The sequence below is a fragment of the Lathamus discolor genome, chromosome 4 (genome assembly GCF_037157495.1).
Source record: "Lathamus discolor isolate bLatDis1 chromosome 4, bLatDis1.hap1, whole genome shotgun sequence".
Taxonomy (NCBI): domain Eukaryota; kingdom Metazoa; phylum Chordata; class Aves; order Psittaciformes; family Psittacidae; genus Lathamus; species Lathamus discolor.
In genome coordinates, this window is record NC_088887.1 from 126,985,708 (window position 1) to 127,117,642 (window position 131,935).

General features: G+C 50.9%; 2 protein-coding genes and 1 long non-coding RNA gene across 5 annotated transcripts; 2 read left to right on the top strand and 1 right to left on the bottom strand.

Annotated features, from left to right (window-relative positions):
* The first annotated feature begins 6,992 nt into the window (after positions 1 to 6,992).
* Positions 6,993 to 51,217, top strand: PGM2L1 (phosphoglucomutase 2 like 1). 3 transcript variants are annotated; one of them, XM_065678958.1, is made up of 15 exons: positions 6,993 to 7,081; positions 7,160 to 7,386; positions 22,220 to 22,387; positions 28,976 to 29,082; positions 31,176 to 31,260; positions 32,672 to 32,755; positions 34,454 to 34,647; positions 35,945 to 36,134; positions 36,353 to 36,450; positions 37,487 to 37,667; positions 39,501 to 39,594; positions 41,124 to 41,253; positions 42,463 to 42,652; positions 43,583 to 43,716; positions 46,879 to 51,217. In XM_065678958.1, exons 2-15 carry the CDS (start codon positions 7,276 to 7,278, stop codon positions 46,979 to 46,981), a joined length of 1,869 nt encoding a protein of 622 aa, XP_065535030.1. In that variant the 5' UTR covers positions 6,993 to 7,081; positions 7,160 to 7,275; the 3' UTR covers positions 46,982 to 51,217. The 3 variants fall into 3 exon arrangements, with proteins under 3 accessions (XP_065535030.1, XP_065535031.1, XP_065535029.1); XM_065678959.1 differs by adding an exon at positions 45,135 to 45,223 and having other exon boundaries at positions 6,993 to 7,386; positions 46,879 to 46,961; XM_065678957.1 differs by having other exon boundaries at positions 6,993 to 7,386.
* A 40-nt stretch (positions 51,218 to 51,257) lies between these two features.
* On the top strand, positions 51,258 to 57,432 carry LOC136014140 (uncharacterized). Its single transcript, XR_010612516.1, has 3 exons — positions 51,258 to 51,624; positions 53,934 to 55,058; positions 55,170 to 57,432. It is a non-coding gene; the product is annotated as an uncharacterized LOC136014140 (long non-coding RNA).
* On the bottom strand, positions 57,077 to 59,385 carry TPBGL (trophoblast glycoprotein like). Its single transcript, XM_065678960.1, has 2 exons — positions 57,576 to 59,385; positions 57,077 to 57,406 (listed from the first exon to the last, which is right to left on the bottom strand). The coding sequence occupies exon 1, from the start codon at positions 59,273 to 59,275 to the stop codon at positions 58,199 to 58,201; it is 1,077 nt and encodes a 358-aa protein (XP_065535032.1). The 5' UTR covers positions 59,276 to 59,385; the 3' UTR covers positions 57,077 to 57,406; positions 57,576 to 58,198.
* Between the last annotated feature and the right edge of the window lie 72,550 nt (positions 59,386 to 131,935).

The window sequence follows — 131,935 nt, forward strand, 5'->3', positions numbered from 1 at the left end:
GTGGGGCAGCGTTTGCGTGCTGCTGGCCCAGCGGGATGCATCCCTGCGGCAGCAGAGGGAGCACTGGTCCCTCCCGGCTCTTCTCCGGGGGGTGCTCCCACAAAACCTGCCTTTGCCATCTCCCTCTTCCCTGAAGCTGCTCTCATAACTGCTGCTGCACGTTTTGCACTCACCGAGCGGCTCTGGGCACAGCTCCTGCTCCTGCCTAACCCACAGAAGGCATTTTGCAAGCTTGGTTTTAAGCACACCATGGAAATGCAGTGTTCAGGAGACTTTGGCTTTCAAAGCCCTTCTTCAAAGCATCATTTCCCTTCCCTGGTGTCTGCTGCTCCCAAATGGGCCCTGAAAGCTGCCAAATTATTAGCTGAGGAGCCCTGAGCAGGAAGAGTCTGGATTCGGGGTTACACTGGACCCTTTTTGCATCACATTTTACACTCACGAGTAAGCATGGCCCAGGCCTCCTTTGCACTGCAGTTTTCATCAGTACATGTCTGTGTCTTCCCTTTTCCTGCTCTTTTTTGCCCTCTTCTTCCCCTATTCTCATCCAGGTGAGCAGAAAAGACACCTGGAGTCAGTCCAGCTGAAGGATGAGACACACAGGCTGCAGCTGGATGCAACTAGTGTACAAGTGCTCAGCACACACATAAGCTATTAATACCTAGAGGGGAGGGTTAAAAATAACCAGCTCTGTGTTTGGTTTCTGGTCTGTAAAGGACAAGCATTGATATACGAGGAGGCTGCTGACTGAAGTCAGATTCCCCAAGGTGCTGAGGCCAAGAGTGAGCAGGAGGCACTGAAACTTCCCTGGTGAAGGAACAGCTCTGGATGGAACCTGTGCCCTGAGAGAAGAGAGGACCCGGAGAGCTGGATCAAGGCTTACTCCAGAGGGAGAATGTGGAGAGATGGATCAATGCCTGCTCCAGAGAGGGAATATGGAGAGTTGGATCAGTGTTTACTCCAGAGGGAGAATGTGGAGAGATGGATCAATGCCTACTCCAGAGAGAGAACATGGAGAGCTGGATTGGTGTTTACTCCAGAGGGAGAATGCAGAGAGATGGATCAATGCCTACTCCAGAGAGGGAACATGGAGAGCTGGATCAGTGCCTACTCCAGAGTGAGAATGTGGAGAGCTGGACCAATGCCTGCTCTCTGGAAACGTGCTGGGGATTGGGATGCTCACCACAGCTTCCCTGCACCTGCACACCACACGCTGCGCTACTCAGCCCCTATAAGCAGTAGTTGATTAAGCCCTAGATTAAATCACTGGAACCTATAATATGGCTTTTACCAGCTAGGACAAAAGATGAGGGTGGGAAGAGGTGATAAGCCCCAGTTCCTCTCTGCTTCCTGGCTCTGAGCTGCTGCCTCAGGCAGGTGCCTGTGACAGAATTGGACTCCTCGTGTGGGTTTGGCTCCAAGGCGGGTGTTGGGGAAGATCTCACCATCTGTGTTTGCTGTGGTGGGGTCGGGGAACCAGAGAGCTGAGACTGTGAATGGGGAGGAGAGCTGCTCCCTGCCCAACCTTTGGGCTGAGGGAGGAGAGTTTCCAGTGTCTCTGAGCTGTGTGGCTATTCAAAGTCATAGAATCCCAGAGTGGTTTGGGTTGGAAGGGAGCTAAAGCTCCTCCAGCTCCAGCCCCTGCCACGGGCAGGGACCCCTTCCACTGGAGCAGCTTGCTCCAAGCCCCTGTGTCCAACCTGGCCTTGAGCACTGCCAGGGATGGGGCAGCCACAGCTTCTCTGGGCACCCTGTGCCAGCGCCTCAGCACCCTCACAGGGAAGAGCTTCTGCCTTATCTCCAACCTGAACTTCCCGTTTCAGTTTGAACCCATCACCCCTTGTCCTGTCACTGCAGTCCCTGATGAAGAGCCCCTCTCCAGCATCCTTGTAGCCCCCTTCAGACACTGGAAGCTGCTCTGAGGTCTCCACGCAGCTTCTCTGCTCCAGGCTCAACAGCCCCAGTGTTCTCAGCCTGACTCCATAGAGGAGCTGCTCCAGCCCTGGAGCATCCCTGTGGCCTCCTCTGGACTTGCTCCAACAGCTCCATGTCCTTACCTTGGGGACACCAGCACTGCACACAGTGCTGCAAGTGGGGTCTCACCAGAGCAGAGTGGCAGAGTGTGGGTTTTTAGGGTGTTACGCTCTAGAGAAAGCCAAGGAATGTGTAATCAGTGCTGGACAAAGTACTTTGGCTGCTTGGGCCCCAGACTGGATTTAAAACGGCATTCAGGCCCCCAAATGCACCCACCCCTCCCTGTGCTGTCAACTGGCAGGGATGTCACTGCTGCCTACAGTGTAGGCTGGCTCTGCTCAGGGGGGAATGGAAAGCATGGAAGGAACACCTGTGTTATTTCCAGGTAACCCAAGAGCAGGACAGGGGTGCTCAGGGTACATAAGTAATAACACAGAAGCTGTGCTGCAGAGCAAGGACAGGCACAGTGCCTGCAGGGAGCGGAAAGGATGAGCTGGGTTCATCCCTCATGGCCACAGCTCACTGCACAAAGCAGGGGCAGAGAAACAACCTGGAATATAATGGGTGCCCTGGGCTGTTTGCAGGGATCTGGGATAAACTGTGAGGCAAAATTGCCATGGAAACACTGTACTGGGTGGGTTGAGGCCTGAAGCTGTCAGTGCAGGGCTGGGTAGAGTGGTGTGATAGACAGAGCTAATCCAGTTTGTGGTGGGTGAGGATTTAGTGTGTGGAAGCCCATCACTGAGGAGCTAACGTGACTGTAGAGATGTTTAATGCCACTGTATGGTGACACCAAGGCATGTTTAGTCTTTCTTCTGTGGAAAAACAACATGAAAGACATTGGTAAGAACAAATATATGCATCATTATTCAGGGGTGTGATACTGTGATGCTGCAAACCAACCTTGATAGGAGGAAGGCTACATTTAATCCTGCAAAGGAGGACGGATATGCTCTTTACCCCCACACTGTATGACTGCAAATCCCAAACAGGAATGATGTGTCACTAATGAATCTCTAATTACAGAATCCCAGGCTGGTTTGGGATGAAGGGAGCTTAAAGCTCCTCCAGCTCTAACCCCTTCCACAGGCAGGGACCCCTTCCACTGGAGCAGCTTGCTCCAAGCCCCTGTGTCCAACCTGGCCTTGAGCACTGCCAGGGATGGGGCAGCCACAGCTTCTCTGGGCACCCTGGGCCAGTGCCTCAGCACCCTCCCAGGGAACAGCTTCTGCCTAAGAGCTCAGCTCAGTCTCCCCTCGGGCAGGTTCAAGCCATTCCCCTTGGCCTGGCCCTACAGGCCCTTGTCCAAAGCCCCTCTCTAGGTCTCCTGGAGCCCCTTTAGGCACTGGAGCTGCTCTCAGGTCTCCCCTTCAGGAGCCTTCTCTTGTCCAGGCTGCCCCAGCCCAGCTCTCTCAGCCTGGCTCCAGAGCAGAGCTGCTCCAGCCCTCACAGCATCAGGCACAGTCATTTGCCATTTCATAGTTGCATTTTGGTACATGTGGCCCACAGCAGCCCAGAGAGTCAGTCCTTCCCTTGACAGCAGGAGCAGTGTGTGTGTATGTGGCTGCACATGCTCGTTTGAGATAGGAAGAAGCCATTCCCTGCAGCTGAGCCCTGCCACTGGCTCTGGCAGCTCCCAGCACACGAGCTGGTGGTTGCCAGCAGCCTGTCAGCCTTTCTCCTCCCAGCCTGGCTCCTGTTCAGCACAGGCAATGTGTCCTCTCCTGCAGTTTTTGCCCTGAGACTGTTTGCTGCTGCTCAGTTTAGTCTGAGCATGCCCTGCCTGAATTAGACCCTATGATACATGAGGGTGAGGACTTGGAAATGTTGCCTTTCCTTCACCCGCACATGAAGTTCCTATGTTCTGGCTCTCCTCCACAGCAAATTTTGCCATTAGTAATAGATGAAAATAGAGATTTCTGCTGGCAGCAGGCATGGTCAGCATGGGAGGCTCTGCAATTACCCCAAAGTGCCCAGGAGAGCCATGATGTGCTGTGCCACAGCACAGTCCAGTCACACCAGCTTCTTCCCTATTGTTCTCTGTGCCAGCACAAAAGCAGATGGGACTCAGTTTAACCTTCCTGCAGCAGCAGAAATCAGCTTTAAAAGCTCTTCTGGTGGTTCATTAACCCTCAGATACACCCGACTTGGTTGTCATCTCCTCTGGGGTTGGTGTTTTCTCCAGGTAAACATAGCAAATCTCCATAAGCACCATCTAAGCCGTATCAGCTACCATCTTTAGATGCCCGCCTTGCTCTGGAGCTGCTTGAGCTCTGTGGCATCTGCTGTATGCACTGTGGTGCCTCGGAGCTCACTAACCAAAGTCATCCCATGGGGAAGGATCTGGAAGCCAGCTCATCCTGACTTTGGATGCGTTGGGGGGATTCTGAGAAGTTTTAAACCCTCCACGCTCTGATTATTCCCAATAAATTACGGGCTTAGACTTTTATCCTCTATGAGGCTGCTTTATCTGCTCTTCAGGGATATAATCATAGAGGAAGCATTGATATCTGAAAGAATGATCATTCTACTGTTATCAAAAGGGAAAATCCTGCTTTTAATCATAGCTGAGCTGATAACACAGGGTGTGGGCACGGTGTGAAACCACCTCATGAGGTTCAAGGTTTCATGTACAGAAAGAGCCTTTCTGCTCTGATGGCAAAAAAATCACCATTCGGGATGAGTTAAACCTTTCATTAAGCACAAAGAAGGGAAAAAAAGAGGCAAGAATTAAAGTGTTTCAAGTGTGAAGTTTCATTTCAACAACATTTCTTACTGCCTTTCCAAATAGCTACAGAGCTTTTGTAAGAAATGCTCTTTGCAGAAGCATTTAACATACCCATTGTCCCTTGTTGGAGGGGATAACGAAGGTTTTATGGGCTGGAGCTCCTGTTATGCTGGGCTTTACCTTCTTTCCTTGAAGACACACCACAAAGGACGAGAAAAGAGCAGCAAACGGATGAAAAGCAGGTGTTGCGCCTCCCGCTGACTCTCAGGTGCAAATTCACTGCAGGAGAAACCCTTGCCAGCTATCCTGAGCTCTGAAATAATGTGTTTAAGTAAGTCATCTATTCTGCCTGATTTCCTCACTCTATCAGCATCCAGACTCTTCTTCTGTACCAGAAACAACCTTAAGAGAGTCCTTTAGAGATAACAGAAAACTTACCTTGGCTTCTTTCCTTCTTATCTTTACCTTCTGTTGACTTTTATCAGTAACTTACTGTAATAGACCAATTTAAAGATTCATTTCCCTGCACCTGAGTCAGACCTCTGGACCAGAGGATTTGTTTGTGTCTGCAGACAAGAGGTCCCTTCAGGACATGGACCAGAGAGCTTTGAAAGGGGGAGATGTTACATTGAGATTTCTAAGCTTCCTGATGATGGGCCATTCCTTTCTATATATGTACAGTTTTTAACTGTGTGCTATGCTGGTTGGGTACCCCAAACCATCTCCTCACATGTTTGTTATCCATCCATTGCTTCTCATTCTCCCTTGAGTTTCTCTTTCTACCTCGCCCAAGAGCCTGTGGTGCTCACAACCCAGGCATTTCATCCCTCCCTTCACATCCAGCATCCCCTGGGCAGCAGTCCCACCACCTTCTGCCCATTTCCCAAATCCCTGCATCCATCTGCAGTGCTTGCTGTCACTATGGCAACCTACAAGAGGATGTGCAATGGGATGAGGATGCTCTGTGGGATGAGGATGCACTGCAGGATAAGGGTGATCTGTGGGATAAGGACAGACTCATAGAATCATAGAACGGTTTGGGTTGGAAAGGACCTTAAGATCATCCAGTTCCAACCCCACTGCCATGGGCAGGGACACCTCACACTAAACCATGGCACCCAAGGCTCTGTCCAACCTGGCCTTGAACACCGCCAGGGATGGAGCATTCACAACTTCCCTGGGCAGCCCATTCCAGTGCCTTACAGTATAGAATTTCTTCCTTATAACCAATCTAAAATAAGGCTGCTCTGCGGGATAAGGATGCACTGCGGAATGAGGATGCTATGCGGGATGAGGATGCGCTGTGGGATAAGGATAAGCTGCAGGATAAGGATGCTTTGTGGGATACGGATGCACTGTGGGATGAGGATGCTCTGCGGGATGTGGTCACCACCACAGTCTTCTGCTTGGAGCAGTTCAAGTAGAACTAGATAAGCTGCAGGATAAGGATGCTCTGTGGGATACGGATGCGCTGCGGGATGTGGTCACCACCACAGTCTTCTGCTTGGAGCAGTTCAAGTAGAACTGCTGCAGCCTGGGCGGGGAGATGGGGATTGTGATTTCTCTCCTAATGGAAACTGAATCCCTGCCGAAGCCCAGCTGGAAACGCTTCTGAAGAAGCAGCTCGTCCCCTGGGGTTGTGCTGCTTCCATTATCCTTTCAGAGTGAAGAGATGCGCTCGGGAGCATGAAGGCTGCCTCAGAGGCTGAAGGGGAGGTTTTTAGCTCTTCCTCATGCCCAGGAGGCACAGAGCGCCTGTTAGAGCGGGTGTTGGGAGATACAACGCGCACTCTCGGTCTGCACCAAGCAAAAGGAGGGAGCCTCCACCCCGCCCTCTGCCTCCACCCTCACCCCGCTCAGGCCCCCTGAGGGCCAAGCGCTCTGTGACACTCGACGGCTGCGTGCCCCTGGGGCCAGTGCCACCACCGCGGGGAGCCCGGGGCGGGAGCAAGGCGGAGCCGCGACCTCTGTGGGGAGAGACGGGACTACCGGAGAGGGAATGCGGCGGCAGAAGCGGGACCCCCGCAGCAGACATCACTGAGGGAAGCGAAACCGCTGCCTCGCAGCCCCGTCCGCTTCCCTCAGCCCGAGGAAAAAAAGCGGCGCGCCGCAAGGGATGCCGGGAGTTGTAGTTTCTCTCCACTGCCCCCCGCGGCGGTCGAAACCGGCGCTCGGACTACACTTCCCATCATGCATTGCAGCGGCGCTCTCCCCCAACCCCTCCGCCCTCCCGGTGGGGTGGGCGAGGCGTGATTGGCGGGGCCGCGGCGCGAGGGGCGGGGCCGCGGTTGTTGTCGGGCGGCGGGAGGGCGGGGGCCGGGCGCGCGCTCGGAGCGTTGCCGGTGCGGGGCGGCGAGCGCCGTTACTCGCCGTTACGCTGAGGTAAATAGCGGGTACCCCCCCCGCCCCGCTTCCCTCTGGCACCGCGGCACCGTCCTCCTCCGCCTTCCCCTCCCTCAGGCGATGCGCGGTGCCGCGGCGGAGTGAAAGAAGCGAAGCCGCTGCCGTCGCCGTCGTTGTCCCCCCTTTCCTTCCACCCGCGGCTGTGGACGGCCCCCCCCCCTGCGGACGGCGACATGGGCGAGTGCGGAGCCCCCGGGGACGTCAACTCCAACGTGCTCATCGCCCCCAGCACCGGCGACGCGCAGCTGGACAAGGCGGTGTGGCAGTGGCTGAGCTGGGACAAGGTGGGTGTGTGGCTGGGGCGGGGGGGGGATCACCCCCGTTACACCCGGTGGGCGCTTCTCCGTCGTTTTGGTTTGCCGTCGTTTCCAGCGCGTTCCATCCCCATCCCATCCTGCCCGGTGCTGAGGGTGGTGGTTGGCCCCTTCTCCCTCGCCACAGCCCTTTCCCCTTGAGTTGGGATTGAGGGGCAGCCTTGGAAAATAACCACCCTGATCCCAAAATAACTGCCGGGACTGGGAATTCCGGACCCTGGAGAGGGGAAGGGGGAGGCCGGCGGCCCCCCAGGGCTGTACCTGCCGGGATGATGTCATCTCACTGCCACATGGAGCACGGCACCTGCTTCGTGTTGCTCCTGCTCCTTCATGAAGACATTAACCGTGGTCTCATGTAACCTCATTTAAGGGTGGTTTGATGCCGTTAGAGGCAAATGGCGTGGTTGTGTTTTCTGTCCTCGTTTTAACGCCATCCCTGACAAAGAAACAGGCTTTAGAGGCTGATATTCTGCCGTACCCCTTCCCTTGCCATCCTCATCAGGGTGTCAGGAGGACTGCAGGCTCTGTTAGCTCCGATCAGCCCATCCAAAACAAATCTGAGGCCATGATAATAAGGATAATATGGTGTTGGAGGTTATGTTGCTTGCCTTGTTGAAAGGGTTACTTCTGTTTTCCAGCTCTTTTGCCCAAACATCATGGCTTGTGCTTTAAAAATATCTTGGAGATGGAGGAGGGTAAACAAACAGTGGCTTATGTGGCTGCTTTCCTGCTTTTTTCCCTTTTACTTTACGGAGAGCGGTTATCGATGTGTTTATGCTGTTTCCTCCTTGTTTAGTCCCGTCGGGATCAAAGCAGGAGGGCTACAAGGGAGCTCCGTGTTGGCCCTTAGATGGGCTTTATGCTACTTGGGAATCTGCTCTCTCCCTTCGTTTGTGCAGGAATCAGCGCTTGCCATCTGCGCGTTCTGTGCTTAGGGCTGCTGTTGTGGAAATAGCTGGGGATAGGAGCATGGGGGAGGGAAGGAGTGGAAGAAGGAAATAGCATTCCTGATAATACGCTTGGTACCGCGGACTGGACTCCGGTAAATGTGGGGGGTTTTGGTGGATTGAAAGGTTGGTGGGGCTTTTTTAAAGCACCTTAATGTATGTTTATCCTAAAATCATAAGGAGTAGAAGAATCCCAGAATTCCAGGTTGGAAAAGACCTCAAGGATCATCTGGTCCAACCTTTCCAGGCAAAGCATGACCTAGACTGGATGCCCAGCACCCTGTGCAGCCCAGTCTTAACAGTGTCCAACACTGGGGAGTCACCACTTCCACAGGGAGATTATTCCAATGGCTGCATTGTTCTCATTGGGAAAAAATTCCTCTTGTGTCCAGTGGGAATCTCCCCAGGAGGAGCTTGTGCTCATCACCCCCAGTCTTTTCATGGGACTCCTTGACAAAAGGGAGTCTCTGTGTTCTCTGTAGCCACCCTTTAACTCCTGGCACATGGGATAAGGTCTCCTCTGAGAACTTAGACTTTTTAATATGAAGGTTACTGGGGAAAATACTTTGGTTGAAAGCAGGCTAGTGAAATTTAACTGTTTCTATAGCTCCTTCTAAGGCTAAAATGAACCAAGACAATACAAACTGAAGGGGAGGTTTGATGGCACCTGCTTACCCTTGCTCCCCTAGGTGATAATCATGACCTGCATTATTGAACTTACTACTTGGAGAGATGTTAAAGAGGGTTTCTGTGGATTTTGAGTACTCAAGATCACCTGAAGGAGGAGGACTGGATGCACCCACAGGGACATACACTGTGGGTTCTACAGTGGGGGCTACACTGCCTGGTTCTGAAGCACTTGCAGTCACTCTGTAGAGGATGGAAACAAGAAGTGAAGGTGTTGTGGGACAGGAGAGCAAGGCCAAACAAGCAAGTATGGCATGAGGAGGGATTATTTGCCCCTCCCACCAGCTTCCTGAGCCTGTAAGCAAGGCAAAAATCCATGCACTACATTCACAGCAGTATTTTGCTGTGGGGAGCTTTTGTCCTCTAACTTAATTGAAAATTACTTGCTGTAATTAATGGTTAGAGTTGTGTTTCCATCCTTTCGGATTGGGTTTTATGTGCTAACCTGTAACTGGTTACAGGCTGGGCCGCGGGTGGAAGAAACCTGACCATATGATGATCCTTCTGCTTTCTTCCTCTCCCACCATGATCGTACATCATCATTAGTGCCTCTGGCAACTGGTTTAAAGGAAGCTCAGTAATTAAATCTCCCTCTTTTCCCATTCTCTCATTAATTGCTGTGTGTTTACTCTTGTCTTTGAGACAGGCCTGGAGGCACAAGGCACCCTCCTTGTGGTTGATCCTCATTGGTAAACTATGTCAGCAATTAGTCATTGTTCTGTTTATTTTCCCTTTAATTCCTCTTAATCCACTCCCTAACTTTGCTCTTGTACTTCCACATCTGCCTTGATGCTTCTAACTTTGGCTCCTGTGGAAAGCTGTGTTGGAGCAGTTATCCCCAATAAAACTTCTCTTTAGAGCAAATGTTAGAGTTTTGGACCTTGGTTGGAGTAATGACTTTATGTGCTTGTCTTGGGTTATTTTATAGAGTGGCAAGGTTTTACTACACAGAGTGACATGAAAATGAGGTGTGCCCAGTGGAGCAGCTGAGTGTTTGTTGTATGCTGAAGCAGAGGAGGTTCTGGTGTAAGTCAGGGGCTCAGCACCTGGTGGGAGTGACCAGGATGATTAAGATAGACTCACAGAGTGGTTTGGGTTGGAAGTGACCTTAAAGCTGAACCAGTCCCAACCCCTGCCACAGGCAGGGACACCTTCCACTGGAGCAGCTTGCTCTAAGCCCCTGTGTCCAACCTGGCCTTGAGCACTGCCAGGGATGGGGCAGCCACAGCTTCTCTGGGCACCCTGTGCCAGTGCCTCAGCACCCTAAATCTTCCCTGTTTCAGTTTGAACCCATCACCCCTTGTCCTATCACTGCAGTCCCTGATGAAGAGCCCCTCCCCAGCATCCTTGTAGCCCCCTTCAGACACTGGGAGCTGCTCTGAGGTCTCCATGCAGCTTCTCTTCTCCAGGCTGAAAAGCCCTCAAGATCCCCATCTACTTAATGAAAATGATGCCTAAGAAAGATCCACGGCCTTGCCTTAAAGTCAGAGTAACTGATGGGTGCCCTCTGCTTTCCCTCAGTAAGTCCTTAGTGTGCAAGACTGGAGCCTGAGCTCAAGCTGTTGGCTGCTGGTTTATTCATTACCCCTCTGGGATCACTGATGAGGCTCTGGTTCCCTTTGTGTGCTCAGGGTAGTGTAGCTTTACCCATCTCCAGCAGAGATCTGGAGGAGTGTTTGTATACAGACTGTTCTGGGCTGTGGTGGAGTGTATGGGGGGGGGAAAGGGGATGCTATGTGGCTATCAAAGGCACAGTTAGAACATCACTTGCAGGGGAAAACTTGCATTAGTTCTCCAGGAGCTATTTGTACAGGCCCCTTTCACTGTACTTTCACTTTACTAATTCATGGCCTCATTGTCAGAGCATGAACACAGCACGAATAGCTTCCTGCTTGCTGACAGTGTGGCTTGGCTGGTTTCAGGGCTTTGTTTTGGAGTGCTCCTCAGTTTTCTTGTCGTTCTCGTGACTTTTAAGATGGAAAAGTGGCTTTTAAGATGCTTCTAAGTGGCTTTTTAAGATGCGTGTGACTCTCAAGAGGAAATGGACTTGGTAGTTAGAGACTAGTAAGCTGCTCCTGTTATTCAAGTTGTGATATTTTTATCTTAAGACCTTTTAAGTGATTATTTAAGACTAAAAATGGGGAAATAAAGTCTGGGAATTGGCAAGCTCTAATACTAAAGCACTGAATACTTGAACTAGTTGATTCTGGGTAGATGGGGACACAAACCCCATGTTGGTGCAGCCAAAATGGGTACAGCCACTTTGGGAAGTTCTGAAATAACACAAGGACTGTCCTTCAGTGCTGTTCTAAGGCTTTAAGCTATAGAAAGGCCATCAGGATGGTTTTGAAACTTGTACTTCACAGTGATACTGTCTACTGATACTATATTGATAAATAAGCTGTATGCTGTCTATGGTGTTCTTATGGAAGTGGGAAAGGGTGTTGCTGTTCTGTGTGTGCAGGCTTTTGAGAATCAGCAATAAGACTTGAGAATTAAGACTTGCTTTGGATAATATGGGATTTCCCTGTATTAGGTGTTTATAAATGTAAGTGATGAACACCACGGTGATGTGACCTGCTTTTTGCCTGTCACTTCCTGTTCTGTACACTGAGCCAGTGAATTAAATCAGCAGAGTTTGAGCTGTGCTTCTGCTTGCTCCTCCTCTGGCCAGTGGTGTTTGGTCTTGTGTTTGGTCTTTCTCAGGATCTTTCTAATCAGAGCACTGCTAATTTCGAGCTCTTTTACCATTCATCCTCACAGATACTGATTTCCAGGCTTCAGCATTCCTGAAAAGCTGGTGTGATGTTCCTGTCGCGCTCTCTGAGGGAAGTAGCACATCAGCAGTGTGGTGTGTGTGTGTGCTTTCTACAGTGGAGTGTGGCTGTAAGTCACACTGCTTGTGGCTTCACACCCTCCAGAGTGGATGCTCACTATTAATGGTCCATGGTGCTTGGCTGAGGCCTATCTCTACGGTCCATGCAGCCTCCCTGCCACAGGAGCACATTACTCCTGTTCGTTCCAAGTGCTGGTGGAGTGATGGTTTTGTTAGTGTGTAGACTTAAGTTCTGTGTATATGGGTTATACAATGTATAGGGGAGGTGTAGGGCCTTTGGAGACAGTATTGGGGGACTGGCTTTGGTGCACAACGCAAGACTATTCCATGAGGTGCTCCAAACGGGCAGAATGGATGTAGACTGTACCTAAAATGTTCTTTCAGCCTGGCTCCCTACCAGAAGCAGCCAACTGTTATGGACGTGGTGTGGCTCACTGGGACCAGGATTTGGGAATGAAACAGAAGACAAACTTACATCATATATGTATTCCCAGTGAGTTGGCAGAGATAAGGGATGTCATGTAGGGAGCCTCCTACCTCTTGGCTATGAAGACAGGCTGAGAGGGCTGAGCTGGGTCAGCCTGGAGAAGAGAAGGCTTCTGAAGGGGAGACCTTAGAGCAGCTCCAGTGCCTGAAGGGGCTACAGGGAACCTGGAGAGGGGCTTGGGACAAGGGCCTGTAGGGCCAGGCCAAGGGGAATGGCTTGAACCTGCCCGAGGGGAGACTGAGCTGAGCTCTTAGGCAGAAGCTCTTCCCTGTGAGGGTGCTGAGGCGCTGGCACAGGGTGCCCAGAGAAGCTGTGGCTGCCCCATCCCTGGCAGTGCTCAAGGCCAGGTTGAACACAGGGGCTTGGAGCAAGCTGCTGTAGTGGGAGGTGTCCCTGCCCGTGGCAGGGGTTGGAGCTGGATGAGTTTTAAGATCCCTTCATCCCAAACCATGGCATGATTCTATGCAATACAGCACCTACAGCCATGTGTAGATGCTGTGGTTCACTCCATCACCATTCCTTCTCCCACCACAGTAACTGGCCTGTGTAACTGCTTGCCTGCAGTTGCCCGACTGATTTTGACATTATAATGTTGATGCAGTTGCTGAGTATAAACCAGTCATTTCTTGCTTAACAAGAGGAAATGAGATCCTACAATTTCTAAGAGAAATTGGAAGTGAGGACTTGATACAGGTGTCACTGCTGGTGTTAAGTTGGGTATGTGGGGATTAGCTAGGCCATGGACATTGATCTGTTGGTCTTCGTTGGGAATGCCTACAAATAGATGCTCCGATGTGTTTGGATCTTTGGAACTAACCCTGATTCCAATTAAAAAAAGGCTTAAACCAGTTGCTGACTAAAACCCAAAAGCTGCTGTCAAATTTCCTGAATTCTAAGCAAATTTGAGACCCTTTTCCCCTCCCTTCTTCCTGGCTGCATGCAAAGTGTCTGCAAAGCAGAAAATGATGGCAATGGGAATTGCAAACTGCTGCTTACTTTGACAGGATTAGCTTTGAAACCCGACTCTGGCAGTAAGTACATGTTATTAACATGATTGGGAATGAAAGGACCAGTAAGGAATACTTAGCTAATGTCCTTGTGCTTTAATTCTCCAGTTGTTTCTGATTATGTATCCTGATGAGCTACAAAAGAAGTCTAATTCTGGCTCAGCAGGTGGCTGTGCAGAACATGGAAACTGAGGATGAAGCAGCATTACACTGAATTTAGCAGAATATATCTATTTTTTGTTCAGTGAAAGCTCAAAGACTGCTTTAAACACGTTGATGTTGCAGAATCTTGACTGGTGCAGGATGTGACCCTACAGTTCTGCCCTACATCTGGTTGTGGCAGTAAATCTTCAGTTACTTAAGGTCTGTCTTGCATCCAGCTCATTCCCTTCCCTCTTCTTAAAAGCCATTATCACCACTTCAAAGTTTAATGCCCCAAGACCACTTATATGGGTTATTTGAAGCTCCTGGCTGAGAACTTAAGTCGGAGACAAAACAGGTAAATTGCAAACCCTCCCTGTTTTATAAGCTGGTAGTACCAGCTCTCTAGAGATGGCATGTATCTGTATTAGTATAATAATTATATAGGGAAAATAATGCACTTGTTTTCTGGTGCTATATAAGTGCAGAACTACATCTGTTTCTTCTCTGTGACCATGAAGCTGAAGTACTTCAGGACAGGTTCTCCCATTCTCCCTCCTCCTAGCTCCTCAGTAATGCAAACCCTGCTCTGTGAGGATGAGAGGACTCCCTGGATGTACTTGAAACAGGATAGGAAAACATTGCCTGACCTCTGGTTGCTCTCTACTTCCCACCTATGCAGTGGCAAGCCTCAAAACTGTTAAAACATGAAGAATGCTTCCCGAATTTACATCTTAAAATGGTAGATTAATGTGTGAGGGCACTCGCATCATGTTTGTAGGTGCTGCCAGATTGGGAAGTAAACAGTTGAGGGCGGAACTGCTCTTCCCAAGGGAAGCAGGTGGGTCAGGGAATAGACATGGAGTTAAGTTTAGTGAGCACAGGCTGCACTTGAGAAAGGGGAGCTGCCTGTGGCCATGGGAGCTGGGGCTAGGCTCTGCTGAAAAGCCCCAGGGAGTCTGTAGGCAGCGTGCTGGGCAGCAGCCAGCAGCCTTCCCTGACAGCAGAGGAGGCTGGCAGCATCCTGGGCCAGCGTGGGAAGGAATGTCTCCCTTTGCTCAGCACTTGTTACCCCGTATCCGGATCTGTGTCTGGTTTTGGCCCACCAGTACAAGATGGGTGCGGGTAAACTGGTTAGAGGGGCTCCAGGATGGTCAGGGGCTGGGGCACTTGGCCTCTGAGGTGAGGCTGAGGGAACTGGTGCTGCTTTTCTGACTACGCTGGACCAAGGGGAGAGCTGCAGTCAGAAACCTGCCTCGAGCCCAGTCACCAGCCAAAGGCCCCTCTTTCCTTCCCTGCCCCTTTCCTGGCCCCAGCAGTGTCCATTCAGGTAGCACGAGCTGCTCCTTCCAGGGACCTCCTGGTTGCTGTCACCTTATCTGCTGCCTCCTTGCACCCTGCCAGCAGTGGTCAGGACACCTTTGCCTCCCAGAGCAGGAGGAACCGTGCCTGTTGCCTCTTGATTACTGCCTTGTCCAGCCTCCTGACCTGTGTGGGGCCCTGTGGTGTGGTGGGCACTTGTTGGATATGTGTTAAAGCTGTTTGGCTGTCAGCAGAGGATCCCTGTAGGATGGGGGCCTGTGTGTGGGTCTCACCCTCTCCCCAGTGCCCTCTTCCCTGCTTTCCCTGCCTTTGGGAGATTGATCTCTGTGGGATGGAAGGACCTTGCTCTTTGTCACATGCCTTTTCCACTAGCAAGTAATCCTTTGAGAACCAGTAGCAGCTGTGAAGGGTCCAGCTCTCCCTTCTTTGAGGGGAGTCAGTGATGCTTCTGCCCGGCATGGTGCCAGGTGCTGGGCTCAGGCAGACCCTGCCCGAGCCAAGGTACTGAAATGGACTCAGCTTCTTTTTTTCCCCCCTTCTCTAACCATTTCCTAGTGCAGGATGGCAATTGCAGCCCAGTTATTGGGGTATTACTGCAAGGAGACCTTACAGCAGCTCCAGTGCCTAAAGGGGCTGCAGGGAACCTGGAGAGGGGCTTGGGACAAGGGCCTGTAGGGCCAGGCCAAGGGGAATGGCTTGAACCTGCCCGAGGGGAGACTGAGCTGAGCTCTTAGGCAGAAGCTCTTCCCTGTGAGGGTGCTGAGGCGCTGGCCCAGGGTGCCCAGAGAAGCTGTGGCTGCCCCATCCCTGGCAGTGCTCAAGGCCAGGTTGGACACAGGGGCTTGGAGCAAGCTGCTCCAGTGGAAGGGGTCCCTGCCCGGGGCAGGGGTTGGAACTGGATGAGCTTTAAGGTCCCTTCAACCCAAACCATTCTGTGGTTCCCTGCTCAGTTTCACGGGGCTATGAAGGAGAAACCAGTACATGTCAGTGAGCCCCTTGGGATAACCCTACCAGATTACTTCTGGAGTGGCTGGGAAGACCCTAGGGAAGACCACAAATTGCACTGCTGTGGTATGACTGCAGGTGCTGAGCTCACCACAGTACCATTGCCCTCACCTCTGTGCCTCAGTATTGATGCTGCACTTGGTGGCACAGTGCTGGGCTCCTAAACCACATTCCCTGAGCTGCTCCTCTGCCTGCGGGGGCTGTAGCTGCTCTTCCATAGGGCCTTGCTGGCCACCAGTGCCGGGATGTGGTGTGTTTGGTGGGTGTTGGAATAAATGCTGTTTTCATATCCTTGACATCCACACACTGCTTGACTGTAGGCGAAGCTTTGAATTCTGTGGGCTCTTTAAGTCACTGAATCCATGAGAAGAATTTGAATGGCTATGTCAGAGCCCTTGGGGGTGTCAGGATATCTTAGAGCACTGCTTTTGTTAAGGAACTGCTATTTTGGTATGAAAGAGCCTAGTTTTTCTGCTGAAGACAGGAAGCTTTAGGCAGCTTTCTGTTGTTTAAGGGTATTAAATATACTGTCCAAACGCTGTAGCTGGTAATCTCTAAGGGACTTCTCTTTTGCTTACTCTAGGTTGCTGTGTTGTGATTAACAGAGCTTCCCGATGTACTAACCCAGGCAATGGTGAAGAGCAGGCACTTGAGTTGTCTCGGTTTGTGTTTTTAAGCTAATTGAGTGTGGTGCTGGCACTGTGCTGCTGCCTCACCTGGTTTAGAATCATAGAACCCCAGCCTGGTTTGAGTTAGAAGGGACCTTAAGGCTTATCCAGTTCCAACCCCTGCCACGGGCAGGGACCCCTTCCACTGGAGCAGCTTGCTCCAAGCCCCTGTGTCCAACCTGGCCTTGAGCACTGCCAGGGATGGGGCATTTACCACTGCTTTAGGCTTCAGAAGCTTGACAAATTCTTTGCTAAGCAGTGATCTGTTAGTTATTTGCTGAATACATCAGTGAACCACTTACAGCTGCTGGTAAGCCTCCTGCCTCAGTGTCATGGAATTGCATGGGATTGACAATAATTCTTTGGAATTTGGAAATACAAGGGCATGCTGCATAGTTTGACTCCTCCGATATACCCTCTTAGTGCTTCCCACGTCACATAACAGGGAGGTTAGTGTTGATGGAGAGTGGCTGTGCGGTGATACTAATGACTGCAGAAAAGATGCTTTATGTAAAGATGTACTGGACTTTCTGCTTTGTAACCCCAGTCTCTAATGTTATTCTATTGCACATTTAGTGCATACATGTCATCACTCCTTACAGCTACTTGAAAGGAGGTTGTAGGAAGGTGGGAGTCAGTCTCTTCCCCCAGGTCACAAGAGATAGGACAAGAGGAACCGGCCTCAAGCTGCCCCAGGGCAGGTTTAGGTGGAGCTGAGGAACAATTCCTGCCCCAGAGGGTGCTCAGGCATTGGAACAGGCTGCCCAGGGCAGGGCTGCAGGCACCCTGTGGAGATGAGGCCTCAGTGCCATGGGGCAGTGGTGGCCTTGGCAGTGCTGGGGAATGGTTGGATTTGATGATCCTAAGGGTTTTCTTCAGGGTTAAATGTCAACAGTGGGAACTGTCATTGTCGTTTGGCCCTACCTGACTCTTTAAAGTCTCTGTTTAGTGTGCTGAATGGTTTTCATCCCCAAGCAGTGTGCTGCAGAGAGCTGAAGGGGTCCATAGGCTTTGAAGTTCCAGCTTGGAGAGAGAAAAAAGGAAAAGCTGTTCCACAGTGTGGGCACAGTCTTGAGATCAGTCTTTGAATGCTGTTGAAAGCATAACCCAGAGCATGAGACTGATCATCACCACGTATAAATTTACTCCAAGGCTTCAAAATTCCTTCTTTCTGTTGCCAAGGAGTTTCAGGTCATCTGTGGGAAGCTTTGAGACTTTCTTCCTTAACTTGGAACTTGTGATTTTCCTTTTTTTAGTTGACCAAGTGCAACCTGAGCAAATGAAATCATAGAAGCATGGAATGGTTTGAGTTGGAAAGGACCTTAAAGCCCATCCGGTTCCAACCCCTGCCACGGGCAGGGACCCCTTCCACTGGAGCAGCTTGCTCCAAGCCCCTGTGTCCAACCTGGCCTTGAGCACTGCCAGGGATGGGGCAGCCACAGCTTCTCTGGGCACCCTGTGCCAGCGCCTCAGCACCCTCACAGGGAAGAGCTTCTGCCTTATCTCCAACCTGAACTTGCCCTGTTTCAGTCTGAACCCATCACCCCTTGTCCTATCACTGCAGTCCCTGATGAAGAGTCCCTCCCCAGCATTCTTGTAGCCCCCTTCAGAGCTACTCAAGAGGTCTCCATGCAGCAAATTCAGTGCTATTTGGATGCTATTTTGGCTGATTGTCTTCCCTTTGGAAATAAAGGTGACTTTAATCAAAAATGCATGTTAATCTATTTGTGAAATAAATGTTTGAATAAACTCTTGCCTCGGTCCTGCAGAACTCCAGTCCATAAACTCTCACGTACTCCATGTTACTCTGTGTTTGCAGACAAGCAATGCAGCGTATCCGAAAAACCCATTAAAGATGTTGTGTCATTTAACAGCCCTTATTTTAAAGCAAAACAATGTATTGAATTAGGATAGTGTGAAATGAGGTTTTCATGTCCTTTTGCCTCGGCTTCTCCTCACATTAGTCATTTGTGTTCTGGTTGGCTGTTCCTGAACACTGGAACAGAGCTTTTACTCCTGGGATTGAATATTTGTTGTGCCCTGTTGGGTTCGTTTCATTTTTAGTCCATTTTCTAGCTGCGTTGTGACTGATGGCTTCGGGTTCGGAGCCATCTGAAGTGTGAACAATCATGGTTTCCTTTTCTTTTCAATCCCCATGTCTCCTCATGTTGGTGCTCGTGGTCCGTTATCAGGCTGTGGAGGTAGCTTCTGAGTATGCTTTTCCTCTTCCAAGAGCGCAGCTCTCCTCATGGTGTTTTCCCAGCACTTTCCCATTCCTCCTGCAGAACCTCCCTGTTTCCAGTGCTGCAGAGGCTGCCCTGGGGCAGGCAGTGCCTGAGCTGGAGCTGGCTGACCTCTATTTTAAATGTCAGGGTGCTCCACCTTTGCCATTCACATTCCCTTTGCCGTTTTAACCTTTCCTTGGGATCCTGCTCGAAGGAACGCTGCTTTAGAGAAGCACTTGTGCAGCTTGTGCTATTACACAACTGGAGTCACTGCTTTGTACAGCTGTGTAGTGATTGTCTGCTCTAGCCCCTGTGTTGTCAGCAAGTCTGGCTGGGTTGTGCTGTGTTTATAGGGCCTGGGAGATGTCTCATCCAAACTGGATGGCAGCGGACAGTTTGTTGATAACCAAATGAATTCACAGAGCCTTCAGAATCCCTTGCTATAAATTATTGAATCATGGAATCAAGCAGGTTGGAAAAGCCCTTTAAGCTCATCCAGTCCAACCATTCCCAGCGCTGCCAAGGCCACCCCTGCCCCATGGCACTGAGGCCTCGTCTCCACGGGGTGTGAACCCTTGCAGGGCCGGTGCCTGCAGCCCTGCCCTGGGCAGCCTGTTCCAATGCCTGAGTACCCTCTGGGGCAGGAATTGTTCCTCAGCTCCATCTAAACCTGCCCTGGGGCAGCTTGAGGCCGGTTCCTCTTGTCCCATCCCTTGTTCCTTGGGAGCAGAGCCCAGCCCCTCCTGGCTCCATCCTCCTGTCAGGCACTTGTAGGGAGCGATCAGGTCCTCCCTGAGCCTTCTCTTCTCCATCTGAACCCCCCAGGTCCCTCAGCTGTTCACCATCACACTTGGGCTCCAGGCCCTGCACCAGCTCTGCTGCCCTTTTAATGAGTCCTTACTCATCCAAACAGCATCTCTCAAAACAACATTGTATGGATGAATCACTCCCTGTTAGTACCTGTTGTAAAAGGGCACACATCAGTACTCTTCTGTTACTGTGTTTTTGTCTAAGTGGATTCACCTTCTCTTGCTGTCCCTTAGGTTTCCTTGGGCATGTCCAGGATGATGCTGTGAGTATAAGCATGACTGTCTAATTATAATCATCATGGGTAATAGTAAGGTTTCTCTATTATGTCCCATTGTTTCCTAGCCTCAATATCAGCTGGATAATTGTGAATCATAGAGTCATAGACTGGTTTGGGTTGAAGGGACCTTAAAGCTCATCCAGTTCCAACCCCTGCTACGGGCAGGGACCCCTTCCACTGGAGCAGCTTGCTCCAAGCCCCTGTGTCCAACCTGGCCTTGAGCACTGCCAGGGATGGGGCAGCCACAGCTTCTCTGGGCACCCTGTGCCAGCGCCTCAGCACCCTCACAGGGAAGAGCTTGCTCAGGTCTGTGTGTATTTGCACTGTGTACATTTGGGAGTTCATAGCTTTGACAGTGATGAGCGTTCAGGAAAACACTGATAATATAATCAGTGTCTGGATCCTGCTACAGGATGCACCTTGCATTGCATAGGAGTGACTTTAAACCATAGGATTGTGGTGTTTCGTGCCTTAAGGTAGCTACTTGAATTAAGCCTTTCAGGCATGTATAATCACCCCCTCAGCTGAATTGTGTATGGGAGAAAGTGTATTCTCTATGCATGGAAATGACAAACATTGCATTTATGGAAGAATCTAAGTGACCCTAAAATGGAGTAGGTTTTGTGTCACAAGAATTACTTCCTAGTCTTCTCTTTAGCCAGACTTTTCCCTTGTCGGCTGGCATTCGTTTTAGTCATGGGTTTTAGATGATAAAGGTGAGGGATGACAGCAGTGTTCTGTCCTGACTTGTGTTCGTATCCCTTTTGCTGTACAAAGAACCCTCCTATGCAGGTAAGGATCTCCCTATGTAGGCAATGCTGTGGTCACCTTTGCATCTTTGTCAAGCTTCCTGCTGTGGTTGTGCTGCCCTTATTCCTGTGTTTTGGCATCTGCTGACAGTTGCTGTCACGGTTCTGGACTAACCAACACTTGGTCTGAGCTGGTACAGGCTCTTGCAGCAAGTCCCCACCACGATACCCACTGCGCAGACAGCACCACAGAGCTTTTGGCTGCAGTAAGCTATGTAAGTGCAGGTGAAGAGGTGTAAGAGCCGCTAACAATGGTACCAGAAAGGAATGTCTCTGAGTCTTGCATATGAACCATGAGACTGTCAATATGTGACTTGACTTCCTCAGAAGGATAAGTCCAAGGAGTGGTTTGGATAATCCTTTCTTTGGTCGCTGTATCGTGGACTGTGTGGAAAATGGATTCCTTCTGAACTTAGAGGTAATTGGAAAGGTTTGGTTGAATTCTCTGCGTTTTACTGACAAAATTCTTGAGGCCCTCTTAAATAAAGTTAAAAACCTTCAGTCTGGAGGGTTGTGAAAGTGGCTGTTACACTGGGGCATGCGGTACTTACCTTCAGGAGTAGTACTTACTGGTGTTTTCCCCAGCCTCTTCATATCCAGTGTCCGCGCTGAGCAGGGCAAGTATCCAAAAAGTCTGGGCCTTTCTCAGAGAGAAACACCCATCTTTCTTGGACAGCTGTGATCAATAGGAGCTTTCACTCTCTCGTAGTCACCTCCCTAACAACTGATGTAACTTGAAAAGACAGGCTTGCTTTCTGGTTTTACAGTGTCAGCTTGCTCTTGCTGTGCCTGTTGAGAGACTTCTGCCCTGGGGAGGAAGGAAGTGCTGCTCTGAAGTCAGGATTCTTGTTTGTCTTCCAGCAGCACAGAACGAGCTGGTGGGACCTGCATTGGGGAAAGTCTTCTGAAGTCTGTGCTTCCCATTTCTAGGCTTCTTGTAGCTGGAAGGTGTATTGGCAACTGGGCAAACACATCAGCATATAGGTGCAGCAAGAGCTCCTGAAGCCTTTATAAATAAGGATGAGGCTGAGAACATTGGGGCTGTTGAGCCTGGAGCAGAGAAGCTGCGTGGAGACCTCAGAGCAGCTCCCAGTGTCTGAAGGGGGCTGTAAGGATGCTGGAGAGGGACTCTTCATCAGGGACTGCAGGGATAGGACAAGGGGTGATGGGTTCAGACTGAAACAGGGCAAGTTCAGGTTGGAGATAAGGCAGAAGCTCTTCCCTGTGAGGGTGCTGAGGCGCTGGCACAGGGTGCCCAGAGAAGCTGTGGCTGCCCCATCCCTGGCAGTGCTCAAGGCCAGGTTGGACACAGGGGCTTGGAGCAAGCTGCTCCAGTGGAAGGGGTCCCTGCCCGTGGCAGGGGTTGGGGCTGGATGGGCTTTAAGGTCCCTTCCAACTCAAACCAATCTGGGATTCTGTGCTAGAAATGAACACTACAATGAAGGTGAGTTTGTGGAGATGGACATTTTATAGCATAGGAAGTACCTGCTGCACTGCAGAGCTAGGAATGATTTAACCCCACTGAGCATATTGTTCACATCCTGGTTTCAAGAGCTAAATGAAGATCTTCTTCTTTTTCAGAACCAGAAAACTAAAGAACAGATTGAAAGCTTGTTACGGAATGGGAAGCACAAAGAGCTGCGGGATCGCCTCTGCTGCAGGCTGACCTTTGGGACCGCTGGGCTTCGCTCTGCCATGGGAGCTGGCTTCTGCTACATTAATGATCTTACAGTGATCCAGTCCACACAGGTAAGCTGAGTAGTTGTGTAGGAGAGGACTGAATGGTCTCACGGTGTTTGGGGTATGTAGTGTACTGCTGAAACACAAGCTGAGGGTGAAACACAGCAGGTGTTCAATAGGAGAGTGATAGCACAGGTTAGTGCTGAAAGAAAATAGCTTGAGCAGCTTTAACTGTGCACATGAGGAGGCGGAATATAATCCCTTCCACTGGGATTTGGCCGGTGGAATGGCCAGGTGTATTTTTTTTATGGCCTATTATGCTGCTTTGTAGTTCAAAATGAGTGACTCTCTTAAGAACTTTGAATATTTGTCAAAAACTGAACAAAAACCCATCTAGAAAAGCCAAAAGCAAGCCCAACCACAAGCAAACAAGCCTTTTCTTTCATTTTTAGCTAAAGCTATTCATAACTATATGGAAAAAATCAGATTTTACCAAGAAAATGAGCAGGAAGCAAGATGGAAAAAGCAAATGTGGACTGACTGAAGAGCATCTGTATTGTAAATTGTTTAATTTCCAGGGAATCCTTCCAGTTACATGGGTTGTAGGAAATACTGGGGTTAAGTGCAGTGCCATGACTGTAGTCTCCCTGTGGCTCTTGGCACTTCTTAAAGTAGAGATGCAAGAAGGTAATTCGAGATAAGAATTTAAACTCTCAAACAGCAAATCTTATGTTACATATTGTATCAGAGAGGGCTGATTCGTGGCTTATCTATGATTTAATAGCTGTGTATGTGGGTTAGAGACATCACCATAGAATTATTTGCTAAGGAAAACGTTGTAAATGGATGTTGTTACCTTTGAGGACTAGTTCTTTGTATTTTGGAGTACAGTGTTATGGGATGGACTTCCTGATTGAAATACAGACAGGGAGATCTTGGAACTTAGGTGTGGCTCCTGACTGTCATTTTGATAGTAATTTGTTAATGCTGTTGAAAAGGGTCTGATGGGTTTGGTGTGGGTACAGTTTTGGCCAGGGGGACTTTAATCCCAATTTTCTCTGCCAGAGATTAAGCTCTGCTTGCTGGTGGTGCTGGATGACCATCTAGAAGGACACAATAGTTGATACAGAGAGCTGAGGAGCTGGAGAGAGGCTGCTATGGAGTCATGAGTGGCACCAGTGCTGTTGTGGGGGAAACTGGTGGCAGAGACTCCTCACTTCAGACACATCTTTTCCTTAAACCATATCACAGATTCTTTTGACTGGTGGTTTGATAACAAACAGAAGTGCAGTCTTCTGGATGTGTTTCTTCAATGGCTTCTACCCTCAGTGATTTCCTCTCGATTTTGGTCTTGCATGCCGAAGAGAGCTGGGAAGTGATCACACCCTTCTCCATTTCTCTCCCTGCGTCTCTTTCAAGCAATGTTAATGAGTTATATGTGCGTTGATAGTCTGAATAAATCAACCTATTGATTAATATAAGGCTTCACGGTCTCTGCTTTTCTTTGAAGCACTGTTTTGCTCAAGGGTGGGTGATCTGTTCTTCCTCAAAGGTCCCCAGTTTTCTCATTTCTTCCCCACCTTTTCAGTAAACACCTTTGGAAGGAACACTTGATGTTTTGATCACTAATGGTCCATGCTCCTTTTCTATATAGCTGTCTCATAGTGGATGTGTTCTTGCATTTGCTGCTTATACAGTACTGGGCTGTTCTCAGTGGATGTATTCCTCTATCCGTTTTTCCTTAGAACAAGTACATTAGATACTCTAACCTGTATCAGAAATAAATTCAGAGTACATTGGAAATTGATGTGATATTATCCAGACCCTGAGCACTTGAGAGTGTGAATATGAACATTGATTTATCTAGGGTTGTAGTTCTGTTAAACTGTCATCCCTGACTGTGATAGGCATTCTTGCATGTACTTTATGATGGTAAATAAGAATCTGAATGCTTTTTGCTTAAGAATCTGGAAAATGCAGCTTTGTCTCGCTGCAGTGAAGGTAGTGGGAGGCAAACAGACAAGTGTTGAATCCTTTTGAGAATGAATAGCATGAGGCAGAAAACGGATGTTCTGTGGTTCCTTTTCCTATGAGCATATAAAATACAAATGGCTTTGTATTGTGTATATGAAATATAGTTAAACATCTCTCTTCCCACTTTTAGTCTTCATAGAGTCATAGCCTGGTTTGTGTTGGAAGGACCTTAAAGCTCCTCCAGTCCCAACCCCCTGCCACGGGCAGGGACCCCTTCCACTGGAGCAGCTTGCTCCAAGCCCCTGTGTCCAACCTGGCCTTGAGCACTGCCAGGGATGGGGCAGCCACAGCTTCTCTGGGCACCCTGTGCCAGCGCCTCAGCACCCTCACAGGGAAGAGCTTCTGCCTAAGAGCTCAGCTCAGTCTCCCCTCGGGCAGGTTCAAGCCATTCCCCTTGGCCTGGCCCTACAGGCCCTTGTCCAAAGCCCCTCTCCAGCTTTCCTGCAGCCCCTTTAGGCACTGGAGCTGCTCTCAGGTCTCCCCTTCAGGAGCCTTCTCTTGTCCAGGCTGCCCCAGCCCAGCTCTCTCAGCCTGGCTCCAGAGCAGAGCTGCTCCAGCCCTCGCAGCAGCTCCATGGCCTCCTCTGGCCTCACTCCAACAGCTCCATGTCCCTCTTGTGCTGCTGCCCCAGAGCTGGATCAGGGCTTCAGGGGGGGTCTCCCGAGAGCTCAGCAGAGGGGCAGGATCCCCTCCCTTGCCCTGCTGCTCCTGCTGCTTTTGATGCAGCCATGCAGAAGAATATCTTGGTAACACAAAGGAAGTAAGTCAATTCTTGGCTTGTGCAGACTGAAGCTGGAGTTGCTCATGCTCTGATCTCCTGGACATTGCATGCTGCCTTTGTTTCCAGTCTCGTGGAAGCGTGACTGAGCTTGGGTTGCCCAAGTGAGACACATTCTTGGCAGAAAGGAAAAGGTTCATTTTGGTCAGCACGGAATGTGTTTGTGAGTTCAGCTTCATGGGCAAGACTGGTTTCTGAAAGTAACAATCTGGGCTGAAATCCTTTGCTCCCTCTCCGGAGCTTCTATTTTTGGTTGTTCATCAGACTCAAGACTGGGAAGCGGATGAGAACATGTTTCTGAAGTCAACTGCATCAGATTTAATCTCTTTGTTTGAGTACTCTTGCTTCAGAAGCTGATGACCTTAACAGTTTGGCTGAACCTCATGTGAAAATGGACAACCTCGTCTCTATTTGTCTGTTCCAGGAAGGAATGGCTGTTCAAAACAAGGAGATTTCAGGGAAATTAAACCATTCCCTTCAGTTAAATCTTAGTTCAGATGCGTGCTTAGGCACGTGCTGTCTTTGCACGATTATATTGATGTCACTAAAAGTCAGATCCGGAAAGGTACAGGATATTAGGAAGTTGCTTTTGAATGACTTTTCCTTTTGAAGGTTGTAGGGATGTAACCTACACATAAAGCCTCGATTCTCCTGCCTCCTACATATTGCTTCTGCCCCACTGAACCAGTTGCGTCTCTTACTGGGTGAGTAACCAGTCACTGACCCCCGCAGTGAGAAAACCAGTCACCTTTGCATCATTTCTTCTGGCTGTGTAAGCAAAGATGAAGATAAGAGTTGAAAGGTTTTAATACTGGGCTTTAAGAGAGACAGTAACAGCTTTAGGATTTCATCAACCCCAAATCTTTCTATCCCATTCTTGATAACATCGCTTTCCCCTCACTTCTCTTTTAAAATGAATCCTAAAGGATTGGTGGACATACAAGAGGATTATTCATGCCTGGAGAAGCAATCTAGATCTCTCTTTGTGAACTTTATATAGGGAAATCATAGAATTGTAGAATAAAATCAGAATCAACCAGGTTGGAAAAGCCCTTTCAGCTCATCCAGTCCAACCATTCCCATCAGTGCCAAGGCCACCCCTGCCCCATGGCACTGAGGCCTCGTCTCCACGGGGTGTGAACCCTTGCAGGGCCGGTGCCTGCAGCCCTGCCCTGGGCAGCCTGTTCCAATGCCTGAGCACCCTCTGGGGCAGGAATTGTTCCTCAGCTCCATCTAAACCTGCCCTGGGGCAGCTTGAGGCCGCTTCCTCTTGTCCCATCCCTTGTTCCTTGGGAGCAGAGCCCAGCCCCTCCTGGCTCCATCCTCCTGTCAGGCACTTGTAGGGAGCCATCAGGTCCCCCCTGAGTCTTCTCCAGACTGAACCCCTCAGGTCCCTCAGCCATTCCCCATCATCATCTCTTGTTCCTCCTCCTCCTCCTCATCTGCTCTTCATCTCTTTACATGTTATTCAATGTGTTCAAGTCACACTCGATCAAGTTTTCTCCATTCCTCTATCTCTTGTCTCTTTACAGTTGTGAGTGAAAGTTCTTGGTAGGTTGTAGGGCAGGGTAAATGTCTGTGTCAACACAGTTCGGTTCAATGTGAAGGTGACTTTGGCTGCTGATTGTGCACTGGCACTTTCCACTTATGTCCCTATGCAGGATTTGTATTGATTTTAAAGTTTTTTTTCTCTGTCTGAATCCCTCTATAGACATCTGCAGCTGCCATAATTCTCCAGAGAGATGTCAGTATCCAGTTCGTTAAGCTCTGAAACACGTTTTGAGGGGGAAAAGGGCAAGAAACACCAAATAAATTGAGCTCATTGAATTTCATGAGGAGTCAGTCTGGCTTTCCAGTTCAGAGATCGCTCATTGGTGATCATAGAATCACAGACCGGTTTGGGATGAAGGGAGCTTAAAGCTCATCTAGTTCCAACCCCTGCCGTGGGCAGGGACCCCTTCCACTGGAGCAGCTTGCTCCAAGCCCCTGTGTCCAACCTGGCCTTGAGCACTGCCAGGGATGGGGCAGCCACAGCTTCTCTGGGCACCCTGTGCCAGCGCCTCAGCACCCTCACAGGGAAGAGCTTCTGCCTAAGAGCTCAGCTCAGACTCCCCTCGGGCAGGTTCAAGCCATTCCCCTTGGCCTGGCCCTACAGGCCCTTGTCCCAAGCCCCTCTCCAGGTTCCCTGCAGCCCCTTTAGGCACTGGAGCTGCTCTCAGGTCTCCCCTTCAGGAGCCTTCTCTTGTCCAGGCTGCCCCAGCCCAGCTCTCTCAGCCTGCCTCCACAGGAGGGTCAGATCCAGATTGAGTGCATTGTATTTAATGTTGGGGGGAAACCTGTTCAATTCCACTGCAGAACACACCTTCATTGTGTGAGGAGGAAACTGCCTCTCACAAGAGCTGCCTTTTTTAAGCTACTGTTTGCTGTATGTTCATAGCACTGGGTTTGTGTTAGCGCTGTGTTCTGGTTGTAGTGAACTGTAGCTTCTGGAAGCTTCCATTAACAACAGTGCCTTTTTGTCTAAAACTGCTGATCCTTCCTAGGTTGTGTCTGTAATGGATCTCCAGAGAGATTCTAACTGGGAAACTAATGGATTTGAAGGCCACAGGAAAGGTGAAGCCAGAACGTCATGTAATGCACTATTGACGGGCTGAGCAAGTTGGGGCTGTTCAGCCTAGAGAAGAGAAGCTGTGTGGAGACCTTGGAGCAGCTTCCAGTGTCTGAAGGGGTCTACAAGGATGCTGGAGAGGGACTCTTCATCAGGGACTGGAGTGATAGGACAAGGGGTGATGGGTTCAAACTGAAACAGGAAGTTCAGGTTGGAGATAAGGCAGAAGCTCTTCCCTGTGAGGGTGCTGAGGTGCTGGCCCAGGGTGCCCAGAGAAGCTGTGGCTGCCCCATCCCTGGCAGTGCTCAAGGCCAGGTTGGACACAGGGGCTTGGAGCAAGCTGCTCCAGTGGAAGGGGTCCCTGCCCGTGGCAGGGGTTGGAGCTGGATGATCTCAAGGTCCTTTCCAACCATATCTAACCTACGATTCTGTGATCCCAAGGAGCATTGAGTCCTCCCCTTTGGTAGAGGGGTAGCTGACCAAGGTAGCTGATTTTCCCTGTGTATGTTTCAGCACATATTTCTCCTCACCCCCAATGTGTTTTACAGATCTGCTCCCTTTTCTCCTCCCTGCATGGGGCTGATCTCTGATACCTTTCCCCTGGAATTGTTCTGCCTTGATGGAGGGAAAGCAGTTTGGATTTTTGCTGGTTTATCTGCATGGTACATACATTGAGGGCTTTAATCTGTCCACCTGGAGCAGGTCACTAGTAATAAACCTTTGGTTGGCAAATTGGGTAAGGATGAAGCATCCTTTTGATGCAGATTTAGAACTGATGGTTTGAAATAGTGGTGAAAAGGTGCCTGACTTGTGCTGTGAGCAGAAGGATAAAGACTAGCACTGGCTGGCACTGGCCTAACATTGCCACAATGGATAAGCTTTCGAAAAGTGGATTACTCTCAATTGGGTCTCCAAGATGATTTGAATACATAAAAGCACAGGAAAGACTGAAAACAAGTATTTACTGCTTGAGGGTTTTGCTGGTTCCAGCTTTCTGCTAATGCTATCAGGTCACTTATTGTTGTGTGGGTTTTATTTCCCTGGCTTTCTCCGATTTCTTTCTTTCTGTGAACACTGGGGAAAAAAGGATGCTGCTTTTGTGAACAGCATGATTGCCGTTTTTGAGCTGGGTTTTGCCTACTGACATTCTCCATCCCACGTGGAAGATCCTTTGTAACGTTTGTGTGCGCTGCACTGGAGCTAATTCTGCCCAACCTCTTCTTTTCTCTCTTTCCAGGGGATCTACAAGTATCTTGAGAGGTGTTTCTCAGACTTTAAGCAGAGAGGCTTTGTTGTTGGATATGACACACGAGGTCAGGTGACCAGCAACTGCAGCAGTAAGAAGTATGAGTATTGATTACATTTGCAAGACTAGACATTAAATTGTGCTTTTAAATGCATTCTGTTCTATCGGAGTATTTGTGTCACCAGCTACGCACTCTTCCCCCTCCCTTAGTCCATTTAAGTAGTAAGGAAGAGATACACGGCCTAAAGCCTTTATGATACCTTGTCAGCAAATGTGGCATATAAACTAGTCCCTTCACCAAAGAATTTACAATCTAAATGCCCAAGACCATTAGGCAGACATTAAGAAGTTAATATGCCTGGAGAGAAATTTGAATGTGAAGGTAGATTCTGAGTACTAACATCTAGCTTGAAATCACTGAATGTTAGTACACTATTGATAACGTTTAACATCTGATTTAAGCTTGCTTGGGGGAGAATAATTCTACCTGCAGCCAACCATAACCTGGTGTTTTGGTACCCTTATTTTCGTCTGTGATCCCAGTTCCACATTGGGAATATTTTACCTGGAATGCTTAAAATGTAAACTTCCAGTGATGCTGAAATGTGCCCTTTGCAAGGAAAGGGGAGAGTGGATCTGTAAAAGAGCTGCTTTCTGAATTCTCTAAGGAATCCTAATCCCATTGCGATTACAACACGTGTTTTGCTCCCTGAATGACGTTTCTCACCAAAACCCAACCCATTAGCTACCTAATTATTGTAGTTAATGTGGTTACTATGCCTAATTGTTGTAACTAATGTAGTTTGGGATATTTAATGCTTGTCAGCATTTAATATTGCAGGGATGGAGTGCAGCAGAATCTAGTGTCTGTCTTAGAGCTTCTCCATCCCCCTGAGCTCTGCCTCTCCACCCTGCTCTTCAGAATGTGTGGCGTGTCAGCAACCAGGCTTTGGCAGAACGTTTTTTTCTCTGTTACACTATGTTTGCAAGGTTATTACCCGAATCATCGGGGTCATGCACAGCCTAAACATGTGGAAGTGTAAGAAAAACATTCCTTTTCAGCCACGCAGAGCTTGGACTTCAGATCTGATGGCAGCGCAGTTGTATTTCGTGTTTCAAGACTCAATCGGTTCTCAACTACATGTTTCTTTTGTCCCCTTGGGATGACACAGAGTTCCAGTAGTGCTGAAATCAAAGTGAACCTCCCCATAAGGGGTTTTCTTCAGTTGGCTCAATGTGCTCATCCAGCACTATGTGAGCAGCAGTGCTCCTTTCTTTCTGTTAGCACTGGGGCTGATGGAGATGTCAGACTGTCTGACTGTATCCTGTGATTAAGTTGATGTAAACCATTGTGCTACAGGAGCAAAATGTCAGTAACTTCAACTACAACCTGAGCTCTCAAACTCTTCGAAGTATATTTATGTGATATCTGATAGGTGCCACAGTGAAATTCTGAGTCACTGAAACTTAGGCTACGCTATACTTGTGTATACAGACAGGCATTAATACTTGCTTCCTTATCTCCCATGACAAGTGAGCAAAACAAACTTACACTGTTTAATCCCTCACCTATTTTGATTCTGAGACTTCCTGTTAACTGCCGAGCTGTGTGTACCTGATTTGAACAGAACAGTTTCATATGAGTTACCTGGAAGAGAATTCATTTCCCTGCTCCTTAAGAGGAAAAGCTTATTATAAAGGCAGCTTAAACCAAGAGTTGCTGTTACTGGTTCTAACCTTTCCTGAGTAAAAGTGTACTGGTTTGCAGGAGTATGTTTAGGAAGAGATCTCTTCATGGATATTGTCTGAAGCTGCTGAGCAAGGCCGGCAAACCCACTTTGCTGGGTGGGATGCTGAATCCTTTCCCAAACCTGCTGTTGCAGACATCTGGCGCTTCAGACTTTCTGGTAGATTGATTCTGTCCTTGAATGAAGGACAGGAGTCACACCAAGAGGTTTTGATATCACTGATTTATTTATGTGGTTGACTGAAGCGCCTTGTGCTGTTCAAGCAATGACTAAAAGCACTGACTTGGATTCTACAACCTGAAAACTGCATTACATCAACTCTACAAGCTATAGGGTACTACTCTTAGTGTAAGCCAGAAAACACCGGGGGGATTTAACAAATGGCTGCTGGAGTGTTGTGGGGAGTTGGATTGACTTGAATGCTTTCTTCTTCCTGTTGATAGACTTGCAAAGCTCACTGCTGCAGTCCTGCTGGCTAAGGATGTACCTGTGTACTTCTTCTCCACCTATGTCCCTACTCCGTTTGTGGTAAGTCATCTTCTTTGTTATATTGTTGAACCATGCAGGTAAGGGAATCCTTGAAAGTTCACTAAAAATGCAAACTAGTGATTTTTATCAAATCCCAGTATTTAAACAGAAAATGGAGGCTGCTTGGTACAAAATCACCCAATGATTGAGGCTGGAGGTCATCTAGTCCAGGCTCCCTGCTCCAGCAGGGTCACCCAGAGCACATTGCTCAGGATTGCATCTAGGCAGCTACTGAATATTGCCAGGGAAGGAGACTCCACAACCTCTCTGAGCAGCCTATTCCAGTGCTCAGTGACCTTCAGAGTGAACAAGTTCTTCCTCGTGTGCAGAGAGAACATCCTGTGGTTTAGTTTAAGCTTGTCACCTCTCATCCCATTGCTGGCACCACTGAGAAGAGTCTGGCCCCATCCTCTTGACACCCTCCCTTCAGGTACTTGTACACATTGACCAGATTCCCCCAGAGCTTTCTCTTCTCCAGGCTGAACAGGCCCAGCTCCCGCAGCCTTTCCTCATAGGAGGGATGCTCCAGACCCTTCATCGTTCCCACAGCCCTTCACTGGACTTGCTCCAGGAGCTCCAGATCTCTCATACTGGAGAGCCCAGACCTGGACACTGCTCCAGGGGAGGCCTCACCAGGGGTGAGCAGAGGGAGGATCAGCTCCCTCCAGCTGCCAGCAGCGCTCTTCCTGATGCAGTCTGGGACACCATAGGCCACCTTGATCCCAGTGTCCCATTGCTGGCTCATACACAACCTGGTGTCCACCAGGTCCCAAGCCCCTCTCTACAGAGCTGCTTCTCAGCAGGTCAGGCCCCAGCCTGTGCTGGTGCCAGGGTTTATTCCTCCCCAGGGTCAGGACCACGCACTTCATTGAATTTCTCTGCCCGTCTCTTCAGCCTGTCTAGATCCTTCTGAGGGAGGCTGTAACAAGAACGGTGCTGACTTCTCCTGCATGTACATAGTTAATAGTATCGCAGTTTGCCCTGTTTTCTATTCTACAAGCTGTTCTGGTGTGTTGTGGATCTTGTTTTGAGGGCAGGCTGAAAGAACTGGGTGCTCTCTAGCAGAAAGTACCTTGTTTTTCCACAAGCCCTTTGGTGAATTCCTTCTTTCTATTTCAACCTGTTTTCTCTTCAATACTAGTGTAATCTGAGTGTAGGCTTTTAGTTGGTCAGTTAACAATTGTGTTTGTGTAGTTAGTAAATGGAATAATGTTCCTATGCAACAACTTTCTCTATTAACTACAGGAAAGACAATGATGAGCATTCATGTATACAGTTTCAAATCAACTGGTGAAATGTTAAAAGCCACTTCTGTAGCATCTTGTTGTGTAACTATCCTAATAATATAACATTGTGCCATTCTAGCTGCAGAATTCTTGACTAAATCAATGTTTCTGGGTTTCCTTTGTAGCCCTATGCTGTTCAGCAGCTCAATGCTGTGGCTGGTGTGATGATCACCGCATCCCACAACCGGAAGGAGGACAACGGGTACAAGGTAAGGCTTGGAGTCTTTAGCGTGTCACAGCCAGCTGCTCTTCCATGTTACCTGCTTTGGGCATTTGGCTTAGCACAGAATCGTGCACTTTTTGAGTTGGACCTTAAAGCTTCTCCAGCTCCAACCCCTGCCCCGGGCAGGGACCCCTTCCACTGGAGCAGCTTGCTCCAAGCCCCTGTGTCCAACCTGGCCTTGAGCACTGCCAGGGATGGGGCAGCCACAGCTTCTCTGGGCACCCTGTGCCAGCACCTCAGCACCTTCACAGGAAAGAATCTTCCTTTGGAGCACATGTATGTGTAGGTTAGAAGGACAAATGATTTCAAGTAATTCATCTGTCTTTAACCTGAGTTACACATGCTTTCTTTTGCACCTGGAACACACTGCTTGTGTTTCTTGAGCCCAAGTCTGTTGTGACATTCCATAGAGTCAAATCAGCAGCTGAAGGAATGCTTAATTACATGTTCACTTCTTAAACTTAAAAATGAGTTTGAAACTAAGCTAGAACTTAGGTGGATTAATCCACACAGTAGGTGACTGTGCTGAAGATGGTGACTGTGTAAGACTGTGCTGCTCCCTCTAAGGTTGTTTTTCTGGGCATTGAGAGAAAGGTGAGTGCCTTCATTTTGAAAACTTGGAGCACTGTAACCATCCATAGTAGTAAAAGCTGCTTATGCAGTGTTGTAACAGTATTTTTGTTCCAAACTTTATATGAATCTGAACTAAACTCTAAACTTTAGATAAACTTAGCTTTCTAAAAGCTTAGTAACAAGTCAGTGAGTAATGGCAAGGATAGAAAACCCATCCTTCTTCTGCACACAGATAACCCTTGCATGTGCTTGTACTGCATTTATCCTCTGTGGAGCAAGTTGTGAAGTGCTTTACCAGCCTTTGCTTAGCTATAGCAATGAAGAAGAAAATGAGACACACTGGTTTTCCAGGTGTTTCATTTATCAAAAAGCTCTTATGTTTGTGTCTCTGATACAAAGCACTTATGTCAGGATATTGGATTTTATCCTAGTCTTCCACATGAATTGTTTTATCTGTCACTATTTCTTCTATGAATCCAGCAGCTTCTAAAGGCTTTGGGCAATTTTAACCAAACATGACCAAGCCATAGTTTCAAAGGCACTGAGTACCTGTGGGGTTTGTGACAGTAAAGAGAGACAAATTGATCTGCTCTGTGAACTCAGCCATGCTATTGGCAACCCACTGTGGGAAAACTGGCATCTAAATCATTCTTTAACAAAGACTTTTCATAGTTCAGGGTTTCACAGTGTCTCCAGTTGTTCAGTTACAGAAAACCATGTACCTTGGCACACTGCTTATCTGCTTGGCTTCAGTTTCCATCCCAAGTTGTGTCTCTTTACAAAAGGAATGCCAGACGATGAGGGAAGGTAATGGATTGTTTCTGTTCAGTTTGCACAACACTCTGCCCTCTAAGCGCCCAGTTTTGGTTTCTCACGTCCTCATGGTTTCAGTCATTATAGTTGAATACCAGCTTTTGGGAAACCAGGTTGTGTTGTTGCACGACTGGAATGCTGAACTGTGATTCCACATGACTTTGGAGGATCAGGCCAGTCTGATATTATCCTTTCCTGTCTGACTTCAAGGAGCAGGAAGTCAGCAGAATCCTATGGCTGAAAGAATTTATCAAGTTAATCTTTGTGAATAAACTGTCTTGTTTTAAACTTCCACCAGGTGTACTGGGAAAATGGAGCACAGATCACCTCCCCTCATGATAAGGAAATCATCAAGTGTATAGAAGAGTGTGCTGAACCATGGAATGGCTCTTGGAATGAGAATCTAGTAGATACCAGTCCCCTTAGACAGGATCCTCTGAAGAAAATCTGTGACTGTTACATGGAGGACCTGAAAAAGATCTGTTACTACAGGTATTGGATAAAGCAAAATGTACTTAAATGATGGTTTTAAGGGAGCTTTGAGTTCCATGTGGAAAACTGACTTCAATAATAAAGCGTGCAGTGCTGCCATACAGATACACTGTTCACTTGGCCATAGGGATTGGGCTGTCTTCCCAAACTGTAATAGTTTCAGACCTGCTTGTAGTGATTTTTATTGTCTCAAACCAGGACTTGATGTGTCTTTATGGTTCACAGAAGTTGGGTGCTCCCCTGCCACAGACATCACTGTCTGCTTGAGGCCATTGCTCTGCACAATGTGGGCAATAATTCCTGGTCCTCTCCCCATTCTGTCTTACCCCATCTCTCCTCTGATTAAGTGGTCACCATGATTAGGCCTAAATCATACTTGCTAATGAAGAACCCGACTTTTGGGCACTGTGCTACAGGAATGCACCCTGATGTGAACCATTTGATACAAATGAATGTGCTCAAAGAGAAATACGGACTAGAAGTGAGGTTGTGAGAGAAAGTTCTTGGCCTCAGGTTTCCCACAGCAAAATACCAGGTGTCTGATACTTAGAGAACTCATTTAATAACTGAGTGATGCAGAAATAGGAGCAGCTTGAGGTGGGTGCCTCCAGGGAGGGACCCAGGACAAAAGTTCATCCATCATCGGGTTCTTTCCTTGTCTCCAGACGGGCCATAGATGTTATCTTACCTCTGGTGCGCCTTCCTAATGGATGCAACTCCTTTACCTTCCAGTTTGCACTGGGGTTAAGGCTTTCCTTTGCAGAAATAAGCACAGGTTGTAAACTCAGTTCAGCTTTAGGTGGGAGTTACCTGCTTGTAGCCTAAGGCTCCAGCAACTTCAGCTTCCCATTACTGCTCATGCTAAGGAAGATCACCCAATGCAATTCACAACAAAGTGTACCATGTGTGGAATAGAGGTGAGAAGATGAAGTGTAAAGGTTGGCTGGGGCAGAAGAGAATGAAAGGAGGATGAATAATAATGTAGGTAGAGCAGAGCCAGAGTTAAGATCCTCAGGGTAGTGGGAGAGCTGGAGGTTGACGCAGAAACCAACAGTTCATTCTTGGGAGACTTTCAGCTGATTCAGCAGAAGGTGAATATCTCATTTTCCAGAGGAAGAAGCTTTCAACCAGCAATTTCTAGTGAAACTCCAAATGAGCGCTTTTCCTTTGAAATTAATGCAGGAATCAGCAGAACGGTACAAAGTGTAACTGCATTTTCTTTTGCTTTTGCTTTCCCACATGAAAGGAATCTTGTTAAATAACTAAAATCTTCCTGAAATTCTTCTTTCCTCCTCAGGGAGCTGAATGTGCAAACAACTCTGAAGTTTGTTCATACCTCTTTTCATGGAGTTGGACATGACTACGTGCAGTTGGCTTTCAAAGCATTTGGCTTCCAGCCTCCCATTCCAGTACCTGAACAAAAAGATCCAGATCCAGACTTCTCCACTGTCAAATGCCCAAATCCTGAAGAAGGGGAATGTGTGCTGGTATTTTTATTTCTATTTCATCAGATTTCTATGAGCTTTCCTCTGTTTGGGTATGATAGTGTTGAAAACTCAAGGAAGAGAACAGGGAGTACCTGGCTTTCAGTTAATACAGTGGACAATCTGTATGAGATTACATATGCATGTAATAAATCTAAGTAGGAAGACTGGGTTTATTCGCTCTTGTGATTTTGTTCTTCCCATCCCTCTTCTCCCACCAGGAGTTGTCACTGAGGCTTGCAGAGAAGGAAAGTGCTAAAGTAGTAGTGGCCACTGATCCAGATGCAGATAGACTAGCAGTGGCAGAACAGCAGGAGAAGTAAGTGGTGGAATCGTTTCTTTTATCTCTTTCTGCAGAAGTAGTAGTGAAAAGGCACAGAATGTCATAAAATCCCAGACTGGTTTGGGTTGGGAGGGACCTCATCCAGTTCCAACCCCCTGCCGTGGGGGGTTGCTGCCTACTAGACCAGGTTGATCAAGGCCCATCAAACCTGGCTGTGAACACTGCCAGGGATGGAGCATTCACCAGATCTATTCATGTTACAGTAAAAGGCCAAATTAAACTGTTCAGTGGTTACTGAAGACAGCAAAATCTTGTTGTTACTGTGTTTTCACTTCTGTTAGGCAAACATTCTGCCTTGGGACTGTAGCTATTGGGGGTTTTATGTTTCTTTGTTTTTCCCTGGCTGCTTCATATTGAATGGAAACTATTTTTCTTCCACTGACAGGCCAAAATTCTGATCATTGTGTAAGTAGCTGTCTGCAATACACCTGACTGCAGTGTATAGAATCATGGAATGGGTTGGAAGGGAGCTTAAAGCTCCTCCAGCTCCAATCCCTGCCACGGGCAAGGACACCTTCCACTGGAGCAGCTTGCTCCAAGCCCCTGTGTCCAGCCTGGCCTTGAACACTGCCAGGGATGGGGCAGCCACAGCTTCTCTGGGCACCCTTTGCCAACACCTCAGCACTCTCACAGGGAACAGCTTCTTCTTATATCCAACCTAAACCTACCTCCTCTCCTTCAGTTTAAAGCCATTCCCCCTTGGCCTGTCAAGTATTGGCTGTATAGATTGCTACACTCCTGTTTGATAAGCTAAAAAAGTCTAAGCTATTCTAAAGCTGACAGTAAAGATACTTATTTGGTATCTTTACTTGCTAACAGAATGCACTGGGCTTGTTTGTAAATCATTGATATGTGAGAAATGTGAAGTCCTGTTAATATGGTGGCTTTGTGTAGAGCAGCTTATCAGTAGTGCACTCAGATTCCTGTTGCAGTGCCTGCACAAGCATCTCCCCCTGTGTGGATGCTCCTGGGAAACCTTGAATGAGCACTAACATTTATATCCTGTCTGCAGTGGGTGCTGGAAGGTGTTCACTGGCAATGAGCTAGCAGCTTTGTTTGGGTGGTGGATGTTCTCATGCTGGAAGGAAAACTGCTCCGAAGATGCTGATGTGAAGAACATTTACATGTTGGCGACCACAGTGTCCTCAAAGATTTTGAGGGCAATTGCACTTAAAGAAGGATTTCACTTTGAAGTAAGTGTGGGGTTTATGAGGCCGTCTTGGCAGAGTAAAATCTCATTGCCACGTTCTCCATCTAGCTCCCTCCTCTTCTGACTTTATGAAATGGAGAAATAGATGACTTCCAGTCTTTTGGCTTGGAGTTTTTATGCATTTACCTGAACAGGCCTGATTTCCACGTAGAATCATAGAATGGTTTGGGTTGGAAAGGACCTTAAAATAATCCAGTTCCAAACCCCCTGCCATGGGCAGGGATGCCTCTCAATAGACCACATCACCTAAAGCTCTGTCCAACCTGGCCTTGAGCGCTCCCAGGTATGGAGCATTTACTACATCTGCAGCATTTCTCAATGCACGTTACAGTGAACGCAGACTGTGAGATTTAAGGACATTTTCCTGATTTTTCTTGAAAGAATTACCCTGAATTTAAATCAAATTAATTTCTCAACTCACCTGCAAGGAGGCTGTAAGAGGTGACACAAGTTAAACCCTAACTTACATAAAATAGGAATACTTTTGTCATGGTTATTTCCCTAGAGGTAAATTCCTCTGTGCAAGAGAGTGAAAGTTGTGCAACTCAGTGTTTCCTACAAAAATGGAATGCTTTCTGATGGCTTTGTAACAAGCACTTAGAGGTTACACCATGTTCCTTCAGGTGCCCAGGTTACAATAGGTTTTACTTCAGATTGTGACAGACAAAGGAACTCTTTTGTTCAGATCTTTGATGTAGTTTTGTGAAGGACTTAGTAAAAGAGGAAATGGGGCTGTCCCCAGTGACTGTATTTTACTTCCTGTATTCAAATTAAGTACTTGCTCTGATGTCAGAGACTCTCATAAGAGACTTAAGTGCTCTAGAGCTTAGCACAAACACGCAAAGATCCAGGGCTTGTTTTTAATACGTGTCTAAATTAAAGCCATGTGTAGTAGGAAAAAATATTTTGCCAAACAACAAGGAACTAAAAAGTAAACTGGAAAGTAACAGTGAAATGCATTTTGAGTGACTGGCCAGATATGTTTCATCATAGAATCCCAGACTGGTTTGGGTTGGATCTGGAGGAGCTTAAAGCTCATCCAGTTCCAACCCCCTGCCAGGGGCAGGGACCCCTTCCACTGGAGCAGCTTGCTCCAAGCCCCTGTGTCCAACCTGGCCTTGAACACTGCCAGGGATGGGGCAGCCACAGCTTCTCTGGGTACCCTCTGCCAGTGCCTCAGCACCCTCATGGGAGGACATTCCGTATTCAGGCAGGTTGGATGTTGCTGCCTTGTAGTGGATCGCTTTATCTCTCGAAATACCTTTCCTTTTGTGGAAAGGAACACATTTAACTGAAAAAAGGATGAGGAAGTTACAGAACACCTCCTCTAAATCCTTCCCTTCTTGCACCTTCCTTTTCTCCAAGAAGGACTGCGTCTGAGATTCTGACTGCTGATTCCCTCCATCACCCCAAATTGCTGCTTGTATTTCTAGAACTTTTGAGTAACTTTATGCTGCTGTCTCACCTGATAACCACCATGGAAGATCATTTCTGACCTCAGACTGAACCGTGGTCTCTCAAGCACACTTACTCCTTGATTTGATACTCATGTCCTAGTTGAGTATTCCCTACTAAAACGTTATCCAGTGACTCTTTGCCTTAGATTTATCATCTAAACTGAAGAGATTTTTTTTTCCCCCTTTCTCCTTTATGTTTTTCTCCCCTTTCACTTTTATGTCTTTCCCCCTTTCTCTTTTATGGCTTGCTCCCTTATCTGAAGCAGCCCAAAAGTGATGGGAATAGTGGATACACTTCTTTGACTTGAAACTAAATTGAAAATATATATTTAATGCACTCTTTATCTTTTCTGTTTCAGGAAACACTCCCTGGATTTAAGTGGATTGGAAGTAGAGTAAAAAATCTCCTAGATAATGGGAAGGAAGTTCTGTTTGCATTTGAAGAGTCTATTGGTAAATACATTCATATCATTTTAAAATGTTGAGAAGTGTGGGTAAATGTGACTAAAAAGAAGTGGTCTTAGCTATGAAACAAATCAAAAGCACTTTATTTCTGTTCGTGTAGTTACTGGTATTGATATTTTGCTCTCATCAAATCAATTTGCCAACTATCATGATAAATAATACATGAATCTCTGATTCTGGCATTGTACTTGTGCAGTTTCCTGATACGAGCCTCGTCTGGTACAGCTTGAAAGTCCTGAGATGCCAGAGCCAAATGACTGTTGTTGTGTGGTCATTTAGCTGAGGTGAAGCACAGGATCTGTTCTTAATCAGTTTAATATCTCCCAGGTCCTCTCAGTGAGGACTCGCTACGAGGGGCTCTGTGGAACAGGGAGGAGGTTTGCTTTGGTCACACTCCCCATCACAGTGGTACTGCAGCACCTTCAGGAGCTGTACACTGTCCCCTCATACAATACAAGAGGAATCCAGACTTGTGCAGGAATAGCATTACATACCTTATGGAAGTGTGTGACTATTCCTGCTGACCTTGACTGGAGCACTCTATCTTGGTAATCTTGCTGACACCACTTACCCATGGAGAACTGTGTAGTGAATGTTTTGGCTCTGGGAATTCTTCACTTAGGATAGATGGCAGCTTTTGGGACATCATATTCATGTATAATATGGTATTTGAAAATGAATTGTAGAATCACAGCATGGTTTGGGTTGAAAGGGATGTTAAAGCTCATCCCGTTCCAACCCCAAGCACAGGCAGGGACCCCTTCCACTGGAGCAGCTTGCTCCAAGCCCCTGTGTCCAGCCTGGCCTTGAGCACTGCCAGGGATGGGGCAGCCACAGCTTCTCTGGGCACCCTGTGCCAGCGCCTCAGCACCCTCCCAGGGAAGAGCTTCTGCCTAAGAGCTCATCTCAGTCTCCCCTCGGGCAGGTTCAAGCCATTCCCCTTGGCCTGGCCCTACAGGCCCTTGTCCAAAGCCCCTCTCCAGCTTTCCTGTAGCCCCTTTGGGCACTGGAAGCCTGAAGCACACACTGAAGAGGGTTTGTGTCCATGCCAGTTTCTTTCATAAAATTAGAGCAGCTTTTAAACCAGACTGAGTTAAGATCTTGCTCATGCATCCCTTCACAAAGAAAGCATCCTGGCGTTTGTGAGGAGCACTGATTTGGGGGTTACCAAGGCTATATCTCTTGATTGATTCTAATTACTGACAAGACTCTTTGCAGTATTGATGTGCTTGCACAAATCAAGCTTCTTTTTATGGTTAGCACTGTACTGTGAGAGAACTCCTCAGAGAGCAGCTGTTATTGATCTGGACTGAATTGATTAGAGCACGTATCTTTCCAGCCCTTCAATCCTAAATTAATTTAGCTTTCTTAGACAAGGGGAATGCATATGCAGTGATAAAACCAGTTTATGTATATTGGCCAATATTCTTTTGCAGGAAGAAGGTTAAAAAGCCAATAAAGTAAATCAGTGTAGTAGTATCTCAGATTACTTTTCTCATGATCAATTTGATTTCTAGGTTTCATGTGTGGCACATCAGTGTTGGATAAAGATGGTGTAAGTGCAGCTGTGGTCATAGCTGAGATGGCAGCCTACCTGGAGGGCAAGAACCTCTCGCTAGCACAGAAACTCATTGAGATATATGAAACGTAAGTTGTATTTCCCATTAGTATGTTCCACTTCACTGTTTAGGAACTGGGAATAATGAATCTTTTTAATGCATCCCTCAGCTGTTTTCTCATTGCAAGCTGGTTTTTTGTGATGCTATGATGAACTGCAGTCTCCAGTATTACAGATACTACTTAAATGCTCTATCTCCCAAAGGACTAAAGAGGCCTTTCCTACTGTGAAAGAATTTTGCATTATAGATCCACCAGATCAAACTCATTAGATTCACACTATGTCACTTGTTATCTTCTGGTGTGTAGCTGTATCTTAGTTGTGCTCTGTGTGCCTCTCTTGAAACACCATTTAGACTTAAACACAGTCTGGGGATTGTTACGTGCTGCTCTTGCAGAGATTCTTATTAGAACAGGGGTTAAAGGAGTGGCTTGTGTTCAGTAGCTCCAGGCAGTTCCCTGCAACAAAATGAGGAGCATGGGTATGTCAGAATTAAGTCATTTCTTGTGATAAACCCTGATGATCATCAGAAGTTCCTGTGTTGTAATGGAACTGGCAGCACAGTTACAGCAAATCATAGAATCCCAGACTGGTTTGGGTTGGAAGGGACCTTAAAGCTCATCCCATTCCAACCCCCTGCCACGGGCAGGGACCCCTTCCACTGGAGCAGCTTGCTCCAAGCCCCTGTGTCCAACCTGGCCTTGAGCACTGCCAGGGATGGGGCAGCCACAGCTTCTCTGGGCACCCTGTGCCAGCGCCTCAGCACCCTCATGGGGAAGAACTTGTGCCTAATATCCTGCCAGCCCAGCACCTGGTGAGCACTTAGCTTAGGTCTGATTCAGGGTAGGAGTTTCAACTTGGATGGACTCATCACTCACCTTCCTCAGAGGCTGTTGAAATAATCTGTTGTTATGGCTATGGCAGACAAGTTTTGATGGTGTGGGAATGATACTGGGTACTAATTTCCTGAAGGCTTCCTAGCCAAATGACTGGATTTTATTTCTTTTGCTTTTATTTCTTTGGAACTCAAACCTATGCTTGAGTTTATAAAATAGCTGAAGATGATCTGAGTAATGCAGCAAAATCTCCTTCATAGTCCAACCATTTGCCTATAAATACCTGTTCCCACAGCTGTGACAACTGCATTCTTGTATTGCTTTTCCACACAGGTGCTTTCTTTAGTTACTAAATGTTAAGAAAACTGAATCTTGTAACCGAAAATGTTCATCTGCTTGTAGGTATGGATACCACATATCCAAGACTTCCTATTTCTTGTGCTATGATCCTCCTACTATCAAAAGGATATTTGAGAGACTTCGGAACTTTGATGGTTCTCAGTCTTATCCCAAACTTTGTGGCATTTACAATATTTTACATGTGCGAGATGTCACCACTGGCTATGACAGCAGCCAGCCAAATAAGATATCGGTGAGTTATGAAGGGCTTTTGCGGGAGAAGCGTGGAATAGTTTGGGTTGGAAAGGACCTTAAGATCATCCAGTTCCAACCTCTGCCACGAGCAGGGACCCCTTCCACTGGAGCAGCTTGCTCCAAGCCCCTGTGTCCAACCTGGCCTTGAGCACTGCCAGGGATGGGGCAGCCACAGCTTCTCTGGGCACCCTGGGCCAGCGCCTCAGCACCCTCACAGGGAAGAGCTTCTGCCTTATCTCCAACCTGAATTGCCCCTGTTTCAGTTTGAACCCATCGCTCCTTTTCCTATCACTGTGGTCCCTGATGAAGAGTCCCTCCCCAGCATCCTTGTAGCCCCCTTCAGACACTGGAAGCTGCTCTGAGGTCTCCACGCAGCTTCTCTGCTCCAGGCTGAGCAACCCCAATGTTCTCAGCCTGGCTCCGTCCAGGAGCTGCTCCAGCCCCTGATTGTGCTCGTGGCCTCGTCTGGACTTGCTCCAACAGCTCCATCCCCTCCTTATGTTGGGGACACCACTACTGCACACAGTGTCACAAATAGGATCTTGCAAGAGCAGAGTAGACTTATAAGTATTAATAAGTACTATAAGAAAAGAAATATTAACTTATTTTCATATAACAAATGAATTGATTTTATTAGTTGAAGTGAGCTCAGTGTTCTGCAACTCTGCAGCTGTCTAGCAGGCTTCCAGATGTTGGAATTCCAGCTGGAGCAAGAGGCAGTTCTGTTATCCTTAAATACTGAGTCTCATCAGACTGAAATGACTTGTTCTTGTCTTGCATTGGCTGGTGGATGTATACGGGAGGGGATTCCAGCATGTCTATTTAGCTTTGTACGTACTGAATGTTGTAGTTAACACCAGCCAAACATAAAATCACCCCCTTTTGTGGAAGTTGGGTCGTGTGTAATAAGATGATGTTGGTTTTGTAGGTGCTGCCAGTGAGTAAAAGCAGTCAGATGATCACTTTTACCTTCCAAAATGGTTGCGTTGCCACCCTGCGGACAAGTGGGACAGAACCAAAGATCAAGTACTACGCAGAGATGTGCGCGCTGCCAGAGCAGAGGTAAGCAGAGGGCTGCATGCACACTGCAACATGCATTTGGGATGAAAGTCAGGAGAAAGGAGCCAATCCCCTGCCTGGTGGGCGATTCCTATGCTACCTTCTTGGAGACCTGAGCCGCACTGACTGTTCCAGCCTGTTAAAGTCACCAGTGATACACATTCCTGCTCCTAAGGGATCCCCTCTGTAGTGGATAAGACAAAGAACTGAATTTTTGGCGTCTGCTGCATGAGGAGACTCATTTATTAACCCAATTCCTCATTCACTTCAAATTAAAGAGTGATTAAGTGCTGCTGCTGGCACGTTGCTTAAACCCTGGTGAATTCCTGTTGCATTTGGGAATCTGTGTTGCTCTGAGCTACTGGAATAATAGTAGAGGTCTGTCCTGTTTTGACAGCCACCTGGATTAAGCTATTTCCAGTTTAAAAGATGGGTGCAAATACCGGGTGTGTTTGCACCACTGAAATCAGGAGTGTACATGAGCCTAGCTTCTCGGTCTAGCTAATGGAGAGAAGCAGCTCTTGAACTGAATTCCTAACCTGAATTGCAGGAGTATCCCCCCTTTTAGACTCTTATTCCAACATTCCTGTGGAGCAGAGAATAGAAATAATATAAAGGGGCCTCTGATTTGGTATTTCTTTCTACTTATTGGCAGGAATTCAGGCTGAGCATGGCTTTATCACTGAATGTTTTGGTCAGATTTAGGCAGTCAGTGGATAGATTGCAAGTGGTAGATAGCCCTTGCTTGGAAAACGCGCATGTGAGGGGATACACAAATCCATGCCTAGGCAGTTTTCCACAGAGTGCTGAAGTATTCTTTAAATGGTGGTTTATTGCTATATATAGAATCATAGAACCACAGACTGGTTTGGGTGTAAGGGGCCTTAGAGCTTATCCAGTCCCAACCCCTGCCATGGGCAGGGACCCCTTCCACTGGAGCAGCTTGCTCCAAGCCCCTGTGTCCAACCTGGCCTTGAGCACTGCCAAGGATGGGGCAGCCACAGCTTCTCTGGGCACCCTGTGCCAGCGCCTCAGCACCCTCGCAGGGAAGAACTACACGAAGGGCATCAGCACAGGTACAACCTATATTTTGCATCATGCTTTTAGTTGTTCTGAATTGACCATGGAATAACAGCTGGTCAGGGACCTGGTAATTCTACATCCAAGTTTGAGTGGCAGCTTTTGCTAGAACCTTGTTATTTATTCAGTCAGAGAGCTTTCTGATCATGTGGCATGTGAAAGCACTTCTTATGTGGGTATGGCAATTCTCACTTCAGTTAGAACATGTTTCCGTGAACCTGGGAGTGGGCAACATACCATTTGGTGAAAGAAAAGGCAGGGTATATTTAGGGTAAAAAGCTGCACCAAAAAAGGAGAAATAAATGCTAGAAATGCTGTCTTTAACCTTATCTTAACACAAGTGAAGGCCAGAGAAGAGTAGTGGAGAGAGAAACAACAGACTTGAGGATGCTTTAATGCATCATTTGAGCTTCTGCTGCCGTTCATTCTGGTAAGTCAGAAAAGTACATTGACATTTAATTTTAGTTACTACCTGTGGTTAATGGCCATTATGATCAGGAACATGGAAATGGCCAACAGCATCCTGGCTTGTGCAGCAGGGCCAGGGCAGGGATTGTGCCCCTGCACTGGGCACTGTTGAGGCCGCCCCTCGAATCCTGTGTTCAGCTCTGGGCCCCTCACTACAAGAGAGACATTGAGGGGCTGGAGCGGGGCCAGAGAAGGGAATGGAGCTGGTGCAGGGCCTGGACCCCAAGTGTGATGGGGAAGGGCTGAGGGACCTGGGGGGTTCAGATGGAGAAGAGAAGGCTCAGGGGGGACCTGATGGCTCCCTACAAGTGCCTGGCAGGAGGATGGAGCCAGGAGGGGCTGGGCTCTGCTCCCAAGGAGCAAGGGATGGGACAAGAGGAACCGGCCTCAAGTTGCCCCAGGGCAGGTTTAGATGGAGCTGAGGAACAATTCCTGCCCCAGAGGGTGCTCAGGCATTGGAACAGGCTGCCCAGGGCAGGGCTGCAGGCACCGGCCCTGGAGGTATTTAACACATGAATAGATGTGGCACTTAGGGACGTGGGTTAGTGGTGGCCTTGGTAGTGCTGGGTTAATGGCTGGACTTAATGGTCTTAGAGGTCTTTTCCAACCTAAATGATTCTATGATTCTAAATTGAAAAGCTCTCAAGCTTCCCTGGTTCAAGGCATAAAGTGGCCTGTAGGAACCTCCAAAGGCATCCTTTTCTGTAACAGCATCGCTAATATTCTGAGTTGCTCTTTATTGATTATTCTTAAGAGCTGAACCTCCGGAAAGTCAGTTTAACAACAGCATTTTGGGGTGGTTTCTTTAAAAGGAAGTGGTGACCTGAAGTGCAGTGATGGATTCTCAGTTCTACAAATGAAGCAAGCAGATGTAAATAAGCCTGTTTTGCCTATTCTCTGTTAAAACCAGGCCGAGTTCCTCTCCTTCCACTGAGACTTCTGGCATAGGGTTATGCATTTTTAAAGCAGTTTTGCAATGCATTAGTGCATGTGGATCAAATGAATGTCTGGGCATTTAAATAGGGTAAGGATCAGCACATTACAGTGTCCTCTTCTGAGCCATGACACTTTGCCTTGATTACTCAGTCCTCCTAAATGGCTCTTTAGCCAAAATACAATCAGAAACCCTAGGTCATAGAATCATAGAGTGGTTTGGTTTGGAAAGGACCTTAAGATCATCCAGTTCCATTACCCCCTGCTATAAGCAGGGACACCTCAGCCTCGACCATGTCGCCCAAGATGGGCATCTGGATGCTGTGTGGAGGAAAATATGGGGTTTCTACCTCCTCTTGGTAGCTCATTCTTGCTTTTAAACCCATTTACACTCTGTGTCTGACCAGGGTTGCATTGGTTTTGCAGTTAGGAGTTGTCGTGTCCCCTTTGCGACCCTGGAGCCCTCTAGTGGCGATTAATTTTAGTTTAATTAAGTGAATTTAAATTGATATTGCAATAGTCCCAATGGAAAAGTACTGGTTGAAGTGAGAAGGTTGGAGTCTCTACACTGTGATGCTGGTAGGAAGCATAACAGCTCCATCACCATCAGATCCTGCTTTTCAGGTTGTAAATGGATGCTTGGTGTGTATCAAACCTCTGACACCATCTTGTTCTCTTGTCTAGTGACAGAAACGTGCTGGAAGAAGAACTACAGAAGCTGATTGAAGCTTTGATTGAGAATTTCCTTGAACCTGATAAGAATGGACTGATCTGGCGCTCGGCTTAGATCTGCTGGCCCTGGTGTTCAGAGCAGTGACCCTCTGCCCTGTGTCACAAAGGAACCAAGAACACAACTCAGTTTGTGTGTGTGTGTGTGTGTGTGTGTGTGTTAAACAGCTATGGTTTTATTCTATAAAGGAGCATTCTTTTGTCAGGCTTTTCACCAAAAGAAAATTGGAAAAGCAAATTGGGATAAGGAGAGGAGGTGACAGGAAAGGATGGAATGTCTTACTACAGTTCTCTATCCTTTTGACCAAAAGACTTGGTTAACCTGCACCAATGCAAATGAACTGCCCTCATAGGTTTAAGACAGATCTTAACCACTAGATCATGTCTTCAACTCATTTCAGGTACCAAATAGCTTTTGTGTGAAAAGGCTTTATAATCAGAGAGTCACTTAAAGGAAGCAATTGCTCCAGCCTGACAAAGAAGCCTGTTTCTTCCTAGCTGTTGTGTGTGAGTGTAGGTATCATGACAGCTCTTCATTTCCCAACAAGTGGAAGTAGAGTCCAGTGCTTTGCATTCCTTGTTTAGGCAAGTTGTTCAGTATGACCTTTTTCAGCTCCTGAAGTAACTTTCTGTTGTTCAAGGTGCTCTTGGTGCGCTGTAACTTTCCTGTGTGTATCTTATTTACTCAACGGTGTAACAGTAGTGGCACCACACAGAGCTCCGCTTGCAGCCTGGGTTTGGATTACACAGTGCTTCCAGAGGGATAGAGACTTACTCATTCCCTGGTTAAATTGCCCATTTAAACGACTTTGCAACTGCTTTCTTTTAGCCCATGGCCCTGAAGGGAGAAAGAGACCTTAAACCTTTTAGTAAAGGTGTCAGAAATCCAGTAACTTTGACTGAAAATTCCAGTTGGTGACTTTTTGGGGGGTTTATGGCTTGAATTCCCATTGTCTGTGTATTACAAAAGGAGTGGACATGCAGGTGAGACCCAGACACCATCATATTTTCTTTTCTAGTTACTAAGCCATTACTTTTTGTGGTACCTTGTAAGCTAATTTCTGTTACAACAGCAGTTGCAAGTATGATTTTTTTCCTCTTTCAAGGCATATTTCTAACAACTTCCCATCTGTTTCCTGCATTTGCTTGAGTAAAATGGTACAGCTCATCCCTTTTTCCCCCCAGGAAATAGGCCAGTACGGAAGTTCTCATGGATATATCTAGGATTTCAGAAAGCAAACGCCACGTTTTGGCACAGAAAAGCCATGAAAGGTACTTTAACTGAAGCAGTGCTTCAAGGAAAACTGGGTGTTGATTAACTGAGAGTAGTATTTGTTAATGTGTCCTAAATGGCTATAGAAGGCTCCAGAATAAAGTCAGTATGTTCTGGATATCTCCCTGCTATCACTTCACAGTAAAAGAAATAGATAACCTCAACTCTTAAGGGCTCTGTTGAAGGTTATGTGAGAAGAACCTAAGGTGCACTTAATTTAAAGCTCTTGTCTTGCCACTATTGTTAAATCCCTCCGTTTGTCCTCTCTCTTATTATACCCTTACAGCTGGATGCCGCAGGATTGGGCAGTGGGTTTGTGTGTGTCACATTTACACAGCTCCAAAGAGCACCAGAGGTTCATGTTGGGTATTTCATGCTGACAGCAGCTTTGCACTATAACCGTGGAGAAGTATTTTTGCTGTATATGAATGTACATGTGCTGCAGGAGGTCTGTGTTGCACAAAGTCGTGTCGGCCACTGGTATTTATTTATTACTTTCAGAGGAAATGCTTCCAGATTGTTCTGCAATGGGGTGAAATGTATCTAATGCCAAAAAACTTGGTTGGTTTTCTTTGACTGTATATTTGACTGATGGGGGGGGGGAATGGGGTGAAAGCATTTACACTTAGGGTATCCTCATGTTGTTGTACAGTGCTTGGTAGGTGTCAGGAGGTGTGAAGGTACTTCTGACTGCTGCTGCTTTGGCTTCAGCTTTCACAAAGAGGTGCAGATCTGGATCCCAGCTGCATGAAGTTGAAGGAGGACTCATCATTCCTTCAGTGGCAGCAGAGTAAAGGCTTGGGTGGATTTGGTTCATTCTTCAATAGCCTTTTAGTAACAGAGAACAAATGGCTTGGAACCTAAGTTTGAACAAAGGTAAACACTTCAAAAAGCATAGTGTGTGTGTGGTAAGGCCAGCTCTGTGTGTATTGTAGCAGTTAGCATTAGGAGTTATGTCTTGAGTTACGTTGATGCTTCTGCAAAGAGCAGGAACCTGCATCTTCCCCCAGGGATCTGCTTTCTATCAGTAGACAAGTGTTATAAATGCAGTATGGAAGCAAATTGTGCTTATGTTTTCCAGTCAGCATTCTTAGAAGTTGGTAACTGTTCATAGTTTAAATATCTTTAATAATAAAGGCAAATACAGGGAGTTTAGTACCTGGAATTCTTCTCGTCCATAGATTCGAGCAGTGAGTTAGAGATGTAGTAGTGCTTCGGGAATGACAGCAACAGGCACAACGTGTTGAATGTATTTAAGGGTATAATAGCTATTGCTGGTTTTAAGCTGCTGCTACCATTGTTTTCCTACTGTATTTGAACTGTTTGATATATTTATACTGTTCCGTTTGTGGAACTCCTCCTTTATCTCCTGCCTCTGATCTCGCTTCCCTGCTATTATGTGAAGTTGTGTAGTTATCTTACTTCTGACTTTGTTCTGCATCGTGTTGGAGTTTGTTGGGCTTGTGCACAACCGTCTTTCAGTTGTCAGCTCTTCTTTACTACTTTCCAGATAAGAACAAAGGCTTTCCCGACTTGAGTAGGAAGCAGATAGCAGATCAAAGTACACTGTGGATGATGCTTATTAGGAGCTTCCAGTTAAAATATGCCTCTTCAGAGGTTGGTCTGCAGCCGGTCACTGGCTTTAACTGTTCTTGTACAGCAATGCCTTGGGTTTAGCATTTGTTGAAGTTAGGAGGGCTCAGGTTTGCCCTTCCCCTTCTTGATGTGACGGGTTTAATCTCTGTCTCACTCAGATACATGATGAAGTTGGTTCCCTGGCTCTAAGACAGGACATCTGTAAGCACAGGGCTGCCAGGCAGGGTTGGACCTCTACAATACAGAGCTTTTAGCTGAGAGTTTTATTCTGGTTGTGATACAGTGTCCAGTGTGTGGCTTAAATACCTTCAGGTGCTATTCATGGGTCTCTTCCTGCACCTCTAGAGGATGCTTCCTGCCACAGCACGAGTGAATCTCGACTCCTGCATGGAAGAGGAGGAGGAGGGTGCGTGTTTAACACAGGGTGAGTTTGACTGGAAGCTTCAGGCACAGCTTGAGCTGTAGCCGAAAGTCTTGTAGCCCCTGCTTTGTGTCCTGGTGCCCATCCAAATGGTGGGTCAGTCTTGCATCACTTGCCCTTCACTTCCCTTGCACCCAGCAGGATGCACTTACAAGGAGACAGGTTCCCTTGGGCTGGGGTTTTGCCTGAGGAGGTCTCCTCGTTTCCTTAACAATAAATACCCACCTCTTCCTTCTGAGGAGGGGAAATACTTGTTTCTGTCATCCACAAAGTAAACTGAGAACTAGAATTCAATGTGTTTCAGATGTTGAGGTGAGTTACAGCACCCAGTATCACTGCCTGGCCTCCTTTACCTGCCTTGGGTGGTGCTTGGTGATCTTGCGCTGCTCCCGTATCTCCTGTTGGAGGATGCCCGTGTGGTGAGATCCCTGGTGTTATCCATGGTGTAGGAGTACTCGGGAAGCACTTTGTGTCCCTGCTCTGTGTGGCTCCCAAAGCATTGGGGATTTCACCTCCTGTTTTATTAAAGGGAGTATTGAGGGAGAAGCGGAATGATGGTTTCTATCATACGGGACATGGTGGAACATGCGGTCTGCTTTGGAAAGCACTTGGATGTTCTCTTTAATCTGAATACCAATATTGTCATCACTTCATTTTGTCCTCCCCCCTTTTTGCCCTCTTCCCCAAGTAAGAGTTGGGGCTGTTTGCATGGTGATGCCTTGTTGGTTAAAGACCCAGGACATTCCCCATCCTCCCCTTTGCTCCTGAGTAGCTTTGTACAGAGGTGATTGAAGTATCTGAAGTTGCATCGTTCTCCTTGTCTCGACTCCTGGGCAGTTCTGGATCTGTGCTCTTGTTTACCCAGTGCCTGTTCTGTAAACCCAGGAATACTCCAACTACAGAGTGGGAATTTGCACTTTTCCTGAACCGTTTCTGTGTGTTGCTCTGTGGATTCAGCTCAATGAAGTGTTACAAGTAATAAAATCTTCTCTTCGTAGTAGCAATCCTGCATGTTTCTTCTGTCTCCTTCAGTCAGATGCTGGCAGCCCAAAAGCTGAGCTGATGGGGAACTGTTCCTGCCTTGGGTTAGGAGGAACACTGACAGTGATGCGCCACGACCAGCAGCATTCCCTGAAGGAGCTTCCCTGAAGTCCTGATGATGCTGGGTGAGATCTCTCCTCTCACACCAGGATGCTGTGTCCAACAGCATCCAACCCAGAGGCAGTACCCACCCAAAGGGCAGGCTTCAGCTCCAGGGAGTCCCACCAAGGGAGTCCCAGCATCCTCTTGCTGGTCCCTCTGCCCCAGAAGATCTCTTTCTGCTGGAGCCTTCACGGCCTTCTCACACTCAATGTTAAAGGGAAACTGAGGCATGGAGCAAGGAAGGGAAACACCACCCCCAAGCCCAGTGGTAAGGCCAAATCCAGCCCCTGTCTCCTGAGCAGCAACTCCTGGGCTGCTTGTGGTCCCCAGCTCCTCTCTCCTCCCAAGGCTGAGCTGTCAGATGGCTGCAGGTGGTGCACGGAAGCCCCCTCTGAGGCTGCTGCTGTGGGCATCTCAAAGGGGAGGGCTGGAAGCTGCTCTGGAAGCCTGTCCCTCTGGGGTGGTGGAAAGCAGCATCTCCATGGGTTTGGGGTCCCATAGGTCCATCCTGCCCACACAGAACAGCATCTCCTTGGGTTGAGGACACAAGGGCCCATCCTACCCATGCAGAGCAGCATCTCCATGGGCTTGGGGTCTCATGGGTGTATCCTGCCCTTGCAGAGCAGCATCTCCATGGGCTTAGGGAACACAGGGGCCCATCCTGCCCATGCAGAGCAGCATCTTCATGGGTTTTGGAGGTTCAGGGGTCCATCCTGCCCACACAGAGCAGCATTTCCTTGGGTTGAGGACACAAGGGCCCATCCTACCCATGCAGAGCAGCATCTTCATGGGCTTGGAGTCTCATGGGTGTATCCTGCCCTTGCAGAGCAGCATCTCCATGGGCTTAGGGAACACAGGGGCCCATTCTGCCCATGCAGAGCAGCATCTTCATGGGTTTTGGAGGTTCAGGGGTCCATCCTGCCCACACAGAGCAGCATCCTCATGGACTGAGGACACGGGGGACCATTCTGCACATGCAGAGCAGCATCTCCATAGGTTTGGGGAACACAAGGGCCCATCCTGTCCATGCAAAAGCAGCATCCCCATGGGTTTGGGGTGCAGGTTCTTTACTTGCCCATTCTAGAGATTATTTTTGGCTCCTCTTTTAGAAGAACATGGAAAATTCCCCCAAAAGCTACCACAGAAAAGTCCTTCTCAAGGGCATCCGTTGAAGCAGGAAGGTCTGGGTAAGGGGTGAATGAACGGAGCTGTGAGCAGCTCTAATGTCTCACTATTGACCATAGGACCAGTCCTACCAGTATAAAACCACAGGAGGGGGAAGGACCTGTAGGGAAGGGGCTGGTTTTGTCTCCATCGGGCTGAGGCTGTGTCCTCTGAGGCTGAGGAGCTTCACCAATTAGGAATGATGCTGATGATCATCTAAAAATAGGGATCTGTAAATGTCAGTGCGAGTGCTTAGGAACGTGCTGGGAGGACGGAGCAGCTCAGCGGGTGCCCGTGCATCCTTATGCAGGGTGAGGGACCAGCACTGCTCTGTCCTGGGATGATCCTGCTCATCCCGGCTCTCTAAAAGATGCCCTAAAACTGGCTGATAGGGATCATCATGGGCAGCTATGGCCAGAAGCTGTTTTATCCCTATGGGGTATAAGATCCCAACTCTGCTTTGGATGGGAGATGGGGTGAGGAGAGATGGGCTTTGGGACACCAGTCCCTCAACAGAAGGTATTTCTCAGTAGCATTTGATAGAGGAAAACTTGAGTGAGTGTCCAGAATAAGGACCATGGATGAGTTGGGTGATGTGTGGCCAAAACCACCCCAGGGATGCTCTAATCCCAAAAGCTGGACCTCAGTGGCACAGGGACACCAACATGTTATCCCCATGTTACCCATCACTTCCACCCCCTGCAAGCTTCTCCCTCATCCCATAATCCCACCTATCCCACTGTGCCAAAACCATGTTTGAAACAGCTGGGAGAGCAGGTTTATTGTGAGAAATAATCCTGATTAGGGGGAAGATCCTTCCCCATCTGCCCAGTGGTGCTGTGCCAGCTCCCGAGGGATGAGGTGGCCCCGTGCTGCGGACCTGTGTGGCAGGGAGGGCATGAGGATGGGGGGGGGGGGGTCAGCCCCTTTGGGGTGTGGGGAGCAACCTCCCATCCAGCCCTGCTTGAGCATCGCAGCCTCGTGCTGCCTGGCCTGCCCCTGCCCATCTCTGATCCATGGGGAGATCTCTGCTCTGGAGCCAGGCTGAGAGAGCTGGGCTGGGGCAGCCTGGGCAAGAGAAGGCTCCTGAAGGGGAGACCTGAGAGCAGCTCCAGTGCCTAAAGGGGCTGCAGGGAACCTGGAGAGGGGCTTGGGACAAGGGCCTGTAGGGCCAGGCCAAGGGGAATGGCTTGAACCTGCCCGAGGGGAGACTGAGCTGAGCTCTTAGGCAGAAGCTCTTCCCTGGGAGGGTGCTGAGGCGCTGGCACAGGGTGCCCAGAGAAGCTGTCCCTTCTCCCTTGGGACAGGTCCCCAGCTCCCTGATGCTGCACCTCCAGCATTATCCCAGCCTGGCCAACGGAAGCACTCCGGGTGCATAGAAGGGACCCTGTTTAATCCCAATCTCCTTGGCAGGCTGCAGGGGCCACCTTTGAGCTGCGGGAAGGACAAACAGAGCAGGAGCCGTCACAGCCTTGGAGCCCCGAGTTCTAAGTGAACCTCGTGAGGTTTGAACCCCATTTCTGTGTGTTTTGTGCCCAAACCCTTCCCTGACAGCAGGAGCTGGTTCAGTTTGTGCCTCACTTTCCCCACTGCTTGAGGGTAACAGTTCCCACCTCCTCATCCTAAAGGAATAAATGAAAAGCACAGAAGTTTTCGATCCTCTGCTTAATCCCTGTTCACAGAGGATGAGGATGAAGGAACCTGGTGTGAAGCTTCCCGGGATGAGCCTGTTGTTAACACTGTGCATGCTTGGAAGGGGGAGACTGATTTCCTTCCCTGCCCAAACTCCAGGGCACCGCAGCCCCACATCAGCAGGGACCAGGATGATGCTCAGCCCAGGTATCTCCACTTGGTAAATCAAGCAGCAATCACCACATGGGGAGGTTTGGCCTCTTCTGCACTGAGACCATGCTCAACATCCAGGCACCACGGAGCGACTTCCACTAAACCTGAGCAAAAACACACCTGAGGTACCCTGGTCCAGCAATACAAGCACCTAAATCCCACAGGGATGCGTGCAGGGGGAGGACGGATAGAAGGAAGGATGGGTGGATGGATGGATGGATGCAGGCAGGGTTGCGTGGTCCAACTCCAGCCGCACCCACATCCACCCCCTTGTCTAAATCTCACTGCTTGGCTCCTGCATGGATTTTCTTTGGAAAAGAAAGAAAGAAAACCAGATCTGAAAGACCACGGGCTGCAAAGCATCAGTGGCTTATAAGTATCTCAGAGGCAGGGCTTTTGAATAGAGAGTTTTGGGGGTTTTCCCTCTTTTTTGGAGACTGGCCACTGCAGAGGGCTCTGAGCATCCTTCGCTTGATTCGTATCCCAGATGCTGTTTCTATCCTGCATTGCATTCGGGATGATTTTCCTCTCGGGCAACAGCTCACTGGGAGGTTCATATCCCTCTTTCAGAGCCCTTTTTGGGAAGGGACCACATGGAAACATGAGAGCAGCTGCCTGTGGGGACCCAACAGCACCTTTTGAGTCTGTTTTGCTAACCCAGACGTTCCCTATTCCTGATCTGTCATCCGTGGGGTAAGTGCTGTATGGAATAGCATTAACATCAGCAAGCCACAAGAATTAAGCTCCCGTAGCTGGTTGCCCACCCAGCCACCACATCTCACCACTCTCATGTCACCTTCACAGGGTTGCCAGGGCTTTGCCTCCCCAGAGAGGGCTGGTGCATGAACCTCAATGTACCCAGTGAGGATGGGGAGCATGATGCTCCCAGCATCCCACTGCGGAAAGGAGGAATATCCTTATCCCTGGACACCAAAACCCACCACAACCTTCCCTTCAACCCCAGGGAAAGCCGGAGCAAGCAGCTGCCCACACCAGCCACCCCCATTCCCAAAGGGATTTGGGGTCTGGATGTGTTTGGCCACTTTCCTACCTGCCTGGAGGCGATTTCCTTCCCATTATCTATCCCCAGGCACCGGATGCTCTGATTCCTGGTCCAACAACCACCCATCTGCCTGCAAAAATAACCCATGGACGTGTTTAAGGTCAGGTTGGACAGGGCTTGGAGCGAGCTGCTCCAGTGGAAGGGGTCCCTGCCCGTGGCAGGGGTTGGAGCTGGACGAGCTTTAAGCTGCTTTCCAATCCAAACCATTCCAGGATTCCATGATTCTATGAAACCCTTCCAGCTGCTTCCCCTCCTCACTGCAAGATGTTAAAGCTCAAGGCTTTCCCATCATCATCCCCTTGAATTGATGCTGCTCCGGTTGAGTCGCAGCCCGGGGCAGCCCTCAATGCCCAGCAGTGTTCGCTCCCGGCATGGTGTGCTCTGCCAGATGTGGCTGCCAGATGTGCAAACTCATCCCATCGCCTTGTCTCTTGCTCTGGGGCTTCATTCTGGCTGCGTGGGGATGGGAAGAGGAAAGAGGAGGTGGGAAAGTGGATGGCGGTGAGGGGCAGGCTGAGATTCCTTCCCCGCAAACCTGCCCCATAACTCATTGCATGGGGTGGTGAGGTGGGGACGGAGCCCACCAGTGCATAGGATAGGGGGAAAACCTCAGGAAATGGGAGTCTCTGCTGGAGCAGCTCATCTCTGATGAGCTGAGCCATGGGGGTCTCTGAGGCTTCCCCATGAATCGGGCCTGAGCTCCGGTGGGGAAGCAGCTCCCTGCTCAGCAGGACCAGCCCAGAGCATCCAGGACGCTCAGTTTGACTCCTGGTGCCATGCCCCTGCCTGAATACAGCCCAAACGCATGGCTCTGCAGCAGCTCCCTTTTCCCAGTTTGCCCACCTCGATACTGGGACAAAACGCAAAAGGGGAAAAGCAAAGGGATAACATGGAAAGGACCCCGCGCCAGGTCACGTCCTTCCCAGAGCCTAGGGATGGGAATCACTGTGCTTTCCCCCGGCAGAGCTTTCCACCCGGCAGCTGAATACACACACACGGAGGCTCAGGGACCATAAATCCCACAAACCCCTCACTTACAAGCCCAACGCACCGGATTCCTGCTTGCTCCTTGCACCAGGGATCCCAAAACACCGAGCAAACACGGGGACTGGTCCAGCACGGATGTAAGGATGCAGCCTCCATCCTCACCCCTGCCCAGCTTCCTGTATCATCCTCCCGGCACGGAGAAAGGCAAACACGGATGCATCCGAATGCAACACTTCAGTTTTAACCCCCCAGATTCAGCATTTTAAGGTGCCACGTTGCAAAAGCTACGGATTCATTTTGGGAATGCTGCAGGTCGCAGCCCCGCGCTGCCTCTCGCAGCATCTCTCATCACTCCGTTATCGCATGGATCAGGCACCAAACCACCCAGGAGATAAAAGCTCCTTTAGGAAACCATTACCTGGATAATTTTCCTAAGCTCCAGCCCCGCTACCAGGGAAGGATCAGGACTGGCAGAGCCCGAGCTCTGTGCGCAAACCTCTCCACATCCCTGCCCACCAAACCAACCCAGGAAAAGGAGTTTCCAAGCAGCCGCAAAACTACGGAGGAGCCCACAGGCACCTTCCTCCAGCATCAGCATCACCTCAGCCGAGGGGATATCGGGAATCATCGCAAGGAGCCCTATACAAAATAGACCACGGAGTGGATGCAGCTTTAGATATATTTGCTCTAGGATATACAACAGCTTCTAAAGCAACCACAGGCGGGTGAAGGAGGTCGAGAGCTTCGGGCTCGCTTGGTTTGAGTTACAAAGTGCTGACACTGGTCTAGGATACATCTTAGAGTCAGAGAAGGGCTGTCCCCGCCTGCGCTGGGGAACATGCACGCAGCCGGAGGGGTTTCCTCCCCAGCTGCATCGTTCTGTGCCTGGGAAGAGCTGGGAATGTCATTGACCGAAATGAAAGGGATCAACGGGCTTGGGAAAGGACGTGGGTCCCCAGGGGGAGCGGCCGGATGCAGCGTTTTCCTCTGTCTGAAGCAAAATAAAAGGGGGAAAGCATCAGGAAATTCAGTTTTGCATCTCTCAAATAGAAATCTAATAGGAAAGAGAGCTGTACATGGTCAGAGTCAAGTCCAGGCTCCAGGAACATCCAGGAGGACAGTTTCAGGTATGGCCCGGGATGCGCCAAGCAAACACTCACTGTGGATCCCGCAGTCCGATGGAGAAACCATGAGAAGCTGCTCCTAATCCTCCCCGGGAGCATCAGGGCTGCGTGTGCTGGTATCCCGCGGCGGGGATCAGGATGTGCTTCCCCCTGCCCACGGGCACTGGGATGGGGTGAATGGATCCAGTTCTGCTGCTGGAATCAGTGCGATAGGGTCGACTGGGGCACGGGCAGGGAGAGCTGGTCCAGAGCCCTCCAGGGAGGGTGCCCCCCACTCTGATGCACCCCAGCACCCATCCCCGAGGCCGGCTCATCCTCAGACACTAGTTTTCAGTGGTGCCATGGCAAGGCGATGGGGATGGGGATGGAGAAGGGAATGGGGTGGGGGTGGGCATGAGGCTGGGGATGGGAAGGATGGGGATGGGCATGAGGTTGGGGATGGGAAGGATGGGGATGAGGATGAGGATGGGAATGGGGAAGGGGATGAGGAGGGCGATGAGGATGGGGATGGGGATAGGGATGGGGATGGGGATAGGGATGGGGATGGGGATAGGGATAGGGATGGGGATGAGGTGAGGAGGATGCCAGGAGCAGAGGTGTCGAGGTGCAGCATGGTGGTCGGATGCCGGAGCAGGGACGGTGGGATACTGAGGATGCCATCAGAGGCCGGGGGTACCAACGGCGCTGGCACAGCGTGGATCAGCGTCCTGCTCGTAGCGGTAGTGGTATCCCTCCATCTGGTCACGACAAGCCTCGCGGAGGTTATGGAGCCAGCGCTTGATGCCACGGCGGTTCAGGTAGAGCACCATGAGGAACACGATGCCGATGAGGGCCAGGACGATGCCGAAGAAGACGTAAGAGGCCGTTTCCAGCCTCCCGGGCTCACCACCCTCAGCATCCACACACACGAGCCCCTCGGGCCGCAGGCGCAGCAGGACGGCCCCGCGCAGCGCCGGTGGCGCGGCACAACGCAGGCTGCGGGCATCGGGGACGCGGGCGACGGCTGCGGAGCGCAGCCAGGTCAGGAACGGGCGCAGGGCACAGTCGCAGCTCAACGGGTTGGCTCCCAACGTGAGCCTCAAGCCCCTCAAGGCCGGAGCATCCAGGCTCCGCAGCTCGGCGGCCACCAGCCGCTGCAGGGAGTTGTTGCGCAGGTCCAGCTCCTCCAAGCCGGCCGGTAAGAGGGAGGCCGGCAGCGCCCGCAGCGCGTTGCCCGCCAGCTCCAGGCGCCGCAGGCTGAGGTTGCGCATGGCCAGGGCGAGCTGGTCCTCCAACGGGGCGGCCAAGAGCGCTTGGTTGAGCTGCAGCGTGCGCAGCAGGGGCACGCCGGCGAAGGCACCGGCGGCCACCGAGAGCAGCGGGTTGTGGCTCAGGTCGAGGGTGCGCAGCGCGGGCAGCCCTTGCAGGGCCATGTCCTCGATGGTGTGGATGTTGTCGTGGCGCAGGCGGAGCAGGCGGAGGTCTGGCAGCGGGCGGGCGGCGAAGGCAGCGCGGGGCAGGACGCTCAGGTTGCTGCCGGCGATGCTGAGGTTGTGCACGGTGACCGGCAGCTCCTTCGGCGGCTCCTCCAGCCTCTCGTAGCGGCACTGGACCTGCTCCGGGGTGGCCACGCAGTAACAGGCGGACGGGCAGCCCCCGGGGGCGGCGGCGGGGGGCACGGCCAGCGGCAGGAGAGCGAACCCCAGCCAGGGCAGCCAGCGCCCGCTGCCCGCTGCCCGCTCCTGCCTGCGGGCCATGCTCGCTGCCCGGGCATGCAGGGGAAGGGGGGGGCCGGGGGGTGTCGTGGGGGGGGGGGTGGAGGGGGTGATGGAGGCGGGGGGGGGGGGGCCGGACCTGCCTCCCTGCACCCCCTCCGGGCTGAGCTGCCTCCGGCGCCGCGCACGCACCCGGCGGCTCTGCCGGCACCAGCGGACGCGCCGCTGCCCAAATCGGGCTGGGGGGGGGGGGGGGTTGTGGGGGGGGGGGGGGAAGGGGAGGAGGAGGAGGATGGGGAGGAGGAGGAGGAGGAAGGGGCTGGGTTGGGCTGCCTGGCGCTGCGGGCTGGGCGGGGGAGAGCCGCGGGCGGCTGCCGTCGGGGGGGCGCGGCTCGGTTCGGCTTGGCACGGCTCGGCGCGGCTCCGCTTAGCTCAGCTCGGCTTGGCACGGCTTGACTCGGCACAGATCGGTTCGATTCGGCTCGGCTCGGCTCGGCTCCGCTCGGCTCGGTTCCGACCCGCTCGCAAGTGCCGCCCCCCCCGTGCCCCGCTGCTGTGGGGGCTATGGGAGGGGGGGGACACGCTCCACTCTCCGGGGGGACACTGTCCCCCTGTCCCTTTGAGCCCGGGGAGGGTTTGGGGGTGAGCCCGTCCCCGTGAAGCCCGGGAGGGGTTTGGGGCTGTCCCTGTCACCCTCCATCCCCAGGGAGGCTTTGGGAAGGGGGGAATTGTCCCAGGTCCCTTCCAGCCCCGGAGAGCGTTTTGCGGCCATCCCGATCCCTTTTCAAGCCCGTGAGGATTTGGAGCCTGTCCCAACATGGGGGGAGCTGGGGGCTGCTGCGGTCCCCCCCACCCTAGCCCTAGGAAGGGATAGGGTCTGTCCCAGGGAGGATTAGGGGGCTCTTTCAGTCCTCTTCCAGCCCTGGTCCCCACAAGGCGGACACCCCACAGCATCCCTGTGCGTTGCAGCCTGGAGACAGGCACAGGCAGGATCATCGCTTGCCTCCAAGTTATCGCTGCTTTTGCTTTCTGGGACTCGATCGCATCATCCCTTGTGGTTGCCCATCCCCTTCCCAGCTTTGTGGGGAGCAGTGAGGTCCAGCCGCCGGGATGCCAGCACTCCCAGGAAGGGTGATGCTGAGGGATGGGGAGGTCATTGCTTTTATTAGCCCGGCTTGGAAAAGCAGAGCTCCCAGCTTTGTTTTCTCTTCGTTGTATCTGCCGGGCTAATAAAAGGCATTACCTCTGCTGCAAAGCCTGTTTTGGTCTCCCTGCCGTTCCAGGGGGCTGTCCATGGGGATTACAATCCCAAATCCATGAGGGATGGTGTTGGGATGGGCATGGGATTTTTGGATGCTGGGGTGATGCTGTGTTTGGAGCCAGGAGGAGCAGCGTGGTCAGCAGCAGGATTTGGGTGCTGGACCCCTTTTGGGTGCCTAAATACCTCTAAATCCCAGACCTGAACCGTGGCTCGCATCAAATAAACTCCATCCTGGGCATATTTTCTGTTGAATCTTCATTTTCCTCCTCGTCCTTGCCGTGTTTCCCAGAGGATTCCACTTCTTCCTCACCTTGGGATTCCTTCCACCTGCATTTTGCAGGGACCGGGTAGATTTTGGATGCTGCCCCCCAACCACCCCAAAAGTGGGCAACCCCCGTATTTAAAGTGACAACCAGCAGCCAGAGGACTCAAGGAAGCTCATGGAAGAGGCAGAGGGAGAAGAACCGACTTGGGAAGATGTCACACAATTGTGTGCCATCAAATACCTGAGCATGGGGCAGTTTCCCCTCTCACACTGAAGGAGGGGGGAGAGGCAGATGTGGGTTGTGCGCTCCTGGATGGACCCTCCTCTCCCCCAAACAGCACTTTGGGGCCCATTGATCCCATTTAATTGCTTATATTTAATGGATCAATAAGCGGCCAATGGGTCCACTGCTCTGCATGGATGTCCTGGCAAGCTCCCATCTGCTGGGATGCGGACATCGCTTTAGTCCTTCTCCTGTGGCTCCTCTGAGTAGGAGCCTCTCATAAAGCCCAAGGATGAAGCAGGGCTCATCTCTCCCTCTCCAAAAGCCATAAACCATGGTCAGCGAATGACATTAGAGGTGACGGGAGAGCACGAGGCGCTCTGCGGCTCCAGCAGAGCTGAACCCTTTGACTTTGAAGGGTGGAGATGCTCCAAGGCTTGGAGGAGCCGTGTGCTCTCGTGCCATGCTGCAGCAGGGTGGCTTTGGGGACGTGGGGACCCGTGTCTGGTGGGACCATGGTGCTTTCCCTGCCTGCTGCGACCTCCCCAGGGATGGCTGTGGTGTGTATGTGTGGGGGGGTGATGAATTCCAACACGGGAGATGGATCAACCATCAAAGCTGGGAGCCCAGCACCTGCAAGTGCTGCACCTTGTAGCAGCTCTGCTCCTTGTTTCAGCCTGGTCCAGCCCAAAGCCAGCTCAGGACCTCTGTTCCTTTCAGATGCAGGAGTGGAGGACGAGATTTCCCCCTCTTTCTCCTCAAATCTGCTGTTCTCTGACCTTCCTGCAGTTGGGTCTTACCTTTGCTGAAGTGCAGAGGCCCAAACTGAGTCTCCAGGGACCCCAAGGAGCAGAAGGACATCTCTGTCTTCATCCCCCCAAAATAGGTCCTTTTTGGGTTTATGGTCACCTCTATTGGGCCTGTGTGTTCCTCTCTTCTCTACCGACACTCCCATGTCCTTCCTGATGGCCCTGGATCAGTTTTCCACCCCTTTAACCAGTCTGCACTCTCATTCCTGACATCTGGGCATTGACCACCAGGTTGATGCTCTTCATCCCTAGTGGTTAATGGTCACGCTGAACCCTGCACCTCCTCATACATGGGCTCCCCTTTGACTCCTTGTTAGACTTGGGTGGGTTTGGGGTCCTCCTAGGCCATAATTCTGCATTTGAAGCAGCACCAAAGACTTCTTGCATTAAAGATCCCCATTGCGCTGATGCCCATCACCATGTCACAGGATGAGGTTAGGTTGGGCTGATGTGATTCGTTCCTACAATTCAATACACACGTTACTCGTCACCTTGCTGTCTCCTGGAGGTTTCCAAAGAGAACTGATTACTTACACTGTACCTTCATTAACCAGTGTAAAGCCGCACGCTCTGTGACACCGCTTCTCCTTCCCCCTCTTCAGTGATGGCCCCCGTTATCTGGACAAGGGCCTGCAGGGCCAGGCCAAGGGGAATGGCTTGAACCTGCCCGAGGGGAGACTGAGCTGAGCTCTTAGGCAGAAGCTCTTCCCTGGGAGGGTGCTGAGGCGCTGGCACAGGGTGCCCAGAGAAGCTGTGGCTGCCCCATCCCTGGCAGTGCTCAAGGCCAGGTTGGACACAGGGGCTTGGAGCAAGCTGCTCCAGTGGAAGGGGTCCCTGCCCATAGAAGGGCGAGCTTTAAGCTCCCTTCGTCCCGAGCCATTCCATAATCCTATGACGATTCTCTGGTTCAGAGCTGAAGCCCTTTGGGCTTCCCAGCTCCTTTCCACTGCATCCTACCCTGGTTTCTTTGCTGCTGGTGCCGCTCTTGTTGGCTGATTGCAGATGGCTTTTCAGTAAAGCCTGGACCAAAAAGACATCCAATGCTTTTTCTGGCTCCTTCTCCTGGTGATGGCCTCATTCCTTCCCCCTCCATCCCTCCTCATTCCCCACTGCTGCAAAATGAGGCTGAAGCTCGTCTCCTCCTCCTCCTCACATCCCGCTGGGGTCTCGGGATCTGTAACCATCCATGTTATTTTCACTTGGGTTTTCCTTGCAGTTTGCAGGCAGGGTGAAAACCAGACCCGGGTGTAAAGCTTCCCACTGTCCCTGTGTTTCCAGCCGGTGATTCCATGCCAGGAAAGGAGCAGGAGAGCACGGATGGCGCAGAAACACTTCTGGTGCTCTCCAGCCCTGAGCTGGGAATTGGCATCACGAAACGCATGGCCCTTGGTCTCCGCTGTCCCACAGGAACGGTGAGAAGGGAAGAGCTGAAGACATCGTAGGTTATTTAAAAAGGAAAACGAAATCATTTCCTGGCCTTTGAGCTTCTCCTGGGCACAGCATCAAGTCCTGCTCTGCGAAGGCTGAACTGCTCCTGCAAGGGGATGCTCTTAGAACCACAGAATCATATCACAGCCTGGGCATCAACGGTGCGGAAGGGTTGTGCCAGCTGGGGAGGGGCTCTTCGTCAGGGACTGCAGTGACAGGACAAGGGGCGATGGGTTCAGACTGAAACAGGGGCAGTTTAGATTGGATCTAAGGAGGAAATTCTTTCCTGTGAGGGTGCTGAGGCACTGGAATGGGTTGCCCAGGGAGGCTGTGAGTGCTCCATCCCTGGCAGTGTTCAAGGCCAGGCTGGATGAAGCCTTGGGTGGGATGGTTTAGTGTGAGGTGTCCCTGCCCATGGCAGGGGGTTGGAACTGGATGATCTTGAGGTCCTTTCCAACCCGAACCATTCTGTGATTCTATGATTCTATGACAGAGAAGGAAGGAGCAGAATGGAGCCATCACACATGGTGGGTTTCCCTCCTCTGCCCGCTTTGATGGGGCATCTCTGCTTCTCCTTCTGACTCCCTTTGGGGTTTCCTTGCTGTTCCTGATGGTCCCTTTCAAGTGGTGATTCTCTGCCCCAGCCACACGCTTTGGGGCAGCATGGGAGCACCCCTGTCACTGCTAAGAGATCCCGTAATCAGTAAATCACAGGGTTTGAGCCCAGCTATCAACCTTTGCTCAGCACCCCTTTAAAACTCACACCCGTGACGCTGGAATTCCTCATTTCTCTGCAGGAGGATCCTTGGAAAAACGCTGGGAAATGAGGAATATTTTCTTTTGACGTTTTCCACATAAATCTGTTGGAAATGACACTTCTCACACCTAGAGAAATCCTCCCACCTGTATCTGCAAAGGGTTTGGCACTGAAGCGAGTGGTCGTGCTTCGGGTTTTGCTTCATCCCAGGGGATTTCTCTCCCTCCTTTGCTTGCTTCGTCTTGCGATTGCAAAGGGCTTGGAAAAATCTGTTTTTAACCCAACGTGGGAGAGTCCCCAGGGTGGGAGAATAAGTCATGGGTTTAGGGCTTTGCTCCAGGGATGCTCAAGGACATGAAGATAGGTTGAGAACATTGGGGCTGTTGAGCCTGGAGAAGAGAAGCTGCGTGGGGACCTCAGAGCAGCTTCCAGTGTCTGAAGGGGGCCTATAGGGATGCTGGGGAGGGGCTCTTCATCGGGGACTGCAGTGACAGGACAAGGGGTAACGGGTTCAAACTGAAACAGGGGAAGTTTAGATTGGATCTAAGGAGGAAATTCTTTCCTGTGAGGGTGCTGAGGCGCTGGAATGGGCTGCCCAGGGAGGTTGTGAGTGCTCCATCCCTGGCAGTGTTCAAGGCCAGGTTGGATGAAGCCTTGGGTGGGATGGTTTAGTGTGAGGTGTCCCTGCCCATGGCAGGGGGGTTGGAACCGGATGATCTTGAGGTCCTTTCCAACCCAAACCATTCTGTGATTCTATGGGTGCAGGGGCTGGAGGCCAGGCTGGGATTCCTTGGTTCCATGGCCAAGCTGATTCCCCATGACCAGGCAAAACAAGGTGTGGATGGCACGTCCCTGTGGGCTGGTTGTGGTTATTGCTGCCAGTACAAGCTCATTCTGGGGGTCGCTGGTCACTGGTAGAGACCCAGCACTGGCTGTGAGCTTTGTGTCACCTCCTTTTCCTGCTCCACAGCTCCCACGTCCGTATGTCCCAGGCGGCAGCACCCAGATTTCATAGAAGGGTTTGTGTTGAAGGGAGCTTAAAACCCATCCAGTTCCAACCCCTGCCATGGGCAGGGACCCCTTCCACTGGAGCAGCTTGCTCCAAGCCCCTGTGTCCAACCTGGCCTTGAGCACTGCCAGGGATGGGGCAGCCACAGCTTCTCTGGGCACCCTGGGCCAGCGCCTCAGCACCCTCACAGGGAAGAGCTTCTGCCTAAGAGCTCAGCTCAGTCTCCCCTCAGGCAGGTTCAAGCCATTCCCCTTGGCCTGGCCCTACAGGCCCTTGTCCCAAGCCCCTCTCCAGGTTCCCTGCAGCCCCTTTAGGCACTGGAGCTGCTCTCAGGTCTCCCCTTCAGGAGCCTTCTCTTGTCCAGGCTGCCCCAGCCCAGCTCTCTCAGCCTGGCTCCAGAGCAGAGCTGCTCCAGCCCTCGCAGCAGCTCCGTGGCCTCCTCTGGACTGACTCCAACAGCTCCACGTCCCTTTCGGTCCGATATCCCCCTTGGTTAGAGGATGATGAGGGTCATTGTGGTAGCACAGCCTTCATCCATCCCACAAGGTCTCATCCCTGCTAATTGATGCATCAGCATCCGGAGAGCCGGCTGGAATTGGACCCGCTGAGCTAATGGCTGCATATTTTAAGATGGTATCAAAGATTCTGCCTTTAAACATTACGGGCTTGCAAATGCAGCTCTGCTGGGGCTGGTCGTGGTCATTGTGGTAGGAGTTGGGTTGGGGAGATGGCTCCTGATGAGCTGCAGAGGAAGGGGCAGGGGGAAAGTGAAGACATTGAATTGAGATCCCCTGAGCATGGGACATGGCATCATCAGGGTGGGTTTTCACCCCATATAGATGAAACCCTGCAGATGTGGATGGTGATGGCCAGACAAGGGTGCTGAGGAGTGAGACTTGGGGTGCCCACAGCCAGGTTTGGCTTTGTTACGGATCCAGAGCACAACGGATACACAAAGCCAATGCTGTACCAGCCCAGCAGGACAAATAATCCCCCATGGCAAAGCCACAAGGCCCAGGAGGGGACTGATGGTCCCTTAAGCTCATCAGGGCTCGGGTACAAAGGCAGCGGGTCAGCAGAGCCCGTGCTGTGTTTAACCGCTCTATTTATACCACGCTATCCGATGGAGAGAGGAACCATTCCCCAAATGCCTGCTAAGCTACTAATGCTCTATAAATACATTAGCAATAAATAATGAATAACCTGGATGGGCATTAAAGTGTAAACAGGAGGTGAAGGGCTCTCTCCCATTACCAGTCCCCCGAGAGCCGCACACAACCCTCTCTTCTCCAACTCTGGCTCAATGCGATTCCAACTGCAGAGCCCTTAGTCACAACAGGGACAATAGCAGAGATCAGTGGCTCCATAGTGAAGAGGAACAAGTCAAAAATAGCCCGAGGGCACAGCCTTCCTCCTGATGGCATGCTGGGTCTGCTTGCATCAGTGTTTTTGCCCCCGGTTCTCCTCTACCTGCATGGGCTGACCCTCCCAAGGAGTCAGAGTCCTCTCCATCCCCAGAAAGCTCAGGAGAACACCGATGTGGGAGGTTTTATCCCACTCAGATGTAGGAGAAGTGGTGAGCTGCGCCAGCGGGATGCGGTCCCCCGAAGTCACTGCCCCATCCCTGGTACATGGGGAGGAACGCATCCTCATCCTGACGGGATCCAACTGCATCATTCCCACAGATGGGCCAAAGGGGCACCATGGACTCTTCCCACTTCTCACCAAGGGACAGAGAGAAAAGGAGATTAAATGAATGTATGGATGTGACATGGGATCATTTGGATCCCGTGTGCTACCATCCCAACCTGTGTTACTGAGGTCACAGCCAAACCATGGGCTGATCAGAGACATCCATTCTGTGTCTGCACATCAGGGGCTCCCATGCTGCTTCGAAAGGGTCCTTGCAACCCCACATAGAAGTGAATCCTCTTGCTACCAGCTGTGAATGATCCATCCCAGGGTCCAATATCCTCCTGGTGAAGACGCCTTGGAAAACGGGGCTGTGGCTCCGAGCCCTTCTCCTGCAGCCTTGCTCTGCTGAAGCTGGGTATTAATACATCACCTATCTGCAGACAGCTTAGAAGTGGCTCTGCTTCAGGAGAGAGGAAAGGGATGAGCTCTTCATGCCCCTGGCTTTCATGGGATCTTCATGCTGAGCTGTGGAGATGTGATTTGAGAGCTGTACCAGCCCAGCTTAAGACTCATGGGGCTGGGTACCAGCAAACCCCATGCATCACGGCCTGCTTGGGCTCTTCTCTCTGGTTTTGGCAGCGAGCCCCATGGTAGTCCTGCAGCAAGTCTGGGCTCCGGAGGTAATCCCTTGGGTGACATGGCTTGGAAGGGGATGATCACAGGGTTTCCCCCCCGGCAAAGGGGTGATGCTTGGGGTTTAGCTGGTGCTGGGGCTGCTGACCTGGACATGCCGATGTGATGTGTCTTAAGGATCTTGTGAACTCACTACCTGCTAGAAAGAGATGTAGGGGTCTGGGTGGTGCGGGGACAGCGGAGCTGCACGTCCTTGAGTGAATTGCTTCGCTGGCACTTTTGCTGCCCCATGTTAAGGGTAGGCTTTACACGTCAGCACACCGTCATCACCATCATCACCATCACAGCCTCCTGGGGGCCAGGCTCAGCCTCCTCCACGCCATTCCCCATCCTGCAGGGATGGAGAGGGAAGCCCCCAGGAGCAGGTTGCTCCAAGAGGGTATCCCCATAGCAATGCCCCAGGTGACAGCCGCATCCCCAAGGATCCCCATCCCTCCATCCTGCCCTCACCATCCCCACAGGAGTACCTTAGAGCTTATCTCTGCCATCAGACATTGAAACCACCGCCTCACATCTCCATACTCAGGGTGCCCAGGAGCCTCATCACTGAGCTTTAATTCAATATTCTCAAGGTGAGTGTGTAATCTGTCATGTCTCCATTATTAATCGTCAGCTCTGATATGAGTAATTGTATCGGATTGTCCCCCCCCGGTCCCACACGCAGGAAAATGGATAGCTTTTGATTTGCTTGGTGTAGTCGCAAGAGCTCAGCTGGCAATGAAATATATCCCATAGAAGCACATGTCGGAGTGCGGAGGGAGCACGAGCAGCCCATCAGCCGCTTGCTCTCTAATAGCATCACTCCCTTGGCTTCCACTTGACTTGATAATTGGGGATGCTACAGGCAGCTCTGCAGCTGGGTATGAAGCTCAGCCCCGAGCAGCGTGGGGTAGCAGGAGGTCGGCTCCCTCCGCGCACCCTCTCCATCACACCCTGTCACTCGCTCGACTCTGGAAATGGGTTTGACACCCTCAGAAGCATGAGATAACAGTTCTCCAAAGCAATACAAAGAGATGAACGGGTCTGAAGGGCTCCAGGGGTTGTTCTGTGATGAGAGACAACGCAACTGAGGAGCACTTCAGAGCCCTTTACCCCATTGCCCGTCCCACAGCAGCCAGAAAGCATAGGGACGACCATTAAGCAGCATCGATGTTATCAGCCAGCTGAGCTGCACGGGGAGAGTGGGAAGCGGTGATGGACAGAGGTGGCTCTCTGCTGCAGCCCAGCAGTCCTATTTATACCCTTTCTGCTGCATGTTAATGGCTTATGTTGCCTTATTAAACATGTGTGCTCTTACCAATACAGAGTGGCCCTGGTCTTGGTGATGAGTGGGAGAGATCCAGCAGGTAAAGTGCTCATGAAGTTTTACAGGGACCCCTTTCCCCTCCTTGTAGCAGCTCAGACACACAAATGGGGTCTGTTTGTCAGCATTAAGAAATCCTTCTCAACACAGAGGTGGGTTGAGACAAACTTAACCCCAGCACAAAGCCAGGCTGCGGGCGATGGGATGGAGCAGCCTGAGGAGGACTTGGGGTGCTGGGTGAGGAGCAGCTCCCCATGACCCGGCTTCAGTGAGCGCTTGAGCCCAGAACCCCCCCGTGTGCTGGGCTGCACCCCCAGAGTGTGAGCAGCAGCTCAGGGAGGGGATTCTCCCCTCCTCTGGGCAGGGACCAGGCAAACGTGGCCTCCTCCGAGACAAGAACCTAAGGTAAGACCTCTGCAAGCAGAGCACGAGAGCCAAGTGCCCTGTAGTCCCCAGGGAGCCTAAATGACAGCTCCGACTTTGTTCCCCATCTCCCAAGGGGTGATGGATGTTTCACATACGGATGTTCCTCATCTCCCTTGGGGAACGGGGCTGTCACGGTGCTGGGGCAGGATGATGGGTGTGCAGCATCCCGCAGCTCACCCGCAACGAACCTGGCCTCGGCAGATGAGCTTTATGGCGAGGTCTTCCTGAGGGAGATGCGCTGGCGGTTCCAGAGCAAGGAGTGACAACAGAGCTAATTGCAGTGTTTAACAGCTCCTGCCTCCTGCCTGCGGAAGGGATGCTCGGGGGAGCAGCAGAGGCCAGCGAGCAGCAGGACTATAAATAACTTGCTATGGGGACCTTCCACCTTCCCTTCTGTGGCACGGCCAGAAATAGTTTGCCTGGGGAAGCACCGGTGCATTAGTGAGGGCTGTAAAACATCAAGGGCTTTGGCTCAGCGGACTGAAACCCCAGCAAAAACGCAGGGAGGAAAATGAACCCGTTTTCTTCTATAAACCGCAGTGATTCGATGGCTTGAAATGCATTTTAGGGGACTCGGAAGCTAAAACCCACCGTGGATGGACCCTGAGGTTCACCCAGGTTGGGTGAATGAAGGTGATGCAAAAGCTGCCCCAGCAGAGCAACGCATGAAGGCACCCCAAGTACTACAGGGGGGATCTGATGCTGATGCTGTGGCCTTGGACACTCTGTCCTTGGTGGCACTGTGAGGAGGAGGAGGATGGTTCAGAAGGGCAACAGGGTGGTTCTGTGGGTGCTTTGGGAGCTCCTTCCCAAGGGGCAACTTCGGAGGAAGGGGCGATGTGCAAGTGATCCGCATATCACAAGGGGAAAGAGAAGGTGCTGGACTTGCGTTGGTTGTGGCCAGGACTCAGCCCGGCAATGCCAGCTCTCCAGGGGGGATAAATGCTGCCTCATTTGGATTGCTATGGATTGGCCACCGAGTGGCTGCACAGTGGGTGTGGGATGAGTGATATTCCCTGCCGTTCCACCTGAGTATGGCTCATGGAGTTATGCTTGGAGCACCCATCAGTAGCCGGAGGTGCGGTGAGCTTGGACCTTTCCACCTTCAGTCTCCAGGGCGTGAATGACAGAACCGGGGCTGCGCATTATCCACGCTTGGAGAACATTTCCTGCCTTTCTCCATCCATGGCGATGCCTCCAAACCTCCTCCAGGTCTTTTCCCCACACCGTCCCTGGCCGATGCCTTTGTCCTTCATCCCAAACCGCATCAAGAGGTCACATCTATGATGCCTCGAGGAGAGCGTGGTACCAGTTGGAAGGTGCTTTGGACAGAAGGCTCCAGCTGGGTGGGGAAGGTGCCTATGGGGAGGGACCGCTGCCGAAAGCAGCGCTGTGACTCAGCAGAGCTGGCAACCTGATGTTTCCTGCAGGAGCATCTTTAGCACCATGAATCAAAGTCATGAGCAACCCACAGGAAACCTCCCTCCGCAGCACCCCAAGCCTTGCAGAGCAGCCCTGGCTCTTCTCCCTTTGCTGCTCCTCGCTCCTTGCACCCGAGCAGGGTGGGCATTCCTCTGCCACCAGAGAGAGCCGTGTCCCCATGGGCAGGGCAGCAGAGGTGGCACCTGAGCAGAATGCTGCAGCCGGAAGGTTTTGCGGGGGAAGATGCAGACAAAGGAGGTGGTAACATCTGGTAAACGCTCCTCCTCTGATTGCTGTTTTATTGTTCTTTAATGGCTGCTCTCTAAAACCCCAACAAGCTCCATCAAGGTCATGGTGAAACCTTCTGAGAGGCAAAGCAAGGGCTGCTCCGGAGCTGCTGCATGGGAGGGGGAGCAAGGAGAGCCCCCAGCTTTCCAGAGTCATGGAATCAACCGGGTTGGAAAAGACCTTTGAGATCATCAAGTCCAAAGACTTCTCAAAGGCATTTTCTGAGTCACCTCCTTTGGGGATCTCTCTGCTGATGACGTGAGGTGATGTCCCTACACCACAAGGGCAGATACCTCTCAGCAGCCCCCAAGTAGCTTTATGCTGGGCTTCGAATAGAGGTTTAACCCCCGCCAAACCAAACAGCTGCTACAACGGAGAAGGATTTAGGGATGAGCAAAGCTCAAGTGAACACGTCCAGAGCTGTTATTAACTTCAGAGCTGCTGGAATTGCTCAGCTCTGGTGATGCACCAAGGGCATGGGACCAGCTGGCCTGGGAGCAGATCCAGCTCTGGTTGGCAGTGTCCAGCCTCACCTGAGGTTGGTGCACACAGGGGACAGGAGCAGGGAAGGCCACCTCCCTGTGCTGGCTGTTGGGACACAAGGTTGTCCCTGGTGTCTTGTTCTGGGCAGGGGGAACTTAGGCTTTATCAGCCCCTCTCCTCTCCCAGCCGCGATCACCTCTTCAGGCTGAAAGATGCTCCTGGCGTCTTCTTGGCATCATCATGGAGCTGTTGGAGCAAGTCCAGAGGAGGCCATGAGGGTGCTCAGGGGCTGGAGCAGCTCCTGTATGGAGCCAGGCTGAGAACATTGGGGCTGTTGAGCCTGGAGAAGAGAAGCTGCGTGGAGACCTCAGAGCAGCTTCCAGTGTCTAAAGGGGGCTGCAAGGATGCTGGGGAGGGACTCTTCATCAGGGACTGCAGTGACAGGACAAGGGGTGATGGGTTCAGTCTGAAACAGGGGAAGTTCAGGTTGGAGATAAGGCAGAAGCTCTTCCCTGTGAGGGTGCTGAGGCGCTGGCACAGGGTGCCCAGAGAAGCTGTGGCTGCCCCATCCCTGGCAGTGCTCAAGGCCAGGTTGGACACAGGGGCTTGGAGCAAGCTGCTCCAGTGGAAGGGGTCCCTGCCCGGGGCAGGGGTTGGAGCTGGAAGAGCTTTGGGTCCTTTTCCAGTCCAAACCATTCTATGATTTTCTTTGGGATGCTGCAAGAAGGGATGTGTGAAACAGCTGTTTCTGCAAGGGGAACCTGTCCATCCCTCTTTGCTGTGGGTTGTCCCTTCCATCTACCCTCTCGGGGCTGTCCTCCACATACCATCATGTAGGTGCAAGATCCTCAAGTGTAAGATCAGACTCAAAGAAACCATCTCCGCTGAGGGAGCATCTCCCTCCTCTCCAGCACTGACTCATGCTGGTCCTTGACCTCTCTCCAGAGCAGCCCATCCGCTTTGCCATGGTCACCACTATCCCAGGGATGGAAGGGACCACTCATCCCTGAAGACCCCAGGACACGGTCCCTGGAGGCAGCTCTCCACAGAGAGACATTGGGTTGTTTGTGCCTGGCAGAAGTGATGGCCCAGCCACGGAGGTTCCTGTTTGCGGGTTGGAAGCCTGCACAAGATTAGGGGAAAGCAGATGGCTCCTAATTGGCAGCACCAGTTTACTTCCTGCTCTCCGGATAAACCACTAAATTAAGGCTTAAATCAGCCTCTGTACGAGTTAGGAGGCTGCTTGTAGTTATTCTGACATCCAGACAGACTGAGGCCTGGATTCAGGCTCAGCTTAATGTAAAGGGTGGAAACCACACTCTCCCTGTACATCAGAGCAGCAATGGGTTGAAGTGGTGGAGATGGCACCAGCAAACTCCTCAGCCCCTGATGCCCAAGGTTCTGGGGGCAGAGCAAGTGGTCATGGACTTGACCATGTATTTACATGGTTATAGACATACAGGGCCACCTACGATGGGGCTACTGAGGACCACACAGACCACTATGGGATGAGCCAACACAAGCAGGAGCCTCTGGCCTCGGTGGCAGCCAGGAAGTGTTTCAGGGCTGATCAGAGACCTGGGATACTTTTAACTGAAGCTGATTCCAATCAGTTGCAGCTCAATTAAGATAAGCAAAACTAAGCTGAAAAGGGAGAGATGCCTCTGGAGCACCCAAGAGCATCCCTTATGGAGCAGCATCTGTTTGTGGCTGGTCCAAGGATGTCCAAGTGCATTAACCTGTAGAGAAGACCTGTGTTCCTGTGTCCCTTTGCAAAGCATTTCCACATAGCCAGGGTACATGATGGACCCTTCCTGGCCTAATGTGGGGTGAATGGTAGGGCTCACATGGGAGAGAGGGTCTGGATATGGTCATTGCCTGTGGAGAGGGAAGGGAGATGGCCTCGTGTCCTCGGTGCCGTGTGTTACAGGTGGCCTTCGCAGTGCTGTGGTAATGGTTGGACTGGATGAGCTTAAAGGGCTTTTCCAACCTGGCTGATTCCATGATTCCATGATTGCAAAGACCACATCTCTGTCAAGGGCTGGCACAGAACAGAGGCTTCCCCTGGCTGTAAGGAATTGCTCTGCAGCCTCATGCTACCCCTCGAGCCCCATTTCCAGCCTCTCCAGCCATCACTGCACTTAGCTCAGGCTGAGCTGAAACCAACCCCAAAATAGAAGGCTCTGATGGAAGCTGCTCTGAAATCTCGTGACCATGCCATACAGGGACCGCATTAACCTCTCAGCATGAACACGACCATTGCTAATTAAACCTGGGTTTAGAGCAAATGGCTCCCAACAGGACGAGAGCCACACTACGTGCACTGCCTCCTCCGAGATGGTGTCCGAGGCTTTCAGAGACATGGTGAGAACGGCGCTGAATCCTTCAATAGAGGTGAGAGGGACAGATGTCGCAAGCCCCGGGCAGTGATCTGTTATCAGTGGTCCTGACATCTCCAATGAGAGCAACTGAGTGAGCATTACAGTGCTGTGGTCCTCCCTGTTAACCCCAGCCCATGCTGAGTCCCCCATAAGTCACAGGATCCCAGACTGGTTTGAGTTGAAGGGACCTTAAAGCTCCTCCAGCCCCAACCCCTGCCACGGGCAGGGACCCCTTCCACTGGAGCAGCTTGCTCCAAGCCCCTGTGTCCAACCTGGCCTTGAGCACTGCCAGGGATGGGGCAGCCACAGCTTCTCTGGGCACCCTGTGCCAGCACCTCAGCACCCTCACAGGGAAGAGCTTCTGCCTTATCTCCAGCCTGAACTTGCCCTGTTCCAGTTTGAACCCATCACCCCTTATCCTATTGCTCCAGTCCCTAATGAAGAGCCCCTCTCCAGCATCCTTGCAGCCCCCTTCAGACACTGGAAGCTGCTCTGAGGTCTCCACGCAGCTTCTCTGCTCCAGGCTCAACAGCCCCAATGTTCTCAGCCTGGCTCCATACAGGAGCTGCTCCAGCCCCTGCTCATCCTCGTGGCCTCCTCTGGACTTGCTCCAAGAGCTCCATGTCCTCCTTATGTTAAGGACACCAGAACTGCACCCAGTGCTGCAAGTGATGGCATGGAGGTGTCCATTTTATCCCCAGCCTATTTCCCACACTGACCCACGATGCTCCTCTGCAGGGAATGAGTTCATACAGTCCTATGCATTGCCCAAGAGAGGTGGCACGGTACCGAATCCCTCACAACTTCCTAGCAATCTAGGGAAGTATTGATTGTGCCCAACAGCGCATTCGTGCTTCATCTCAGAGTGACAAATTCGGCGCTGCCATGCAGTAAATTCAGCAAAGCATCCACAATTACTGTGCAGTTCCTGGCTGTGCCTTTGGAGAGGCTGCCACGGCCTGATTGATAGCAGGAATTTTGCTAACTGCTTTAAGGAGCAAATTAAGGAGCAAGTTAAAGTCTCTGTGCTTTGGGCACTGAAAAACAGCCTCCATGAGTAAGCATTAAGGTTGTAATAGTCCAGGTGGGCCTTTCGGCTGCTCCTGTAGCATCTCCTTCTTCACCTTGTCAGCCCCACCAGCAATAACAACACCCATGGGCACATGCAAAGCCAGTCTTAGGGCTCAATTCTTGCTCCCACAGGAGGTTTCTACAGGCACAGCTGATGTATTCCTAGATGGCAGACAATGGATCGGGTCTGAACTCACCCCTAACCCCCTGTATCTTGCAGACCTGTGCTCCATGGCTGCCTCAGATGGAGCTGAGCAGCTCCAGGAGGTGCAGGAGCAGATGAGGCTGGTCACCAGCCGGGACTGGAGCCTTGGTTCATGCAGTCGGGATAGGCAGAGCTGCAGCCCCACAGTTCCCCCAGACACGGCTCCTCCTGATCCCAGTGTAGTTGTTTAAAGGCTGGTTGCCCATAGGTTGACGGGCAGCACAGAGGAGACCATAGGAGCCACAGTGCAGACTGACATGGGCATGGAAAAGGAGAGACTGACACGATGAAAGGGATGCTGTTCCTGTTTCCAGGGGATGGATGTGAGAGCTGGAGGTGCATCAGACCTTACAGCAGCAGCTCAGTGCCTTGGAAAGCGAATGGCTCTAGGGAAGACCGCCTGTTAAAAGGAACAACAAGCACCAGTATCAATATTTACTAGAGAGCTCACAATCACTTCTTCCTTGTCATCCAGGAAAGGAGGTCAGGCAGAGCATCTGATACAAAGAAAGGGAAATGTAGAGGCTTTACAAACACGTTCCCTTCAGAAAACACTTCTGGGAGAGGGAAGATGAACAGCACAAAGCAGACGTGCAAAAGGCTGGGCAGGAATACAGATGCTTTGTTTGCATCCAAATGGGATGCATGGAAACGGTTCAGGCACAGAGGACTTTGCCAGCCCCAATCTCCTAAGACCCAGCTCACAAACCCCTCCACTCAGGAGGTTGTTGGGATCTTTCCTATCAAGGTCTGGCAATAACTGACCCTCGTTGCTTCTGTTGGTGCTATTGAACAGTGTATTTAGATTGGATATAAGGAGGAAGGTCTTTCGTGTTAGGGTGGTGAGGCACTGGAATGGGCTGCCCAGGGAAGCTGTGGGTGCTCCATCCCTGGCAGTGTTCAAGGCCAGGTTGGATGAAGCCTTGGGTGGGATGGTTTAGTGTGAGGTGTCCCTGCCCATGGCAGGGGGTTGGAACTGGATGATCTTGAGGTCCTTTCCAACCCAAACCATTCCATGATTCTATGATTGTAAAATTGAACAGCATTGATCTGCACTGAGAGATCCCTGGATGGGGAAAGCAATGGCTGCTCAGCCAGCTTCAGGTCAGAAACACTGGAGACCAGGTCTGTTCCAACGGGAATGCTTTGGAGCAGCAGCCAAGAGGGGCTCCGTGTGTTTCTATGTTCCAAAGCCTTTGCTGCTGTTCTGGTTCCACTTGGGAACACCAAGAGGAGAAGCTGTGTAAGCCCGGCACAGTTAGATGTCTCTGCAGGCAAAGCAGACGAAGGTTGTTTAAAGAACAAAGCAGCACTGCAAATCCTAATAGCAGTGCAGAGTGTGCACAGAACCTGGCTCTAAGAGCCCATTGAAAATCAAGGGCCATTAAGGTATAAACAAGAAACCGAGGGTGGGGGGAAATGGGCATCTGTATTATAAAGAGGGATGAGGAAGAAGAGAGCAATTCATGGTCGGGAATGAAAGTGCTGCATCAGTCTGATGGCTCCATCAACAACCAGAGGGACTGACTTGTATGTATGCTGGGAAACATGCCACCACCCCAGATGCTGTCTCCCCACAGCAATCCTGATCACAGCCTCCTCTCCTGACTTGGAGTGACTGGAGAACTATGGGGTGCAAAGCCTCTCCCTGGGGATGCTGATGTGAATGGGGCCCTCTGCACGGCGTGAGAGGTGGTGTGGTGGCCGGTTTATAACTGCTTGAGCTTCTTAGTTGACTTAGAGCTCTGTTCTTCAAGTCCTTGAGCAAGCTGCTCCAGTGGAAGGGGTCCCTGCCTGTGGCAGGGGTTGGAGCTGGATGAGCTTCAAGGTCCCTTCAACCCAAACCAGGCTGGGATCCTGTGATTCTTTGTTCCCATGGGATTCTATGATTCTGACTCTTTATTCCAATGGACTTCTGCTAAAACCCCAGCCAAGCCCTGGGAGGGCTCCCAGGAGATGCTTGGATACACACAGGATTGTCTCCTGAGACACCAAGCTCTGCTTAGTGCTGTTCTAACATGACACATTCAGTCACATCATATCCTACCTCCTAAGAGGCACAAAAGATCTGGTTTCCTCCTGCAGCTGATCTGATCATCCCCGTGTCCTGGTGGCTGTTGAACACCATCAAGTTCTTGTCAGCCCGCTCTTCCAGCCTGCCCAGCTCATCCTGCAGGGTGGTTCTCCCTACCCAAGCGTGCATTTCCCCACTCAGTTTGGTGTCATTGACAAGTTTTGGTATCATCCACAAAGCAGAAAGCAGCTGGGGAGGCAAGAGCAGGAGCAACGAGGCCATCTCGTAACGGGGATTTGACAAGCAACCCCTTTTGATTTCAACAAAGAGGTTCAGGAGACCCCTTGCACCAGCCAGCAGCCTCAGAGCAGAGGTTTATGCCGTGAATGGAGATGACAATCTGCAGGTTTGAGCCCTGCCTTGGTGAAAACACCCGTTTAATGCAGAACTGCCTTTGGATTCATACATGAGCAGATAGGAAGAGTCATGACTCCTCCATCACCTTGGAGCAGAACCACTGGCAAATCACAGCGACCAGAGAGTTTGATCACTGAGCTCTAGAACCTGGAGACTCCGGAGATGTGATTCACTTTCCAGCTCTGTTGGTGGGGTACGGTGTGATCAGAACGGTGCAATCCTTAGGGACTCAGTTCCCAAACTGTAAATAGGGATAATTCTGCTCTTATTTCTGGATTGTCTTAAGTAGACTGGAAACTCTTTGGGACTGTCACCATAACAAAGCCTCATTCATCCTGGTCCCTTATAGCATGAGCAGTGAAGGAGGAGCACAGGGAGGGCAGAGCTGCATTCAACTGATACCTAAGCATCACCTTCATGGCAAGGGCTCTTGTATAAGCCTACAGCACCGTGAATTTTATGGCTTCTGGTTCAACTTGCTTATGGTCCGCCTTTTCCTGTCTCTCAGTTATTCCAGTCCATCCCACCCCTGCTTTGTGTTGGCCATTTTCCCAGTGACTTCAAGAGGAGTCTGTTGGACTCTGAAAGCAGATGGTGGAGGTAAGGAAAGGGTTTGAGTACTGAGGGAGAGGTGATGATGCTGTTCGGTGTCAAGGGAGGAGAGCCATAAGTGCCAACGGATGATGGACGGCTGCAATGGGACGGTCACGACTGGAAGTGCCTCCTCCCCCAGAGCCTGGGCTACACAAGGCAGGGATAATGAAGGGGAAGAACAAGCAGTTAAGTGGATCGAAAGGATTTACAGCCCCTGCACAAGAGTGGGGAGGAAAACTCTGCGGGGTCCCAAGGGAACAGGGCTGATTGCACTTGGCTTTGCAGGAAGGTGAGCCAGCTGCCAGGCAGTGCAGGGTTAAACAACTTCCCCCCCTTGCTGCCTTCTGACACTGCAGTATGATTTATATGGGGGAAAGCCACGTTTTTACAGCCTCAACATAATAGAGTGACATTCTGGACCTTCAGTATTCCCCTGGCAAGGGGCTGAGTAAATGCCATTGCTGGTAAAGTCTAATGACCTCTCTGGAAACTGAGGGGCGTTTGTCGAGTGTTCAACTTGGAGGAGGATTTTAAGAGCCTTTAGGAGCAGCAAAGGATTAAATTCAGAGCACTGCCTATTGAACAGCAAATATCCCACGTCCCAATACCTCTGTCCTGCCATATGAATGCTGAAGACGCCGTGAACAGCAGGAAAGGCGCATGGTCATGGTCTGTTGCCGTACAATGTAGTGCATCAGGGAACAGCTGGGAAGCATATATTAACATCAAACTAAAGGGAAGAACGGAGGGGAATAAAACAGATAACTGCTTAATGCGCATGGAGAGAGATCCAGAGCGCGCCCCAGGTGCTGGGGAAGCTATTTGTAAGCAGCCATGACTTGTGAAATTAATTTCTCTGCATCATCTGTCGGGAGCTGACTGCAGCTTCCTTGCTCATGACACAGGATTCTTGCCAAGTTGTTCCGTGCTCTGCTGACGGCTCCTGAGCTGTCAGAGCTTTCCTTGCCGGTGTGAAGCTGGAAGGTGTTTTCAGTGAACCCTCTTTCCTCGCTGGCTGACTGACAGGAAGAGGACGCGGGAGGGACAGTCACACAGCGGAGGGGATTGCTGATTATGGGCCCGAGTGGAGCACGGTGATTTTTGCACTACAGGTTTCTTCCTGAGACGGATGCATTAGGAACCGTTTGGGGGTATTGTGGAGGATGCCAAGAGGGAGCTGCTTAACAGCAGAACAAAGTGGGAAAAGCTTTAAAGGCATCTTTGGGTTTTCTTTATACCTTCAGGAGTTTAGGTGGTGGGAATGAGAGTACCTAGGTGGGAATTCCCTCCCAGGGACATCCCATGGCACTGCGGCTCAGGTGTACGCCTCGGAGTATCCTCCTCTGTGAGCGTGGCCATAGGAGAAGACATTCATGGTTTAGGGGGACCATAAAGTCAATCTGCTTCTTGAAAATGCCGGTGTGTCCAGTCCCAAACGAAGTCGTTGAGGGCTTCATCCTCTTTTCCATCATTTCTGCTTGGAGCTCCTCACCCTACAGTGCAAGCAGCCAGAGTGGTGCACGGTGATGCTGACCGCATCCTCACCACGAGCTGACTTGGGTTTTGGAAAGGAGCAAGCTATATTGACCAAGGCAGAGCTTGCACCTCTTTATGGGCAGCTCTTCTCCCCTTGGCTCTTCTCTTTCTCGAGTCCACAGCCATCATTAATCACACCCTGACCAGCTGCTGGAGGCTTTGGTTTAAATCTCCCCAGACAGCTCTGCAGAGAGTTCATTAAACACGAGCACTTGCCATCCTGAGAGGGAATTAAATGGGAGTTAACGCGTCTTAATGAGGAACTTAAATGCTGGGTAATAGAAATTACAGCTGAACGCTGCGGATTCTGATGCAGGGATGGGACACAGGGGACTCGGCGTGAAGTGCCCATGATCCTACCTCTTGCTGGCAGGTGCCCTGATGGAAACTGTCCCAGAAAGGGGATGATGTGCTGTGCTCTACTCCTAAAGAGCTGCACTGGGAGAGGTGGGAGAAACGTCCCTAGGATCCCGCTTCCAAAGGCAATTTACTGCACAGCGGGGTGCGATAGGCAGCTGAGCAGAGGATTTAAGCGTGTTTGCAACGTGCTGCTAATGAAAATGATAGGGAGGGGGGAGACGGGCACAGAGAAAGATAAAAACAGGCGGCCAGGGACTGGAAACACAAGCTGGAGAGATCAAAGGACACGTGGAGATGATGGGGGGAAGCAGTGGATGGCCACAGAAACAGTGTTGTCCCCTCAGAGGGCAATTAATACTTGATATACTTTGATGTTGCTTCGCTCCTATATTTAATCTGAAGTCAACAAAGCTTCACAAGGAAGATGCTGGGCTTTGGGGAGCTGTTGGTACAGCTCAGACAGCTAAAGGGGAACCAGTGCTATGGTCCCCAAACCACCTTTGCACCCTGGTTGTGGGGTCAGCCTCAAATGGCAGCTCCCCTTTAGCAGGCTGGAGCAGCGAGTTAGGTTTTTATGCTGTAAAGGGGTTGTTGAAGTTCAAATCTTCTCCACGGAAGGTTTCCCCACAACTCTCTTATGGGACCCCAGGGAATTAAGCTTAGGTCCAGGTAGGACCAGGCCCTTCTTTTTGCTTTGCAGAGGCAGCACAGTCGTGGCTGTTGCTCTTGGTTTAATGGAAAAGTGGCATTAAAAGAAAGCAACAAAAAGCTTTATAATGTGAATATCTTATTTTCCTGATGTCGATATGTCCGGGGCTGATAAATATTCCCGTTTCCCTTTCTGAAAGCCGGCGCTTTAGAAGTTAATGGGAAGTGGGTCTGCTTGGTGGTGGAGTATAGATCTTGATAAAATCTAATCAGCTGCTCAGGAATAGATATGGGGGAGTGGGGAATTGATAGATAAAGCATCAGCTATTAAAAGAAACACCGAACAGCTTCTCTGGGCTGGCTAAATCAAGGAGCCCTTTATATTCACGTTCACGTGTAACCGCGGAAGAGGAATTGATGAGACTCGAGTTGTACTCTCGTGTCGGATTAAACTTTGATTTATGGCCTGAAAGATTATATTTAAATGTACCTTCTGTGGAAAATTCTTGTCTCCATTTTTAGCAGCTCCCAGCCCTCCCAGCCACGCACTTAGGCAAGAGAATTGCAGAACTCTCCTCTAGCAGAGCCGAAGAACCAAACGCGTATTTCAGGCATACAGGGGCTAAACTCTGCTCTCTGTCGTGTCCATTAACTCCACAAAGATCATTTTGGAAGCAACGTGCTCAGACAAGAAGAGCATAAAGCAGCCTCTGGCTACTTTTCTCTTCTGATCCAAAGCTGGTGTCTTTGGTGCTGTCACCCATCCCGGACTCCTGGGGTCTCATGCGTGGGGATTCACACTGTCAAGGGATATCAGTGATGGTGGAAACATCAGAGGCCTTTTCTCACCTGTGTGTTGACCCAGCCTTGATGGAGCTGCCTGCAGTTTTCCTTTCTCAAGTGGATTGGGTCTGTTCATCTCAGGCTTTGCACTGCTGCCACCGGTGCTGGAGGTCTCCGCACTGCATCGCTGTGGTGCTCCAAGGATGCTCTTCAGCACTGAGCCTCACCTCCATGTGTCATGGGTGCACGTGATGACTCTTGCTGCTTTATTTAGATGGGAGCTAAGAATCATGCAAGAGCATCTTCTTGTCAGGAAAGGAGCTGGCAGCACCTAAGGGATCCTGAGTGAATAACTGCTTGCTGCATCCCACAAAAGGACCTTTGCCAGGCTCAATGCCCTCAGGCTTTGTCTGACTTCTGATGGCCAGAGAGGTAGGAAGTGATGGGGAGATGAACAGCAAGGCTCAATAAGAGCCCTCTGGGATGAAGTCCAAGTGCCAGGTGCAGAAGTGACCAGAAAGAGCTTTCCAGACAGAAAATGAAGGAAGAAATACTGCTCATGCAATAAAACAAGCACAAAGCAGGGCAGGGTGACCGTGGTGTTGGTCCATCCAGGGTCAAGTGCTGACTTTGCTCACCTGGGACGGGCTGCAGTGATGAGCTGGAGCTGGGAATTGTCTCTTTCCCTGGTGCAAGGTGACTGGGGTGGGGTGACCCTGGTTGGACACCGGTGCCCCCCAAAGCTGCTCTGTTACCCCCATCCTCAGCTGGACGGAGGAGAGAAAAGACAATGAAAAGCTCCTTGGTTGAGATAAGGACAGTGAGAGATCACTCACCAGCTGCCATCATGGGCAAAACTGGCTTGACTTGTGAAAATCGGTTTTATTCATTACCAATTAAATCGGAACAGGATAATGAGAAGCAAACCCAAATCTTACAACAGGCAAATCCTTGTCAAGTAAACCCCATCCAGAGCCAATTCCTAAAACATTCATTGCGGTCCCCAGCCAGAGGGCAACCGGGAAGGAATTGGGTAAGAAACAGACTTAGTGATGTGGTTGCATGAGGCTGTGATGTCCTGGGTCTATCTGGGGGGGTTCTGTCCTGCAGGGAATGGTCAGCATTTCACGTGGCAGCTTGTAATCACTGAAAATGAGTCAAATAGACTGGACTATCACCATCGAGCTGTTCCTGGGGTTGTTCCTTATTGCATTTCAAGGTTTAAGTTATGACCCTACCTGCTTTGGAGACGGATGGTAACAAAGCTGCTGGGCTCTTGGGCCACCCAGAAGTCTTGATGTGACCTTGGCCACTTCTGGAGACAGTAAAAAATGGATTTTGGAGGTAGCCATGTTCCCAAAGGCACAGACAGGAGCTGGCAGCGCATCCCATCACCGCCAGCCTGGCCTGGAAACAGCGAAGGAACAGTTCTCACTGTCTTCTGATTTGTGATTTTTGTGTCCCATGCTCTCAATCTTCCCTCTGGAAGCACGAGGGCTGGAGAGAATAATGGGTTTGGCATGGAGACTGCTGTTCTCAAACAATCCCTGACTCCCAGAGCTGCTGCTTTAAGCCAAGTTCTTGCGAAGCAGCTTGTGACAGTGCAGGCATGCGGTCTTGTGCGCCTGCATGGGGATGGTGCTGGTTGGTCCAGGACGCACACAAAGAGGGACTGATGTCTCTTTGGTGTGGTCCCCCCTATCTTCCAAGCCATGAGGCACAGGCAGCCCCAGCTCAACCGCTCCTCTCCTTGGCTTTGTCCCTGTATTGTCCCTGAGCCCACATTCATTGAGCAGTCCATGGAATGATTTGCCTGGGCCTGGCTCCCAGGTGATGCTTGCCTGAGCTTTCCATTCCCTGCTTCAGCGAGCCCATAGCAGATGCCTTTCGCTTGCTCTGCTGCAGACCACTGGTGCGGATAAAGACTTGTTTGCAGTTACCAAACAGAAGGGAGAGGAGAAAACTGTGCATCATTGATCAGATGAGGGAAAGAGACAAGAAAAGACGAGGTAGACTGGATATGGTGTGGGGCAGGGTCTGTCTTGCCCTCCTTCTGCAATGCTGGTGGAAGACCTTGCCCCCTCAGAACCAGAGGCACACTGTTGAGCAAATATCAGTCCTGTGGGGAACCTATAGGGCTGAGGAGCAGCATACATCCTATAGTTATCCCTTTGGGAAACTGCTTTCACTGGGGTTGGCAAGAGCACAGCTTAACAGGCCAGGATGGATGGGGCTTTGAGCAGCCCTGGCTGCTCACAGAGTAGTTTGTGTTGAAGGGACCCTAAAGCTCATCCAGTTCCAGCCCCCTGCCACGGACAGGGACACCTTCCACTAGAGCAGGTTGAGCCAAGCCCCGTCCAACATCACCTTGAACACTTCCAAGCCTCCGGTGTGAGCAGCGCCCATCTCTCCCCCATTCCCTCAGTCCTCTTCTATGAGGGAAACTGCTCTGAGACGGGTCAGACCAGCCTTGGCAGGGAAATAACACCCTTGGTACCAGCCTTGCTTGGAAATCAGGAGCATTTCGACCAAGGGAAGAAGCTGCCTGGCTGGCTGCTGATGAAGAGCTCTCATTGCCACCTCCAGCAGTGTGCAAACAGCTATTTGCAAAGGGAGATGGCTCCGAGAGGGACATTAACCATTCACTGCCTCCCCCTCCTTTTCCTTCCAGTGCCTGTAACTGATCTTTCACGGCACCTCCTGCATGCCAAGTGCTTTCTCTTGCTGGTTTCCAGGTCAGGACTGCAGCATCGAAAGGTTTTGTCTTTGCTCAGGTCCTGTGGGGAGGAGGGAAGACCAGAAGAGCCAACATCTTCCTTGTGAAACGGGACCTTGGAGTCACTCTGGATGTCAGGGCAGGAAAAGGGTGCTGAGCGCTTGACCAGAGCTCACCTGAAGGGAGGAATGGCTCTGCCCCTGGATTCAAATTGACTCTTTGGGAAGTGAAAGAGGAAACATCACTTCCTGGCTCCTGTAATACAGCAAAGCACTGTGTCCAAGGCAGCTTCCAGCGCCCCGTGAGAGGGAGGTCACTGGAGCAGCTCGGGGCTGGGGATGCTACAGAGCTCATGTCAGGTCGCCCCACTGCTGGTGCCTGTGTGAAATGGAGAGGATGATGCTACCTAAAGACAAAGCTGCTCGGTTGGCTGCAGAAAGCCCACCCAGAACAGGTTCTGATGATCTGTACCCTGATCCTGCACCAGGGAGAGAAAACTGGCCCCAAAACTGTGACTGACAAAGGGCCAGGCTGAGAGAGCTGGGCTGGGGCAGCCTGGACAAGAGAAGGCTCCTGAAGGGGAGACCTCAGAGCAGCTCCAGTGCCTGAAGGGGCTGCAGGAAACCTGGAGAGGGGCTTGGGGCAAGGGCCTGTAGGGCCAGGCCAAGGGGAATGGCTTGAACCTGCCCGAGGGGAGACTGAGCTGAGCTCTTAGGCAGAAGCTCTTCCCTGGGAGGGTGCTGAGGCGCTGGCACAGGGTGCCCAGAGAAGCTGTGGCTGCCCCATCCCTGGCAGTGCTCAAGGCCAGGTTGGACACAGGGGCTTGGAGCAAGCTGCTCCAGTGGAAGGGGTCCCTGCCCGTGGCAGGGGTTGGGGCCGGAGGAGCTTTAAGCTCCCTTCAACACAAACCAGGCTGGGATTCCATGGTTCTATCACAGAATCACTCAGTAACTGAGGGCAAGGAAGAACCGGCTGGTTCACATTGCACAGGACCTTGTGCTGCCCAGGTTTGAATGGGAAAAATAAAAGGGTTTTCAACCTGAGAATGTTCCAGCCCCTGAATATTCACTTAAAAGCTTGATAGAAGAAGAGAATTCAATTTTCAGCCTCATTAACTAACAAAGCTCCTCCCAGTTACCACTGCCCAAGAGGGGCAGGTCCTTCTCAGGGGGTCTAGAGAGGGCCACTTTGGAGCTGTGCTCATTGTGCACGTTGATGAAGCTCTGCAGGGATGTGAAATGCAAACTGCCCATGGACTCAATGCACTTGGGTGGGGAAGTGCTGAGAGCATCTGTGAGAGGTCATCATGGAATCATAGAATGGACCTCAAGGATCACCTGCTCCAACCTCTCCAGGCACAGCGTGACCCACACTGGATGCCCAGCACCCTGGGCAGCCCCATCTGAGCAGTGTCCAACCCTGGGGAGTCACCACTTCCCTGGGCAGGTTATTCCAGTGGCTGCTTGTTCTCAGTGGCAATGATTCTCCTCTTGTGTCCATTGGGAATCTCCCAGCAGTAACTTGTGCCCATCACCCCTCGGCTTTCCATGGGACTCCTTGTCCAAAGGGAGCCTCCACCTTCCCTGCAGCCACACTGACCTCCTGGCACATGGATCAGGGCTCCCTGCGCCTTCTCTTCCCCAGCTGAACAGTCCCAGCTCTCACAGCCTTTCCTCACTGCTGCCCAGCCCTTGGACCATCGCTGTGGCCCTTCTCTGGTCCCTCTCCAGCCCGGCCACAGCTTTGCTGTGCAGCAGGACCCGGCCTGACCCCATGTTCCAGGGGTGCCGTGCCCAGCGCCGAGCACAGTGGGACAGTGGCACCTTCATCCCTGTGGGGATGCCCTTGGGGATGCTCCCCAGCACCCTGCTGGGTTTCTTTGCCTCAAGCACTGCTCACTCCTATGGAGCTGGGGTCCCCCAGGACAGAAGTGAAGTTTTTCACTGCAGGCTGAAGTCCCTTCTATCTGCTGATAGACAGCAACATCAGAGGAGATCAGAGCTCGATGCTCCTCTTTACCTCTCACAGAGCAGGAACAGGACCTGCTCAGCCTGCAGTGAGCTCCAGGTGATGATGTGGTTTGCTGTGACAGAGAAAGCCCAGATAAGCTCCGAAGAACCTGAGTTTCTACTCCCGTGATGCCCTGGAGCAATCAGACCCGTTCCATTCAGGACCAAATAATCAAACCCCAGGCTTTCTGGTATTGCTCAATATTTTGTCCTTGCCCTTCTGCTCATGGGGAGTTTTCCTGGCTTGACATTCCCATTAGCGATGAAGGTGGGAGTCGGAATTCCCCGAAGGATCGAAATCCTCATTTTTCCTCAGGCCAGCCCATATAATAAATCTGCCACCAATCAAACTTCCCACTCATCCCTGTTCCCCAGACAAAGGCCTCTGTAGCTCATGGCTGAGCTGAGCTGAAACTCCTCCATTGCTCTCCCTGCAAAGGCAGAAGCTGTGCTCAGAGAGGACATTTCCCTGTCCTTTGGGGATTTTATCCCAGGTCTATTTGTACCCCTCCTTGTTCCCAGCCCGTGCCTGCTCTGGGTTGACTTTGCAAGGCTTCCAGCAAGCACTTCGTGTTATTCACACCTATTTTGCTTGCAGACATCAGTTCCTCTGGTCACAGGCATCCTTATCGTCATTATTCTTGTGAGGACCAGAAGCTTTTAGCCTGGTCTGTTTATGCTTTAAATGGCAGAATCAGTGGGGTCTGCAAACACAGAGAAGGAAAGGGTGGTTGGTACAAATGGTCCATCCTGACGTTAAAGCCAGGAACTGGGAGGAAATAGACTTAAAGGCTTAGAGAAAGAAAGGGCTGTGGGTGAGAAGAGGACAAGAGGGAGGAGAAATGGTGGTGGCATCTCATAAAGACGTGGAGGATCTCTCCTGTAACACAGTACAGTGTGGACAACTGCTAAATCTGCCACTAAATCCCCTGCACTTTGAGAAGGATCCAAAGGAGCATGACCAGCAGGGCGAAGGAGGTGATCCTGCCCCTCTGCTCTGCTCTGGTGAGACCTCACCTGGAGCATTGTGTGCAGTTCTGGTGTCCTCAACATAAAAAGGACATGGAACTGCTGGAACAAGTCCAGAGGAGGCCACGAGGATGAGCAGGGGCTGGAGCAGCTCCTGTATGGAGCCAGGCTGAGAACATTGGGGCTGTTGAGCCTGGAGCAGAGAAGCTGCGTGGAGACCTCAGAGCAGCTTCCAGTGTCTGAAGGGGGCTGCAAGGATGCTGGAGAGGGGCTCTTCGTCAGGGACTGGAGCAATAGGACAAGGGGTGATGGGTTCAAACTGGAACAGGGCAAGTTCAGGCTGGAGATAAGGCAGAAGCTCTTCCCTGTGAGGGTGCTGAGGCGCTGGCACAGGGTGCCCAGAGAAGCTGTGGCTGCCCCATCCCTGGCAGTGCTCAAGGCCAGGTTGGACACAGGGGCTTGGAGCAAGCTGCTCCAGTGGAAGGGGTCCCTGCCCGTGGCAGGGGTTGGAGCTGGAGGAGCTTTAAGGTGCCTCCAACCCAAACCATTCCATCATTCTGTGATTCTATGCTTTTTGTTAACAAGTTCTCATCAGTTTTGCACTCTGTGGGTACCAGGACTCTGCCCCTGGGCAGCAGAGAGGTGAGACCAGCGTTAGAAATGCCCCAAAAGCACCAAGTGGCTGAGCTGGAACATAGATGTGTACACACTGATGGCACCTACAGTTACATAGTGCAGAGGTGGTGAGGGTTCTGCATCACTTTGGGCTCCCCAGTGCTAGAGGTGTCAGCGATTGTGATGGAGGTTATGGGAGAGTGGGGGAGCTATTGATAAATGAGACACAACTGGAGAAATACCAGATGAACAAGGGGCTGTGAACTGCTATTGATGAACCTCTGATACCCAGTGCCCTGCACTGGAAACTGCTTGATGACATCTCTTTATGCAAACCCTGCTAACAAATACTGTTGCATATGTTACATGCAGTGTAGAACAGTATATAGCAGTATATATGCAGTATCTAACAGTTATATATGCAGGTAAACCTTAGAGACCCCTCTCAGGTCCAAAGCAGCACGGGCTCATCCTGGGTTGACATCTTGTCTTAGGGTCACCATTTGGAGGAGAATCCAAGACCCTCCTTCTTACAGATAATCAGGACCTAAGATGTGTCCCAGTAGGGAACTGGGGCAGCAGCGTGTGGCCAGATCCCTGCAGCAAGGGTGGGATGAAGGATACAGACCTGACTCAGGTGCTGCTGCTTCTGCTTATAAATGGGAGCTCAGGGAGGCTGCTCTGGAGCTAAATGGATTTGGTGAGGCAGTCAGCTTGGACATGGGCTGTTAGAGAGATGGATGGGCACCATATGCTTTACTAACATCAGGGCCACAGATGGGTGGGTTTGAGGCAGTGGATGGCTGTCAGCTCTGTCACAGTGTCAGGCAGTCTCGTGTTCGAGGGATTTCAAACCCATCCTTTATCTCCAAGAAGACACCGAAGCCAGATGGGAGCCCTCCCTGCCTAACCATCCGCCTCCCCAGGTCCTCCTGTGTGTCATGGATGTGCTGTACAAGCTGTCCCCTTGTGAGATGACTGCAGGTAACTTCACGCCTCTCTGATGTCTTGCTTGCACAGTGAAAGGATAGAAAAGGACCTGCAGGAATAACAAGGGAAAGAAAGAAGTCTGGGGAGGGGGTTGTTAGGGAACAACCTCCAGGACAGGAATCAGCCCAGGAATGGGGGAAATGAGAAGAACCTGGATTGCTTTAGAAGATGGAAGGAGCTTTGACTGTGTGGGAGGGGTGGACTGGGAAGCAGGCAGAGACAAGGGGGATCAAAGTGGGACATTAAAGGGATAAGTGGGAGCGCTGCTTGCCTTTAAATCCACATTATCCCGTTCAAAACTACATTCCTACTGCCAAAGGTCTCAAAAGGAATTGCTGCTGTGGCTCAATTCCACTTGGATTTGATAGACTTGCTATGCCCAGAATGATGAACCAGGAGACCTGGGGACCTCTGAGGAATCGAATCCTGCCAGAAGGAACCTGTGCAGAGAGGCAGAGAGCTATGGACATGGGGATGTTGCCAGCACTATTACCTTGTGAGATGGCATTGGGCTATGGTGGCTGCCGGATAAGGGAGATCTTGGGGCGTTTTATGAAGGTCTTTGTCACCATGGAGGAGGAGGAACATGTGTCCCTTGCTATACCTCCAGTGCTGACCTTAGTCAACAACCACAAGCACCAGCAGCCTCTGGGTTAAGTTACAACCAAGAAGCTTCACTGCTTCAGGTATAACCCTTCCCATTCACCCCCCATTAAACCACACCATGGAATCTGCCTGCCCTGACTCCCAGCAGTGCTGCGTGGTTCAGGGAGCCCTGTGCGGTCTCCTCGAGCTTCCTGACATTCGATTTATCGGCCCAAAGTGCTGCGTCACCAATGCAGCGTGGTGCTTGAGTGGCTGGCAGTCAGTAACTGATGCAGGAGAGCACTTGGGGCTCTGCAGGTAATAGGTGCTACCAATGTGCAAAACAGGACTTCGGGTCCAAGGTCAGGGCTGGGTAGGGATGTGAGAGGTGCTGGGGAGCTAAAGGGAAGAAGAACAGCTCTTTCACCCTTTCTTTATTGCATTTTGAATGATGTGGAGTGAGGGGGACCTTCCCCAGCACAGGCTGAGTCTGAGCCATGTCTCCAAGGGTGCAGCAGTGGTATAAAACCTGCAAAACATGCCCTGCAGAGACAGCAAAGGGCCTGGGGAAGGGCAGAGGGATGGAGGGAGGTGATAACTGATAAACCCCAGCGGGACGATGGGGACTCCTGGGAGGATGTGATGGCTTCAAGACTCATGCAAAGAACCCAACTTCCAGCCTGCAAGCAGGGTGAGCTCCCTTCAAGGGTAGGAACTCATTGCACCCCGAAAGACACCGCTCCAGAGCTTGTTCACACAGGCAGGACCCAAAGGGATGGAATTGGGCCTCGGAAAATCAAAACTCAAGTTTTGGGCTGCGTCAAAAGGAGCGTGACCAGCAGGGCGAAGGAGGTGATCCTGCCCCTCTGCTCTGCTCTGGTGAGACCTCACCTGGAGCATTGTGTGCAGTTCTGGTGTCCTCAACATAAAAAGGACATGGAACTGCTGGAACAAGTCCAGAGGAGGCCACGAGGATGAGCAGGGGCTGGAGCAGCTCCCGTATGGAGACAGGCTGAGGAAGTTGGGGCTGTTGAGCCTGGAGCAGAGAAGCTGCGTGGAGACCTCAGAGCAGCCTTCCAGTACCTGAAGGGGGCCTATAGGGATGCTGGGGAGGGACTCTTCATCAGGGACTGCAGTGACAGGACAAGGGGTAACGGGTTAAAACTGAAACAGGGGAAGTTTAGATTGGATCTAAGGAGGAAATTCTTTCCTGTGAGGGTGCTGAGGCACTGGAATGGGTTGCCCAGCGAGGTTGTGAGTGCTCCATCCCTGGCGGTGTTCAAGGCCAGGTTGGATGAAGCCTTGGGTGGGATGGTTTAGTGAGAGGTGTCCCTGTCCATGGCAGGGGGGTTGGAACTGGGTGATCTTGAGGTCCTTTCCAACCCGAACCATTCCATGATTCTATGATTCTATGAAGTTGTAGACTTCATTTTTACAGCTTTTCTCTCGCGATCTCGAATCAAACGTTTCTTCAGCTTTTTATATAGTTGCCATCAAACCCCTCCATCTGTAGAACAAAATCTCCCTCGTTTCTGGCTTCGTTTTTTTTCTCCCTGCGAGTGGCAAAATGTTCTTGTCTGAAAAATGCTTAATGAATTTTCCACCGCCGCTTGCCTTTATTAGCTCTGGTTTCCTATTTTTGCCATTCCCATGTTCCAGAGCCCGCTAAATTATTCAACCCATTTACTGCTGACTCTGGGTATTGTTCTGAGCTACCAGCATGTGCTGGGGAATGGGGAAGCTTTTCTTCATCAAGCTTTGGGACTCAGCATAGGCAGCACCGAGCTGAGCGCATGGGACCAGTTCTCCCCATCGCAGTGATTTTAGCAGCTCCACAATGAAAGTCTCAAGTCCCTCCCATGGAAGATGCTGTGCAAGCAACAATCCTGGCCCTTCTTTGTAATCCCAATGCCCCACAGCTGGAAGAAGTGTATCCTGTATTCAGGGACTTGCCCAACTTGTGGGAGCAGGCTGGGTTTAATGGGAAAAGCTCCTCCAGGAGCTCTCCACCTATGGAGAAATCCATTCTGTTTCCCATAAATACGATGCTGTACCTGCTCCAAAAGCACACAGGGCTCAGTATTTATGTTGTGCAAGGTTCAGAAGGGGTGAGATAGGAAGGGAAAGCAGCCCATATGCGGGAGCGCTGTATTTTCACACACTGCCTTCCTGACATTTGTTTGCCAGAAAAGAAATATCCCTCCAGGCACGAAACAAATTGGTCCTATTTAAGTCCCCTCCACCCATAAAGCCTAAAAGCTCCATGCTGTTGGGAGAAAAGGGCTTTATGACTTTGGAAAGCAAAGCTTGAGGGAGGAGATCATTATCAGGGTTTAACTGCTGGATGGAGACTTACCCATTGCTTTAAGGCTCGTATTAAATGGGCTTCTGTTTCCTGATACCCATGCTTTCCACCTGGAGAAAAAGGCCTTGATTTTACAATGGGTATCAGTGCAAAGCATCAGCTCATCAGTAGGAGTTTCAGCTGCGTGCTCTTTGTGATTGCTCAAGCTTTCACTAAACATGCATTACTGAGCCTGAGAGAAACTGGGAGACAAGAGGTCACTGGTCCCATTTTTGCCCTAAACCAAAGAAATCAGGAGCTATGCTCATAATTGAAGCTATTACTCCGAGAAAGCATCACCCTTTGCTCTGGGGTTTGTGGCCTCGGACCACAGAGAGTTGAGTCCTCACCTCCAGGAGCACCTTGCTCTCATGTACTCATTCTCTGCAATGTCTTTCCCCATCACCTGGGGATATGTCAATTCACCTTCAATTAGTAAGCATCATGCCTGAGCCAACCCATAATGATGCTGCGCCGTTACCCAAAGCTCTGATCTGATTGCTCTGCCTCAAAAGCACCGTGAATTGCTCCTCCTTGGTTTTCTATCCCTGCTCTCCATACCGTTGCTTCTCCAGCATGGAAAGCCTGGCTCAGCTTGGCCTAGGAGATGGTGGGCATGGATGAGCTCCTAGAGAACAGCTTTTGGTTTTATTTCCATTGTTTCCTTCACTTTCCTGCACAAACTTCAGTGCAGCCACATCCTTAGTCTTTCCTAAGTTCCTCCTTGGATCAGTCCTGAGCTGTGATGCCTCATGAACTCCAAAAAGCAGTTGGGTTCACAGGGATGCATGACCAGCGATCCCACCAAACCTGCTTCCTTGTAGCTCTACCTGGCTGCAGATGCCCTCTCCATCCAGCAGGGACATTAGCTGCCCATGAAAGCAACACTGCTTTTCCATCCAGCATTTACACAGCGATGGGAGCGAGCATCCGAGGGAGCTCCTCATCACTGCAACAGCAGAAGTAGCTGCGATACAGCTGGCCCACGGAAAGCTCATCTTGCTTGAGGCTAAACCCTGCCACAGGGGAAGAGACGTGCAGGACATTTTCATAATATCCTAGGATGGGTTGGGATGAAGGGGGCTTAAGGCTCCTCCAGCTCCAACCCCTGCCACGGGCAGGGACCCCTTCCACTGGAGCAGCTTGCTCCAAGCCCCTGTGTCCAACCTGGCCTTGAGCACTGCCAGGGATGGGGCAGCCACAGCTTCTCTGGGCACCCTGTGCCAGCGCCTCAGCACCCTCACAGGGAAGAGCTTCTGCCTAAGAGCTCAGCTCAGTCTCCCCTCGGGCAGGTTCAAGCCATTCCCCTTAGCCTGGCCCTACAGGCCCTTGTCCCAAGCCCCTCTCTCAGGAGGGTTGATTTTCCCTGCCCACAGCAGCTCTTCTGCCTGGGACCTGCCTGGAGAGGTGAGGCAGAGGTCCCTCTGTGCTCTGCATGACTCTGGAGCTCCCCATAGCCAGACCACCCGGAGATCAATGCTCCAGGCCCTGGAGGGGGTACAAACCCACACACACATCATCAAGGACTCAGATAAGGTGTTTCTGAACCTGGGCAGCTTCTTGTGTTCGGGTGATGCAGCATTTGAGATAGGGAACCCTTTGGGAAGAGGGCAGTGCTGCAGAGCGCGCCAGTGAATGGGCAGGGTCTGGAAGCAGCAGAGTTGTATTATCTAGGTTTTTCCTCTTATTTGCACAATTCAGTCTCCTGTTAGCCCGGATGAGAGAGAAGCTATTGCAATCCTAATTAAATGTCACATACATTTAACAGAGCTCGTCTCTATCCCACACTCCCTCTTCCATCTGGCTCCGGCACAGCTGAGATCAGACTCTTCACAGCCTGTGAAATGATAGGAGGGCAGCTGCTGTTTATCACAGCTGTGATTGATGCCTGCAGTCAGTTCATGATAGAATGGAGTTCAGGCCGTACAATGAGGGTGTATATTTGGAAGATGAAATAGTACTTTGTGAGCTGTTAAGCATCATAACATTAGCTTTGGGGAGTGTAAATAAGAAGTATAACACGAGGGTTGGTGAGTCACCCTATCAGGGAGCTGTTCTCTATCCAATAAAGTGCCTATTTTCTCTTAAGAGGGAAGAATTGGAGCTGGGTGACACTTCCATTGAGCCCTTTCATACCAGCATCTTCCCTTCTGCAAGCTCCATGGATAGCTTGAATGAGTGACTCCTTCATTACCCTGCACCAAATGGGGGACAGGACCATGAGCATGGATGGGGAGCAGTTTGGCACCCAAACCTGCAGGTTTGCTGGTGGCAGCGTTCTCCAAACACTGCTGAGCACATCTCATCTCCCCTTGGCAGGTATGGGCTCTTCCTCAGAGACCGGTGTGACAGGCCAAGGGGAATGGCTTGAACCTGCCCGAGGGGAGACTGAGCTGAGCTCTTAGGCAGAAGCTCTTCCCTGGGAGGGTGCTGAGGCGCTGGCACAGGGTGCCCAGAGAAGCTGTGGCTGCCCCATCCCTGGCAGTGCTCAAGGCCAGGTTGGACACAGGGGCTTGGAGCAAGCTGCTCCAGTGGAAGGGGTCCCTGCCCGTGGCAGGGGTTGGAGCTGGGTGAACTTTAAGGTCCCTTCAACTCAAACCAGTCCGTGATTCTATGAACAAAGCCTCCCCGGGGTGTCCCACATCCTGCTGGATGGCTGTTTGGTGTTACAAGCCACCACGCCAGACAGGGATGGATGGGGTTTCAAGGCCCATGTAAAATGGGCATGGGTTTTGAGTACAAGGCAAGGAAAGCACTAAGCATCCTGGCATTGCCATAGGCAGCAGCCACCTCAGGTAGTGTCTACCTGCAGGGATCCCAGGAGGACGCTTAGCACAAGTTGCAGACATTCCCAGAACAAAAAGGGTATCAAAGCTTTGCTTCATTCCTGCTTCTTAGTGCCCTAAGTGAATGAGAGATAAGAAGTTTCAGTATTTAAAGCATGGCTGCAGAGAAGGTGGAGGCTCCCTTTGGACAAGGAGTCCCATGGAAAGCCAAAGGGTGAAGGGCACAAGTTACTGCTGGGAGATTCCCAATGGACACTAGAGGAGAATCATTGCCACTGAGAGCAAGCAGCCACTGGAATAACCTGCCCAGGGAAGTGGTGACTCCCCAGGGTTGGACACTGCTCAGATGGGGCTGCCCAGGGTGCTGGGCATCCAGTGTGGGTCACGCTGTGCCTGGAGAGGTTGGAGCAGGTGATCCTTGAGGTCTGCTCCAACCTGGAATTCTGTGATCCATGATTTTATGATGAAGAGGAAATCTCCCAAGAGCTTGAGCTTCTGCTGAGCTTGCACCGATCCCCTTGCATTGCCAGCTGAAAGCATGGGTTCAGCCCTGTGTTAGCCCAAGACCTGTCCTCCTTTAGCTGCCCTCAGAAACCGGCTGTCCCCTAATCCCATAAAGGTTCCTGGCACTTCCCTGCAGCCGCCTGCTTCCTTGTTGAAAACATGTTAGATCAGGTTTGCAATTAGGTTCAGCAGGGGCTGGTTGATGACAGGTAATCACAGGCTGTTGCTCACAGGTAGTGACAGACCTCACCCATCACAAGTGATTTCCATGTCTACCTTGCCTCCTGCCAGTTTGTATCTCCTTTTCAGCTGCTGTTTCCCTATCTGAGCTGACAGCAGCCCTCACCATCTGGAAGGAGCTGTGCTTCTCCTTGGCTCAGCTACTCAGCATGGAGCTGACAGAGCATCATCAGCAAACATCAGGCACTGGGAAGCTTCAGGTGTTGATTTCTTCACAAGCTGTTCTGGGATGCCTATAAATAGAACGCGTGCTCTGGAGTGACCTGAGAGCAAAAGCGTGTCAGCTGTCCATGGCTGGGTTATCTGAGAGCAAAATGATGATAAAGAGCCATGGTTTGGTGATCCGAGGACAAAAAGCATCCTAGACATCCATGGTGGTGGCTCTGACTAAACTGGGGGTGAAGCTGAGGCCGTGGTCCAAAGCCACTTGCTAGAGGGAAGTCCTTTCACTGGTTGTGGGGAGCTTTGCAACAAGCCCTTAGTGATGTTTAGCAGTGAGCTTGAGCTCCTGGTAGCAGTGTCTGGCGCATAATGGGCTCTGCCTTTGGAACATCTCCCATCCTGGCACTCCCCAGCCGTGCCTCCCACCCATGCCTGGTCTGGTGCAGGAGCTTGCTTTGGTTGCATCACCCTATTTGACCACAGACTGGGTTTTACCCACAGGGTGTTTTCAGCCATAGGTCTGCAGTGCAGGTCCCAGGGCGAGGAGAGGGGGAGAACAAAGGGTTCCATGGGGTACCATGTTAGGGTTGGAACCTGCAGAGCCAACGCACAGAGCCTGCCTTGGAGTATCATGGACCCAAAGGAACCTTCATAGAATCACAGAGGATCATGGGAGGGGTTGGGATGAAGGGGGCTTAAAGCTCCTCCAGCTCCAACCCCTGCCCTGGGCAGGGACCCCTTCCACTGGAGCAGCTTGCTCCAAGCCCCTGTGTCCAACCTGGCCTTGAGCACTGCCAGGGAATCCATGGATATTCTCCGTGACGGAGGACAAGGTACCAAAAGATGGAGACAAGGTGACCCACTGAGCTTTGCCATCTCTGGCAGGAGATGTTCCAGGGCTTATTTCCGTGATAATGCTGGCTACATCTAAATATGCTTTTGTGAAAGCTAATGAGAACTGTTCATAATGATCTTGAGCCTGTAGGGGAATTTGGGCTCATTCAATGAGCAGCATTTCACAGATACGTTTCATTTCAAGAAACCATTGAAAAAACCCCCAGAGCAGAGTGTTCTTGTTAAGCTGAAATGGAACAGGCTCATTTTACCTTTTGGAAGTGCCTTGGTTTTAATTTAAGCATGTCGTAATTCAAAAGAAAGAGTCCCAAACCGGCCCCGAATGTTGTCCTCTTTAAACCAAAACCAGAACAAGATCATTTGGTTTCCTGACAATTTGATCCGGGCTGATTATGAACAGGAAAAGCAACAGATACACAGGATTTCCAAAGAGAAAAGAGGTTTTGTCCACATCTGGGGCTGGGTATGACCCATGGGCTGGGGAGAACTGAATGACTTCCCAGCATCATCCTTGAGACTGCGCCGAGATTTCCATGGTGTGGATTGCCACTTGGTTCAGTGCAGAGGAGTGAATTATCTCGAGCCATCTGTGTCCTTCTGGCTTTATTGAAGGCATCAAACAAGGACCCAGCATTGCTGAACTGCTATGTCAGAGAGAAAACCTGCTGGAGGAGGAGTATCGACAGCGCTTATGAACCCTGTCCTGACCTTACCTCCTCCACATAAACTTGCTGGCTGAGTCAGGACAATAAATCTGCTGCATCTCATTCAGGGAGGGAAATGATTATCCATCTCTCCATAATGAAAGAGATTTCACTCGGAAGCCTGCCTCGTTGGTGATTTGCAGGCCTTCCACACAGCAGGAAGGGATTTATACAGCAATAACGCGGCTCTGTGGCACTTCCACGGCCCCAGAATGGCATCCAGATGATTGCAGGGTAATGCTGGCCACAGGAAGGAGGAAAAGGAGCAAGAAGGAAGATCTCAGCTGGGATCTAGAAACAGATGGGTTATGGATAAGGAATGGAGAGATAAAGTGGAGAGTGCTGGCCCCACAGCGGGGAAAAGAGGGAATTTGCACCAATACACAATAACTACCCATAAGAGTAGACAAAGGGAAGAGAAGATGATCTGTTTGGAGATTACCAGCACTGGTTCATTGAATCATAGAGGATTACAGACTGGTTTGTGCTGGAAGGGACCTGAATTCACAGGGAAGAGCTTCTGCCTTATCTCCAACCTGAACTTCCCCTGTTCCAGTCTGAACCCATCACCCCTTGTCCTGTCACTGCAGTCCCTGATGAAGAGTCCCTCCCCAGCATCCTTGTAGCCCCCTTCAGACACTGGAAGCTGCTCTGAGGTCTCCACGCAGCTTCTCTGCTCCAGGCTGAGCAGCCCCAATGCTCTCAGCCTGTCAATGAAATGGTTCTGCACCTTCTGCAAAGGTCCCTTTCCGGACCCTTGGGGAGTGCGGCAGACAATGGAAGATGTGTTCACCCCATCAAAGCTGAGGTTAGACATGAGGACTCAAACCAAGGGCCTCTTCCCATGCAGGAACTCAGCCTTCCTGCAACAGAGGGGCAGAAGTAGGGTTAATTTTCTCCTTGACATCAAGAACCAAGAGCTTATTTCTGATGGGCAGCAGCTTAGTGGAGCCATGTTTAAGCAGACCCTATAAAGAGCAGAAGAGGTTTGGAAGCTCTGAATGAAAGCCAGACAGTTTACTTTTTTAAAGCCTCAGCAGGCTGTAAGCAGAGTTTGGCTTCGGTGCCTGGCAGATGGCTCAGGAGATGCTGCTCTGCTCTATACAGAGTCATTTCTGACCTAAATCGACTTTTCCTGCTTCTACAGAAAGCACCCGGGGTTTTGCTGGGGTGGGAGATTTCCAGAGCTCTTCCAGGACAGATCAGACAATCCCAGCCTGGACTGGGATGAAGGGACCTTAAAGCTCCTCCAGCTCCAACCCCTGCCACGGGCAGGGACCCCTTCCACTGGAGCAGCTTGCTCCAAGCCCCTGTGTCCAACCTGGCCTTGAGCACTGCCAGGGATGGGGCAGCCACAGCTTCTCTGGGCACCCTGTGCCAGCGCCTCAGCACCCTCACAGGGAAGAGCTTCTGCCTGAGAGCTCAGCTCAGTCTCCCCTCGGGCAGGTTCAAGCCATTCCCCTTGGCCTGGCCCTACAGGTCCTTGTCCCAAGCCCCTCTCCAGCTTTCCTGCAGCCCCTTTAGGCACTGGAGCTGCTCTAAGGTCAAGACTCACTCCTTCCCCAGCGCTGCTTTGCAGCTCTTTGCCTTCACTCTGCAGGCTTCCACTCCCTTAAAGAAGGAAGAAGAAATGAAGTCATCGGGGATGCTGTAACACAGGAATCCTTTCAACGTGCTAATGCGCTTGCATTAGCGCTAATGGGTACCACCGCCATCAGGCTCTCGGGAGGAGGGAGGATGCAGCGCCGAGCAGGCTGAATTCCTCTAAAGCTTCCTTAATCCAACCTGTCTTTAAAAGCGTAATGAAAAGAGCTCCCGGTTACAAATAGCCAGGGAATCGTGGGGGTTTGTAGCCATCTTTGGGATTTTCTCCTGCTGCTGAGACAACAGCCCTGTGCTGAGGGCTCTTCCTTCATTGTATGACCCAATCCCACCCCCAGAATCAGCAGTCTGTGCTGTTCAATGCCCAGGTTGCCTAAGCTTGGCCTGCTGCGCTGGAACAGCAGTTGCCAAGTGCAAATCCCACTGCCACTTACGTAACTGAATTAGCCTCCATATGCCAGACAGCAACTCTACAGTTAATTGATTTTAATCTAATCACTTGTAGCCAGTCCCCAGTTTTAATCAACCCTGCCCACCCCCAGCCCATCGCTCTCCATGAGCCACCCTGCCAGCAATTACTGCCTTTAATTATATGAAAGTCTGGTTACGTTTCATTAGCTCTTGTCACATTACCACTCCGCTCCATCTCCCCATCCAGAGTCCAGCCACTTCGGCATCATGATCCATTACAGGGTACAAACAAGAGCAGATCCCTGTTCCGCTTTCATTAGATCTTGGAGGCTAATCAGTAACATCCAGAGGAGGGAAAACGTGGTTATTCACCCCTTTTCCTCCCCCTTCTCTCCTCTCTGCAGTTAGAGCAAAGCCACAGCCTGGCTTCAGCGTCTGAGACCTGCTTCTTGCCTGCTGGCATCTGGTGTTTTGCAATATGCCTCATTTTTCCTTAAGGAAAGGAGCTCAGGAGCTCCCAGATGATGGGGAACATCCCATTCATTTACACTGCTCTAATCCCAGCTCTTATTAGTGGCATTAAATGCATCCATGGGGATGGGCAACAGGAAAGGCACAAAACCTTGTGCTGGTTGGGGTGCAGACACCGCTGTGAGTCGCTGTGCAGCAAGGTGCGTGGGATCCCTATGTGATGGGTGATAGAGAGCAGGGGCAAGGGAAGGAGGAGGAGAAGGAGGAGGGAGAGTGGGAACCAGGAGCATTTGAGAGGGTAGATTACATACCATGGACCAGGCAGTGCCTGCAAGTGACGGCAAGAGCCTGGGTTTGGTGCAAGGCTGGAGAAGTGACTGCCGTTGGGATCAGTGGGATGTATGTGGCTAGCACTCAGGATGTGATCTGCACCAGGGCAAGAGGCAGGGAATTCCCCCCATTCGGGATGGTTTGGCTGACCCCAGAGGCTTGGAAATGCTGGCCCAGCACATGGCCCGGTGTGAGCGGGCAGGAAGGCCTGGACCTGGCAGGAAAAGCTGGGTTTGGGCAGGAAAACTGCAAGCAGAGCTGGATTTGCAAGCGAGTGTGAAGTCTGGGGTCTCTTGGATGTTCAGAGCAGTTGCTGGAGCAGAGCTGGCTGCTCCAACCTGAGCCCAGACTCGGGTTTTGGCTTTACAAGGTCTCAGTACTAATGGATAACCAAAATGGGATTGCCTGCAAAACGCCAGCACTGGATCCCTGATGCACACATGACCCCAACCTCAGTTTCCTTTCCAGAGCTCCATACTCCCTGCCTGATTTCCAACAGGGACACTGATGGTATGAGACAAGCAACGCAATTTGTGCTAGGATAGAAAGGAGCCCTGAGATGGGAAGAATGCAGGAAATAGAGGAAACTCCCCCAAAATCGCACCAGACTCGGCTTTCACCCTGGAATTAGAGCTGCATCTGGAAGTGTCGAGGCCATGGGGCTGGAGCAGCTCTGTCCTGTGTCTCTCTGGACATAGCAGGGCAACCCCTCAACCCAAGGAGCAACCCCAGTTCCAGAGGGGCACCAGGCACCCAAAATGAGCCGGAAAAGGGCAAACGCTCCGAAAAAGGAGATGTCGCATATAAATAATGTATTACCAGAGGAGCTGAATAACGAGGCTTTTATGGACCTCTACTAAAACAAAGAATAAAACTCTCATTGCTGTCGAAGGTAACACAGCCAAGCACGAGCGAGTAATTCTGGCTCTGGGGACAACTTTGTGTGGAATCCTCCCTCTCACCATTTAGTTTTATGCAGATATGAATTATTGAATCCAGCCAAACCTGCCCTGTACTCCAGCTCACCATGATTTCCACTGCTGAAGGCTCGCAGTAACTCCAGTACAGCCAGAGCAATAATACTCTCATAGGGGTTTTTGTGTGTATATAAATGAGCTGAAGTGATATGTGTGATAACTAGACTGAGATTACAACCTCTGTGCTGGTAATTGTATAGGTTATCCAACTCTCATAGCACCTCTACGTGTAATATGAGCATTTAATACACATTTATTATGCTGTAGCTAAGCACTGCATTAATTATTCATTCATAATGTCTAAGATTATCTAGCAGAAGGCAAACTGGAGAGTGCTCCAGTTGAGTGTTGATGTTGGAGGCAGATTCTGAGCCTTGAAAGCCTTGAAAGCCATGAAAGCCATGAAAGCCTTAGTGGCTGGAGTACAGAAGCTTTCTAACCTTCCAGAAGGAGCTTTCTCCATGTCCAAAGGAGAATGCAATGAGCCTGCCAAGCCCAGGATCATCCTGATGGCCCAATGTGGTTCAGCAGCTCTTTGTTATAGACAAACCTGTACGGGTGGAGTGGAGCTGTTGGAGGTGATTGGTGGTGCAGACTGGGTACAAGGGAACATGATGCTCGTGCAGGAGAAAGAACCACTTAGACCTCAGTGGCTTTGGAGGGGTTTGTTCTGGACACCAGAAAGCCCCATCAGTCTCTTTCCCTGCCTTTGTTAAATCCTTGTATATCCTGAAGCCACACGAACCCACCGATGGGGAACTGGTGAATCTACTACCACATTGACCATGTCCACCCCAGACCTTCAGTCTTAGGCTCTAGAGAGGTGGCCAGCGCTGATGGGGAGGCAGCAAACCCCCAGTCCTGTGTCCTACAAGTCCAGAGGGCCGGATGAGTGGACAGCAGAGGGCTCTCGAGCCCTCAGCAAGAGCAGGAGCCCGGCCGGGAGGATGCTCGATGGGCTCCTGGCCGCTGCGCGAAGCTCGTTTGGGCCGGCTGCAGTGATTCAGGTGCTGGAGCCAGCGCTGGTGCTAATGGGAATTGACTTGTGCTGCGCAAGAAGCTCGTTTCCCTGATGAAATGCTGCCCCTGTCACTGCCAGAATGGGCCGGTGTGATTGAGCACCGGGCCAGGTTTCCCTCTGGCTCCGCTTTTGCCTGGCTGCTTCGCTCAGGCTTTTCTCAATGACTACCCCAGGAACTGAGCAGCTTTTTGGAGGTAAAAAGTGGGGAAAAAGGTGAGAAAAAGCTCTTTTCTCGTGCTGAGAACCCATCTCTGGGGAGCAGGGCTGCGGGTGATGGGGTGCTGGGAAGCTCCTGTGGGATCAGTCATGCCAGGTCCTCCGTTTCCCTCCCCACTGTCCATCCCTGATGGCTTGTCATCAATCTGCCTTTGGCTTGGATCTGAGCAGGGGGAGGAGAATCCCCTCCTTTGGGATGGGTTGGGAAGAACCTGGATGGCTATTTAGGTATTTTAAGCCTGAGCCAAGTGTGTGTGGGGGGGAGGATACCAGACTGGGGTTTTCATCCTTCCCATGTTTCCCATTGGAAGAATCCCAGAGTTTGTCTCCCCTAATGCAGGAAAGATGCCCAAAAGAAGTGGTGGGTTTTCCATACAGGGCTTGGGAGCACAAATTCCCCTGAGATTTACATTTCTATGGGGTCATCTACATCCTTTCTGATCCCTGCATCTTCACCATGCTTTGGGTCCCACTGATGTGATGAAGACAAGTAGATTTGCTTTTATTCAATGGGAATGGCTATTTAGGAACCCAAAAAGGGGATCTGGGAAGCCCAGGCAGGAATAAAGTACTTTTCTGTGCATGCTTTACCTTGTCCAATGCTCAGGGATGCCCACCAGTCCCCTCAACCCACAGCACCAAGGCTCTGCTCTATTCTCTGTGCACATCCTGGTCCCACAGTGAAGTTGTCCTATTGCAGGGATCAGTGTCCAGCGTCAGTTCATGCCATTTCCCAGTCCATATCCCTGCCCTGCTGGGCTAAGAGTGGGAGAACCTGTGGGTTATCTCTGCCTTTGCAAAGCAAAGGGAAAGGAAATTGCCAGTAACCCCCTGCTCCTTGCTGCCTCTGACATCTATTGCGGAGATTTGCTTTCTCATTTATGTGTAAATAAGCCCTTTTCTTTCTAACACAATCAGGTTCTGCAAGTCACTCGAGGTAAGGAGCTCATCCTGTACCAGGGCTGAGGGCTCTGAACGTGCAGAGGGGGTTTGGGAGGAAGAAAGGTTCTCAAAACCCATGGTGTCTGCCTAATCCCATATGACCTGACATCAGCCTGAGCGTGCAGAGCAAGGCGGTGGCTGCTGCTGAGCGCACCTTCTGAATTGTGTCTGCTCCATCATGAATTATGCATCTTCCCATTTCCATTTCGCCACTGCTGCTGGTTTGATGGATTTCTCCTCCGGTGATAAGGATTAAGCCACCTTCTCCCAGGCACAGCACAGAAGCAGCCTTGTGTTTAATGAATGGGAGGGAGAAGGTGTTGCATCCCAGGGGCAGGGTTTGCACTGCAGCACTGCAAGGCTGCAGCAGCATCCTTTGGTACCTCCTAGAAGACGGGAGGAGAGGTGGATGCAAGCCATGGGTGAGCACCCAGGTGCAAAAGGCTTAACGGAGGGGATGGGGTTGTTTTATACAGTGCATGGAGGTGGGCTGGGGGCTGGCAGACCTCACCCTGGGTCTTCCTTGTCTAAACACCAGTACCTGGTGCCGGTTTAAATGCCCTGTAGCACCCTGAATACCTCTTCAGGAGCAGAGGCATCTTTGGGGCTGTGTGCCCTAGGTGCAGCCCTGCAAGGGGAACAGAGGTGATATTCAGCTGCCTGCTTTCTCATCCAGCCTTGCATGATAGGAGGGAAGTGATTTACTCATAACCCAAGAGGATGCCACAAAACCAATCCCCGTCTCATCCTCATCTTGTCTTTTCCCCGGGGAGATCAGCCTAGGGCCATGTCCCTACGCAAGCCATGGCCAAGCCCACCTCTAACCCATCACAAGACACAGCATCGATTGCAACAGCTCGTGGGTTAAACAGATGAGATGTCGCACAGCCACGGGCAAATATTGGGCAGAGACAAATACAAACAGCAGAGCCCGTGTGGACCTGCTGCTTTCTTTAGTGACAGGAGCCAGGGAGGGTTTGTGCTGGTTAAACACTGATGGGAGGGAGGAAAGTGTCTGGTTTGGATGTATTTGTAAGGTATCTGTGGTGTCCCAAAGGGGTTCAAGGACACTCCAATTGCCAGTACTCAAGAGTTTGCCCTGGACGCTCTAAGATGTGCAAAGGCAGGAGTATTTCTATAGCAGATACTACCAAGAAAGCTCTGCACCAGGTTAAGAGGCTGGAGGGCACCCAGAGAAAGGAGAAAACAGGGTCAGAGTCAGGGAACACCAGCAAAACAGCAGCATTTCTGTGGCAAATGGTGACCACTTGTGAACTCAAGAGATAAGGAGGATCTTGGGAGCCAGCAGTTCAGATTGTGGTGTTAAAGCAGCAAGCGCACATCCCATCTGGGATGGAGGCGATGTGCATCCTTGGAGCAGCATGCACTGGCAGGGATGGGTGCCCAAGCACTCCTGCAAGGAGCCGCGCAGGCTCTTCCATCAGCTTGGAATCCATCTCAAAAGCTGTTGGCAGGCTTTTTCTTTGGGGTTTTTGCCCCAATTCTCTATTTGGAGTAAAAGAAGTCGTCTTTGTCATCATCATCATCATCGTGGTCGTGTGTGTGTGTCCCAGTCTTACAGTGGAGAGGAGTAGAAGATAACAGTGGAGGAGAAATACATGAGATATAACTAAGCTTAACATCACCCTTTAGGGCAGAGGTAGCGCAGGAGGAGAGGACACATCCTCTGCCTCCTCGTTCCCCTCAGAGCAGTTATTCCCAATGTGCGGCCAAGGTCCGTGGCAGGTTTGTGAATCTGGAGGTGCAAGTGGAAGTGGGAATCTCTGGGAATTCCCGACTGGAGCCACATCCGTGCCACAGCACTTTACTTCTGCAGGGCTGGTAACTGACAGGCTGAGAACATTGGGGCTGTTGAGCCTGGAGCAGAGAAGCTGCGTGGAGACCTCAGAGCAGCTTCCAGTGTCTGAAGGGGGCCTATAGGGATGCTGGGGAGGGACTCTTCATCAGGGACTGCAGTGACAGGACAAGGGGTGATGGGTTCAGACTGAAACAGGGGAAGTTCAGGTTGGAGATAAGGCAGAAGCTCTTCCCTGTGAGGGTGCTGAGGCGCTGGCCCAGGGTGCCCAGAGAAGCTGTGGCTGCCCCATCCCTGGCAGTGCTCAAGGCCAGGTTGGACACAGGGGCTTGGGCTACATAGTCTGGTGTAAGGCATCCCTGCTCATCGCAGGGGGCTGGAACTGGATGATCTTAAGGTCCCTTCCAACCCAAACCATTCTATGATTATTCCTTCCTTAAGCATGCACATCCCCTGCTTCCCACCAGCTGAGGTCCCCAGCTTATCCCCCCTTAAACCTCTCCTGCATCAGCCCAGGCCTATCTGCAGTGCTCCTGCTCCGTTTCTGACTTTCTCTGCTGGCCCCATGACATAACTCTTTAACAGGCACAGCACAGCCAGGAGCGATACACACAGACAGCCCCATTCTCCACTCCACCTCTGAGCCAATATTTGCCGTGGGGCTTGTTCTCTGAGGGAAGATGGATGGCAGAGCCACTGATGTAACACCGTTTGCCTGCACAGCCCGTCTGCTTCCTCCACATGGATGTGAGCACACACAGAATTCGACCAGCCATTCCCAACCGGCACCTCCATCTCACCAGCCTGCTGCTGCCCCAAACCTTTGAGGGTGTCATCCACCCTTTTCCTGCTGGAAATCAGGTTGTTGAGGCTGGAATTCTCTCCACCTGGATCATTTTGTTTCACTGCTCTGGCTTGGTGCCATTAGAAGTGAGGGGCAAGGAAGGGGTGACCAAGAACAGCCAAGCAGTGCACAACCTCCTAAATGTCTTTGAGTACTGAAGGCAAAGTCCTTGCACAGTATTGAGCACTAGCGAGTCATGAATACCCAAAGCTCTCTCCTGAGTGTGCTGGAGAAGACTTTCTGGCTCTCCTTAGCTCTCAAGTGCCTTTCAGCCTTGCTCGCACCTACTCAGCCTCTGCAGCTGATTTCAGTCCCTCATCCTTAACCTCTCCATGGAGCTTTCCTCCTGGCTGCTGTCATTTGAGGCCTTTTTTCTTTCCTTTTACCAAAAAGAAGCATAACTGCTTCATACCCTGCTTCTGACACCTTTCATCTGAAGCAGCTTGAGCCCACAAATGGCTTAATACCTGTATAGCTGTCAAGTGCAAGGTCAATGGTCTTCTTCCGATGGAAAACATCTGCATGAATATGTTCCTCCTCTCACCCTCGTCAAAGTGTAAAAGGTCTGGAACAACACTTCCAGCCTGTCCAGGTCATCCCAGAGGGTGTCCCTGCCTTCCCAAGTGTCCCTGATTTCCAAAGAAGCCCCAGTTTTCCCAGTTACACCATTCTAAAGGGAAGTCAGGGCGAGTCAGGCCATGGTGATGCTACCCAGAAGGTCGAGCAGGGACTTTCCTTGCAGCCAAAGGGCTTATAACAGAGGCAGCTTGGATGATTTACACCGAAGGGTATGGATCTCTGTGGCCTCCAGAGGATCTATCCGCACGGAGTAGCGAGATGAATTGACTTTCTTTATCTCTGCTTGCTTTCCCCAGCAGTTTGTCAGTAAATCAGAGCCATGTCAGATGTTATCAGCACCAGCAACTCTTTTTGGATGTGATGCAGAAGCGCGGAGGTGACTTTGAAGCTGCTGGGAAAAGGGAACAAGAGGTTAATAAATCTGCCTCTGAGCGGTACCTGTTCCATATCCTTACCCCATCCCTGGCCTGGCACGGAGATGTGACACCCTCTTGTTTCCTGGTCACATTGCAAAGCCCTGCTTTGAGCTCCCTCCTCTCTTTCTGAAGGAGGGAGAGCTGGGAATGTCTATGGAGAAGGGGAATAACTCCAAGGATGAGTTATTGCAGGGGATATCTGATCAGACTCCCAGTTCTGACCTTCTGCTCCTAGTGCTCAGTGCAGCCCCACACTGCTGGTCATGGCACCATGCGGATGGGCACCAGCTCAGCTCCAAGGAGGTGAGGGCAGCTCCCCGGTGACCCAAAATGAAGTGTGCCTGAGACAGGAGGTAAAGAGGGGAGATGGGTCAGTGGCAGCCTTCCAGTGCCTAAAGGGGCTACAGGAAACCTGGAGAGGGCCTTTGGACAAGGGCCTGAAGGGACAGGATGAAAGAAATGGCTTGGAGCAAGCTGCTCCAGTGGAAGAGGTCCCTGCCCATGGCAAGGGCTGGAGCTGGATGAGCTTTAAGCTCCCTTCCAACCCAAACCAGTCTGTGGTTCTGTGATCCCACCTGGTCCAGCCAGTCCAGCACAGGACATGCCCCCATAGGTTCTGTGTCTGTCTCCCCTCTGCAGATGGATGTCTGAGATACCCCAGTGCTCTCACATGGTTTCAGATGCTCATGTGCAGGCTGCCAGACTGAGGCAAGGGATTTAACGGCATCTATGGGTGCCCAGAGCTGGGCTGGAGGTGCCCCAGGTGTGGAAGAGCCCTGGAGGCAAAGCAGGATGCTAAAGGCAGCCGAACAGAGTCCAGTGGAGAGCAGGGTTACTGGTAGGTAGATGCTTGCTTTAGGGTGAGCAGAAAAGCCCCCACCAACAGCAATGACTGTACCTGTACTGAGTAGCACAGGGGTTAGATGCAGGCACTTCTCAGGTACCTCCACTGATGTGTCAACATGCGGGACCCACCCTGTACCCACATTTTCCACCAAAATGAGATTACCATGACTGTTCCAGGCCATAAAAACCTGCGAGTGGTGTTACACTTGCTACTGCACCATGAATCTGACCTGCAATTTATGGGGCTGCCCCAGGTCTAGAGAGTCCTTATCCAGATGTGTTCCAGCACAAACCTATGGCCCCCTTGGTCGTGCCATTTCCAAGGTGAATGCAGGCTTCTCTCCCACTTGCTCCTCAGCTTTTCCTCTGGAGACAGATGTGGCTGCCCCATCCCACAGTTAAACCTGATCTTCTCTTCCCTTTGCACTTTTCAAGCAGTTTCTCAGCGCTGAAAGGGATGTGCCATCTATTAATAAACCCGGTACCTGATGGGTGTCATCATCCTGAAGGAACTCTTGAGGACAGCGTTGGAAATGATTAAAGGTTGGAAGGGAATGATTTATTGGTGGAAAATTAAATGAGTTAAATATGCAAGGCTCAAATGAATGATGGCAAAGGAGAATCTGATGCTGAGGAAGGGCATAAACACCCAACAAGAAGTGGTGGCATTGCTGGGATGGGGAAGGCCCAGGGCAAGCAAAGGGAACTGCTCCCTGCAAGCTTGCAGTTATCAGGGTCCACACTTCCCAATCCACTCCTGCAATTTCACTGCAGTGAAGGATCATTGGCTCTAATGCAGCAGAGATCGTGTTAGAAGGCCAGAAACTCCGTTTCGCCTCCTTTTTCCCTGCACAGGCTCCTCAGTGCATTGAATTGCTCTGTGCTCAGCACTGCCGCATCTCCCGAGCATGGGGGAAGCAGGGATCAGCTCAGGACCTTACAGACTTGTCCTGGTGCTGGCACATATTGCAAATGCCAGTCAAGGTGGAGGCACAGAGAGCCATATCTGCTTACCTCCGAAGCAGGAGATATTGCTGTCATGGGCTTGCTTGATCAGAAACCTCAATCTGGTTGTGTTGGTCAGATGCTGCCTCTGCAGAGCAAAGTGAATGCTGGAAAGCTGCAAGTTACCCAGGCTGGGAAAAGCCTTTCACACTGTTATTAACATCAAGATCCATCCAAAGGAGATATAGATGGGCTGTATTTGCTTCCTGTTCATCATGAGAGATCCTGGTTTCCTGTGCTGCAGAAATACTTGTTTCCAGCCGTATCGTCTTCCCTTCTAGATGAGTTCACCTCCGTACCTCAGTGGGCTGCAGGATGATTATACACTGTTAGATCACTGTTACATGATAACCCCGCTAATGAGCTCCTTGGTGTCACCGATGTAGCTGAGAGGTCACTGCCGAGCTAAGCCAGTGCCTGTGCAATTAAGCATCACGCTCTTCTCCCCTGTTTATCTGACCTCACTGCTGCATTGAGCTACAATTACCCAAAGCTTCCAGAAGGTTAAAAAAGCCAAAAAACCCCAAGCTGCAGTTTCGTTCCTTCTCATTTTCTCTTTAAAAGTTGGCCCCTCTCAAACCAATGCTAATTAGACTTGTCGTATGGGCAGCATCTTCTCAATAGAGCCAACTGGGACTAGAACACCAATTAAAGGCAGGGAGAGGAGAACTAGAGCTGTAGCAAAGCACCTGATCCTTTCAAAGTTATGACATCAACTTAATAGCAACTTTCCAAGCTATTTTCCCCCCAATTAATCTAAAGTGCTCTGTTCTTGGGAGGATTTGGGAGCCGGGATAAAGCAAGTCAATGACCTGTTCTCTGACCCTCTGCTCAACTGCTAATGACTTTCTTGGCGGGTTTCATCTCCCTTTTAATTGATGACGGACATGGTCGGGATCTGGGTAGGAAGTCGTGAGCAAAGTTGTGCTCTGCCTTGTGGGGGAGTTTGGCTTTGGATGCAGAGGAAAATAGTGGCTGGAATGACTCGAAATGGAGATGTCAGCTGTAAAAAAGGTAAGGGAGCAGCGAAATGAATGCTGGCAAAAGAACTGAGGTGGGCAGATGGCCCCACTGCATCTAACTCACATCAGGACTTTGCCGTGTGGCTCTTTAATCCACTGTGTTGGAGCAAGGCTGCTGTATTTCCAACAGGAAGAAGAGGGGAGCTGGTGTTAGCACTGGGGAAAGGGGAGCGGGAGCCTTGCCCATGTCCATCACCAGGTGATGAGCATAGAATTGGAGAATCTTAGAATGGTTTGGGTTGGAAGGGACCTTAAGATCATTCAGTTCTGACCCCCCTCAATGTTAAAACTGGCTTCTTTGCAGTTGGAATGTGCAGAGTTGGGCCATGGTTTCTTCTAGCCATTAGCTAAAGGTAAGCCTCCCTTTACATCGGGTTTTCTCTGTCTTCACTGGGAAGCAGAGAGAGCAATTTAACAGCCTCTTAACCTTTGCTGTAATAATCTCCATAGCCAGGGCTTCTTTTATCTCTGGTTCGTGCTATCCCAGCTCCTGAATCATTGGTATAGCTCTTCCCTGCAGCCTCTCCCATTTATTTCTTGGCTCTTTTCTAGCCTGGATAGAGGAACAGATCCATCATTTCAAAATGACTTTCCAAAGAGTGCAGCTGCAGCTAAAACCCTCCCGGCTCCTCTGCAACCTTCTCCAGCTTCAGGAGCTATTTGCAGTATTTGTGCCAGGAGTTAGAGGGTGGCTGCAGGGAAGGTGGAGACTGCCTTTGGAGAACGAGTCCCATGGAAAGCCGAGGGGTGAAGGGCACAAGTTACTGCTGGGAGATTCCCCCTGGACACAAGAGGAGAATCATTGCCACTGAGAGCAAGCAGCCACTGGAATAACCTGCCCAGGGAAGTGGTGACTCCCCAGGGTTGGACACTGCTCAGATGGGGCTGCCCAGGGTGCTGGGCATCCAGCCTGGGTCACGCTGTGCCTGGAGAGGTTGGAGCAGGTGATCCCTGAGGTCCCTTCCACTGGGATTCCGTGACTTTATGATGCTGTGATTCCCCATTGCACATCCCAGAGCTGGGTTGCAACCCAGATATTTCTAGTGCTCAGCTCATGGGCTGTTTGTAGCAAACACAGTGCAAACCATTAAGGGTGCTTGGGGTGTGGGGACCAGATTAACAGCAAGCAAGACTGGGAGGGACTGGGAGAGCTCAGCTGGAAACGCACCGAGGGCTGGAGCAGCTCTGCTCTGGAGCCAGGCTGAGAGAGCTGGGCTGGGGCAGCCTGGACAAGAGAAGGCTCCTGAAGGGGAGACCTGAGAGCAGCTCCAGTGCCTGAAGGGGCTGCAGGGAACCTGGAGAGGGGCTTGGGACAAGGGCCTGTAGGGCCAGGCCAAGGGGAATGGCTTGAACCTGCCCGAGGGGAGACTGAGCTGAGCTCTTAGGCAGAAGCTCTTCCCTGGGAGGGTGCTGAGGCGCTGGCACAGGGTGCCCAGAGAAGCTGTGGCTGCCCCATCCCTGGCAGTGCTCAAGGCCAGGTTGGACACAGGGGCTTGGAGCAAGCTGCTCCAGTGGAAGGGGTCCCTGCCCGTGGCAGGGGTTGGGGCTGGAGGAGCTTTAAGGTCCCTTCCAACCCAACCCATTCCATGATTCCATGAAACCCCTCTTGGCTGTCCTCTGTCTATAAACCTCCCTCCCTCCACAAGCACTTAGCCCCAGGCTGTGCTCTCCGTGTTCTCTCTCTGCCTGTAACAACCATCTCAGCCTGGTTCTCTCTTGCTGTAATTTCAGTCCATGACTTCTTGTCCTGTCCCTGGATGAGCTGTTTGTTCTCCCCTCTTTGCAATGACCTTTTACATAATTGAAGACTGCTCTTCTGCCTCCTCCTTCCTCCAGATTAAATGACACCGATTGCTTCCCAATAGCTCGTGTTTTCCCGGCCTCTGGTTATTCCTGTTGGTGTCACATGAGCTTTCTTTGGGCTGTCCTTGAAGAGAGATGTTGAAACTGGGCTCAGTGTTCCAGCTGTTGTCTGTAAGGGGAGAAGAGGCGAAGTGCCACATCTGCTGTCACCTCCCCACTGTGTCAGCCCTGGGGAGATCACCCAGAGCTCTGTTCATGCCTGGAAACAACAGATAAACCCTGATGGATGCCATGGGGTGGGACTGCTGCAGGAGCCGACTTGCGAGGATCACCCAATGGTTTGGGTTGGAAGGGACCTTAAAGCTCCTCCAGCTCCAACCCCTGCCCCGGGCAGGGACCCCTTCCACTGGAGCAGCTTGCTCCAGGCCCCTGTGTCCAACCTGGCCTTGAGCACTGCCAGGGATGGGGCAGCCACAGCTTCTCTGGGCACCCTGTGCCAGCGCCTCAGCACCCTCACAGGGAAGAGCTTCTGCCTAAGAGCTCAGCTCAGTCTCCCCTCGGGCAGGTTCAAGCCATTCCCCTTGGCCTGGCCCTACAGGCCCTTGTCCCAAGCCCCTCTCCAGGTTCCCTGCAGCCCCTTTAGGCACTGGAGCTGCTCTCAGGTCTCCCCTTCAGGAGCCTTCTCTTGTCCAGGCTGCCCCAGCCCAGCTCTCTCAGCCTGGCTCCAGAGCAGAGCTGCTCCAGCCCTCGCAGCATCTCTGTGCCTTCCTCTGGCCTCGCTCCAACAGCTCCACATCCACATTGGTTAACATGGACCTTGATGCTGCGAGATCATGGAGATGAATGGGTTGTGGTTCTCCAGAACTGTTTCCCTCAGGGAGCCGTGGGGACAGTCCTGAAATTACTGAGGACATCGCTGTCACAGACAGGAAGACTGGGGATGTACGACAAGAGGAAGACAAGAAAGATGCTCCCGGGGTATCCAAAGGTGTGATTCACCATTCATCTGTGCCAGAAGCCCTTCGCATTTGTCAAAGCTTACAGAGAATCAGAAATAACTGACCGGGAGGAGAAAAGAACCCACCGGTGAGGAGCAGTTGACAGTTGTACAAACAAGGGAGGTCAGGTCCCATTCTCCGTTCGCAAAGCAAACCATTAGAAATCACTGAACCCGAGTGCTGCTGGTGATAACAGAGGAAACGAATGAGTCTGGAAGTTTTACGACCAGCTCCGTGTGCTGCTGGAGCAAGGCGATTGCTGGGGAGGGCCTGCTATTAGTCACGATAACCAGAGCATAGATCTGACCATTTCTAAAGGGAAATAAAGCAGCTCTTTACAAACAGCACCAAATTTTATAGTCATCAGTCTGGTTCCGCTCGAGGCAAAGATTTCCAAGATTTACACACAAGATCTCTGTGGTGCAGTCGGAATACGTTAAAAGCTGCGCTATCCTTTGGAGCAAAGCAGCCGTTTCTGGGGTATCTCGGAGATTTTGGCTCCAGGTGAAAGCTTTTGTTTGACATTGAGGGGCTGGAGCAGGGCCAGAGAAGGGAATGGAGCTGGTGCAGGGCCTGGAGCCCAAGTGTGATGGGGAACGGCTGAGGGACCTGGGGGGTTCAGATGGAGAAGAGAAGGCTCAGGGGGGACCTGATGGCTCCCTACAAGTGCCTGCCAGGAGGATGGAGCCAGGAGGGGCTGGGCTCTGCTCCCAAGGAACAAGGGATGGGACAAGAGGAAGCGGCCTCAAGCTGCCCCAGGGCAGGTTTAGATGGAGCTGAGGAACAATTCCTGCCCCAGAGGGTGCTCAGGCATTGGAACAGGCTGCCCAGGGCAGGGCTGCAGGCACCGGCCCTGGAGGTATTCAGCAGACGAATAGATGTGGCACTTAGGGACATGGGTTAGTGGTGGCCTTGGCAGTGCTGGGGTAAGTGCTGGACTCAGCGATCTTAATTAAGGGTCTTTCCAACCTAAATGGTTCTAAGCTCATCTCTGCAGACATGGGGTTGTGCTTCCCACTCTCCTCTTACTAACAGAGACACAGCCTTCAGCACCAAGTGCAGTTGCACAGGGGGTTACTGCAGATGAACCAGTGAGCTCTATCATTTAGTCCATTCAACCATTCCCTAGCAGTGATGTGGGCTGCAGGGAAACTGAGCTGCAGAAGGGTCCTAAATCTATGGGCTGAGAGGCAGAGCCCTGCGGAGAAGTTTCCGATTCTGCTTTTGGGGTTGTAGCTACTGAGCTTGTGCTTTTATCCCTCGGGGCCTCGGGTTCCCCTGCAGAAGTGATATCGGTCCAGTTGCCTACCAGAGGTGTTCAGAGCTGTCTGAGATGCCTGGAAGTGTTCAAGGCCAGGCTGGATGGGGCTTGGATCAAGCTGCTCCAGTGGAACGTGTCCATGCCCATGGCAGGGGCTGGAGCTGGATGAACTTTAAGGTCCCTTCATCCCAAACCATTCCATGATTCTGTGCCCTTGAGCATCCTGGCAGGACCCCAAGTGCCAGCCACCAAGGGCAGAGACTTCTTGTAGGTCCCATATCCTGGCTGCTCACCCCATTCAAGAGGACTCATTCTTGATCCAAGCTGCTCTCTGCTTACATAAAGCTTTTCATGCACAGTCATGTTCATGGAAGGCTTTTCGTGCACATAGAATCACAGAATCTCATTGCTCTCTGTAAAGAAATCCGAATACAATTGATATTACCCTAACTCTTTTCTTGTCTTCTCTGCTGAGTTCTCCTCCCACAAGCTGTTCGCATCTTCTGCTCTCGCACCGTCTCATCTTATTATATCCATTCACTTGATGGATGCTGAGGCTTAATGATGACTGGTACATGATTGATAGAGAGACTGGAAAGCAGCGAGCAATATTCACTTCCAGATGGAGACCCAAGTCCTCTTGCAGCTGCGTGCTGGAAGGGAGCAGGGAAACAAAGAGCTCTGAAATTATTTCCTTGGGCAATCTCTGAATGTTTCACACTTGGCTGTGACTTGGATTTGACACTCAAAGCTGTCCATGCAAAACAGAGCCCATGGAGATGCTGCCCTACGAACATCCAGTGGGATCTGGGCCACCTCATTACTGGCATCTCCAATCATCTGCTCCCTCTTCTGGGCATAGGGAGGGACAGAGAGGTCTGGAGGCCACTTCATCCCACCTCAGGGTCATGCGTGTGGGCCATCCTCTGCTTATCCCTCCCTACAGGCTATAGGGGAAGCCTTGACCCTCCTCTGTCAGACTCTGGACACACAGCCAGCTCCATCACTGCCCCTGAGGCATCCACTTAAGCCCAATCTCTTTCCATGAGGAATTTCTCTCCTGCTGTCTAAACACCATACGTGCATTAGCCTAGAGGAACTGGAAAGGGTTATTTTTACTGACATGATCTATTGGCATGAGAAACTGCTTGTTTGGCTCTGCAGATCAAGGGTTATAGAAGAAAGAAGCAATGAGGCCATCGACAGGGAGACTTCTTATTGCTTGAGTGCTGTTTCTGTGCTTGTATCTGAATGTCCTCACTCTTGAGACCTGAAGCAATTGAGAAGAGCAAGCAGCAGTCCTCGTTTGGTGGTAGGGGAGATGAGAGAGGATGGACCAGGGTCTGCTGGAGGTGGGGAAGACCCAAGATTGTCATGAGTCTGCCACAGACCCATGCCACCGTCCAGGCTATGAGATGATTCGACCCAAAGGCAGCAGCCCAAGTGGTCCTGGGAGTGAAGGGACATCAGAGTGGTCAGCAGAGAAGTGACAGCCTGTTCCTGCCTATGGAGGCATCCCCATCAGGGGTTTCCTACTGAGTCACAGAAGGAATTCTTTTTTAACTGGCTTTTTCCACATTCGCATCATTAAACCTTATTCCTTATCCTGAGAGGTGCTGGCAACTGATGGATAGAGACATTTCTGTGGGCCTGCCTGCGTTTCGCTTGGTGTGCTCGTTCTGTCATCCATCCAGCGTTTTAATTGTGGCCTTAACTCACCAAACTGCACTTCTGCTGCTTCATTGAGGAGAAACAAAGAGACATTTCTCACCCTGGCCTCGAAGCCTCCGACAGTGAGACATGGACAGTCAATGGAGGTGGATTTAGGTGGGTTTCAAACAACTGCTCTTCATGGAAGATCTGCCAGCAAAGTGCAGAGCATCCAACCCTGCCCTCTTCAAACAGCTCACAGACCCCTCAGCCACGACGAAAGGCTTCTCTCTGGGAATCGTGGAATCATGGAATGATTTGGGTTGGGAAGGGAGCTTAAAGCTCCTCCAGCTCCAACCCCTGCCATGGGCAGGGACCCCTTCCACTGGAGCAGCTTGCTCCAAGCCCCTGTGTCCAACCTGGCCTTGAGCACTGCCAGGGATGGGGCAGCCACAGCTTCTCTGGGCACCCTGTGCCAGCGCCTCAGCACCCTCACAGGGAAGAGCTTCTGCCTTATCTCCAACCTGAACTTCCCCTGTTTCAGTCTGAACCCATCACCCCTTGTCCTGTCACTGCAGTCCCTGATGAAGAAAGCTCCAAGAATGAGTCCTGAATCCTTTGCTGGGTATTTAATAGAGGTGAAGCCTTGCACAGCACAGGAAATCCAGACTTGGTCTTCAAAGAGTTTGGTTTTTAGTGTCATGACGATGACCCCAACTCCTGGCTGCTGAACTTACTTACCTAGTACGCATCGGGTTCACAGCATCTATTAGAAACCCCAGGTATGTTCCATCCTTTTCCTGCAAGATCCTGTGTTCTCCGGACATGCTGCGGGTGAAGGTGATTACCTTGAAAGGAAAAACCCTTCCTCCTAAGATCCTCTGGGAGGAATCCTCCTTGTAGTGACAGGACAAGGGGTAACAGGTTAAAACTTAAACAGGGGAAGTTTAGATTGGATATAAGGAGGAAATTCTTTCCTGTCAGGGTGCTGAGGCACTGGAATGGGTTGCCCAGGGAGGTTGTGAGTGCTCCATCCCTGGCAGTGTTCAAGGCCAGGTTGGATGAAGCCTTGGGTGGGATGGTTTAGTGTGAGGTGTCCCTGCCCATGGCAGGGGGGTTGGAACTGGATGATCTTGAGGTCCTTTCCAACCCGAAACATTCTATGATTCTATGATTCTTTTAGTTTAAAACCAGCACCTCTTGTCCTAAGTTTGGGCTGTTCAGGCTGGAGCAGAGAAGCTGTGTGGAGACCTCAGAGCAGCTTCCAGTGTCTGAAGGGGGCTGCAAGGATGCTGGGGAGGGGCTCTTCATCAGGGACTGCAGTGACAGGACAAGGGGTGATGGGCTCAGACTGAAACAGGGGAAGTTCAGGTTGGAGATAAGGCAGAAGCTCTTCCCTGTGAGGGTGCTGAGGCGCTGGCACAGGGTGCCCAGAGAAGCTGTGGCTGCCCCATCCCTGGCAGTGCTCAAGGCCAGGTTGGACACAGGGGCTTGGAGCAAGCTGCTCCAGTGGAAGGGGTCCCTGCCCGTGGCAGGGCTTGGAGCTGGAGGAGCTTTAAGGTCCCTTCCAACTCAAACCAATGCATGACTCTATGATTCTATCACTAGAGACCCTACAAAAAAAGTCTGTCCCCACATTTTATTAGCTACAAGAATGGCAACCCATCCCCAGGGCACTTGCATTGCTATCTTGCGATGCTCCCTGCTCAATGCAGAGATTAACTGCAGCTCTCCCACTTTCCTGTTGTTCGAGGACATTCCAAGACAGGCGAGGTCAGTGGGGAGAGAAATGAATGCGCAGTGCACAGCACTCGGCTGTCATAGCAAGGATGGATGGTGCAAGCGCCATTTATCTCATGCAGCTGCATAAATCAAGCCAAGGAGAAGTGAGAACCTTCAGGGAAATCCCAAGCATGGAGTAAGAGGAGATTGGGAAGGAGGATAACATGGCACAGAGGTACCATGGAGCCCTTTGGTCAGTGGAGACGGGTGGGAGGGAGTTGCAGAAGTGCTGGGGGATAAAAGAGGCCAAGCAGCAGATGCGAACAATAGCTCATAGGAGCACAAACTGTGTTGTGTGCTGGTGTGTGGGGCCTGCTCATGATGAAGGCACCCTCCTTCCCCCCAGAGCCCAAGATATTAGTCTTTGGAACACTCCAACACCGGAGAAAGGTGTTGAATGAGCCTGAGGAGGATGTCAGGAGGAGGAGGAGATGCTGCTGTGCTCTTCAGCCAAGCTTTTGAGGACTTCTTAGCCACATAGCCTTCCGCAAATACCCCCTGAGCCACCCGATTGCTGCATCACCTCTAAACATGCACCCTATGGTGGACAGAAGGATTTAGGGACTCTCGGACATGCGCAGAGAACACACACTGGGAATCCTGGGGCTACTCTGTAAGAGAAGCGGCAGAGAAAAGGTGGCTTTGAGCCAAGTGATGGGCTGAGCACTGCAGTGGTTTGCCAGGGTGAACTTGTCCTCCAGTGCCTAAAGGGGCTGCAGGGAACCTGGAGAGGGGCTTGGGACAAGGGCCTGTAGGGCCAGGCCAAGGGGAATGGCTTGAACCTGCCCGAGGGGAGCCTGAGCTGAGCTCTTAGGCAGAAGCTCTTCCCTGTGAGGGTGCTGAGGCGCTGGCACAGGGTGCCCAGAGAAGCTGTGGCTGCCCCATCCCTGGCAGTGCTCAAGGCCAGGTTGGACACAGGGGCTTGGAGCAAGCTGCTCCAGTGGAAGGGGTCCCTGCCTGTGGCAGGGGCTGGAGCTGGAGCAGCCTTAAGGTCCCTTCACCCCAAACCACACTGGGATGCTGTGACTCAACCGTGTGCCCTGCTGTGCCAGAGGAGCTCTGCCTTGCAGGGATGCACACACTTTGCTGCAGCAGCGTATGCAGGTTATTAATGGATGGAGTTAAAGCCACTTGTACAAAGCAGAAAGCTTCACACTCCTGCAGCTGTGAAGAGACTTTGGATTTAAAAGCCAGATGTGGCTTTCCCAGCTCTTATTCCCCAAGTTGCTCTGTCTCATGCAAGGAGTCCCCATGGCATAATGTGCTCAGTGCTTGCTGCGTCTGACCCCAAATCGAGCCAGCGGTGCTCCAGTTGACAATGGAGCCCCAGTAGAGGAAGCCAAGGAGGACCTCAAGCCTTCTCCTCTACCACGTTCATGGTGTCCTCTGTCCTTTTGCCCTTCACATTTCATCTGTTTGTTTCACTCTTGCCTTTGCTTCTGTTCAATTCTTTCTCCTTCCCTATTTATTATTAATGCATAATTTTTCTGCCTCATTTCTCCCTCCTTTTCTATTATTTAACTATACCCAGGCCACAGGTAGGGTTCTCTGGCTCAAGAGATGCTTTGAAATTAGAGCTGCAGCTGTGCATGGACCAGAAGAGGTGTGTTTGGAAGCCTCCATCACCTTCCAGGGCTCAGATCAGCGCCAGTGTGTGCTGCTTCCCAGCATCCCCAACACGATGGGATCTGAGGACATCCAGGTTTTACAGAACCGTGTCCTTTGAGACCTGGCCGTTTGGTTTGTGCCAAATGAAACCTTAACAATTCCAGCAGGGCTGTTATCTTTGGAAGGGTTTCATCCTGCAGCCTGCAGGGATATTGTGTTCCTCTGAATGCTTTACATCCTGCACGATTCGGTGGAAAGAGGAGCACAGGAGAGAGCTACATGGATCAGAGGAGTGGGTTGGGAACCCCGCAGTGGGATGCGCTGCTGGTCTCAAAGGGGTGTGCTGGGGAATGGTCCTTTCCCATGCATTTCCCAGCACCTGCACAGTTTTCTCACTTCCCAGCCCAGGAACAAGCGGAAGGAGCTGTTTCCCTCTGGGAAATCGGTTCTTTTACATTTATGGAGAAAAACAAACACAAAACTTCTTGGTGGAAGGAGGCAGAGCAGGGCCCACATTAACCCTTGTGCATCCTCCTCTTACTGTGCTCTCCAAGAGAGGGCTCATAGGCAGAAACCATCTTGGTGCTGCCTGACCTGGTCCATCACAACCTTTTCTGTGCCCTCTCCTTGGTGGCCCTGCAGCAGGTCATGCGCATCCATCATGACGTGGGATGCTCTTTGTTGGATGCGGTATTCAGGAGTATATATTAACTTTTAGGATCCCAGTGGCTTAAATGATTTTCCACAGCTGTGTTTGTATAGAGGAATCTAGGATGTGATGGGAGCTGAAATATGAGAGCACATTGAGGCATGTGGACATCTACGTTTAGGAGTTTTAATGTGCAAACTGAATCACATCCCAGATCTGTATATGGGGGTGAGGAAAGATGCTTCTGGCTTGAAAACCATCATGGGCCTCACTGCCCCATGGCTCACTGCTCTGCTCCGTGCACAGCTTGCACTTGCAATGCCTCCCAGCCTCTGGAAAACGGGTTTGTGACCCTAAGGGCAGGCCTAGGGAATGGGAACAGGATGGTGGGGACCACACAGGAGATGAGGCATCGCATTGTTGGGAGGTGTGATTGCTTTGCAGCGTGCTCCCTGCTCGAGCTGCCTTTGAGTCCTGGCTTTTATTACAACTCACAGAGCCCTTTGTCCTCTGTTCCCAGAACATCTACGGTTGCTCCCTTGAGCTATGAGGATTCCAGGAGAATTTGCAGCTGGGTTTTCAGGGAATTACATTGGCACACCAGGCTGCTACTCACAGCTTTTCTCCACGTTCCCGGAGAGGGTAAAGCTGTAGTTTCCTCTGGGCTTGCCTGTTGTTATCACCAGGGTCCAAGAAGCAACGTGTTGCCTTGTATGCCTAAACATAGAATCAGTCATCATAGCACCATAGAACCAACTAGGTTGGGAAAGACCTTTAAGATCATCGGGTCTTCAGACCTGTCTGTGCCGCATCTCTGCTGGAGGGGAGAGCTTTGCCCTTTTCTGCTCCAGATGTAGGAGATCAACGCAACAAGACTCCAAATGAGACCATCTGGAAGGGAAGGCGATACTTGGTTTAATCCCCATGCGTTTCAGTCCTTCGCTCCTACATTTCACACACTCCCCCCCTGCTACGGATGTATCTGCCCGCAGCAAGGCCTGTGTGCCTCAGTCTGCTCAGGATCACCAACGCGCAACGAAGAAGACCAAGACTTCGGAATGTCTGGTGCTTCCCAGCTCGCTTGTTGTTCTTGTCTGTCACGACCACTTCCTCTCCAGGGGTCCTTCTCCATCCCCTCCATCTCTGTGGGGTCTCCATAGACTTGGACCTGCTTATCTTTCTGTCTATACCTCCACCAATGGAGGTGTAGATACTGCCTCTATGCTATCAAGGTCCTTCATGCTGTGTCCTTGCATGGCAGTCCCTCAGCCCTAGGTCGCCGCTTTATCCACATCTTTCTGCTTTCTCCAGGGCTGCCTGTTGGAAAACGTATCTAGGCTGAAGGAATGGGTGAACAGGGGAGGTTTAGATTGGATCTAAGGAGGAAATTCTTTCCGGTGAGGGTGCTGAGGCACTGGAATGGGTTGCCCAGGGAGGTTGTGAGTGCTCCATCCCGGGCAGTGTTCAAGGCCAGGTTGGATGAAGCTTTGGGTGGGATGGTTTAGTGTGAGGTGTCCCTGCCCATGGCAGGGGGTTGGAACTGGATGATCTTGAGGTCCTTTCCAACCCAAACTATTCTATGATTCTACTCTATGATTCTGTGCACGAACCCCACTGTGCTTCTGCCTTGACAGAGACCCACATCCTCCTATGGGGCTGTTCATCCTCCTGCTTGCAAAGACTTCTGCATACCTCTGTATTTGTGCCCAGCCTCTGCTCCAGAGCAGCCACAGGAAATCAGAAGCTGGGGATAAAGAGAATAAGCACAGAGTCCCCACGACTGTATGAGACTGATTGCACACATCCAGTCACTGGTATGGTTAAGTCACGGATTAGGAGAAGCAGGGGATGGGAAGGGTGGCAAAGGAAACCTTTTCTAACAGCAGGTATAGCAGCAAAGAGGTGTCAATAGGAAGTTTGGCTGGGGAATGCCTTTGCTTCACTGGGGTTTGCTCAGGGAGGTGGAACTGCGTGCACAGCTCGGAACCATCTCAGCTTCTGCCCTCTTTATCAAATGACATTTTAACTCGAAGAGCGAGGTGAGAGGGATTAGAATGTCACAGCAGCCGCTATCAGCGCTGTCTGAAAGCACTCCTGTCCTTCAGCGCCCTAAAAGCAACAGATTGAGACGGAGCTGGGAATACGCTCCGTGGCGCAGTGTCAGCTCTTATCAGACCGGGAGGATAAAGGATGCTGTTCCCTCACCACAGTAATTCCAGAGCCTCCAACAACAAGCTCCCGCACAGCTTCGTTGTACCTACATTAAACCCTCGAAGATGAGTTCCATATTTCATGAGTAATCTGTTACCCAACTGCCTCTAAACACAGAATGGGCTTCCTGATTTATTCTGCTCTGTTTGTCTTGGACCTTCACGTAAGCACAACTGGAAGAGAAGAGGGGAAGACGCTCAGCGATAAGTAGGGAAACACACTCAATTGAGTAAGATGGGGAGATAATTTTATGCCTCAAAGTGTGAGGAGCTGTACTTTCTCCCCAGAGGAGTGCCAGTGAATGCCAGTTCAATTTAAAAGGATGATGGGAAATTAAAACTCTTATAACAAAGACACAGCATCTTAGCCAAATCCCAGCACTCTTCTGCATTAAAGCAGCTGCCACCTCCGCCGTGTCCTGCCACGCTCTTGGCCGAGGGACAGGGAGGTCACCCAGGGAAGGCTGCATCCCATGATGGGATGGTTGCTCTTTGATGGATAACTTGCTCGTTCTTCTTTTTCCCGGCAGGATTTTGAGATACAGCCGAATGGAGGAAGGTTTGTAAATGGCAGGTCCTCTGTGGCCTTCGGTGCCACAGCCCTGGAAGGAAATGTTGACCCAAGCAACTAGTACTGCGGTGTAAGAGCTTCTCTAAAGGGACAGTCAGATGCCACACAGGAGCAGGAAAGGAAGGAGAGAGCATTTGGATAAATGGCTAACAGGGATGATGCTCATAGAATCACACAATGGTTTGGGTTGGAAAGGACCTTGAGGTCATCCAGCTCCAACCCCTGCCACGGGCAGGGACCCCTTCCACTGGAGCAGCTTGCTCCAAGCCCCTGTGTCCAACCTGGCCTTGAGCACTGCCAGGGATGGGGCAGCCACAGCTTCTCTGGGCACCCTGTGCCAGCGCCTCAGCACCCTCACAGGGAAGAGCTTCTGCCTTGCATCCAACCTGAACGTCCCCTGTTTCAGTTTGGTGGTCAGTGATCAAACAAAAGGACAGAGCAAAGCCAACCATTAGACACCAGCAACGCTTCCTGCAGGGGACGGTCTTTTCTTGATGCTCTCCTGCCTGCATCAGATCCCAGCAGTGCTGTGCATTGCTCTATAACCTGTCTCAATGCTGGACCGCAGAAGAAACCCCAAGAGCAAGTTCTCCTGCTCCCCGTCTGACAGAAGATATTTTAAAACATGACATTTTCTTCCCTTTTCCGTTTTCAGCCATGCCTGCTGTAATTCTGGGCATTCCCAGGATCTGGATGCATCCTACATCCTTTGAACGCCCCAACAAGCCTTGGCTTCAGCTCTCCCACCCACCAGCGAATGTGCAGGTGAGAAAAGTTGCTCTTTGGGGATAGACTTCCTGTGGCTGCACTGAACGTGTCTCCTGCCAGGTTCACTCACTGTCACAGAGCTGGTAGCACCAACACAGGGATGATCCCGGCAGGGATGCCAGCTCTGGAGCAGCGCCAAGCATCCCTGTGGGGTCCCAAGATGTTCCCCTCTGTTTCTCTGCTCTTCGGAGCTTCAGTAGAGCCTGGGAAGGGAGGGTTGGAAGAGGCTCAACAGCTTCATACATATTTTGGTCTAAGAAAAGGCTTTATCTGTATTAGAGGTACCCTGGGAGTTTGGATTAAAGACATGGATACTCCCACCTCCCATTTGGTGCCATTCTGCCTTTAGTAATGGAATTGTGCGAGATTTAAGCATTCTCTGATTTAAACTGACTTCTGTAAATCCTCATACTCTGGCTCAGGGACAGGGAGCCATTCCCAACTAAACTACAACTGGAAAGAAGAGGACTTTACGATCCAAGATCTAGGTCTCTTCTTCCTCTTTCCCTTTCCAGGTCAACTCCTCTGTGTCCAAAATCTGGTCTTATTGGGTTTTTTTCCCCAAAGAAGTGAACGTACAAACATAACTTCATGTAATATCTAAGAGGGTTGACAGTGGAATATTTCTCCATGTGTTCAGTGAAACCCAACCTGAAAAGGAGGCTCAGGGGAGACCTTATTCCCATGTGCCAGGAGTTAGAGTGGGGCTGCAGAGAAGATGGAGACTCCCTTTGGACAAGAAGTCCATTGGAAAAGCTGAGGGGTGATGGGCACGAGTTCCTCCTGGGGAGATTCCCAATGGACACAAGAGGAGAATCATTGCCACTGAGAGCAAGCAGCCACTGGAATAACCTGCCCAGGGAAGTGGTGACTCCCCAGGGTTGGACACTGCTCAGATGGGGCTGCCCAGGGTGCTGGGCATCCAGTGTGGGTCACGCTCTGCCTGGAGAGGTTGGAGCAGGTGATTCCTGAGGTCCCTTCAACCTGGAGTTCTACGATTCCGTGTTTCCTAAAGCCTTCCACTGATGGACCCAGGGCTTTAGACCCCTCTGGGCACCTCATTGCACTTGAAGCTCTTTCCTGCTCCTCCACCTGCATCTTTACCCCAACTCACAGCGTTTTCTCCTAGGAACAACTGATCTCCCCTCTCCTTCCAGCTCCTCTGTACAAGGTGGCTGCCACATCCCCTTTCTCATAGGGCACATTTCACACCCAAACCCTCCTTCCTCAGCTGTGCTGTTTTACTCCCTGTGTTAAATCCCAGCATTATTGATTTCAGGCCATTCCTCCCATCTGCCACAAGTGATTTGAATTCCAATCTTGCCATGGGCAGTGCTCCCTCCTGCAGGCACGGATTTGATTGGCTCTTCTTTCTCTCATCATCCAAGCCATTAATTACAGTATTGATTAGTGTCAGAGACAGGACAGACTCCAGTGGGATGCTGAGGGATCAGTCTTTCTGGGTAGGTAATAAACTACTTGTAACCCCTGGAAGTGAAGCTTTGTAATGAAACTTGCTCTTCCCCTCTCTTTTTACTCCTCTCTGCATGATCATTTCATATGGCTGATAATTACTTTATAAGAATGGGGCTGGGTAAGGTTAAAATCCTTCTTTAAGAGGTAGCACAGCTTCCCCAGCTAAGCCATTTATTTGCCCGAAGGAGAAATGAAGTTCTTGATGTGATCCGTCTATGGCAATCCATGACACTAATATCCAGGCGATGGTCCATGGATTAGTAATTGCTTCACCACCTTTCTGGTGCTGGGGGCTGAGCTGGGTCTGGATCCAACTGATTTCTCCTTTTTCCCTTTCTAAGATCCTTTAGAAATCCCCAATCCCAGCAAATTGTGGGGTAATTGGTAGCAATTCAGTGATTTCTTGGCTCCTCTCTTCCGTATCCCATTGGGGACTTCCCAGACCTTCCTAAACTGGGTATTTCTACCTTTGGTATGCAAATACATGAACTATTTGCCTTCCTCTTCCCCATCCTGGGCCTGGATTTCTTTCTGTGCCTCAGCCCTAGCCCACGGCCAGGCACAGGGATTCTTCGTGTCTGTTCACTGAGCATTTTGGGAACAGATTTCGGGTTGCCAGAGGCAGTTTGAGTGAGTTTTAATAGAAACACTGAGTGGGTTTTGATAGACGTTTTGTGTCGGCATTCTGCAACAGTCGCTGAATCCCCATCCCCTCTGCTGAAAACCCTGCTCCTTTAACAGCAGCACACAACCAGGAGAAGCCCTTTGGGCTTGGGATGCAGCTGAGCCATGGCCAGGAGCACCCCAGGGAGGGATGTAGCTGAGATAAATGGACCAAAGGGATGTGAGGTTATTTAAGAGCTTTGGCTTTGCTCTTTTCCAGAAGAATGAGCACTGTGCTGGGCTATAAAGTAGCGCTCAGCTCCATAAATGCCTTGGATCCTTCCCCACTCAGACAGCGATGAACCAGGTTCACTAAATCTTTGGCCGACTCTGCTGATGTTTTCTTTCTTCAGCCTGCAGAGATTTAGGCTGGGAGTGAGTATTCCTGCGTTGGAATACGGCTGTTTAGTGGGAAGGGGTTAAAATGCCAGGAACAGCACCAATGCAGATGTCTGTAAGATGCAGTGCATTGAAAACCCTCGTGGAAATCAAGGTCTGGAGTTTGGGTTCCTCTGCCCAAGCTGTGATCGTGGGTTAACTGGATGAAAAAGAGAGGTGCTATGGCTTTGTAGGCAGAGATCTCCCTCTCACCTCCCTGGTGCTTCATAGAGTCATAGAATCAACCAGGTTGGAAAAGATGCTTCAGCTCATCAAGTCCAGCCTTCATTTGTCTCTGCTGGGCTCAAGCAGCTCCCAGCACCGCACCTCAGCTTTGTGAACCCCATTAGGAGGTGCTGGTCTCCATCCCTGCCTTGTGTGAGAGACTGTGGCAGGGGTTATCCCAGCCAGGAAGGGGTCCTCTCCACTGGAAATGCAGCTCTGCCCCTTTCTGAGCCTTCACCTGTGCGTGGTGGGACTTCAAGGCACCCAGCTTGCCTTTACTGCTGGATGGATGGAGGCTGGGTGCTGGCCAGGGATGCAGAGGGCCTGCTGTGGGTGTTAAAGCTGTCTCGGTTTTATACCGTTGACAAGAGCAATTACAGCAATTGCTGCTCTCCCCATTCGTGCTGCCGTTTGTCACTCCTTGGTAGTGAGTCAGGCACCAACGAGACGTTGGTGTCACATCTGCTTGAGGAATTACTGGCCTCAGGCGAGGGGCTGTGGGGGAAGGACTGGGATATCCCTCATCAGGGATGGAGGTGATGGCCTTGGCTTTGAGGAAATTCAAATCACAATCCCAAACTGGTTTGGGTTGGAAGGGACCTTAAAGCTCATCCAGCTCCAACCCCCATCTAATTCCAACCCCCCAAATCCTGGGAAACGTTTCAAATTCATCCCTATCCTCGTTTCTTCAAGTGTGAGCCTCTCTCGAGTGCTGTGCTGATCCTCACCCCCCCTCTCACACCATCTCTAACATTTCCCCACCTCCCCTGCAGCCAAGCAGTGCCTTGGGTGTGCAGATGCTGCCCTGGGCACAGCGATGCTCCAGTGTTATGGGTTCTCCCTGTTGATGGGGGTTTGAGAGGTGAAGCTGCCCTCCAGAGGTGTTAGCACTGAGCATCATCACTCTCCTGCTCTGGCCGGTCCTGAGGAGGTCCCAGCTGTGCCCAGCCAAGTGCTGCACGTTCATTGATGGATGAAGGAAACAGAGACAGACCAGAGGAGACGGTGATGGATCTGTTGGGGATTTAGAGAACAAGAGCAAGGAAGGAAAGATTGAATCCCTTGGGTTTATTTACTCCAGAAAAGGGACGGTCAAAGTGTAATGGATAAGTAAAAGCAAAGTTGCTGTTACGAGGGAGAGCATCAGGTTTTCCCCTGAGGAAAGACATGAGGAAGTGTGTGAATTCTGCAGTGAAGATTTGAGCTGTCTGCTCTGAAGGGCTTTCCAGTGCACCAACCACTGGGCAGCTTGGGCAAAAGGGGAAGGGCAGCTCTGAGACGGATGGTCCAGCTTTATTTTGGTGTCTTAACTCCTTCTGGTTTGAAGATGATAGAGGGTAACTTGTTGAGTGAGGTACATTGGGGTGTTCTTACTGTCCTGGGTACCACTGCTCTAGCAGCATCATACTGCCTTGGCTACCAAGGGTTGAATCATCACAGAATCCTCACCACCCTCACAGTAAAGAATTTCTTCCCTATATCCAACCTATATCTCCCCTGATTTAGTCTGAACCCATCACCCCTTGCCCTATGACTACAGTTCTTTACGAAGAGGCCCTCTGCAGCATCCTTGTAGCCCCTTTCAGATACTGGAATGCATCTGAACTCTTTTCACCCACAGCAAACAGCATGACAAGGGGCAACAGCCACGAGATGTGGTCTGGGCTGTTGGGTCTGGGCACTGGGAGAAGCATCTTACACCAGAAAGGTGGTGAAGCCCTGGCGCCAGGATGCTGTGGTGTCTCCATCCTTGGAGGTCCTTCTAAGTCAGATCAAAGTCATGGCTGCCTTCACCTAGTGTTGGTTATGGTCTTGCTGACCAGGTGACCTCCAGAGGTCTCTTAGAGCATTTCTGTCATCCTGACCCTCAAATGGGACAGTTGAGCTCTTGAGGAGCTTCTATGATGCTGTGTTTAGTAACTGCTTAAACTGGAGGCTGCATTGTACTGGAGGGCAAGACACATATAAGGAGTGTCAGCACATGGTGAAAAGATGCTGTAGAGCACAGATGAATTTGTAACGGATTGACCAGAACAGGGTGATTTAAAAGTCATAACTGCACAAAACCAGCCTTGGAGATGCTTCCCTGCAGAGCTCTGTGTCTCTGCTCACCAGCTTGCTGCCTTTGCTGGAGATGATGCCATCCACCCAACCCTCTTGCACCTTGCAAAGCCTTCTTGTAATTGGGGACATAGCTTTCCCTCCGGTTCTAATTCATCCTTTTGACCCTGTACAGCTCCCACCAGCACTAAAGGCACTGTTTGACCTCCCTATCTGTGAACCTGGTAGTACAAAGTGCTGCACAGGCACATCCAGTGCATTCAGTTCCTGGTCTGGATGTCCTTCCTATACCTGCCTTGCTGCGGGTTATCTTCTTTAGCCTTCCTGGACCACAAAGCAGCAAGACCAAAAGAAGTCAATGGAGTTATGACTGACTCACATTAACCTCCCTTATGTAATTCATGGCTGTTGCCTACCATATATCCTTACGTTCTTTGTAAAGTCTATTTTAAGTTATCTCCAGGGGAATATCTCCTCTAGGGAAAACCTGGCAAAGCATAAGAGCACAGGCTGGATTCTGCTGATGCTACACCTCCCTTTGCTTCCTCCCTTTACAGTCCTACCTGCCTGCCCCTTGCTCTCCATCAAACACTCTTCCTCCCACCCTGGAGCTGACAACCTTTCATATTCCCTGGGTTTTATCTCCCTTCCTGCTGGCAGCAGGAGGTTGCCTTCCCAAACTGCCTTCTTTTAATCTTCCCTTGCAAGTCAGTCCCTTTCAACAGTGTTCTGAAAGACCACAGAGGAGGGGAAGAGGGAAAGTGGGTTTACTTCTCTTTATAGAAACTCCAGCCCAAGTTAATGGAAATTACCACAGCAAAAGCATGATAACAGGCCTACAGTGGACCACAAAGCTAAGACACGCTGGCTGCTCTGGATGCTTATCAGCAGGGAACATTCCTCTGCTGGAGGGGTAATGGGGAAAGCAAGAATTCAGGCTGTACCCTGTGTATGGCCTGCGAAAAATCTCTATGTGATGTGATAGGAATTTTCCAAGTGGAAAATGGACATGAAGTTCCGAGTCCAGCAGCAAGAACAGGGAGTGAGCTGGCCAGGACATGCTGCGGGTGGCTTCTGCATCCATCATGAGCAAGGCGTCTGCGGGATGGTGTATCCTGCCTTGCCACCTCAAATAGCACCATGGGTGCAAGGGACGTGATTGAACTTGTTCATCTTTGAGTGATGCTGTTTGTGAGCAAACTTACAAGACAAATTGCTGTGTAAGGTTGGGGGTTTCCCCTCCTTTCTATAAGCAACACCACTGCTGTGGTAGGTGTGAAGTTAAGAAACAAGGGGGCTTTGTGGAAGGCTGCACAGTCATCCCTCCGAGGGTTCCTGTTGTGGTTTAACCCCAGCCAGCAGCCAAGCCCCGCTCAGGCATTCATTCCCTCACTCATTCCATTCAGTGGGATGGGGAGAGAATCAGAGGGGTAAAAGTGATGAAATCTGTGGGTGAGATAAGACACTTTAGTAGGAAAGTAAAAGACGCACAAGTAAGCAAAGGAAAACAAGGAATTCATTCTCGTCTTCCCATGGCCAGGCAGGTATTCAGCCATCTACAGGAAAGCAGGGCTCCATCACACATAAATCCAACTTGGGAAGACAAAACATCGTCACTCCCAAAGTCCCCCCTTCCTTCCTTCTTCCTCCAGCTTTATAAGCTGAGCGTGATGAGGATGCTGCGAGGGCTGGAGCAGCTCTGCTCTGGAGCCAGGCTGAGAGAGCTGGGCTGGGGCAGCCTGGACAAGAGAAGGCTCCTGAAGGGGAGACCTGAGAGCAGCTCCAGTGCCTAAAGGGGCTGCAGGGAACCTGGAGAGGGGCTTGGGACCAGGGCCTGTAGGGCCAGGCCAAGGGGAATGGCTTGAACCTGCCCGAGGGGAGACTGAGCTGAGCTCTTAGGCAGAAGCTCTTCCCTGTGAGGGTGCTGAGGTGCTGGCACAGGGTGCCCAGAGAAGCTGTGGCTGCCCCATCCCTGGCAGTGCTCAAGGCCAGGTTGGACACAGGGGCTTGGAGCAAGCTGCTCCAGTGGAAGGGGTCCCTGCCCGGGGCAGGGTTGGGGCTGGAGGAGCTTTAAGGTCCCTTTAACCCAAACTAGTCTGGGGTTCTCTGACTCAACATCACATGGTGTGGGATATCCTTTGAGTCAGTTGGGGTCACCTGTCCCAGCCATGTCCCCCCTCAACTCCTTGTGCACCCCCATTCTCCTCACTGGTGGGGTGGGGAGCAGAAAAGCCCTTGCCTCTGTGTAAGTGCAGCTCAGCAGTCCCTAAAACGTCACTGAATTACCAACACTGCAGCACAAACCCAAACCATAGCCCCACACCAGCTACTATGAAGAAAATTAACCCTACCCCAGCCCAAACCGGGACTGGGTCCCTTTGATTCAGAACAGAGGAACTCTAGGGCTCCACTGGCTGCTTTGTGGGAGCACAGCAACCCCTCGAGCCTGTCCCCATCACTGTCCACTGACCCAGATGAGCAAAGGGTCTGCATCCACAGATGGATTGCACTGGCACACCAAAGCACAGCGCCCAGGACTCCTTGGACCCATGCAGTGAGCTGCTTTGGTGCTCAGGCATGGTCTGGTCCCTATCTGAAGCCATCTGCTCTGATGGTAGGGAGGTGCAGCCCTTCTGGCTTCATAAAGTCATTCTGCAAGCCCATCCCGGGGTATTCCTGGCGCAGCACAGCGCGGCTCTCCGGTTTTCATGCCACACAAAGCAAAATGTGCTGGTGTTCGTTTGTGGTGGGTGGGAAATACCCTGGAGCCACTTGAGGTTGTGCTGAGCAAGGCAGGAAACTGCCTGCGAGCCAAGGGTTTGTGCTGAGCTGGGAAAGAACCTTCTTCTCCACCGGATGCAGTGGGGATGCCGCGCATTCATGGGCTGCCAAGAGACGGAGGGTCCACAGTGAGCACCATGGACCATCTCTTCTCTCCTCCTGTCCATAGAACCCGTCATGGTTTAAGCCCAGCTGCCACACAGTCTCTCTCTCACTGTCCCCTTTCCTCCATCGGCCCGCTCCCAGAGGGATGGGGAAGAGAGTCTAAAGAGTGTAACTCCAATGGGTTGAGATAAGAGCACTCCAGTAACTAAGCTATAACACAAACCACTGCTGCTACCACCAATAATAAGGGAAATAACAAGGGAAGAGAATACAACCGCTCACCACCCACCGACCGATACCCAGCCCGACCGAGCAGTGATCTAGCCCTTCCGGGTAACAGCCCCTAGTTTCTATACTGGGCATGACGTGCTGTGGTATGGAATACCCCTTTGGCTAGCTTGGGTCAGGGGTCCTGTCTCTGCTTCCTCCCGGCCTCCCTCGTCCCCAGCAGAGCATGAGGCTCACAAAGTCCTTGGTCAGAGTAAACGTTACTGAGCAGTAACTAAGAACATCGGTGTTAGCAGCGCTGTTCCCAGGCTGGAAGTCAAAACACAGCGCTGCACCAGCTACTAAGGAGAAAGCTGACTGCTGCTGCTGACCCCAGGATAGAACCTCGGCTCTATTCCATGCCTGCTAGCATCCTGGTTTAGAACCAGATGCTACCTCCTCATGGCTCGAAAACAACAGTGTAAAACTCCCCTAAGTTTGGCTTTCTGATGCTCGTTGCTAACATATGCTACTGGTCCTTCCTCGAGCGGGTCCACCTACGTCTCTTCAGCATCCACTCTTCTGTGTGTCTTCTAACAACCTTCTTTAAGCCAGAAGTCACTTCTCTGTGTTTAGGTACTTGCGAAAGGGGCTGGAGAGTCTCTCATCTCAATGAACAAAATGCTCCGCAAAAAATACCCCCCCAAAACCCCTAAAATAAAGCAAAATAAAATAAAATAAAGTAAAAAAAATAAATAAAGTAAAATAAAATGTAATGAAATTAAATCAGTTTCTCATTCTGATGTGTGTTAATTTGGCCTTTCCCCCTTCCACCACTGCACTCCCAGACCTCACCATGGGACTGTTTGCCTGGGTGTGAGGAGTTAATGAGTTTTCTCCTCTGTCTATGCCTTCTCTCTCCTGCATATTTGGGTTGAACTTTGTAGTTTTGGGGTTTCTACTGAACTCCATTCTTCAGCCAGAAATTACGTTACCCAATGGTCTGCGGTTGCACACTGATGGCATGAGACCAGGAACAAGATTTATGCTTGGATGGAAAAGAGCCCTGAGATGGGAAGAATGCGGGAAATAGAGGAAACTGCCCCAAAATAACACCACACTTGACTTTCACCCCATAATTAGAGCTGCCTCTGACAGTAACCCCTTCGAGGAGCACAGCAAGGCTGGCTGAGCTGTGGGCAAATGGCTTGGCCATGAGCTCTGTCTACCAGAGGGACGGGTTCAACCTCCCTTTCTGGTCCTGCATCCCTGGGGAAAGTCCTGCCTTTCTCAAACTGGAAAATGGGAAAGAGCCTTAACACTGCCGTGCTTCAGGAAGCCCCTGAATAAGTACTGATAATAAAGAAATAAGAATTATCAATATTAGTTTTAGTGCTGCAAAATGTGGCCAAACTGCCAAAGTCTGTGGGTAGAATCATGGAATCACAGAAAGGTTTGGGTTGGAGGCACCTTAAAGCTCCTCCAGCTCCAACCCCTGCCACGGGCAGGGACCCCTTT

Excerpts from the sequence above, each read along its gene's own strand:
- PGM2L1 (XM_065678957.1), top strand. The coding sequence starts at position 7,276 with ATGGGCGAGTGCGGAGCCCCCGGGGACGTCAACTCCAACGTGCTCATC. Across the intron at positions 29,083-31,175 it reads AGCAACTGCAGCAGTAAGAA|ACTTGCAAAGCTCACTGCTG; the intron begins GTATGAGTATTG and ends TCCTGTTGATAG. Across the intron at positions 31,261-32,671 it reads ATGTCCCTACTCCGTTTGTG|CCCTATGCTGTTCAGCAGCT; the intron begins GTAAGTCATCTT and ends TTTCCTTTGTAG.
- TPBGL (XM_065678960.1), bottom strand. The coding sequence starts at position 59,275 with ATGGCCCGCAGGCAGGAGCGGGCAGCGGGCAGCGGGCGCTGGCTGCCC.